Source organism: Xenopus laevis, chromosome 7S, assembly GCF_017654675.1.
Source record: "Xenopus laevis strain J_2021 chromosome 7S, Xenopus_laevis_v10.1, whole genome shotgun sequence".
In the NCBI taxonomy this organism is placed as follows: domain Eukaryota; kingdom Metazoa; phylum Chordata; class Amphibia; order Anura; family Pipidae; genus Xenopus; species Xenopus laevis.
The window spans coordinates 27,436,277-27,580,455 of NC_054384.1; the positions used below are offsets into that span (position 1 = coordinate 27,436,277).

The following is a 144,179-nucleotide window of genomic DNA, read 5'->3' on the forward strand; positions in this document are numbered from 1 at the left end:
GGGAGGCAGTGTCCATATTGATAATGGAAACCCTAATAACATACAACAATGTTATAGCCATTCTCTTCAATGCTGCCCCTTGGTCCTACTATTGCAGGACAACACCTTCTAACATTCCTTGTTAATTTGTAGGCAGAAAAAAATGTAGATACGTCAAAGAAAAAGTAGGTAGCACCATCCATTGATAGAGGTTTAATAACAATTAGTGGTGTGCAAGGTCATAAGACATACGTATATAGTTGAACAGAAAAAGGAAAAGAGTATGACCCATAGTATTGCACCTTCCCACTCTTTTGATCTGAGGTCCCAAAAGATTCAACTTAACTTTTACTAATAACCAACTAAAAATGATATGAAGCGAAAAGAGTGTATATTAATGTTTAAAAGCAAGGTAAGGTACGGAAGCTGAATAGACACGAAGTCAGCAGCTAATAAACAGTTTTCATAAATTGAGATAGTTGTATGGGTTTGTATTCACAGTCAGGGCCGCTCTGGCCATGAGGCAAGGTGAGAATCTTGCCTCAGGCACGGAGCGGCCAGTTACCAGGGGCGGCAAAAAGCCGCCTCTGGTAACTTTAAGAGCCGAATTTCCATTTTTTAAAACGGAAATTCGGCTCTTCTAGCGCAGCGAGTGCAATAGCGCTCACTGCACTAGCGATGCGGCCCCTCCTCCACCCGCTCCGACGCTGGTAGTTAGAAGAGCGGAGCAGGAGGAGGGGCGGCATTGGGGCTGCTGCCTCAGGCGGCAGCAGCCCCTGAAACGTGCCTGTTCACAGTGTTAACTGTTTCCCCACTATATTCTCAATTGCAGCAAAGTACTGGTGACCCACGGTATATGGGCGGACCGGATGGACCGAACGGTATTGCGGGTCAGTGTATGACCTTTGTGTGGTATGGTTACGAAGGACGATCTGAGAGGGTATTGAAGACTGGGTTCGCTAATCCCTCCTCGTTACAACCTTACCCGAGTTGTTATTATGTCAATCATTCCCATGTGTTCATATATCTATGTATAGCTATCTTACAGGCATAAGTGTGTGTTGCCATATTTTGGCCCAATTATACACAAAGGTCATACACTGACCCGCAATACCGTTCGGTCCATCCGGTCCGCCCATATACCGTGGGTCACCAGTACTTTGCTGCAATTGAGAATATAGTGGGGAAACAGTTAACACTGTGAATACAAACCCATACAACTATCTCAATTTATGATAACCGTTTATTAGCTGCTGACCTCGTGTCTATTCAGCTTCCGTACCTAACCTTGCTTTTAAACATATTAATATACACTCTTTTCGCTTCATATCATTTTTAGTTGGTTATTAGTAAAAGTTAAGTTTTATCTTTATCTTTTGGGACCTCAGATCAAAAGAGTGGGAAGGTGCAATACTATGGGTCATACTCTTTTCCTTTTTCTGTTCAACTAGAAAAAAATGTAGGCAAACTACACACTTGTTTTTGTAACTATGCCAAATGTGCAAGGCAAAAACACTTTCAATAACAAAGCTTTATCATGTATACAGAATATCCAGAACTGCAGTTTATTCGGAAAACTCAAAACTATGTGTGCTGTTTCCGAGCCTGCAGATTTAATGCAATTAATATTTCCTGCTCAGTAGGAGGTAAGGAATGCAAGTGAAAAACAGCTTCTACTGTCTATGAAAAAAGAGCTCATAAGTGAATGAATATTAATTCATAATATGAAAATATTTGCACATATACTTATTCATGTTGCAATATGCTCTTTCAGATAAGCAATTTTTCACATTTTAAAACTGCCACTTTCCACTGATCTACACAGCAACAAAATCAGTATCATATTACATATTACCTTACAATGAATTATTAAATGCATTCTATTGTCTAATTATGGCATACAGATCCCTGATGTTATCTTTTATTAAAAATAAAACTGCTAGAGCTTTGAGTGCCACCTAGTGGCACACTGACTTGGATACTGACAAGCTCTGTCAGTAAAAACTGCAACTCTCCATCTGTGGATAACTATTCAACCTGTATTGGCTGTAAATCAACAGCAGCTGCAGGGGTTGAATATCTTCACAATAATAATGCACAGGAGGGTGCAAAGTCTTTGAAATTAGTAATTTCACTCAAAACATACTTTTATCTGTGAACAGGAAAAGTCATATACTACTCCAGTGTATTTGTAGTTTAAAATTGGAGGCTACATAGGTAGTTTAGATATGGGTATATATAATTTATGTGAAGGCATGGAGGGGTATGTGTATGGATACTGGGTTTCATTTGGAGGGGTTGAACTTGATGGTCTTTTTTCAACCCAATTAAACTATGTATGTATGTAACATAATGAACGAGATATGTCGATATCTGGAGTATAATGTGTATATAGTTACTTGGGGTGCCTAACATTTTGGCAGCTCCCCCCCTAAATTATTTCACTTTTCAATAAGAACTTAAGAGGAGCTTCTGATGAAGTGGCAGGACGCCACGAAACGCGTCAAGCGGGCAGCCAGGGGTTCATTGCTGCTGTAACCTGTTTTTATATGTCTACTGAATAAAATCTTTATTTTTTAACATTTTACTGAATTCTCACGGTGCTCCGTCCTTTTTCTGTTCCTTAAGAGGAATTCTACCTCCCAACTAATAAAAAAAACCCCTACCTTCCATAGTTCCCCCTCCCTGCTACCCCCCAAACAGTAAGTAACAGTAAGTAAATGCCCCTAAGCCTGTAATTACCCCTCGTTGCTCATTGGAACTCTCCATTTATGGGATTTATCCAGATGGGATGGGATTTATGCAGATTTGAAAATCCCATAGAGCAATGACTGAATTGGGCCTTTTTTATGCCCTTCCTGTCAGACAATTATTGGGAACCTCACCGAACGAGTTGCTCTTTCCATGTATAACCAGTTACCTTTTCTGCTTGAAGATGAATTCACAAACTAATATGTTTTCCTGTGTAGTACTTGATTCTCTTGAACAAAAGCCCTCAACAGTAAGTGAATAAATGCCTTTTCCCCATTTGCTACATTATTTAAGTTCTCTGCATGACGCAGGTCTTGATGCATGGAAACAAAATGCCTGAGTGATTTAGACAAAAGGCTTCAACGTACTTCCATTAATAAACCCTGATCGCTATTGAGACCCTCTATGATGAATAAAGAGGTCTGCTCCCATAGGAGTGAACCTTTCCAAGTGTAGGGATGATGGATCCACACTAAAAGTAATACAGTACTAGTATACTGGATATATTCAGCAGGAATTCAGAGGCAGTTCTCCATTCACAAGCCATTTGGTAACATACACTACAGAGGTCTAATAATTAACATGAATTAGGACAAAAGACTAAATATTTAGACTGCAATGCAATTGTCTCTGCAGCAACTTGATACACAATCTCAATAAAGTGCTGCAAAAAAAATGTAGGTGCTATAGATATAAAGGATAATAGTGCAGAATAATAATGATAGTTGCTGCCTTACGTCAGAGACACGCTCAGATTCGGGGAGATTAGTCGCCTGGCGACAAATCTCCTCTTCTTCAGGGCAACTAATCTCCCCAAACTGCCTTTCCACCGGCTATAATGTAAATCGCCAGCAGGATGGCACTCTGAGTGTTTCGTTTTCCGAAGTCGTCCGAAGTGGGAATGCAGTGGAAGGCAGTTCAGGGAGATTAGTTGCCTGAAAAAGAGATTTGTTGCCAGGCGACTAATCTACCCGAATCTGAGCTTGTCTCTGCCCTAAGGTCTTCTAAATTGATTAAAACAGACAACAAAGTTCTGCACACCTACGTATTACAATTATCTGTATTTTCCAGCTTTTATCACTTGATGTATCAGATGTATTGCTTCCAAACAGATAACCAGTAAATGCTACCTGATCATTTGTTGCTATAAGTAGGAATATGAATACACCTAGGAATCTGGAACATGCTCCCAATGCCTAGACAACATATTAAACTTAATAGTATAGCACTGACGGGATGTAAAGTTGTTGTTGAAAATGTTTGGTTAAAAAAAAAAAAGTTTGGGTTTGCATTGCCCCATGCTATGTTAGCTTTTTTTATGGGATGTTGGGAGCTGAACAGTATTTGAAGCACTTGACTAGGCTTGATGTACAGTAGTTCATGTGTGTCTGCTGAGAGTCTGACATGGTGCTCTGAGGATACATTGCTAGAATACATTTTATGGTCCAAAATATGCCAATACTGATGACAGCTCTCAGCATAATTTTAATGATCTGGGCAAAGATTTTGGTTACAGCTTTCAAAACTGATATAACTGGCTTGAATGTTCAGTGAAACCAACATAAGAACTTTTGAGAGGAAAAATGTTAATGTTTTTCTACGTTTGACTTAGTTAGTTGGTTATGACATCCTTGTGAATATGGATGCAGCTGAAGGCTGTTAGATACTAGAAATTTTTATTGATGGACACTGCCAATGTTTTATATTTTCCATTGATGCATTGTTCTTTGAAATTGCTGCGGGTTTGCCCTGGCTCCCTGTAAAGTGCTCAAAATGCTCCTGTTATTTTTGGCCATTTTAAAAATCCCACCTATGCCCAGTGTGTTTCTACAAGAATGTGCCTCCATTTTGCAGTGTGCTAATCACTAATAAGTGTCAAAGCTACAGAATGCCAGATGTTTCTAGTCTTCCAAGCCCCTATGCAGAAAAGAGAGAGGAGGGACAAGGGGGGGGGGGCATTGTCCTGACTGTCAACACGTCAAGGCAGTTCTGTCAAGTCTCACTTACGAGGAGGGGAGTCTGATTCAGTAGTGGTCTACATCTTTATCCAATAAGTGAGGCTGGATCAGAAATTTGAGTAGGAACGAGTCAATATGAAGATTAGCTTATTGTTATATTTTGGCAAGAAGAGGTCAGAAAATAGACAAACAACGAGAGTCTGTTGGCATTTTGTCGAAGTCTTTGGACATACAAAAACAAAGAACAGGAAGCATGAATATGTTGATAAGATTAGTAAAAAACGGGAAACTGTTAAATACTACAGTATCTGCAAGCAAGGCTGGCTCATTTGGATGTGCCCTTAGAGAGTTCCTTTAAAATATTCTAGAGATTTGGGAACACATAATGGAAACAGACTTATTCAGCTCCTTCTTAGCACATATTCATGTCAAACCAAGTTACAGAAGGAACGAATTAGATAAAGCAGTAGCTAGGTCAAAATGCTATACATGGGAGTAGTTCTTTTAGCTATATGGGCGTTATTATTCTGGTCTACACAATGGATTTTTGGAGTAATAACGGTGGCTGCTGAAGATAAAATTTTGAGAACTTGCAATCAACAAAAGTGATTGTATCTCCATCAAAACCTGAAACTATGAACCTTGGATCTTACAGGCATAATGTAGAGTTTTAATTGAGAATAGTAGACAACTCAATGAAATTCAAGAGAGATCTTAGAAAGCAGGTGAAAGTCATCTCTCTCTAATAGTCAGTGGAGCATAAACTTGTTGAAGTTGACCTGATATACTGCAATTGTTATTGCAGAATCCACCTGACTCCATGGCTCTTTAGCTGTTGCCAAGGGTGCTTGAATTTGCATTAAGGCACGATAGCAATGCCAGTAAACTTATAAACAGGATTTTCCAAACTTTTCTAATTTTTTTGTGTAGCCGCAAGCTATAAGATTTCTTTCCCTTGGAAAGAGCTGTGGAACTTTTTGCCACTTTATAAATAAACCATAATATTTGCAATAACTCTTCTCCTACCAGAAAGGACTTCGGCATAAAACACACTAAATAAGGACTTTGGCCGAGCCCCAGTGGCCAGCCAGCCAGCCAGTAGATATCACAAATTAAAAAAAAAAACTTCAGTGATAAATTATATGATTAGCTTGCAATAATAGCCATGAATCAAAACTCTGTGGACTTTTTTTCAAATACATATATTTATGCCCAGAATTAAATATTTAGAGCATGATTTATATCAGGGAGCTTGCTCTAAACTTCAGAATGCTGTGTAATCTTTACTTAAGCAAATCCCTTGTGGTAAGTAATATTTATTAAGGAATAAGTCTTTTTTTTTGTGAAAGCCTGATATGTTCCTAAGACAAAACTGTAACCGTGTTTTGCTGCTAATCACTCCTATTTGCTCATTTACCTGGATCTCAACCAAGGGCTAGTCTCCTAAGCAGAGTGCATTGATAAACTTCACTAGCACGAAAACCTAAAATCTGAAGCTAAATTCCAATGTGAGAGTGTTTTGTAAGAAATTAAATATTTTATTATACGTGATCTTAAGTTATTTGATGTCCAAGTGATAGTTTTGACTATCCCATAAGGGTTAGTTCACACGAGGAGATTCGGGGAGATTTTGTCCCCTGGCGACTAATCGCCTCGTCTTCTGAGCAACTTTTCATTATAGCCTATGGGAAAACACGCTGAGGCAGTTCGGGGAGATTGTAGCTCAGAAGATGAGGCCAACAGTCGCCAGGTGACAAAATCTCCCCGAAATCTCCTTGTGTGAACTAACCCTAAAGTATTGCTATAAAAACAGCGGGGATTGATGAGATATATGTTCTTCTTGAGGGCTACTGACTTCATTCTTTTGACAGGGTTCAACAATGGTTGGTGAACAAATATGTTAAAGGATAACTAATTTCTTTCAGTAATTTGTAAGAGCCCATGGGGGTAAAATGAATGAATAGGAATAGTGTATTGCATAGTATTTTGTTTACAAAAACAGAAGTAAAGGTATTCCCAAGGTGTGGGATATGTATTTAGTATATCAATGAAAAGTTAGATAGAGGTGGAACTGCTGAGGCCATAATTATAAGATTTAGACAGCACAGATATCCCAGCACCCAAGGAATGCATACTTTAATATCCAGCAAAACACAAGGAGCACCCATGAGTGAACTGTAGTAAATAGACAGAAGAAGATTTTAACAAAGAGAGGAGAAATAAAGGCCACTTGATAAAAAGTCATAAACAAATATAAATACCCCACTGTATTGCCTGCAAACATATTTAACGGGCCTTGGGTGTAATTAATGTTCTTAGACATTGTATTTTATTAAGCTCTATCTTCATTTCAAATGGTTCAAGGGATTGGGAGAACAAGCAATCATACTATAAGGGGCAGATTTATTACAATCAATAGAATCGAATATTGTGCCCACTTTCACGGATCAGCAGATCCGTGAAAGTGCGCGCAATATTGGATTCTATTGACTGTCATGTCTCCCAAAGCTGGGGGTTCGGGGCGCTGCACCTGTGCCAGGGACTTCAAGCGGTGAGTGACCTGCATATATTGAATGCCTGTGAACATAAATTGAATAAGCGAAAGGTCCAGGGCATTTGCACCTGGGCTCACCCAGATACAGGGTAAGCGGTGGCAACAATTAGCCCGATTAAATTAACTTCACAGAAGGGGGGGAATAGAGTTTGAGTGCACAAAAATACATTGAAACATTTTCTTTGAGGGGATTGAAGTGTTTGTTATTTTGAGGGTGAAATGTGAAGTAGAAATAAATCTTCAGTATTGTAACAAAATGATTGGGCATTTCCATGTTATTGTCTGTTTATGTCTAAATACTTACTGTATGTCTTTACTCAAAAAGTCTCTTACAAAACAGAAACCATTAATTCTCATACTGTGATTAAACTATGTTATTTACAATAAGTTGGCTGTATCTTGGCTGTAGGTTTAGCCATAAAGATGCTGTTTGATGATGTACATTATTGTATAACTATTCCTTCAAATGGGTGACATTATGCTATTTATATTTCTGTGCTGAATTGTTCTTGTTCTTTCTGTGCAAAAACCTATGAACTTCTATGCGATGCACGGTCTAGTTTCTTATAATGGCAATATAATACATACATAACCTGCTTATCTAAGGCTAAAGACACATGAGTGATGAGTATGTATGTATGTATGTATGTATGTATGTATGTATGTATGTATGTATCAATAGTTTCCAAACCAGCACTCCCTTTGTGAAATTTTTTTATTTTTATTATTACATAGTATCTACTTCCAACGTTTCGCTCCAACATTGGGACCTTTTTCAAGGATGGTGTATGCAAAAATTACCGTGCACCCCTCTCTCTTTTATATTGCCCTGGAGTGCGGATACTCATTGGAGAAATATATATATATATATAATTGACTTTATATATATATATATATATATATATATATATATATAAAACAAGGGAAGTTGTGCTCACCACTAATTTTTAAAACCATTAGGCGGGGGTGCAATGAGACTGTGACCACAAAATACATATAGACAAATACAAGAGTCCTCTGCACTCAACCCATTATCAAGAGACATTTTGTGCATACTGCTACTGAAAAATTCCTTACCCTTTAAACAAAACAGGGATTGTTTGTCCATATATTGCAATATATTTAAGCTGGCCAACTACGTCAAAGTCATCCCATATCTGGCAAGTCCTATGCTCAATTTTCATCTGATTCATTAAGAATTCTATTACTTCATTATACATTTTACAAAGTGACTAAGTTTTACCTGCAACTTACTAGCTGCTTTCAAAGTAAAACTCCCAAACTTGGCTGCCCTTTTATTAGACACCAGTGGGATCACCTGACTATAGCTGGGAAGGGTGGGAGCTACAACATGGAGCTGGTCACTGCTCCTGTATAACTATAACAAACAAGGGAAAGTTGTGCTCACCACTAATTTTTAAAATCATTAGGCGGGGGTGCAATGAGGCTGTGACCACAAAATACATATAGACAAATACAAGAGTCCTCTGCACTCAACCCATTATCAATATATTTAAGACAGAGACATTTTGTGCATACTGCTACTGAAAAATGCCTAACCCTTTAAACAAAACAGGGATTGTTTGTCCATATATTGCAATATATTTAAGAGAGATATATATATATATATATATATATATATATATATATATATATATATATATATATATATATATATACATACACATTTATATATACCAGCAGAGCAAAGCAGGTCTGCTGCCTTCCATTTCCTGAATGTGTATTGCCTGATAGGCATGGGATTAGGCATCAGTGCACACACACACAGTCGATTTTGGTACAAAATGTGTGCGGACAGGCTAATCCAGTGAAGTTTAATCATTAATGCTGACAAAATGTTGGCAATTAACAGAACACCTAACCCATGTTTAAGTTGTTTAATGTATTGCCATAGCATACAGAATAACTTTGGGGTTGCCAGTAAATATGCAACCTTTAAAATATTAAAAAAATTCTCTATACATAAGCTCCATTTATAGAACTATTGAAGCCAGTGGTTCTCATACCCCTAGAAACACTTACCAAATTGTGCCTGCAGCCACGAGACTGGACCTGAAAGGCAGTTCATAATGTTTGTTGTTATAAATAACAATCAAAATGACTGGGGCATAAGCTCTTCTCTATATCTGTTTAGAGTCTCACATAACACACCATTATAAAAATAAAGAAAATCCTTAGATATGCCTGTGTAAGAAAAAAATAAATTTACATTTTGCAGTTAAGATACTGTTTATGGACATTTTCTGCTTAATATACGCATATGCAGGTATGGGACCTGTTATTCAGAATGCTCAGGACCTGGGGCTTTCCAGAAAACGGATCTTTCCATTTCATACATTGTCTACTAGAAGATCGTGTAAATATTAAATAAACCCAAATAGGCTGGTTTTGCTTCCAATAAGGATTAATTATATCTTAGTTGGGATCAAGTACAAGCTACTGTTTTTTTATTGCAGAGAAAAAGGAAATCATTATTAAAAATTTGGATTATTTGGATAAAATTGAGTCTATAGGAGACAACTCTGTAATTTGGAGCTTTCTGGATAACTGGTTTCCAGATAAGGGATCCTATACCTGTATTGTATAGTCCACACATGGTTCTTACAGTAACACTGCAAATAATAAAATTTACCTAAGTCCTCCGGGGCCATTGGCCCATGTGATGAAAATATTCTCCAGTGGGAATCCAACCTACACTCGACTCTCTTCTTGGTTTCATAAATTTGACAGAAGGCAAGGTTTTCTTTCTAATGTAGGAAAAACTAATTAACCATCACTAAACAACCTTTTTTTTCCATTGATTACAGTGTAATTACAAAAAGTGCACAGTAACCTCAATATGTTAGATAAAGGCATGAGTCGTGTAAATCTTATTTAAAATAATCATTTCATAAACAGTGGAGGTTTTTTGGCTTAGTTTTTCTCCATGTCACCCTAGTGCCTTGTGCTCTTCTATCTGGTTACAATGTAGTTGGTAGAAAACCATTTTATATTAGGCCTGGAGTATATTGTGAATAAACAAAGAAATACAATAAAATAATGTTAAAGAAAAATACAGTGAAATCTCCCCTGATTTGAAGTTTTCCTTCATTTTACATTGTTGTTTTGTGGCCCCACCTATATATTATGTACAATACTTTTCCCTGATTTTACATTTTCCTGGATTTTACACAATTTTTTTTTTTTGGAAAATGGGGGTTCTACTGTATGCAATAAAGACAAGTAACCACCCAGATATAATTGGTTACATTTGTTTTTATTCATCAATTAAAGATATAGAAGTAGAATAACATACATTAAACCAGACACATGAAATTCTAGGCACCCTTTGTGAATTTTATTTAGAAAAATACATGGAAAATTGGTTATTTTGTCAGATGACTGTACCGACATATTAAGAATAGCAACATGGTGAGAAAAAGTCATTTTGAAGAAAAAATTAAATACAGGATCTATTATACAGAATGCTAGGGACCTGGGGATTTCCGGATAAGGGGTGTTTCTGTAATTTGGATCATTATATCTTAAGTCTAATACAATATAATTTAAACATTAAATAAACTGGATTGTTTTGGCTTCATAAATGATTAAACATATCTTAGCTGAAATCAAGTACATGGCACTGTTTTATTATTACAGAGAAAAAGGAAATATTTTCTAAAAATTTGAAATATTTGATTAAACGAAGCCTATGGAAGATGGTGTTCCTGTAATTCGGAACTTTCTGAATAATGGATCCTACTGTATATCTGTACCAACATTCATTTAATGCCAACGGTGTTTATGGGCTCTACAGTCGCCTCATGAAGAACCATTGTGATCAAAATGAGCTTTCCAGGCAGTTGACACTACTCATTCTAATGGTGCTCTATGTCCTAAAACACAGCACAGTGCCATTAGGTGTAGTTGGGAACAAGAAATAGCAAAAGCAATGTGGTGTTTCATAGGGAGCCCTTTCTAACTGAGCAAGCAGCTGCCAGAAGGAAGACATTTGATTGCCACAGTTCTCAAAAGTGAAGCACGATGATAAAAACACTGTTATAACATTACCTTTAAAAGAAAAATAAAGCCATATTGGGGAGTATGGTTCTATTGATGAATTTACAGCTCCATTAAGTGACAATATCACCATATTTTCACATAAATGTATATTTTTTACTCCCCAGTGCAATTTAAAGGCTTAGTTCTTGGGGGTGGGGTCATTTATAGACAGTGGGCAAATTTGCACCTTAGTATTAACCCATAGATTTTTTTCAGCTTTTTCCAGCTAGCTGCAGGTTGAGCACAGAAAGCAATTATCTGATTTGTTGCCATGGTTTAAGCAAATCTACCCATTGTTTATAAAAACGTACTAAATCAGTATGTGCATCATTTTGCTGGTTGGGGAGGGAATTTTTTTTAGGGAAATGATGGTGATAGTGTGTTAAAGAAAATCATACGTTTATAAATATATATATATTTATGGCATCCCTCTCTATATACTTGACACTCCTCTAAATATATAACACAAATATATAACTACCAATCTATGGTGATAAGTCAGATTCATACTGCAGTTACCAGTATGTGCCAACCTCATACCAAGCAATATGTTCATGATAAATTACCTGAAGGAAACCTTTTTCATTTTTGAATTTTGACTTTTTATTAAAATATTTCCAGTACAGGTACGGTTGCCACCTGTCCGGTTTTGACCCGGACTAACCTTCAAAAAACCTGGGTGTCCGGGTCAAAACTGCCTGCCCGGCTTTCCAAATGAGGAAAGCCATGCAGGATTTCCTATGATTCATGCAGCGATAGGCCAATCGCCACCTCACAGCCCTGGCTGAAGTCACGACCAAGCCCCGTTGTGTCACTGCCCCGCCCCCAGTTACATTACAGCCTCGCCCCCTGCCCGGAGTTAGACGGGCAAAAAGGTTCAACCCTATGTACAGGTATGGGATCAGTTATCAAGAAAGGCTGTCTCCCATAGATCCAAATTACGGAAAGATCCGTAAAACCCCCCAGGTCCCAAGCATTCTGGATAACAGATCCCATTCCTGTACAGAACCTGTCTATGTAGATGATTATTAAACACCAATAAAGGTTCATTCAGTGTTAACAGTTTCCATGTTTTGTTTCATTATTGGGGAGGGGTAAACCTTTTTTGCCTTTGAACTTGTCAGCTTCCATTGAAGGTTGGGAATCTCTAAACTTCATTATAATATCAACCGTTCAAACTTGAAGCAAAGCTATTCCTCAGTCACTGTACCACAAGGAAGGTCAATGGATAAGACAATGTATGAAGTATATGCCCCTCAAGTCTTAATTAATATCTGCACAATACAAAATCCTTATCAATTAATTATCAGGCCTGGGGAAGGTCTACCAACATCAGTGGTATAAATGGATTGGTCACTGGCACTTTTCAAAAGAGCAGGAATCCATGGCTGTCTCTAAAATAAGATCTAAGGCTCATTTTATTTGTTGGTGCCATAAAGAAAACAGAAAAAACGCAAAGGTTTTGCTGTAAGTAATGCCCAAATACAACGAGAAATATAATTTAAACAAAAATGGATAAACTATAATAAAACATTATCTTCCCTTAACTTTGAACGACTATTTCTTATATTAGGTTAAATTTACAAAAAATAAGCATCACAATAAATATAATAAATACATTGCCACAACTTTAAAAACCATCATTAAGGATTGTTAGACTAATTAAAACAGAAGGTATTTCAGTTAAATACAGTATATTCCTATATGATACTGTAAATTTTATTTAGAAGTGTTTTTTTTTCTAAACTGTATTGTGGGGTACGTGAATATGTATTAAAAGAGGAAACAGATTCAATCCTTAAAAATAAAAGGAGAAAAAAAAACTGATAATCATGAAACCTCATTATTCATTATACATGTGGATTAAAGCTTGCAAAACTTCTCAGGCTGTAATTTCAGGGAACACCAAACCACAGGTGGTTAATAATTAACAAGAAATATCCCCCCTCCAAATTAATGTTTATTTTATTGAATTTAGTTTTTTTTAATACATTTTACAAATGCTTAATAAAGTATGCATGTTCTACTGCCATAAAACCTGAAGTTTTTCCTTTTGTACATGTATAATCTTCACTGATTGCCGAGGAGCAATCCATACCCCAACCCTACTTTTCAACAGCCAGCTAAAAAGGTGGGGTCAATAATGGATTTGTATTTACTAATACTCTGTTTTGTAAAAAGGAGGCATGTTCATTTTTAAAGACTAAAGAAAATTCAGTAATGTCACAAAACAAGAAACAACATGAACTCCAGTGTTGCTGATTACTTGTAGTACATTGTGCCCACCTCAAGTATAAAAAAGCTGTGCATACGTAGATATACTATACTTGGCCTTTGTAGACCTTCCATCCGGGAGAACACAAGCCGGAAATGAACATGGTTAGTGGAGTAAAACATAGTCGTTTTAGAAAGGACCAAATGGCAATATTTCATTAGTAGTTAATGTATTGGATTGGATAATATCACCCAACTCATAAGCAGCCATTGCACAAAGCCCAATTAATTTCACCTATTAAAAGAGAAATAAGGAGGCAACTGGCCTCCAACACTCAAAAGGAAAACTCAAGAGAAAGAACATTAAAAGACCAAAAAAGATAAATGCTAGGCAGACTGATAATTGTTTTGCAAAAAAACAAAAAAAAAAAAACAAGAGCACAACAATGGAAGACAAGACAGCAAAAAGAAGTATTTCTTAAACAATGGTGTTCACTCCATTGAAAACACAAGTGAAGTGCATAGTGTGAAAGTTAAATACTATGGTATCTCTACTGGTCCCAACTATGTACTTACAGTAGAATAATTTATAATAATGATAGCTGAGCATTCAGTGCTTCTACTGACACTGGACAAATACAAACTTCCTGGATAATCTGAATATCACCCATTTTGCTTCTGCAATTTGCACTGACTTCTGCTATGTAGCATGCTTAGTGTTACCCAGCAATACAGTAATAACCAGATTTAAAATTTGGATTGAAATAAACTAAAGGATTACACACTCAATTTAGAAAAGCAAAACAAAGTGTTCATTACATTAAAAAGCATATGTTAACAAAACATACAAAAGGTAACAATAAATACCAAAATAAGTAGTGAGCCCAACATGTTTCAATCATGGTACTCTTCCTCAGGGGCTCAAAAAATCAAAAATCTTTTTCTTTTTGATTTTTTGTGCCCCTAAGGAAGATCACCATGGTAGAAACGCGCTGGGCTCACTAGTTATTTTGGAATTTTTTGTTACCTTTTGTATTTTTTCGTTCCTTTTTCTTTTGATGTAATAAATACTTTTTTATTTTGTTTTTTTTCTAAATTGAGTGTGCAATCCTTTAGTTTATTTTTTATACATGTTAACTTTGGAAACCCACATGGGGAGAACTCCTGTGGATTATCACCTCAAAATTGCTACTTAAAGTGTGCGCCTCCTAACCTGATATCTACATTAAAATTCTGATTAGGCTCCCACTTGCTTAAGGAGGTGTCATGTTTTTGCTGTTATCATGGAACCTTGCAAAGCCTACATTTTGCTGAAAACAAGAGAGCCAAAGCTGCTGATCCAGTTTCCCCGGGAATACGACTGCACAACTAGGCGACTACCAGAGTGCATTTGAGACAGGAATGCTATAGCTGCATATGCAGACAGGAACAGAGTTGTGTAAATACCACATTCACAGCAGAGATATTATACTGTATAGATGGCTCTACACATAACCGATGATTGAGAAGATAGTTCAGTTGCGTCCATGGGGATAATTCAGTTCCTATTTGCTTAATGCCTGGTTGCAAATTCCACAAACAAACACAGTTTCTCTCTGTGCATCTGGAGCTGGAAAAAAACACAAAACATTTTTTTTTCAGTTGTTTTCACTTGCAATAATAAGCCTATGATTCTTATCATTGCCTCTATAATGTAACAATAAAACATGTTATACACTTTCTGTTGGACACAGATCTGCATTACAGTAATAATGCTGCTGATCTCAATGATCCCAATAACTCCAGCCTATCAGAGGAATTAGATGCTGCTGCCGACTACTAGTATCCTAACTGAAGTGAATGGGAGGTGGCTGTGTAAGTAGAAGGTATTTTCATCAAGCAGTTCTATTGTACCTGAAAGCAATGTCACAACCACTAATGCCTGTATGGCACAAACTTGAGATGTATATTTAATGTTGCTTAATTGTGCTCAGCAACAATTATTCTGTTATTGTGGGTGAAAAATATGGAAAATCGAATTTGAAATTCAGTTGTATAGGAGTCCTGCTGTGTGCAAAGAACATTCACTTCCACGTTAGTGGTATCAGACAGATAGATAGGTATAGTTATTCTCTGCATCTATAATGAAAATGTGCATACTGATCCAAAAAAAGTTCTTGTTTTATTGAAGTCTTCCATTGACTCCCACTTGCACTAAAAAATAAAAAAAATATTGCTGGAAGGTTGTGCGTACGGTAAGGTGAGCTCCTACAGTGAGTGGGTGGGGTATTTCTATAATTACTATATATGAATCTTACACTGTAGGGAAGAGAGAACGTTCATGTTGGGCTCATGGCAACTCCCACACAAACAAAGGTAAAGGAGGATTTGGCAAAGTGAGTGAATATATATGTATATCAATGTCTTTTCCATCTTTGGGCCACATTCAATTCAGTGTGAATCTCATGGTTTAAAGGAAAGTCTTAAATAGAATAAGGCTAGAAATGCTGTATTTTGTATACTAAACATAAGCATGCACCACAAAGCCTAATCAAACAAATGATTTATGCTTTCAAAGTTGGCCACTGGGGGCTGTCATCTTGTAACTTTGTTAAACATCTTTGCCTGACCCTGACCCTGCACATGCTCAGTGTGGTCTGGGCTGCTTAGGGATCGTCATAAACAAAGCTGCTTGAATTCTGCATGGCTGGTAAGTAAGGCGGGAGCTCCCCCTGCTGTTCATAAGTATGATTGTTTCCCTGCTCAGCAGTTAGGGACCATCTGACAATTGCTATCCACAGCAGTAAATGAAGGGAGAATTTCACTGCATACAGTCAGGTTTCTTAAAAAAACTGTACACATTTTTTAATTAAAGTATATTGGAGAAAGGTTTATTTTTCATTAAAGAATGTAAAAATGGGATTTTATTGTTTTGCCTTTCCTTGTCCTTTAACATGTGAAAACTCATGGATGACATTTCAATCAAAAATTTAATTTTTTTACCCCATAGACTTCAATATAGTTTTCACGTGATAAACAGTGAGATACGTATTTCTGAATTGAATTGCATTTCAGATGGAATCTCTTCCATGATTTTTCACGTGATAAACCTTTTTTCTCACTGAACTGAATCTGGCCGTTAGTGTCTAAACACATAATAATATATCCTTTCCTTTCTCAGGTAATGCTGGCCAAGATCGGAGACAGAGAGCCATATGTGGCTTTAAAATCTATATGAAAATCGAACGACACCAACTAAAGCAGCATTGAGAATGAGGCACAAGCGTTAAAGATCTCCAGAGAGTGCCAATTCCTTTACCAAGGCATTGCCGATTTCCAAACTGAGGTACAACTTTTGCTCAGTTTTGCCATTTAATTCCATATATGCAGGGCTGAATCCATCCCTACTGGAATTTTCATATATTTACCATACATGGACTACAAGTCAACAGTAACCAGAATTCATACAACCTATAAGGGTAAAGAGGGGGGAAAAGCTGGGAGAAAGAATGGGCAAATGGATGTCAGGAGGGAGCAGAGGAGGGAATTGGACAGGTGAGGGGAAGCAATATTGCCTTGAACAGATGAGAGGGGTGTATTCTTTGAAAAGCAAGACATTTAAATGAAGTGAGATGTAGATAATGAATAATGCACCCCATACAAAAATTATTATAAATGAGATCAGTGTTGCAAGATTTGTGTAAAACACAGGCGACCACCTATTTTATAAATCCATTGATTGGGAGGCGCTGGAAAACAAAGGAACCAAACCACCTTCCCAGCCGAGAGAAGTAAGTACATGATTTGTGAATACCAATTGGAAATGATTACAGCCCTGGATGACTGACTAGTGATATAGGTGGATAAAAACGCAGAGGGTTAACTTTGTGGAAGTTTTATTTAAGGATTTAACACACAACAATACTTTAATTTAACATTGTGGGCGTTCAGGAGTTAAAGTAAGAATAGATACCATCGGGGAACACCAATGAGAAGCAGTCATAGCTTAGATGGCTGGATATGTTCAGTATAGCTGGTTATGATGATAACAGTACAATTAGCAGAACCAATAGAAAGCCAAGGGCATAAACTGGAAAGCCCTACTTGCTTTAACTACTTCCTAAAGTCCTCCAACATCCATTTTCCCAGATACAAATTTCCCTGCAGAATGCCAAATTTGCTATTAAAATAGCAGCCTAGATTAGTACTTGTAGGGTGCTCCCATATTTATAGCAATACCATTAACTCAGGTCAAGCACACAAATGGATTTCTAGTTTAGCCATGTCAGATTTTCCTGCTATACTATATATGTGGTTAATAGAGCTGCATACACAAAGTGAAGCCTCATGTATTTAAGATAAAAACATCTGCATCCACAAAATGAATCACAGGGTCAATGATTGCTCAAAGCAACGTCACCAATTGCCTGCTCTATTGATAATAAACCTCTTCTCAACCAGTGACAATCGCTAGCAACCAATGTGCTGGCTGCCCCACATCTTAGCAGCCCTAAAACTGTTTCTGGGACCATCAAAAGGCATGATATTTCACAAACATTAATGTTTTTTCACATGTGGGTGCTACTCACTCTGGTGTTTGGCATTGTGGCTCATTTACTAAAACATATGTTAAGCTGGATAGTAACCAACCAGCACTATATTTGGTTCATCTGGTGCAAACTGGAAAGTGAAAATCACAAAGAGGGTTCTTCACAGCGAAGTTGTGGAATGTCCTACCGGGTGATGATGTGATGGCACATTTTATTAAAGGGGTTGTTCAAACTTCCAAACACTTTTTTCAATTTAATTGTTTTCAGATTGTTCACCAGAAATAAAGACTTTTTTCAATTACTTTCAATTTTTTACAGTTTTTCCAAAAAGTTGAAGGTCCCTGTCTCTGGTGTTTCAGTCTGGCAGCTCAGTAATTCAGGTGCAGACTCTAAACTGTTACAATTTTGCAACATTTAGTTGATACATTTTTCAGCAGCATATCCAGAGCATTAGCAATTTCTGTTGCGTTAAAGTCAATGGGCGTCTGATTAGTGTTAACGTGCGGCAATTTTGAGGCGAGTGACGTGTCGGACGCGCGTGCAACTTTTTTTGACGCCGGCGAATTTTCGTGGGAGATTTGCAAATGTATTCGCCGGCTGCAAAATGTCAAAAATTCACCAAAATTCGTGACAGGCAAATGTATTCGCCCATCACTAACTAATAACTCTATCCTGCATATCTAGCCAACAAGGTATGACATATGTGTATGAGTATGTCATAAGTATAAGAACCCAGCACAGACCTGATGGTAAATTCAGGGTTCCCCTTCCATATTAGTAACCCATACGCATCCCATTAGAAAGAGGACAGGACTGGGGTTGGATAATGAGTTGGGAAGGGCACAACTGAGAGCCTAAGAAAGAATTAATCACCTCCTGATATATTGGAGCCTTTATTAATAATTAAAAGGAGGGCGTTGGGATATTTTACTTTACTAATGCGAGGGCTACTTTGAGAGATGTTGTCTCATTAAGATCTGCATCCATAAAATCATTGCTAGACTTCTGTTCCATGGAAAATATCACTTTATCATTTATGAGAAAATGTATGTTACTATATTTATTAAACAACTATTTCTAATGTAACGTTAACATAAATATCTGAATGAAAAGCATGAAACAGGAGGGTCATTTATTCTTTAGTCTTGAGAGCTACTGATCACCAGCTAAAGATCTACTGGTAGATCCTGACCCCTGTCCTACACGATATAAGAACTAATACTAAATAGAGCATGAGATCCCCTTCAGGCACTACAATAAATTATCATATGTACTGCTCTTCTGTCAGGTTAATAACAATACAGCAGCCAAAATCAGTCAGCGTAGTGACAAGAGAGATGGTGGAATAGCAGGCTCAGAGCAGACAGTGGGATTGCTAGCAGTATAAAGAGATTAAGAACATTTTATCTCTTTAGATAAATGCTCAACTGTCAGATTCGTACATCAAAAGTGCAGCAGTATGACTGACACGACTACAGATCTGGAACACTACACTGCAATCATTATTATTAAAGGGGTTGTTCCAATCACTTTTTTCAGTTTAGTTGTTTTCAGATTGTTCACCAGAAATAAAGACTTTTTTCAATCGCTTTCCATTTTTTATTGTTTATCCAAAATTGAAGTTTAATGTTCATGTCTCTGGTGCCTCAGTCTGGCAGCCCAATGAACCAGGAGCAGATTCTGAACTGTTACAATAGGATACATTTAGCAGCTACACGAGATAGAGAAAATTTCCCAGTGCACGGTTTGCCTATAAAAATACAGTAATTACAAAAAATGAGGTGCTCTTTCTACATTTAGTAGCTCAATGAGTTGATAAATTTCTCAGCAGTATCTGTGGAATATTAGCAACTATTGTATCAATTCTAACAGCTTAGGAATTCTACTCAGAAGGGACAAAGATAACACATGTAACAACTAAATGTATCATTTAGAACAATTTAGAGTTGCTTTACAAGGTGAAAATGAAACATTGCACTTCAGTATTGGAAAAAATGATCACAAATAGAAAATAGAGAGTAATTACAAAAAGTCTTTATTTCCGATGAACAATCTGAAAACAACTAAACTGGAAAAATTTTTAAAGGTGAACAACCCCGTTATGCATTAACCATACTAAGGGCCACCTTTAAGCACAGTCTGCCTAGCTTTCATATTGAAACTGTTCTTTCTAAAATTAAGAGAGAAATTAATCCTGCTAAAAGCAGTGGTTATTTTTCTTTCATCATATATAGACAAATTATGAGGGCAAAGATTGCACTTCTATACTTAAAAGACCAGTAACATTAAAAAAAAAAAAAATAATTTCTACTTAAAAAAAACAACAAGACAGTTTTAACTTTTAAATCGCAAAGTTTTTATTAAGAAATTACCGATTCTCTGCTTGCACTCTGCTTGCACTCCTCTTCAGAAACGCGTCAGGGCAACGATCCATTGTGTGGCTCTCGATTTCTCCTCCCGGCCTTCTTTAGGAGATAGCCAGGGAGGAGAAATCGAACACCGCACGATGGATCATCACCCTGTTGCCATTTCTGAAGAGGAGTGCAAGCAGAGAATAGTAAGTAATTTCTTAATAAAGACTTTGCGAATTTAAAGTTAAAACTGCCTTGGTGTTTTTTTTTTCGTTAAGTAGATACAATTTTTTTTTTCATGTTACTGGTCCTTTAAGCATATTTGCAGTTTCAAATTAGAGACACTTGTGACCATGAACCTCAGATGTGCCCAGTCTAAACCAGCGAACTAAACCCCCCCAAGCAAAGCCCCCCCCCAAAAAAAAATCTTGCAGGCATTGCCCCTCCCGCGATGTGCTTTAGCGTTGAAATAAAAAACTTTTTTAAAATTGTGACCCTTAAATGCAGAGAAGGGCAGCGGAGCTCCCTTTCTCCATCTTCCGGACCTTTGTGTAGTCTTCAGGTCTCTTCCCCGTCACAAAGCCTGCCGGCGCATGCACAGTTGGGCCAAGTAATTTGCTCCAACTGGGCATGCGCAAATCGACATAAGAGACCTGAAGACACATGAAGATCCGGAAGATGGAGACCAGGAGCTCCACTGCGCTTCTCTGCATTTAAGGGTCAGAATTTTTAAAAGGGTTTTTGTTAACACTAAAGCACATCACGGGGCAGGAGAGGAGGCAAGATTGGGGGAGGGGGCTTTTGGTAGGGGGGTAAGTTCTCCTTTAAGTTTGCAAATGTTCCAGTAAGAACCAGCCTTTAGAGACAAGAAATTTGAAACTGTAAGACTCCTGTGTTATTTGCAATTATCCCATTACTCTAAAAAGGTGATATTGCTACACTGGAAAACCATGGGACCGCCTCAGCTGAACTTTTGGAAAAAACTTATGAATGACTCTTTACAAAAACAGAAATTTGTATACCAGGCCCGTGGATGCGCTGATAAATTTGGAGCCATCTGGGGTGACTGGAGGTGAATGCATCATCTTAAAAGTTCTCCTGAAATTAGAAAAGAGTGCCTAGCTGCAATACTTAATGCTCTTAACCGTCACAGCTTACCTTCAGCTTACCTCTACTCTCATTTCCCTCACTTATTTCCTTTTATATAAGGGGGCTGTTCACCCCTCTGTGTTGTTAAAAAATGTAGATGCAAAATAAAAAAAAAACAAAAAAAAACCAAACAAATTTGCCACTATATCAGGAGACGACGACGACAGCTGGTAGATATTAGGGATGCACCGAATCCAGGATTCGGTTCGGGATTCAGCCAGGATTCGGCCTTTTTCAGCAGGATTCGGATTCGGCATATGCAAATTAGGATTAGGATTCAGTTTGGTATTCGGCCGAATCCAAAATAGTGGATTCGGTGCATCCCTAGTAGATATGCACTTCTTTAAACATCGGCATATGTACCGTGGGGACTACAATATTAAATGCTTCAGTGGAGTCATTCTTTAGCACTTACAATAAGGGGTAGATTTATCAAAGTGTGAATTTAAAACTCCCCACCGAAAAAGTCACACACTTTCTATTCATTCTTATAGGATTTTTGAAAACATTAATCAAATGGTGATAAATACGATTCTAAAATCCCGAATAGAAAGTGAGTTTTTCTAATCTCACTTCTTGATAAATCTGCCCCTAGCTGTTAATACTTTTTATAGAAAATTGCTCTGTGGAGGTCACCAACATGGCTGTGCCCACTTATATGCCCCAATATTTAGAGATAGAATGTGTGGGCACATGAGAAGCTATACCCTCTTAATAGGGATGCACAGAATCCAGGATACGGTTTAGTAAATTCCTAGGATTTAAGATTGCCTGAATCCCAAGTGTTCAGTGGGACTGAATCCAAACCCTTTAAATTGCATGACTTTAAATCTCTAGGCAACGGAGCATGATCATTTTTTTTATTTCACATTAGATGCAATTTCCCTTTTCTCAAATGTGGCCAATCCTTTTTAGTATCTGGCTGAATTTGGTGCATCTCTACCTATTCTGTGTTTATACACAAGTACATCTTCTTCTAGTGCATGGTATAAAATGTATGTTCCTGAAGTGAAAAGTTGCTGTGGGTGTGATCTGTGCTTCATGTTTTGGATAGAAAAAGATTAACATAAACCCTACACAGGAAAATGGTAATGCCCGGAAAGGGTTTTGTGAAACATGGAAGCTAATAATCCTGCCTAAAGGCATGCAAAAACCTTCCTCTAATGAGTTAAATTTGTGCAACAAACCATAAGCATTTTTTTGCAAATAACGTATTACCCAAGAGAGCAAACCGATAAAGCAATTGCCTTTTATGCCATCAATCCACTGGAGGTCACTAAGTACGACAGCAAATTAGAAATATGTCATGGCAGTGTAAATCCTCGGAAGTATCATAGTAAATGGATGGAGAGTTCCTGAAACCAATCATATAAACCAATGTTTCTCAGTTTAATGTAATAGAAAATGTTACTTAAAATGACTCTCAGAAAGCCCTTGTGTCTACTTTCCCTTCACCCATAATCCTTTGGGGGACACTTTTTACTGTTCTATCAGAAAGTATACTGTCCGCACTCCCAACACAAGCAAACACTGATGTGCAAAAAAGTGGAGAATCCAGGAAAAGATCAGTTGCAGCATATAAACACTGAGGTTACACTCACTCAAAAGAGAGATTTTTAGAATATGATTTCCATAGGACCATGGGTCAGGGGCATGACAATATGTTATCATCCATAAGTATAATGCATTTTGAAACATTTCATCTCTAAAGACCTTCAAGTTAACATTTCAGTGAATCAGGAACTGAAGGGAAGAAAAAGACATTTGTATGGTATGCGATCAGTTATCCAGAAACCCGTTATCCAGAAAGCTCAGAATTACAGAAAGGCTGTCTCCCATAGACTACATTTTATCCAAATAATCCAAATTTTTAAAAAGGATTTCCTTTTTCTCTGTAATAATAAAACAGTACCTTGTACATGATCCAATCTCAGATATAATTATCAGCCTATTGGGTTTATTTCATATTTACATGATTTTATAGTAGACTTAAGGTATGAAGATCCAAATTATGGAAACATCCATTATCCCAGAAAGCCCCAGGTCCCGAGGGTTCTGGATAACAGATCCCATACCTGTACTATCTCACCAAAGAAATGCAACTTTGGCCTGTGTAATTATACAGAGAATGCAGTAAAAAGTGCATACTTAGCAATGTTATATTTTGCATATATAATCTGTTAAAGGCTATGTTGCTACAGGACTGGTATGGTAAACAATAAACAAATCAGTCTCATTAATCTACTGCTTAACCAGAGTTTAATTAAACCAAGTACCTAATTAATTGCTGTTACTTGATGGGGTATAGTGCAGATCAGTCGATATTATTTTTTAAAAAAAAAAAGCATTCCACTATGGGAGTGCATTACAGTTGTTTTGTGCCTAAAAGGGCATTTAAAGGGAATGTTCACCTTTAAATTAACTTTCAGTATGATGTAGAGCAGGGATCCCCAACCTTTTGAACCCGTGAGCAACATTCAGAAGTAAAAGGAGTTGGGGAGCAACACATGCATAAAAAATGTTCTTGGGGTGCCAAATAAGGGCTGTGATTGGCCATTTGGTAGCCTCTATGTGTATTGTCAGCCTACATTGAGGCAGTTTGGCAGTGCCCCTGGTTTTTATACAACCAACACTTGCCTCCATGTCTGTAATTCAAAAATAAGCTCCTGCTTTGAGGCCATGGAGAGCAACATCCAAGGGCTTGGAGAGCAACATGTTGCTCACGAGCTACTGGTTGGGGATCACTGATGTAGAGAGTGATATTCTGAGACAATTAGCATTTGGTTTTCTTTTTTTATTACTTGTGGTTTTTGAGTTATTTAGCTTTTTATTCAGCAGCTCTCCAGTTTGCACTTTCAGCAATCTGGTTGCTAGGGTCCAAAGTACCCTAGCAAGCATGTATTGATTTGAAGAAGAGACTGAAATATGAATAGGAGAGGGACTGAATAGAAAGATGAGTAATAAAAAGTAGCAATGTTATCAAAATGTGTAGCCTTACAGACCATTTGAAATGCTGGAGAGAGTCAGAAGAAGGCAAATTATTAAAAAAAAAGAACTATAAAAAATAAAAACTGAAGGCCAATTGAAATGTTGCTTAGAATTAGCTATTCTATAACATACTAAAAATTAACTTAAAGGTGAACTCCCCCTTTAATTATGGGCAAAGGTTAAGACCATATCTGTGTACATGGAATACCAAACAAGAGAGATTTTACTATGGTCCAATAACATTAGAAAAAAAAGGAAATAATTTTGTTCAGCAAAGCTCAGTCACTGCATGTATGAGTTCAATATCCAGCCTAGGACAGTATTGACAAAATGGCTGATTGGACAGCACTGTATTGCTGCATTACTAGACGTTAGCCACCTGTGTGTTGTTAACCTACAATATGTGACTGATGGACTATCCTATTCCATGTGTGGCTTCTTTAGAAGGGAATATATAGCAAATAAAAGATAAACAGTAGACTGATACCCACCTGTCGCTCCCATAACAGATTTTGGAACTTTGTATGAACAGCATCTCGAACACAGTATATTTCCACAGTTAGTGCAACTGCGCTGTAACAAAGGAAAGCAGGATAAGCTGAATTATAAGATGTAAATATACTTGTCATTTTGATTCTTCAACAGGGACAAATTGCTAATGTTTTCATTTTTTCTCCAAGTCTTTCTTTTGTGGGAGATGCTTAAATCAAAACTAATTAAAAAAGTGAATTCCAGCAGAACTAACATCACTTTTCAGCTGTATTTTTATTTTCATTCTAAAATCCTGCATAAACATTTGAGAGGTTGATCATAACATCTCTGCCTGCAGCATACAAAAATTGCTGATATTTTTTAGTACTGAAAAACCAGAGAGAGAGAGCACTAAAACTTCAACATTTCTAGGGAAAATTAAACAGCTTCAAGTGTACAAATGTTGTACATTATCTATCTATGTCTCCAAAGATGCCCCAGTAGCTCCCGATCTTCTTTTCTGCTGATTCACTGCACATGCTCTGTGCTGCTGTCACTTACTGAGCTTAGGGACCCACTCACAATATACAGTACACATAGAATAGAAATGTCACACTATAAGGCTGATAAGTAATTAATACAGATTCATACTACATGGCAGCACAGAAACCAGTGCAATTAGCATCAGCATTTAATAATCAGACCTGTAGCATCATCTTATATTACAAACAAAGCTCATTTTCTGTTTGATAATTAGTGACGACCCCTAAGCTTAGCTTCTCAACAGCTGCTCAGAGCCCACTGAGCATGTGAGTGTCACAGACACTTTCCAAGATGGTGACCACCTGTGACAAGTTTGAAGTCCTGGATCATTGCTGCTATTGACAAGCTCAAACTTTAGGCTGTGCAATAAGGTCATTATATAAAATATGGAGTTATTAGTTTTTTAGCATAATTAATTTTTAGGGTTTAGTTCTCCTTTAAGGTGCATGGCAATCACTACAGGCCTCTCAGGAAGAATCATCAAAACACCCATGTCGACTGAGAGGCATTTCCCATTTAATTGAATAGGAAACAGGCTCTTTACAACAGGCATTGCTGCTACCTGGCAGTTTCTACTCTGGCTTCTTCTTCTCATAGCAAGACTACAAAAATCTTAATGTTCTATGAGTCTAACAGTATTTCTAAGTGGATTAAACATCTTCTTTTATTGACAACAATAGGAGGCAATGAATAATGTTTTCCCTTGCTCAAGTGTAAACGGCTTACAGGATGTACCATTAGCCTAATACCAAACTAAACTATATTCTTTGGAATATAATACTGATAACAATTATGGGCAACCTGTACCATTTCCAAAATTTTACACCACCCACAGACAGCTTTCTTTGGAAGGCTAAGTTATATATTTGATAAAAGAAAAAAAATAAATCATTTAAGCAAAGGTTACATTGAAAAAAACATACCCTCTTCCGTGTTAGTACTGAAAATGTAGCATTGCATCCAGTGCATGTACCTACAAGAGAAGGAGAAATACATTCAATTAAAGAACAGGGAGAAATAATAGCACAAATAGATATACATTACTTAGTATGAAAAGTAAGCTCGGTCCGGCTTGTGATTACAACTTGGACAGTGGTTTGCTTACTAGGGTCGGAGATCTAAGAAACTGAAAACACAAGTAACCAAGCAAAAATAACGCAATAACCGCATGCTTCCCAATATTTTGAAAATATAAAGAGGGACAAAAAGGTTTGTAGTGAAAATATTGACCATGCCCATTTATGGCCACACCCTTGAATTATATGTCCATTTTACATAATCTGGCAGGTTATGGAAAGTTTAAATACATTTCTGGGGGTTTTAGAGTCAGGGTTTTTATGTGTTATTACAGTTTTGCCAATTAAGGTGAATTGCCCTATAAGCTGCAAGTCACACTTTCCTCCTTATCTTAAATAATTACAATTGTTTCCTTGCTTATCTTAAATTGTAACAAATGCATCTAAGTGCACCTGCCACATATTCTGGGCTCTCTGCCAAAAGCCAATCATTTTTTAAAAACTTTATCTCTATCTTTTGTGTCTGTTCAGTGCAGGAAATCAAAGAGAAAGTTGGGACATTTCAGTAACAATCTGGGACTGCGGGCTGAGCTGTCAAAATTGGGACTGTCCTGCAAAAAACGGGACAGTTGGGAGGTATATCAACTCCATAGCGGAACTGCAAACATAGTGTTGCCCCCCCTACTGCAAATAATTGTGTGTGTGTGCGGTTCCGTTAAACCATCTTTGCTGTTACTAAGGGGCCTTGCCCGGTCTACCGAAGGCCAGCACCAACGGTGTGCGGTTGATCTATTACATGAATCAATCACCTGTTAAACCTTTCACTGAAACCACATCATGAGACTTAATTCTCTAGAGCTGTACTTCCTTCCTGTCAAATTTGCCAATGGGTTACTACCACAAGTTGGGATAGTAGTAATCATCTAATGATGCAACAACTAGTCTTACAGGCAAGTTGCAGAACACAGAGGGGCAGAAAGAAAGAGAAGAAAAAGAAGATGAAAACCTTGCACGTTTAATGTCGAAGTTCAATTTTTCGGGGACACACCCCTTTGTGTGGGGATCTGCTAATTTGTAACTTTTACTTCAGTCCATTATTGCAGAAGCTGAAAGTGTTTTTTTTTTTTTTGTTATTCTCGCTGAAACATCAGGGACAATGTATAAGTAGGTGGTAGAACTGTCAGCCCATGCACAATAATATCATGGTCTTCCTTTGCCCCCCCCCCCCTCAGGTTCACCTAGTCTCACAGTCCTTTCCAGCATCCATCACATCACACCATTTACTTTCTTATTTTGGATTTTGGACTATTTTGGGAACTACTCAGGAGCGGGGTGAAATGTCAGCCTGTACTTTAAACTGCTGAATAGAACACAGTTTATAGTTTTATAAGTTTCAGAGGCAAGTTGCGATTTTGCAGTTCAAGATGTTTGCTATAGAGACAAACGGGCAGCGTAAGCCTATGTCTCCTCTGAACTGTCGTGTATGAAAAGTGAGGCAGAATCAGAAATTCATAATTATTAGAGTGAGCATCATGTAGCTTAAGCAGTACAAAATAGAAGTTGGGAATTTCGATGCATGATGGTTAGCCGGAATTGTGAACTATGACCACGTTAAAAATGATCTGAACCAAAATAGGCTACAATGAATTCTGCCAACTGCAATCACAAATCAAGACAGACAAAATGATAATTATACCTGTCTGTAGAAGAGCTGCGATAGGGACTGAATATAGACTAAGCAGAGACGTGCAAGTGGCGACACTTTTACTGTTAAACTACAAATCCCCACATTACTGGTATGGTGTCTAGTAGTAAATGGAATCGGGTCGTCAATAACAACAGATGGGCCAAAACTTGTGTATCATTAACTTAGTGCCAGGTGTACGATTTATCGTAACGGACTAAAAGATTCTGATCTATCAATAATAATTTAATTCATTTTTAATGTGATCGAATTAGATCAAATCAGAACAAAGTCCTGCTTTGCACCATAATGCATTCATGCAAGAGAGAAAATGGATATTTCAACAACAGACTGCAAATTGAATGGTAACTTACTTTTTATATCAGCAGAGGAAATCAGAGGTTGTCACAACCTGACAGATGAACTCAAAAAACAACTGATACTCAATACTGGCTGTACTTTCCAAGAGCTCTGGCTTATGCAATTACATTGTGCGTACCTAAGGGTATAAGTTCTGGAGCACAAAAATGGTCCCCTTAAAGCTCATGCACAGTATACTAACCCATGTAAAAACTCTTTTGTTTTCTAAATATTTGAGTAAAGTGCAAGAATACATTAAGTTAGAAATTTCAAGAAGATTAAGGGGGTTATTTATAAAGTCTGCCAAAAACTGGAAAAATTCAAGTTTTTTTTGACTATGAAATCCAAATTTTTAGTGAAAAAAAAAACTTGAATTTTCTGGGATTTATTATACCCCGAGCATGAAAAAAAAATTAAGAATCCGAAAATCCAACATCTCAGACCTGCCGAGGTTGTATATAAGTCAATGGAACAAGTCCTGAAGATATCCTGATCTGCTCTGGGTTTCGTGCAATAATCTAAGGATTTTCAGGTTTTCGGCAAAAATCTGAAAAAATTAGTTTTCGTGCAGAATATTCAAAAAATTAAAACGATTAGTATTTTTCAAGATTTTTCGAGTTTTATCCGATCACAGGAAATTTTCAGGAAAATGTATTGATTAAGTGGACATAAGTGCGGATTTGGTTGGAGTATATTTCAGAAAATAATGAGATGAATTCAGATTTTGATAAATAACCCCCTTAAGTCTTTGGGAAGTGAGAAATTTGAAGAAGATTCAGTTCAATGTTTCTATAAATAAAAAACTGCAATTTTGTCAAATATTGTCACTGGGAAAACATAAAATTTTATTTCATATAGGAGGAGTTTCTATTTTAGCTTATCTCCTTTTTCACTACAAGTTTGGCAACGTTTACTTACAGAATTAGTAAATCAGTGATGTGATACCAACAGACAAATTCTGGTTGGATGACAAAGTGGCTCCAACTAATTTTTGACCATTTTACATGATTGCTGGGAGCTGTTTTAGGAGATTTGAGCTTTAGTGTACAAATGCCATCTGTTTCCTCACAGTTAGTCTCGAGGGGAACAAGCTGGAGGGCAGAATATTTATGTTATGTCTTTACTCTGCACATGTACTGATTTTCTTTTTATTTTGGAAGACCCAGGCAAGTGCTACAAGAACAATCCATTTTCTGTTAATCAGAAGAGGTTTGTCCAGTTCTATATATTTTTCTTTTGATTATTGTATTCTTTTTCGTACCAAGCCTCGCCAATGGGTATGTTTATCTCGGTTTCCTTTTGAACAGGACTACAATTTGTTCTTGCTCAAGCATTCATGGGTGTTGCTTGATTTAAAATACATTATATAAATACAAATTGCAGTTACTGATAAAAACTACTCAAGTTTTTTGACTGCAATTGTACATTTTTGAGATTAGTTAGACGCCGGGGAATGTGTGGGGTGGGTCTATGTCAAAGTTTTATATAGTCTTAATGTTTTTTTCTAATTTGTAAAACCTCTTTAAAATTCCATTTATATTTTTTAGTAACAACTGTACATCAATAAAAGGTGTAGAGTGTACATATTTGTGCTAATATGTGAAGAATCTGAAAAACTTGAGGGGGTTTTTATGATCAAAAGAAACATGAAATCTCAGCCAAAAATTCAACCATTTTGCCAAGAAAACACTTTCATGCAATTAAAGTTTGTTCCCACTAGTGACACAAAAGATGACTCCAACACTATTTTAACACTGTATGATTTGGCCACACAAATTCAAATTCAAACTGAGTAATGGCAATAATAATGAAATTAACAACAACATTAAAATAGGGAGTCATGTATTCATGTCATGCCCTGATGGCCAGCAATCTCTGATGACTCTGGTTGAAGGTCAAGGAAACAGGTCTCCTGTATCCAGTGCACATTTTCACCATTGCATGGTTGACTTGAAGGACACACACATTTACCTATGAGTTTATACCTATATGTAAATCTATATATTTATACATATATAAATAGTTTCAGAAAGTAGAAGTAATCTTAATTTTAAAAAAGACGGAAAGTGATTTTTTTTATTTTCTTATTCTCGGATTGGTCGGCAATGTATTCCTTATAGCTGGTGCATCTCTAATACCAGAGTTTTATCATTAGTGTGCTGTTCAAGTTTTCCATGTAGTGGGCCAATATTCCACAAATTTGAGGGTCATATTATAATTAAAACTTTTTTTACACTTACAATGTTACCCATCTGGTATTCAGCTGTGAAAGATATCTTGCTCTGAAAAAAGAAAGCCCTCCTTTCCCTTATTTGTTTGGCTTACACATAAGCAGAAATGCATTTTGAATTTTGCACAGGGCTAATCTGATTAACTACATATTACTGCTCCCATATATGCTTGCAAGAAGCAGGTATGCAGGAACTGCTTTCAGCAACATCGAATATTTGCCATTTGTAAGTCACGAAATAAAATTACAGAGCAGGAACTTATACCCCCCTTTAACACACACCTTCCAACTGTCCTGTTTTTCATGGGACAGTCCCTATTTTGACAGCTCAGCCCACAGTCCTAGTTTCTTACTGAAATGTCCCGAGTTTCACTTTGATCTCGCACTGATGCCAGAAAAAGATACAAAGTTTCTGAAACTCAATTAAATAAGAGGCTTTTCTGCAGAAAGCCCAGAACACTCAGCACCTACACTTAAGATACAATTGCAACTATTTAAGATGAGTGTCTTGGGAGAGTCTAGCAGCTTAAAGAGTTTAGAGTTTGCACCTGAATTACTGAGCTGCCAGACTCAAACACCTTCTTCCAGCTTCTCCACAGCTTACAAACAGCACGCAGGAACTACATAACCCACAATGCATTGCACTGTGATGTTCCTTTCCTTATCGAAATCATGTGTGCAGGGAATTGTGGGGTCTGGAGGATGCATGCTGAGGACTGATGACTGTTAATACAAAGAAACAGTAGTCAGCCAGCTCAGCAAAGTAGTCAGCCAGCTCACCAGGAGAGCAGGGGGCTAGGCTTAGGAAACTGTCAAAAAACATTAAAAATCATGAAAAGTCTGCATAGTTTTTAAATGATGTATATTGCAAAGTTGATTGAAATTATGCTTACTTTTCAAAAAGTTTAAGTTATGTTTTTGTGGTGTTAATATGCCACTTAATTTGTTATAAACTATCTGTTGCTTAAATATTCATTTTGGGGGAAAAGTTTTCTTTTAATGTGATAGCAACACTGATGGCAAAGAAATTAGATGTCCCAGAAAGATCAAGTTCTGTGTCAAAGTGTGAGTCTCTCTTTAAGGGTTATGCCTAGGCAACTGGGCTGAACCTCTAGTCAGATTTGCTGACAGTTATGCTTTCTTTAAGGCTAAAATGGCTTGTCAAGATACAAAAATAAACTCTTGGCAGAAATGATGGAAGTATCCAGGATGCATTTTGCCAAAAAGTCTTAATTTACAAAGCCAAGAGGAGTCTTGATACAACAAAAAATATTCCATGCTTCATCACATTTCTAGGAAACTCAGTAGATAAGCCTCCTTGCATGCCCTATTCTTCTCATACCCCAGGCTAGGTTTTAGGGCAGACAACTGTTGAAGCCTACGCTCCTTCCAAAGTGGCCACCAAACAAACACAGGGGCTATAGGTGAATAAGGAGAAAACTCTGGCAGCAGATTGTAGACAAAAAAATGCAAGTGAAATACTAGGATGCTCCTTCTGTTTGCATTAGACACCAATATTTTAGCTGGGCCACAATCTGTTTCTTGTTTAACATATAGGCACTGGTACTTTGCTGCACCTCAGCTCAACTCATCAATTGATTTACAAAATGGGGGGCTCGGGACTGTGCAAAGGGGGGCCAGGCCTGAAGGCTAGGTAGGATGAAAATGCATAGAATGCCTATTTGCTCTCCTGGAAACTCAACTTGAGGTCAGTTAGGATAGGATGTGGGGTATACATCAATTTACTTTCCCAGGTATTCTTGGTGTTATGGGCAACAAACTATTTTCATATATCTGTCATCAGCTATGGGGGGCCCTGAACAATTGTTGAACTTCAATGGGGGCTCACAGAGAAAAAGAAGAAAATCGGTGCTTTCAAACAAGGCGAGTTAACTTTCAACATGCCCCCCCCTTTTTTTTTCTCAAAGTAGACAACAGCTTGTGAGGGGGCTATATAAAAGGAGAAGGAAAGGCTAAAATGAAAAAAGCTTTATCAGAAAGGTCTATATAAATACACCAGTAAACCCTCAAAGTAACGTTGCTCTGAGTCCTCTGTCAAAAGAAACACCGCTTTTCTTCTATTGTGTACACATGGACTTCTGTATCAGACTTCCTGTTTTCATCTTAAACTCCAGGACTAGGGCTTGAGCATGCTCAGTGTGCTCCTCTCGTCCTCTATTTTCCTCCCTCCCTCCTCCCCTCCATGCTGTAATCTGAGCCCAGAGCTATGAGTGAGCAGGAAGAGGCTAAGGCAGAAAGTGATGTCACAAGAAATTAATATGGCAGCTGCTATCCTAAATAAACATTGTGAGCTTCTAGAACTGTTTACTCAGGTATGGTAAAGAATTCTGCATAATAAATATAGTGTTATAGCTTGCACTATTGTGGCTAACCTATTGGCAATAAACTGCTTTGGTAGTTTTTCTTCTCCTTTAAGGGCTTAACCAGATGTGCAGTGGTTAGATCAGAGCCTAAAACGGCAAGCAAGGTTTGAATACCAACCCTATGAAAAGTAACTTTTTATAAAGGCTATAGTGTACAAGATGGATCAACACCACTGATATTAACAACGCAACATTCATTACAAAGGAGAAAAAAGGTTGGTCATGGAAGCCAGATGTTTCGGCAAGGTCTCACATTTTGCAAAGAAACTCAGAGGGCCTCTAGACACCTCTCATTAAACGTACAGCAGCTGAAAGGTGCAGGATAAACATAATTTATGAATTGTAATTTTCTCTGGACATTTAAGTATAATGAATAGGCAGGAATTTGTTATTTTGAAAATTTTTCAAAAACTATAAATGTGGACAAAGTTGAGAAATGTATTTTTTTTTTTAACATCTGCACTTGTACTGAACTCACATGCCCCTTGTGCATCAGAGAGGAAGCGTTTTGAAGATTTGTAAATGCAATAATTAATATTCCAGAATCACATTCTTTTGTGTAGGAAAAATCCTGCCAAGACATTTCAAGCCTCACCACTTGAGCAACTACATTCCTATTGTTCTGAAGATCAAAAACATTTTGCGATAAAAAAGAAACAGCAGCTCACAAATCCTAACGGAAACAAATAAATGATTGTATTGTAAGGGGAAAACATATAGTATATATAGGGAGGTTCCATTTTTTTCCCACAAGAGACCAGAGAAATGATGTAGCTGTTTGGACACACAATCAGATTTCTATTGCAGTTACAAGTATTAATTGTAGTTACCGTTCTGTTTGCCCCAAGGGAAGGTGTTTAGTGAGGCTCATTTAAAAACACTGGGCAAATTTGCACCTGAGCAGTAACTTTAAGCAACCAATCAGTGATTAGCTTTTTTCCAGTTGCAGGTTGAACAGTGAAAGCAATCATCTGATTGGTTGCCATGGGTTACTGCCCAGGTGCACATTTGCCCAGTTTTTATAAATGACCCCCAATGTGTCAGTACCACATGTTTTGTTGTGTTATTCTGCATGTATATTAAGAAAGTGTCAGCTAAGGACAAGAAAATGTCCCATTAATGCGTATAAGTGTAATTATTCTAAAATGAAGCATTTTCTTCCAACATCTCTCAATCCCCTAGGAATTTATAACATAATTCACTTCAATTAAGATGTAAGAAAAATATCAACCATGAATTATGACTCATAATTGATCACAGCAATCAGTAATGTTATGATGAGGTGAACCAAAAGGAATTCAAAAGCCAACAACTGTATAGCACCTTATTAAACAGACAGTATTCACATAACCACTGCTATACACTTAGGGACACATTTATTATCACTTCAAGCTTCGGGTTCCTGGTAATCCCTCCTTCTGCCCCATTAAAAAAAAAAAAAAAGACCAACTGGATGCTTGATGGATAATAAATCAGTCCCATATTATTGCCTCACCAACCCCAAAATGAGTGCGCTCATTTAAGGAAACGGGAGTTTAACCCAATTAATGACTCCTATATGTCAATCTACCTATGTCTACTCTCAGAAGATTCAGAGTCATGCAACCAAATCTACAGACTGTTTCAGTGGTTACATAGTATTCCAACATTTATGATATGGAGCAATGAATTTGGGATGCAACTAGTACAGGTATGGGATCCGTTATCTGGAAACCAGTGATCCCGAAAGCTCTGAGTTATGGACTGGCCATTTCCCATAGACTCAATTTTATGCAAATAATCGAAATTTTCTTTTTCTCTGGAATAATAAAAGAGTAGCTTTCACTTGAACCCAACTAAGATATAATTAATCACAAAACCAGTTTATTGGGTTTATTTAATGTTTACATGGATTTGTAGAAGACTTAAGGTATGAAGATCCAAATTATGGAAAGATCCATTATCCCGAAAACACCAGGTCCCAAACATTCTAGATAACAGGTCCCATACCTGTATATGTAAGCTGGGCTATTTTCACTGACCTTACCATGTTTTAATAGGGCATTTGTTGAGAACATATCTACCATATCATACCTATCTACCTTTAAATAAACAAATTTCTCCATTATGTAAGCAGCAGACTTTGATCATCTCATTATCAGAGACTTCTCAATGGACTGATAATTCGTTTTATCCACTCCTCTGCAGTGGAGTGCAGTGCAGGACTGAAAGTGGAAGAAAATACTAAAGTGAAACTGGCTTCATATTCTTGTTTAGGGCCAGAAATAATAAAAAACACATATTTATTTAAATATAATAAACTTTTACCGCCCTCTTGGAAAAGTGTAAGGAAAGAAGAAAATGCCCCTTGCTTGAGTATAAGGTATGCAAATTGCTGTTTATTTGACATGCACAGATACAGGGATATATTCAGAGCGGTTCAAATCATTGTGCAGACAGAACTGAAAGGTGGCACACTGAATGACTGTGTAACGTAACAATGTTTTAATTTGGCTCTGTGGTAGGTCTTGCACAGAACAGAAAATAATTTTAAAAGATGTTAGGGAAAAAAAACCAGCCAATTTGTATAACATTGAGGGAGGAAAAGGATACATTTCACTCCTGTTGTACAAGGAAAATGAAAAGAAAACAGAGTTTCTTGGGAAAAGTTATCATTTTAAAAACATTTAAGATCCCAGGGTGAAAGAAACTGCTGTTGTTGCAATGACTGTTGAACTTAACATTTATGAAATAAATAAAAAATCACGAGATAAAATGTGTGGAATCTGACTGTTTCAAGCCTCACAGGCACCAGCAATTAGGATTTTGGATGCAGAGAAACAGAGCAAAGATGGGGTTTGCTTTAATTATAGAAGATACAGAACACATCCTTGCTGCATTAGTATGACAGAGCTACTATTGTAAAAATAAGCAAGTTGACCCCAGGCCTGTAAGTGAAAGGAGGCTGGGTCCAGACTGAACTAAAACAGAATTTGTATCTAACCTGAACAGACATCAAGTGACTCTACCCCCTGAGCCATTAATGTTTATGCATATTCCAATCCATCTGTGAAGTCACTGCTGGGTCTGGGTCACTCCTGGTCAGTTCTATTTCGCATTGTACATGGGAAAGACAAGAGTCTGGTTCATGATCTATTTTCCCCCTTTATTACTATGCTATAACTCGTTATGGGCTTCTATACAACGTTTACGGTACATGTATTTTCTGAAGCGGAATTATGTTTGGCAAAGGAACAAATCACTACCCAAGTACTTGTTTAGCTGAATGGAAAGCTACAAATGTACGAGCTCTAGCAGGAATAATTCAGAGCAGGGCCGCCATTGGGGGGGACAGGGAGTACAAGTGTCCCGGGCCTGAAGGGGGGGTCCGGCAGTGCTGCACTTTCGAAAGAGCTGGGCCCCCCTGACAGCGCCGAAGCCGTGCGGCCCTTTCCAAAACCTTGAACAGCCGAAATGCAGAAGTGCCGAAAAGCTGAACAGCCGAAAAAGACCTGAAGCCACGAAAACAGCCGAAATTGAAGTCCTGAAGTTGCGAAAAAAATTTTTTAACTTGTAAGAGGGGCCCTGGTGACAATGTTTTTTTTTTTAACTTATAGGGGGCCCTGGTCACCAATTCTTTTTTTTTTTTTAACTTTTAGGGGGGCCCTGACCACCATTTTTAAAAAAAACTTTTAAGGGGGCCCTAGCACCACAGTTTTTTTTTAACTTATAAGGGGGCCCGGACCATCAATAGCTTTTTATAACTTGTGTGTGTGTGTGGCGGAATGATTGTAGTTATTGCTTTTTGCCTTTTAGGCACCAGGGATACATTGACTATAGGATTTGGTTGTGGGTTCCCTGGAGTTCAGCCAAAATTGAAAAGAATCCTGAAGCTCAGTTGACTTTAAAGTGGGAACGCAACATTTCCCACATAATGCAATTTTATTTTTCTCAAATGTGAACATTTTAATTGAATTTGATATTTAATAAGATTGGATTTGATATCTGACTGAAACAAAAAAAATGGATTTCGTGCATCCCTTCCATTCACTACAAGCTAATCTAGACATGTGAATATTCTGGTGCTCTGACAACATACATGAGGGTGCATCACCATGTCTCAAAGCCCTGCAATGGTTTTATGTTATTTAAGGCTTTGGGCAAATAAATGTTGGTTATAAATGTTAATTTGACAGGAGGGGTATGACACTGAAAAGGTGTCAGCGAGCAAGACCCATTGTAGAGATGTTAACCCTCTGTCATGAAGCTGTTTAACTACTGCTCCTACTATCCCTTAACAGCGGCTGACAGGAGTTGTAAATGAATAATAGAAGGAGGGTGGCAAGTTGTCTATTGTTAGTGTGAGGCCCAGCCTGCAGTTCTTTTTTCCAAAAAAAAGCTGTGTATAAAGTGTTGCAAAGATACAATTTTTTGTACTGCTTTTTAGACCTCCCATCTCCATGCAAAATCTAGGGCCTTATTTATCAATATCCAAATTTATTTAAAATAAATATAGTCAGATCAAACTAAAATCCACGATGGGACCGTATTTATTATTAAAAAATAAAAATTTCGGATCAGGTAAAAACTTGATAAAATCAAGCAAAAATCTGAATCGAAAATCGCTCAATTTTTTTCAGGCTTTTCCCTGAAAGTCTGAATTTTTTTCAGATTTTTGCCTGAAAAAGTCAGATCTTTGGGTTCATTCCAGTGCAGACCACAGAAACTTCCAAATAGGATGGGGACCTCTTCCATTGATTTATATACAACCTCAGCAGGTCTGAGATGGAGTATTTTAATATATTTAGAAAAATTTGAGGGTTTTTTTCCCACTAAAAATTCAGATTTTACAGTTAAAAAAACTGAAATGTTTAGAGTTTTTAGATTCAGACTTAAAAAAAAACCCCTAGTCTACTTAATAAGCAATGTTTCATGTTAAAATGGACAACCTTGTCACTGCTTTTTGTTGGTGTAAAGCTAATATAATTCAGTTACTGTCCTGGAAGCCACTATTATTAACTTAAGAGAAGCTCGGACATTGTTGTTTTATAGGAGAACGGAGGCACAGACTTGTATTATGTAGAGAGCGATATTCTGAGACAATTTGTATTTGGTTTTCATTTTTTTTTGGCTTTATGTGTTAAGCTTTTTATTGAGTAGCTCTCCAGACTTCAATTTCATCAATCTGGTTGCTAGGGCATTTCTTTTTTAGATGGGATCAGTGACCAACATTTAAAAGCTGGAAAGAGTCAGAAGAAGGCAAATAAATAAAAAACTATAGAAAATGGAGGTCAGTTGAAAAATAGCTTAGAATTAGCCATTTGATAACATACTTAAAGGGGAACTACTCCTTTAATAACAATCTTTGTACCATACCTTTAGGTTTTGGACTGCAGCTTAAAAGCTTATCCCAAAAGGAAACATATTTTATTCACCTCATGCCCCCTTGTGGTGCAATTGTACATTTTTCTGCCTCTATGTTATGCCAGATAGTCATTTCTGGGAACAAGCAGGTCTCTAATGTCTCTGCAAGAGATCTTTAGCCTAAAGGCGAACTGCTGACCTTTAAACAGGTCCAAATATTATTTAAAGTCTACTTCAGGTATTTTCAGTTTTGATATGCAGCTCAGGCCCAATTCTATAATCTTCAGATTATACTTACTGCTACCACATACAGTATAGCATAGTCTGATCTAGCCAGGGCAAGGCTGAAAAGGCCAAACTCTTCTACTGTAGAGGACTGGAAAGAATCCATAAATAAGGTGCTGTACAGACAAGTTTATAAATGTGTAGTTACTGTTGTTTCTCAAGACAGATCCGAATAGTCCCCATGTTCTAAAATGTTAGTGCTTTACTAAGGCAGTGCTAGAAGTAAACTAACATTTACTCATAATCTACCCTTCCCCTCCTCTCTTTTCTGTCTTTCCTTCTATTACTCTTCCTTTCTCTTTGTTTCCAATACTGTTATACTTAACAATTGGTACAAGTCTATCACACTTGCATAGACAGCAGTGTTTAAGATGTGTCATTTCCTAAACAACTACATTAAAAACCTCAGTTTCTACACATATTACAGACCAGCGTTGCTTTCATCTCATGCACTTTAATGGATGACCCATGTCAGTAGATATCCATCTAACTTGGCAGCATGCATCTAGAACTTTTACTTGTGAAATCTACTCCATTTGGGATACTTCAAGCAGGCTGTGGTTATACAGTGAACTTGGTATTTTTATTTGGGCAAGTTATCAAATCACTGACTGTGATCTTTGAAATACCCCAAGGAGGAATTATTTTTTATTAACAACTATGCAGTGAAGTGACTATATGATGCAAATGAGTGAGGCGGCACTACAGGTATGGGACCTGTTATCTAGAATGCTTGGTACATGGGGTTCTCTAGATAAGGTATGGCTCTCAATACCTTAAAGTGATACTGACACTAAAAAAATGACTTTTTAAAAAATGAATGTATATTAAAAGTTACATATCAGTCACGTTGATCGTTGGTTTGTTTTTTGTAAGTAATTGTTAGTTGAAGTTTCTAAACCTGACTGTTTTGCTAACCTGACTGTCCCATCTCAGCCTACCAGGTACAATTTCTAATGGTAATGGGCTGCTGCTGCACAAAGACAGGTAATGTAAAAGCATTGTGCAAATACTTCATGGCAAAATTATAAGTTGCTTTCAAAGCAAATATTATGAGTTTAATTTCTGGTGTCCGTATCTCTTTTTTAAGTTTAAAGAAAAATCATTTAAACATTAAGTAAACCCAACAGGATTGTTTTTCCTCCAATAAGGATTAATTATTACTGATGGGCTTCACTGAAAACTTGTGAAATGGTGACAAATTCGCCAAATGCATTGAGGTCTATGGGTGCCAAATTTTTTTTCACCCATTGGACTCTATGGGCATCTTTTTTGAGGCGAAACCTGGTAAAAGATTTCGCTCATCACTATTCATTTTATCTTAGCTGGCATCAAGTATTGTTTTATTATTACAGAGAAAAAGAAAATGTATTTTAATAATTAAAATTATTTGATTAAAATGGAGTCTATAGGAGATTGCCTTCCCATAATTCAAAGCTTTCTGTATAACCGGCTTCCGGATAACTGAACCCATGCCTCTCTTTCTTTTGGCATGGGGCCTAGTCCAATAACTTTATAGTACAGTGGCTGGATAACAAAACCAGGCCTCTATTGGGGATAATTAACCACTGTTAAATATAGGGTTCTTAGTCACCTAAGAAGTCCATTACCATATCAAGGCAACAGGCCTGTAATATTTCATATAATACCTAAGACGTGATACGGCATGAGTGGGATCATAAGACATTGCCATATATTAAATCATTTTTACTGATGCTTTAACTTGGTAGGACTATTATAACCATACCATGAAGGGTACATACCCAAGTTATTGGTGGGATATCGTTTCCGCAGCTTTTCGGTGAGTTTAGACACTTTGCTTTTAATGACTTCATTCTTGCTGAGAAAACCGTTGTCTTGGAGGCTATCATATTCAGCACTGCACTGGGACACATCATCCTCGTCCTGTGAAAAAGTAACTGTAACTTTAAAACCAGTGGTAAATCCAAGAGATAAATCTGGCAGTGGGAAACTGATTAGGGTTGTAGTTCACAAGTCAGTTTATGGGTTTGACATTACAGTATCACTTGTAAATTCCTGATGAGTTTGTAGTATAATTGTTTAGAACTCAAACTGTTTCTTATGGAACTCTGCTTAGCTAAGGTAAACAGTTGGAATCTAACTCCCCAGGTTAAAACATAAGGTCTGTTCCCTAGACATTGCCAGTTCTTTTTATTGTTGGGTCTTAATTTCATCAGATCTAAGGGTGACAGGGAGATAAATACCAAAGGAATTGTGATGGTAATTTGTCCTAGAGAGCACCTGTTAGTTTACTAACCATAGAGAGCACATGATATGTGATCATTAGGGCACAGTTTATACAGTGCTTATAAAAAAAGGTGAAGAGTGCACACCCAGGAAGAATCCAATCCATTTTATTCCATCAAATAATTTTTTACAAAAACATTTTGACCGTTAAGGGTCATCAGGGGAAAAAATACAAAAAAGAAAAGGGAGGCTGCATTCTTCACCTTTTTCTTAGGTGACTCTGTTGGGGAGTCCCATAAGTATTGCACCTCACATTTGTTTTGGTTGGGAATGCGCCGCCTGACCCTTGTTTTTGGATATATAGTGCTTACAGTCCATACAGCTCCTACTGGTCTGTGTCCAAGGGAACATTTTAATGCTTACCTATATACTGGGTTTTGTGCATTTAGAAGCTTTACAAAGGAGCACCTTCTTAATTCAGCGCATGCAAGTGGTATCCAAAGGGGAACTTATTGTGGCATGCACAGCTTGTGCCACCAGGGTCACATTTCACAGGCAAATGAAACCCTTTGCATTCCATAATGGAGGATCAAGAGTTTGGTCTAACTGCACTTGACAAAAAAAAAAGGGGCCAGTAAATTATGTTGGTAATAAACAGAGCTCTTTGCATATGATGTTTGCAGGTTGCACTTTGCTCCTCTATTGTAAATGATCCTTCAGATGTTTATGCAAATACAACTTCAATCTTCACTCGTCTGGGGCTGGGTATATCAACAGAATATAAGGTGGCCATTTGATCTCTGGGATAAAACACCTTCAAAGCATTGAGTGACTGTAAAAGGAAAGGCCCTAGTTCATGCACAGGAGAACATCATGCAAGCCTACACAACGCTGCCTAAAATCAAGTTACCAACCTAGTGACCATATTCTGCCATCCAGTGTTTTTGCCATTACACAGCAATATGTAAAATCTCAATAAGGATGAGACCGCATAGCCTAAATGAAGCTTGCATTAATTGGGCACTTTACAAAATGTTTATGGGTACAGGACCATTTGTCAGAAGCACTAAAATTCGCATTTAAATTAAATATATACATTTCTGTCTGGCTTTTCATACTAAGAAATAACATGCATTGTTGAGCATTCTGCTTTTTAATGCCAAAGCAAAATGTGGCCACTGACACGACTGTTTAACTGAAGCTGATAGCAGATAAAGTATTACAAGTTATACTTCCACTTCCAGTGTGATGGTTGACACTTGCATAGTAGAAACAAATATGCAGATGAAAAAATATATTTCCCCTCAAGAAGGTAGCAAGTTCCAAGGCCATGAGGCAGCAGGTGAACAAAAAATTGGTCATTAATGGAAAAAAATTGTGTTTCGTTAGGGGTTACACAGTCTCTGGTTCATGCAACATGAAAATTTCAGCTGGCACAAACTGAACTCCACAAATCTGTTTGTGCTGGGATCCACTTGCTGTCAGTCTAAATTCCTATGTTCCCTTGAACCTGCACTCACCATTGTCATTAGCTGTTGTTCCTTTTTTTAAGCAGCATGGGGAAAAGAAAGCAGAATAAAGAAGACATAATGAAGCTCTGCACCAAGAGCCACATATTTTAATCTGCATCGGTATGGCACAAAGGGAACACATATTCATTGTCCCTCATAAGTTAAATCCTAATAATTCACTCCTAATTCAGGAGATTTAGTATTTAAAGGAGAAGGAAAGGCTGAGTTTACTTGGGGGTGCAAAAGTTAGGCACCCCCAAGTGATCATGTTCCAGCAAGCACGACTGAGTGATCAGCTTCCTTCTTCTTTCTTCAAAATTTCCAGGGGCAGATACATGCACAGCAGAACAAAATAGCCGACTTAAAGTTTGGCTTTTCGCACTACTGCAAACGGTGCACCCGCATGAAGAAAGAAGAAGGAAGTGATAGCTCTATGGTGCTCACTGGAAGAATCCCCTGGCTGGTGCATTTTTCTGCTGATAGGAGCACTGGCAAGGGGTTTCAGGTAAGTGTATACAAAAAGATCCACAACGTTCAAACAACTGCACCTTCGTAACAAGCCCCCTATAATAGCATGGAAATACAGCAGCCCTGCCACAATTATGACAGCAGCCACTACAACATTAAAAAAAGGAAATTTGCCAAAGATTTTTTATATAATTAAACTCATTTTACAAATGAATTTCACCAGCTTTCGAGACATTTCAACAAAAATGTTGAAAAAAATGTGTTCTCCACTACAGAGCATAAACATTTAAGGGGAGCTTCAGCATTCAGACAATAGTGCTAATTTAACAGCCAATGTGAATATCCCTTTAATAAATGTAAAAGCATAACATTGTATTTGGTTGTTTTTCCCAAAGAGTGAAAAACTGAAAGTGGAAAGTGACATTTCAATGTAGTTTCCATTTCTTTGTTTAAGAGAAAACTAAATACTCTAGCACAGGGATCCCAACCTTTTGAAACCGTGAGCAACATTCAGAAGTAAAAGGAGTTGGGGAGCAACACTTGCATGAAAAATGTTCTTGAGGTGCCAATTAAGTGCTGTGATTGGCCATTTTAAGCTCCTTTGTGGATTGTCAACCTATATTTAGCCTCTGTTTGGCAGTGGACTGGGTTTTTATACAACCAAAACTTGCCTCCAATCCTGGAATTCATAAATCAGCACCTGCTTTGAGGCCACTGGGAGCAACATCCAAGGGGTTGGAGAGCAACATGTTGCTCACAAGCTACTGGTTGGGATAACTGCTCTAGCAAATACTCCGACAACTTTACAAGTAGGTTTAATGAAATAGAAATCCCTCTACCCCAAACTGCAGAAGAATTCTGATTCCAAATCACTTTGAGGAAGAGCAAACATGACTGAATCCATAAGAATGTAATTTAATAAAGCTGTGTAGTTATTTAATAAGGTCACTGTTTAATAGTAGATCAGCATCCCATCAGATTCATGTCACTCGTGACTCACCTCTATTGCATCTTTAAATTCTTCATCTGGTTCAGCCTCCTCTGCCTCTTCCACACTCCCGGGAGAAAGATCCTGTTACATACATAACACAAGGATATATATGAATATTTATTTCAAGCTAAGCAACAGTACAATAGAGCAGCAAACATTTTCAGGTAGCTAATAGCTTTTAAAAGATATGTACTGGGTACTTCTGCAACTTAAAGCGTTAGCTTACATTTTAATTATTAACGTTGGGGTGCAGTTATGGGCAATAATATCAAGAATGCTTGCGATTTGGGATATTCTGCATTAGTGGTCTTTCTCTAATCCATGTAACAACATAAAATATTAACAAAATCACATTTAATAAAAATATATGTTTTGAAAAAACATTCAAATATGGATAATTCAGATTGTTTACAAGGCATTGCAATTTTATAGAGGAAAAAGCAATTCAAAGAAAAAAGAATTTAAACATCACACAAAGGTGAAAATGTTATTTAGGGTTTTTGGGAATACTAAATAACAGGTGTCTGGATAACAGGTGCCATACCAGTAGGTTAATTTAAAATGGGCTGTACATGATCCTAACTAGGATATACTTTGTCCTTACTGGAAGCAAAACAATACTATTGGGTTTTATTAATGTTTTAAAGGTAACAGGGCTCATTTATCGAAACAGGGCAAATTTGCCCATGGGCAGTTACCCATAGCAACCAATCATTGCTTCGCTTTTTAAAGACAGCTGGCAATGGAACAATGAAGGCAACAATTTGATTGGTTGCCACAGGTTACTTCACATGGGCAAATGTGCCCAATGTTGATAAATGACCTCTTATGTCAACCCCAATTCTTTCACCTAATAAAAGAAAACATAATTTTAAGCAACTTTTCAATATACATTCATTGCCATTTTTTATGGTTTTTAAGCTATTTGTAGATGTATTGCTACTGAACAGTGATGAATTTTTCGCCAGGTTTCACAGAGAAAAAGACCCCATATATTCAAATAGGAAAAAAAAAAATTGTCGCCCATGTAGATTTTAATGCATTTGGCAAATTTTTCTCTGTTTTTGGTCATCCCAACTATTGAATTGTCTTGTCCCTTTCTATTCTCTGTCCTGGTGGCTCAGACTATTGATACAATATAAGACAAGGCAGCTGATTAACAGACCTGGTGGGGAACAAAAACTAGCTGCTTTCAAAAGCAATTGTTCTTACAAATAACTTTTGTACAGGCTTTTTTTTTTTTTGAGTTGACTTGCCATTCAATGATTTTTTTTATGACATACAGTACTTACATTTGATACTTTCATTAGTTTTCATTGGTTTTGCCTCTCCACAAACAGTACCTGCTACGTGTTATTAATGGAAGGTGAGCAGGGCCTACAGTCACAGGTTACTACACAAGGGATTACAAAAATATATCCGACTGACTGTACTACATAGAAGACTTGGATGGGAAATTCAATGGGTGACCCTATCATTGCCTGTAATTAGGAAAGATGACCATAATGGGATGACTAAAAGGGGTTGTTCACATTTGAGTTGACTTGGTATGATACAGAGAGTGATATACTGAGACAATTTGCATTTGGTTTTAATTTTTTATTATGTAAGGTTTTTGAGGTATTTTGCTTTTTATTCAGCATCTGTCCAGTTCGAAATGTCAGCAATATGGTTGCTAGGGGCAAAATTACTAGCAACCTTGCATTAAATTGAATAAGAGACCCATGCATGTTTTCCCTGTACACATAGTATGGTATGTAATTACAAGTACCTCAATGCTTTGGCAGTTTTAAAATAACACAGTGTTTGTGTACAGCCATAAGTGTCATATTTGTGTTACTTTCATGTAGTCACCCACCATTTCATTTACAGTTTTCCACTTCTTTTGCCAATTTTATTTTTTACCCCAAATTGTATTTACATTGATATCCTTTTGTATGGCACTATACAAATGTGTCCAAGTTTCATTAGCTTTGCTAAGTGCTAATTTCTGAGAAAATAAGGTTTTGGTACCATTATTTTAAAATAGCAGGCAATGTTGATTGGCCAGGCAAGACTGCTGATGTCTCCGAAAGGCTTAATGGAAGAGGCTGCATGAAACCTGAGATACACACAGTCTAAAGCTGGCCATAGATGCAAAGATCTGATCATACGAATCGAGGATTCGTACGATTTTCTGACCGTGTGTGGAGAGTCCCGACATTTTTCGTCCGGCGGAGAGCGGACGTTTGGTAGATCAGACAGGTTAAAAGATTTCTGTCGGTTGCGGGTAATATCTCTGCATTTATTGCCGATCGTACGATTTTCAGAGGGAGACTGTCACTAGCTTTGGTTGGACATAACTTTCGTACGATTGCTGTCAGGGGCAGAACATCGGCTGATCTGTTTCTTTTTGTACTTTATTTGATCAGAATGGTTAGTGGCAGGTCGGGAGATGGGGAAGTCTGATCGTACATTGATTCGTACGATCGGATCTTTGCGTCTGTGGCCAGCTTTAGACTCCTACTGGGCAGCAAGACTGGTTGGCCGTGTCTACAACTCACTGGTGTTTTTGAAAAAGCAAAGCACCAATGGAAAGCAGTCTACAATGTTGACAAACATAAAAATCGCTACACCAAATGCCCCACACACTGGCACAGAGAAGTTGAAAGGAGCCAGTGGGCAATGGAATGAAACAGGTTTTCCATGACATGTTAAAGACAAAGGACAGCTGGACATATGAGAAGCAGACACGGCGGTTTTGCATGACTGTAACAAGAAACAAATGCAAAAAGCAAAAGATGATGACTTAGGGAGTCTGAAAGGCAGTCAGAAGGAATGGATTGGATTTTGTTAGTTGTGGCACAAAAGGAAAGGGAACTATTGGAAGTCAGGAAAATAAGAGTAAAATCGAAGGTTAAGGTTAGAAAACCACCATCAGAATTATACAGGTATGGAATCTGTTATCCAGAATCTTCGGGACCTGGGGTCTTGCGGTTAACGGATCTTTCAATAATTTGGATCTTCATACTTTAAGTCCACTAAAAAATCATGTAAACATGAAATAAACCCAGCAAGCTGGTTTTGCTTCCAATAAGGCATAATTATATATTAGTTTGGATCAAGTTCAAGTTACTGTTTTATTATTACAGAGAAAAAGGAAATTTTTTAAAACAAATATTCATTATTTGGATAAAATAGAGTTTATGTGAGCCATTCCGTAGTTCGAAGCTTTTTGGATAACAGATTTCCGGATAACAGATCACATACCTGTACTATTTGCCTGTTTAATGGCAAAATCATGTCAGGGAGCAGGAGGCGACCCACTGATTTTCTTAACATAGGCATCCTCTCTACATTTTGCAAAACATATTAGCAACCAAATACAGAGGGAGCTGTTGTGCTGAAGTCATTAGACAATAGCTTAGTCAATGTAAAACATGGTAACACATGACCAAATAAATGAAACAAAGATCACACTTGATAAAGGCCCTAATGTGGGCCGAAACGTTGGACACGCGAGTGATGTTGAAATAAACCTTTCTTTGATTGAAAATTTGGTGTGCTGATCCACTTTGAAGATTGTATGCTTTGACTGACTAAGCACCCACCTCTGGCTAACAAGGAAGGAGTGCAAGTACTTTGGGAACCTTACTAACAGTTTAGTGTTTCCTTATGTTTATGACTAATTAAACAACTGCTTTGAAAGCAGGTCATCTACTCCATCCTCCTGTATCTGTTTTTCATCATTTGCCCATTAACAGTTAGAGCAGATCATTGAACAAAAAAAAAATTGATTGCGCTGGTAAAAAATGGGAGTTGAGAAAGGCAAACTCACCATGGCAAGGCTGGGATCATGGGATGCAGTGCAAGTGAAGCTCTGGGAATGGCAGAAATAAAAGTTCTGGAATTAGTTATGCTGCAGCAAGAGAGGAGCCAAAAGTGGGGTAAGGGATATAGAGCAAAAAGATGAGCGGAAAGGTTTGACAGAAAATTCTATATAAACTATATATATATATATATATATATATATAATGCAAAAAATACACCGCACTCCAGGGGCTTGTGAAAATGCAAAAAGATGTGGTTTATTCGACGTTTCGGCTACCAAACCGGAGCCGTCATCAGGAGCAATGCTGATGACGGCTCCGGTTTGGTAGCCGAAACGTCGAATAAACCACATCTTTTTGCATTTTCACAAGCCCCTGGAGTGCGGTGTATTTTTTGCATTATGTGATTATTCCTCACCTGCACCCGGGCAGATGCTATTTGGTTTTGTGTGCACCATTCCCTCTAGTTTTCTATATATATATATATATATATATATATATATATATATATATATATATATATATATATATATATATATATATATATATATATATATATATATATATATATATATATATATATATATATATATATATATATATCGGATCTATACTGAAACCACCACCATCATCATCACAAAAATACAATATCTCAGCCTAATTAAATCAGCAATAGTGTTTTTAATTTACAGCCTGGCACAATTAGGACCACCAACTGCTAAAAATTATAGTGTTTTATATGTACTTAAACATAATGTGGTATTACCAGGCACTGGTAAATATGTATGTTAGCTTCATAAACTCAGTTATAGTTTACAAAAAAAAACTGCTGTGTAGCCAAAGGAGAAGCCATTTAAGCTGAATATGCCATGAGGCTCATACACAGCAGATAACAATTCAGTTGTATAGAATACAATGGGTTTTTGCACAGGACGATAAACATGGGTCAGATGCCATTTATGCTCTCTATAGGACTACAGATATATACTGTAAAACTTAGAGCATTTGCTTTCTAGAGGTTTATGTATAGGTGCTTGATCAAAAGTTAAAAATTTAAATGAAACAAAAACACTTTTTGATGTTACTGATCCTTTTTCCACCCTCCAACATATCTTTCAAGTTCTCCGCATTCATAGGCATGCAACACGCTGCCCTCAATGCCTTGCCAAACTGTAAATTATGTAACTCCCAAATGTCTAAAATTGCTGACATTTCCTTGCCGACGTGAAAGCTAGTGTGAATGTTGATTTCCACCCACATACGCCTCACAGCATGATTTTCATTCTAGTGTACAGTCCTTTGCACACATTTAAAGGGAAAATATACATATATTTACCTATTTATAATGGATGCCAGTTATCTTTATTAAAACACTCTAATGCTGAATGCTGTGTCAGAATAGTTCCATGGAGTCACTCTACAAAGCCAATAAGAAAGCCTGACAGGTAAGTATCCCATCTATACATAATTCCATTTAAAGCTCTGTTCAGCTGGTCATGCGGCAAATACCTCAGACTATATTTTCTGTGGGGACTGTTAGCTTATGTGCCTTTTGGTTTCCTCTATGGAATAGGCGAATGATGAGAATGACAATGGTAGGTGATAAAGTTGTAGGCAATTAGCCTAAAATATTATGGCAAGATTGCAGCAATCAAAATGCCTATATAAATCTGCCATAAAAATGTATATACACTACTAACCTTGCACTGCACACTGAGCCACTTAAAAAAGGCTACTGTATTAAAAAAAAGGGTATATATACACTACTAAATATTCCCTTCTTAAATGACAAAGCGTTTTTTTTAAGCTACAGGCAGATGCTGAGATGTTGGCAACTTAATAAATGCGGTTTGTTTTTTCACCGCAGATTCTCCTGTATGACTGGCAAGGTCCTCACAGCAGTGTAGAAGAAAGCAGAGAGTCACACTCACCCAAATATGTGCAGTTGGGGAGCTTACACCATTTATTGTGACCACCTCTGCATCAACATTGGGGGGGGGGGTCCAACCTTCGTGAGGATGCAACATCAGAAGTGTAAAACACCTTTAAAGTCAACAAAGACCTGCTTCCCACTCCCAGAGTCTCATTGTGCAAACAGTCCTTAATGTGATTTTTCTCCAAAAGAGACTTGGAACACATCCAATGCAAACAGTCCACAATTCCATGGTGTTTTTATTGTGATGAAGGGCAGGTTGTGTCTTCGAAACTTTGATACACAGATGGTCACAATAAATGGGGTTTAGCGCCATCAAACGCATAATTAGGTGTGTGTGTATGGCTTTGAGTCATATTCTGCAAACTTACATACTGACACATGGAAAAAGGCGACTTCTCAAGAATTCAACTAGTAAGTTGATGGTGTATCCTGGCTCCTGATGAAGGTTGGGTTGGGCCCCGAAATGCTGATGCACAGGTGGTCAAAATAAATGGGGTAACCCCCCCCAAGTGTGTGTGCGGCTGTGTTTTTTCTACACCCTCACATGGAATCATGGAATCTTTAGAGGCAGATTTATCAAAGTGCGAATTTAGAACTCACCACAGAAAAACTCACTCATTTTCGATTCATTCTTATGGGATTTTTAAAAGCATATTTATCAAATATAAACTCCACTGATAAATAGGGTTCTTAAAAACCCATAGGAATGTATAGAACATGGGTGAGTTTTTTGTGGTGAGTTCTAAATTCGCACTTTGCCCCTAAAAGTGAGATGAGTGGCACAATAACAAAATGGGCTCTGAAGCTTAGCTAACAGTAGACCCCCCTGAATGTTACGTACTTGTTGGCTTCAGTATAAAACAGTGTGGTAGTTGAAATGAAAGATGTAAATGCTATTCCTGCGTATAAACCACACAGTATGAACTGGGGGTGACTATAGACTGCAATACAGAAAGGTCTCAACAGAATGGCAAGGCTAACCTTAGATTATTGCTAAAAGTATAGATTTCCAGTGCTGCTTTTTTTTTGTGGTCTATGGACATTTTTAAATCCAGAAGCCATGGCAAGCTGCTTGGTAGTCATCTGTTACATATATAAGTGAAGATGTGCAGAGGTAGAAAATGTTAATTGGATAATTCCTCAGTAGGGATTATAGCTAATGGTAGAAGTCGGCCAAATGTGAAAATGTGTTGCAAACAACATTCCCTTAATATGGAAAATAATGGTGTGCTGACTGCCTGTGCAACAGCAATTGCTGTTAGTGGGTCCTACCTACATGGGCAAATTCGCTTTGCTTTTACTCCTTGCTGAGAAATTACTTAGAATGCAAGAGCAATCTATAGATAAACATTGGACTTTGCAACAGGAAACGGCACACAAAACAGTCAAAAACACATTAGTTCATCTTGTTACACATTATAAATATTTTTACTGATGACATTTTTTTTCAACTTCCAACATCTCAAAGCAGATGATGTCTGTGAGGGACACTGGGATTTCAATTTTAATCACTGTAAGAGGTCCCAAAGCTTCTGAATTACATTTTCTTTAATGTAGGTACCATAAAGATTCCACAAATATCACGTGAAGCCTTTAGTCTAAAAGACACAGAGGATAATGAAGATTTCTTCACTGGTCACAACTCCCTCCTTCCACTCTATTTCTCAAATCAAGGCTCTGGCTGTGCTTTAAGTTTAATGTTTTCCAAATACTGTTGGACACTAAGTTAATAACGTTTCCAACAGAAAGCAGGATGTTACTCAATGAAATCCTACCAGTTTATGGCTTGTGAACTCGTCCAAGCAGGAGGAGAACTGAGGAGACAGAGACAAAAAATGGGGAAGGAAGCACAGAAGAGTAACACATTAGATGGGAGGAATGTAGCTGGAATGAGAAACAGAGAGAGTAAATTAGCAAGAGAAGTGCATAGGAGAATAGGGATGTACCAAAGTTAGGAACGAGAGAAATTAAATTAATGATGTGCAAAAGGGGAATGCTTTTCCTAAAACATATCCATTATGAAAATAAAAAAATGTCTCAGGCCACAAAGGAGAGCTGGGCTGAGCATCAAATTCAGACAAAGCACACAGGCCCTGCCAGGCTGCAAGTGATTTAGTAGATTCCATTGAACATCAATTCAGAAACACAATGCTGTGGGATCCAGAGATCCCAATCCAAGTTACCAGATGGGAAGTAAAGTGAGTGCTTGTGCAGTGCAATGGGAATCTCTCACTGTCCAGGGAATGCAGAAAGAATGTGTGGAGTAATGTGTGTGCAGTAATGAGACCTTTATAAAATAAAAAAAACCTGCCAGGGAAATTAAAATGGAATGCTTTGTGAATTTAGGAAGCCAAAGTCAACCTAAAGTGAACAACTAAAGTGAACACTGAAAATCCCATAACCAGCTGAAAGCTGCTGGAATAAAATTATTTCTTCCTTCATTTATATAAACCCATTCCTGTCTGTCACACAGCTATACGTCTCAAAATGGAAGCCTCCCTGTTCCACCCTGGCCAATGTTTAATCTGACCGGTGCCAGCCAGAAGTTCAAGGAGATTCGCCTTTTCATACCTATTGTACACAATGCTGCCCCTCCACCCGCCGCTTTGTTTATATAATGGGAGTATTAGGAGGTAAGTGTATATATATTCCCATTTCTAACAAAGTTACCAGCTTCGCTAAAGAGCCGTAGTCATATCTCCCAACATTTTGTAAATAAAAAGAGGGACATAAATTTTGTGACCACGTCCATTTTGTGACCACACCCCCTAATAACTAAGATCATTTTACAAAATGTGGCAGGTTATGAAAGTCTGAACACATTTCTGTGTTTTTTATGCATTATTACAGTTTTGCTAATGAAGGTAAATTGCCCTTTAAGCTGCAAGTCACAGTTTCCCCAAGAGACCTGCTGATCTTAAATTGTTACAATTGCTTCTTTGCTTATCTTAAATTGTTACAAAAGTATGGAAGTGCAGCTGCCAGTATTCTGTGCTCTCTGCCAAATGCCAATTATGCCAGAAACTGTGTATCTTTTTCTGGCTGTTCAGTGCAGGAGATCAAAGAGAAAGTCGGGACATTTCAGTAACAAACCGGGACTGCGGGCTGAGCTGTCAAAATCAGGACTGTCGTGAAAAAAGGGGACAGTTGGGAGGTATGCAAAATTTTTGTCTTGGTCCCATAAAACTTAGTATTTCTTAACAAAACCCTTCTGTAGCTCTTAGGCTAATGGCACCCACAATGTGATATCATCTTTACACGTCCCATTCATCTTAGTAGGAAACACTTTACTAGAGTATCCATAGAAATCACAATAGCTATAGTGGCATTTATTCAATTGCAATATTTATTATTGGTACAGTATGTATGTATATATTTAAAATGCACAATAACCAGCATGCTGGGAATCCTTCAAGTGACTACCTATGTCCATTGCCCACCAGAAGTCACCATCTCAGTCTCTCCTCCAGTAACTTCCCGCAAACATGCAGCCAAGAGACATACATTTCTTCACAAGGTGATTGAGCAGTTGTAAATACATACATATATATGTTGTAAATAATGAATATAGCACCTATCTATCTCTCCTAATAGGTTTTTATTTCTGAACAATAGGCCATTTGTACAGTATATATATGTATACGGCTCTTCAGAGATGCATCTGGTGAGTATTTAACTAAAGAGAAATAACCATGGAAACGGCAGCGAGAAGAACATAAGATTGTCTTTCTGGAAGATGTAGCAGCTTGCCCAGGGGGCACAAAGATAAGTGTGCTCATTTCTCATAGGGTGACTATAACACTCTTAGCATTAGCTTAGTTATGTTTTTGGTGCATTGCTAGTTCTCATCAAATCATCAGCCATATTCAATTCCCTTGTTATAACTTGAGTGTTGACGTGCTCATAGGCAATGATAAAATGCTTCTTACTGCACAAAAAGAATGAGCTGCAATTTGTCAGCAACACTATTCCTTTCTCGTTTTACTTAGCTGGCTTCCTCAAACTGCTCCCAACATGCACACGCTTGCCCTTCTGGACAGGTAGTCAGGAGGATGGAGAAAGTGCCTCAGGGAATGAGCAGAGCATGGGAAACTTTGTGAAGCCACTTAAGTGAGCAAGAGGGGTGAAGAAGCCAACACCTTGCATTAAATACAGTAAACAGTGACATCTGACTTATAAAAGTTCCAATACAAAATGTTATTTATTTCATACCGAGCATAACAAGGAAGTTGTAATGATCACTAACTATAAACACTTTATCTATATATATATGACCTAGATCTACAGACATCATTTTTATGTTTGTCAAAACTGGTGATACAATGTATGGGACCGGTTATCCAGAATGCTCAGGATCTTTCTGTAATTTGGATCTACATCCTAAAATCCTTACAACATTAAACTCAATAGACTGGATTTGCTTTTAATAAGGATTAGTTATATCTTAGTTGAACAAGAACAAGCTGCTGTTTTATTATTACAGAGAACAAGGAAATATTTTTTAAAAATGTGAATCAATTATTTAAAATGAAGTCTATGAGAGATGGCCTTCATTGGAGCATTCTGGGTAAAGGGTTTGCAGATAACAGATCCCATACCTGTATTTTATCAAAAATATATCATTCGCCAAACAGTCTTCTTTATATTTAGATGTATATAGGTGTGTGGTAGATTCACGGTGGATTAGGAAATCTCCTTAACACTCACCTGTCTTTCTACATTTAAATGTTTTAAGTCCACTCACCTCAGAACTGGTTGGTACTGGAGTAGGAGTTTGATCCAAAATTGAGCCATTTTCTACTTCTTGACAAGATGGAGCTGGTCCTATAGAGCTGCTCTCAGTGCTGCCTTTCTGCTGCAAGGATGCTTTGCACTCGGCAACAACTAAAAATGGAAAGGCACAATCAGTTCAATCCATCAAACAGAGCCATTTGGCTACAACCAGAATATTTGCCATTGCTACAGACAGGGATTGCTCTAGAGAAGGGCTTTATTGCAGCAAATTCATGCCAGCATCAATAATGGTATCTGTGTTAGTCTAAAGCTAAAGTTGGATATCACCTCTTGTATTTGTTTAATATATAAATCTGTGTGTCCAATGTATCCACCCATTTATTGTACAGCACTGTGGAATACGTTGGTGCAATATAATTAAGCGATCATAGTAACGTTGGGCTTCTATAGAAGCAGATCTAGTAAGCTGCCATCTTGTGAAGCACCTTGGTACCCATAGGCAACTGTTGTTGAGGCGTGGTTAGTTATAAAAGTCCATGTCTGCTCTTTTAGGACACAGATCAAAAAGAGATCACAACTTGTAGTACTAAAGCTTTTAGTGAGAGATATGCATAAAAATTCCACCAGTAGAATACTGATCAGTTTCTGGATTATGACAAAATATGATGCCCAGCAGTGCTCTTAGAAGCTGCCAGTTTTACAGTGGGCACACCAGTTAAACCTTAAGGGCAATGGCACATAGGGTGTTTTGTCACCCATGTCAAAATGGACAAAGATGTCCTTCCATAGGTAAGCTTTGGAATTACCTTAAAGGGGTTGTTCACCTTTCAGTTAACTTTTAATAAGACGTAGAATGTGGTATTCGGAGACAATTTGCAATTGGTTTTCATTCTTTATTATTTGTATTTTTTGTTATTTAGCTTTTTATTCAACAGCTCTCTAGCCCAAGAAAGAATTAATCACCTCCTGATATATTGGAGTTTGTATTAATAACTCAAAAGAGGGCAGTGGGATATTATTGACCTTATAGTAAAAGTCTAAATAATCCTATAATGAAGAATGGTTCATTTGCTCACACTGCAACCAAGGGTGGTAACATATCAAATACTGGAGTAGATTCCAAACAAGTGGTGCTAGGGTTTACTTTAGTAGGTGGGGTATATCTACATTTACTATATATGAATCTTACACTGTAGGGAAGAGAGAACTTGCATGTTGGGCTCATGGCAACTCCCACACAAACAAATGCCAGTAAATGACTTCCCATGAACATAAAAAACAATGCAAGTGGACTTTCATATATAAAACAGCTGGAATCTGGAACACAGAACAAATGGAATGAAATATGAAAGTACAGTATAAGATAAACTAACAGCATAGGGGATGTATGGGGGTCACTAGCTGCACTTCCTATTATTTTGGGGGCTCTGTAAATAATCACAGTACCTACAGGTTGAACCCCTAGTCCCACAATATACATGAAACACCCTACTACGAAAACATTGTATCTGTAACTGACTCTAGAGATATGTACCAGGCTCTGAGTTGCAGTGGTAACTCCCGGGCCTATGTTCAATTTGAACTATGTGCCTGGTTCTGCACTGCACTGGTATCTTGCAGCCTGTGCCCGGATAATGATGTCATGAAGTGGCACCTGCCACAGCACAAGACACCTTGACCATTGGGAAATTACAGTTGGTGAGGAGACTTCAGAAAGAGAAGAAGAAGAAGAGAGAGTTCTGCGTGTTCTGAGAGAGAATGAAGAGGAAAAGACCAAATTTCACCGAATCAGGCCCTGGGCCCTCAAAGAAGAGAAGATGACAACCAGGAAGAGGAAGAAAAAAAAAAGGGAAAGACCAAGAAGAAGAGAGTGAGGAGTCCAGAGGAGCAGCAGGATCCAGATGAGTGCTGCAGGGAGGAGAAACGGAGAAGGGAGGAGACCGATAAAGGTAAAGAGAAATCACTTAAAAATGGTTTCATTGCAAAACGAGTGGCCCACATGATTACCAGCTGCCCCTAATTTACTGGTGCAAATGCTATTTACAGCCCAGCTACCAAAATAAGTGCAAAATTGCACAATTGAATATACCTGTGGGCACCAATCAATATAAACCAGGTTGCTATTGGTGATTAGACCTGTACTTAATTTTCTTTATATGTATCAGTCCCCAAAGCATAAGGAGTCTCTGCTTTCCCTCTTTGTCATTATATTTGGGGAAACTTCTGGGGAACATTTCATAGATTAAATATTTCACTAAACTTCAAAAAACGAGCAACCCACATGATTCCCAACTGCTTCAATTTTACCGCTGCAATTGTATCTAGCATATGTAATAAAAGGCACCATTTACCCATGGGCACTAACCAATATCAACCTTAAGCGTCTCTCCCAGTCTACATCAACTTATCCCCCAGATTTAATAAAGAGTAACTAAGGCTGCCCAAGGTGCAGTAACTGAAAACAAACAATCAGTGGTTTGCTTTTAAAACATTAAAATGTGCACAACTAGTGGAAATCAGCTGGTTCTGAGAGGGTTAAATTGCTGAGTTATTTAAAAAGTTCTGTACTGTCATGGAAATGCTTTCTGTATTGCTAAGGTTTATTTAATTATGGGAAAGAATAGGCACTTTTGTTTAATGTGTTTAAGTGCAGTATATGGTAGAAGCAAATATCTAAAATCTCTTTTGCCCACTAGGAGAAGCTGATGCCATGACACCACCAGCTCAGTCTTCAAGGCCTGACCCACTCAGCATCTCCAGTTATAAATTCTATTCTGTGCTGGGAAAAGGAAAATTTGGCAAAGTGAGTGAATTTATAACTGTATATCAATGTATTTTCCACCTTTGGACCAGATTCAATTCAGTGTGAATCTCATGGTTTATCATGTGAAAACTCGGATTACATTTCACTCTGATTAAAAAAAAAAAAAAAACTTTTCTCCAAATTCAGTTCCATTTTTTACCCCATAGACATCAATAGAGTTTTCACATGATAAACAGTGAGATAAGTATTTCTGAATTGAATTGCATCTCAAAATGAATGGCCGATAGTCTCAGAAATCTATCAGAAAAACGAAAAACACCAACTATAGCAGCATTGAGAATGAGGCACAAGTGTTGAAGATCTCCAGAGAGTGTCCATTCCTTTGCCAAGGCATTGCCGAATTCCAAACTGAGGTACAACTTTGGCTCAGTATTGCCATTTAATCCTGTATATGCAGTGTTGAATCGATTCTTACTGGTATTTTCATATTTTTACTATACATGGACTACATATCACATGTGGCTCTCACATTCTCTTCTGGCATTCCCCTATTGCCTCTTTCCCAACCACCCACCTACCTGCCCTCTGCCGTCGCCCTAGCACACCTGCTTGCCACTGTCTCTATACCCACTTGCCCTCCACTAAACGCCCCCCCACACACACAAACTGCTGCTCTTTCTCATTGCCTGCTGTCTGATCCACTATGGGAGCTATAGGCGAGCAAGTCAACAGTAACCAGATGAATTCATACAACCTATAAGGGTAAAGAGGGGGGGGGGAAGTTGAGAGAAAGAAGGGGCAAATGGATGGTAGGAGGGAGCAGAGGAGGGAATTGGACAGGTGAAGGGAAGCAATATTGCCCTTGAACAGGGGTGTATTGTTTGGAAAGCAAGACATTTAAATGAAGAGAGATGTAGATTATAATGAATAATGCACCCCATATAAAAAAGATTTGTGTAGCACGATTTGTGTAAAACACTTGCCCTGCACACTCTTTTATTTGGTTGCACATTTGCTCAGTGATTTCTAATATCTTTATAAATTACAGTAGGGCTCCATTAGCCACAATATATGAGGCCTACTTGCTTTGTATCCCCATACATGTTCATGCAGGATTTATATACCGTACCCAGCACTGCATTTTGGATTAATAACATACAGGATACCCCTCAACTAATCCACAATATTCAGGAACTGATGTCATATATTCATATAATCTAGTTAATTGTTTTCTGTTTGTGCGTAATATCCAAGGCTATTGTGATACTAAACTCTATAGTTAGTATAGGTATGGGTATATAGAATTTTAATTAAAAGTAGGGAGGGGTGTGTGTATGGATGATGGGTTTTCATTTGGAGGGGTTGAACTTGATGGACTTTGTCTTTTTTCAACCCAATTTAACTATGTAACTATGTAACTATGTCATGTACAGCAATGGGAATTTATTACTGACAAAAATAGAGAATTCCTTGCCCCATCCTATTTGGTTTACATATTTTTTGCACCATCTTATAATTGATAAAATGTTCACTACTCTTATATGTCTGTGTTACCAGCGGCACACCTTCTTTATAATGGAATACCTGAGTGGGGGAAGCCTAAAACAAGAGCTGGATCGGCACGGCAAGCTGGATATGGACCGAGTATTGTAAGTGGTTCCTCTAAATACAACAGGATTAAGGGAAGCATTACAGCAATGATACAAACATACAGCATATGGAATAGTAGATATACTGTATATGAATACAAAATCCAAAGTATACATATTAATTTGCTTATATAAGTTGATAGCTATAGAGTGGGTAAAAAAATTCGGCCACTGCAAATTTGTCCAGTGTTGATAAGAAAAGCTTGTTTTGATATTATAAATTCTTCACAGACTGATAAAGTCATGTTGTAAGGAACAAAACAATGTACTTAGTACATTCTGATACTAGGAAACTTAGTAGTTAATTATTATTAATTTTCTTAATAGAAAGGTAGTGTATTATAGGATAATCTTCATGGAATTAACTATTATTTCCCTGTTTAAAAGGTTCCATTCTGCAGAGTTGATGTGTGGCCTGCAATTCCTGCACAGTAAGGGAATCATCCATCTGACAGTATAGATTTCGTCAGCTCTGTAACATTCTACAGCAGAGGCCACACACAGGTTGCTCTGCAGATCATCATCCCTTGTCTTCTTCTGTGTAACTCCTTTATTCTCTATATTACAGAGACATCAAACCCCACAATATTCTGCTGGATCAAAAAGGCCATACTAAAATCTCAGACTTCGGCCTGGCTAAACAAAACGTCTTTGGGGACGATACCATCACTGGCTGGGCTGGAACCATGGGATACATGGCCCCAGAGGTGACAAATGATTATATACACAATAAAAAACCCAAGTAAAAGCACATCAGTGAATGTGTCTAAGACAACCAAACAGTAGATAAAATTAAATGATTTTTTTATCTTTCAAGATCCTTCAGGAAAAGCCATACAATGCGGCAGTGGACTGGTGGTCATTAGGCATCACCATCTGCGAAATGGTCAACGAGAGAACATCATTTATAGACAAACTGATGGCTTTCCTCATTGCAGAAGATCCTATAATACCTTGTTGTCTGGATAAGAACCTAAAAGATCTTCTGGAAAAGGTGGGTATAAAGTAATTGTAACATTCACAGTTGTATTTATACTCCATTTATGCTCCCATTAGGGGTGTTCCAGTCATTGAAATTGTGAAATGGCCACCAAAAAAGATCTGATACATCTTATGAATGTGGAGGGGAATGGTATTGTAACACAAATATGTTGATGCCCTATTACTGCTCCATTGCCTTGGCTAAAAGGGAATTGGAAGATCTCTGAATCTGATGGTTTATCAGAGTTTATCACCTTTACATCGCCTTTTAGATATTCAACAACTTGCGCACAGGCAATAGAACTAGAATTGAAAATGCATCCAAAATGAATGGTTATCGTCATGCTTTTAAACAAACCCATTGGAAATGGGAACCTGCAGATCTATGATCTTAGCAATGTTTGCAAATCATTTGCAATAATCGTATTGGTTGATTTGTTTGACAGTATAAAATCTGCAGTATTATAATGTGTCCTTTGATCTTTCAGCTCCTTGATTTGAACCCAAAAATACGGCTTGGTGCGCAAGGAGACATCAGGCGCCACCTATTTTATAAATCAATCGATTGGGAGGTGCTGGAAAACAGAGGAATCAAACCACCTTTCCAGCCGAGAGAAGTAAGTACATGATTTGTGAATACCAATTGGAAATGATTACAGTCCTGAATGACTGACTAGTGTTATAGGTTGATGAAAACGCAGAGGGTTAACTTTTTGAAAGTTTTATTTAAGGATTTAACACACAAGTCTCCATACTCACACAGCCATGACAACTCATAGAAAATCTATACACATAAGGCAGATGCCTCTGTAAAAACATGCAATATGCTATTTCCATTTCTAAAGGTTGAATATTTTCACTGTATTCATTATTAAATAATTATGTGAAACATATCAATTACAACAGTTTCTAAACCCTTCCTATGGATTTCTACAAACAAATACAGTAAGTATTCTCTTTCTCATAACAGATATTTTGTATTATTCTGACTTAGATCATTTCCCCCCCTTTTCATGCAGCCACCAGCTGAGTTATTCAGGCCATATAACGGATTTCTGCCGCTGTAAAATCTTCAGTCCATTTAATGACTTTAAGAGTGATTTGGATGACTTCTGTCACAGCCAAGCTATGTAAATGGCTACACTTGATTAACCCCTTAGCAAATGAGGGAGCACCTGTAGCAAATGAAAACAGGTATCATAGCACTGGTACTAAAAAAAGTTGAATAAGTACTGGTTTCCTCACCAGTCAGGTTAAGCTACACGATGATTCCATTTGTACAACTCCATATAAGTATACAGTTTTTATTCTGGCATGGATATTATTGCAGCAGATTTGAGAAAATCCATAGACATTAACATCTCAAATGTTGTGCTAATAAATATGCAGTGTGGGAATGGAACACCAAGGGCCTACATGAGAACTGAATATTAAGCGTCTCCAATCAATAAGAAGCCCTAAAACATTTGCTTCTTTCTGAAAAAAATACATTGGTATCCCCACATTCAAGAAATTCATTGTTCAAATGTAACCACTTAATATAGCCAATCTATATTCTGCAATCTAGTGCTACATTCCATTTATTAGAAGCAGCATAGTGGCTTCTAAATAAAATACACATTTTTGTAAAACAAGAAAGTATTAATAAACCACTATCATTGTTTTAGAACACGTGATGGGTATATGTACTCCAAACCTTAGAGTATTAAAAGAGTGCTTATCAGTCACTCATCCTGCATGAAATTCTCACAATTCAATTGGGAAGCCCTGACAAATAGCAGCAAATAAAGTCCTGCAGCGGGTCGGGTACCCACGGGTTACCGAAAAAACCTGCGGTACCCTGTGGGTTGTGGGTAGAAGTTCCGAGTGCAAGTATAGACGCGGGTCAGTGGTTCTGCGGGTCTTCTCAATATCGATTTTAACTACTTTTCTCTGATCACGTTCTACTTCCGATGAAGTCAATTCCGGTTTACAATGACAGCACTTCCTGATTCTTGATGGTCAACGGGTCGCAGGTCCGAGATGCGGATAAGGTACTTGCGGGTCGGGTAGCGGGTAAGAATGTGGGTTGCGGGTCCAGGTTGCGGATTGCAGGGAACGGGTAGGGTATGGGTTCCAAAAAATGTACCCGCAAAGGACTCTAGCAGTAAACACCTCTGAAGAAGCAGACACTGGCAAAATGTGTTGGGCATGATGTGACATTCAGATGACCACGTGTGACTGCATCTTGGAACGCAGGAAGGAGATCAGACCAAAAGCAACTCAAGATCCGCTGTTTCCAGGACTTGCCAATTGAATTGTGAGAATGTAAGTGCAACTTATGTTCAAATGAAACGTTTTTTCCTTCAAAACAAGATTTTTGTGAGTTTTATGAGATGCACATATTATGCGTGTAGGCATTTTGATTACTGTTTGTTGAAAGGATTTTCTCTAAGGAAACATAGCACAATTTGAAACTTCCAGAAACCCTTACTTCGCACTGTGTGGGGTGTTTTAGAATTGTTTTTAACAATATCATGCCAGGTTCATCTATTTCTCCTGCAGGCTACAGCACAGATTTTTTTGTATATTTGCATATTGGTTGTCGAGTTGTGGATACTGCCAATGAGATCAAACAGATTCCCTAATATTTCCCTTTACTTCTACATTAGAATTGACTTTCCCTTTAAAGAAGCAGCTATTTTGCGGTCTCTTTAATTAACATTTTAAGAGTATAAAGTAAGAGGGTCTTGCCCTTTCTAATAAATGATACCATATTCATGCCATCATCTTCTTTTTGGTCTCCAGACCAGTCTGGTGGTAGTTGGCAAGCCTAATTCTTTACATTGTAATAAACAATTTTCAGCTCTGGCTATTTCTACAGCACAACAAGCTTAAATCATATTCCAGCTAATAAAAAGGCAAGATGTCTGTGCTAATTGCTTCTGACAGAGTAATTCACATTGAAATAAAATGATGGGTAGGAGACGATCAACATCTAAACATGTTTTTAGTAATTAAATTAGTAGATTCATCTGATGAGTACAGTTGGATTTAAATGAGCAGTTACAATTTATATTATTTACTATTGATTAAGGCATGCTACATCCAGCAGTAAAATGAAGAGAACATTAATCTTACTCTTTGCATTAAAATACAGCTTATAATTGTTAAGAGAGATGTTCAGGGACTCCACATAAATACATTTCTACAATACCCACTGCCCCCTCGTGGTCAATGTGTTACTATAGAACAAAGGATTTTCTCATTTACAGTACAGTATGGGACCTATTATTCAGAATCCTCAAGACCTGTGGTTTTCTAGATAAAGGATCTTTGTGTAATTTGGATCTTCATACAAGAAATCTACTTAAAATTAATCATTAAATAAACTCAATGATTGTTTTGCCTCTAATCATGATTAATTATATCTAAGTTTAGATCAAGTACAAGGTATTGTTTCTTTATTACAGGGAAAAGGGAAATCAATTTAGAAATCTGAATTAATTTGATTAAAATGAAGTCTATGGGAGACAGACCCTGTAATTCTGAGCTCTCTGGATAAGGGGAATCTAGATAATGGATCCCATACCTGGATATTCAGTATGAACTTGCAACCAATGCTACTGCCACCTCTGGACATCCAATTTACTACTAGATTTATTTATTAATGATAACAAATGTTTAAAGCAGTCAATAACACTTGAGATTTTAATACCGTCTGACATCCCAAAGTGTCAGTATCACTTTAAGATAAAAAAGCCAACTCTACTTACCTCTGTAGAAGTCAGAGTTCTTTATAAATAAGGTGCTATTCACAATGGCCAAAATCCAGTACAAGGGCAGCAGATAAAGAATGCATACTGCACCTAGCAGCAATCCATAGAACCTAGAAAAGAGAAATATACTAATAAGTTAAAGATATTATGAACATTATAGTTTACCAGCAGAGAAAGTACTCTGGCCTTAAAAATACACTGCATACGTTTACATTTTTGACCCTGTGGGGAGCTTGCAAGCCGATGCCATGCCAGTGCCCTGAACTAAGGAAGATATCAAATGAACATGTATTATTTATATCCAATGAGAGGATAGGAAGCACATTGTATGCTCATTTGTTTTTCAACTGGCAGTAAAGAAATATATAAGACATCTTACTGTTGAGATATACAGGCAAGCTCATAAAAAAACGAACCACCATTAAAAAAAATAGTCAATCCCATTTATTTTACTGCACATCTTTGACCAGTACTATCCAAGCATTGAAGGCACAAATAAAGATCCTTAATCCTAAAAAAGTAATTTTCCATGTTGTTAAGATGTTAGAAGCCTAGTTAATATAAACATTATTATTACTGGCGGTTAGTTTTTCAATTTCTGGCTGTTTTTAACAGGAAGATGAAAGTTACATTAAAGCATGTTTATATTTTATGCACAGTCTTATTTAAACATATAAAAGCCATTGAAGCATGTTTATTGCAAATATCCCGGGTGCTTTGGAGGCAGGTACTTTTTGCCCTGCAAGGTTTTGCGGAGACTAATCACTGGCCCTGTGGAAAGGCCAGCTCAAATGTATTACAGGATTACTTAGTGATTGCTGAAGAGTTAATGATAAGGGTTTATGGTTATATAATCTGCAGAATTTAGCAAACACAGATACAGAGAGTCCCCAACAGGGATATGGATCAGGGCAACTATCCTAGGACCTGCACTCCAAATAAACAACAGGCAAGTTGGATTTTGTGGTCCAAGGTTCGGGCCCCAATTTTTTTTTTTTTTAGGATGCTTTCACTACTGACACAGACCATATGGGGTGGTTAGACATAGAAGAGGTAATAGGAGAATTTAACCGTTGTTTAAAAACCCCTCCTCCCCACAGCCTTTCGGTGCATGCATAGTGGTTCGGGACCGGAAAAATACTCCAACTGCGCTTGCAATGAAAATGCAGTCAATGCACGAAGTTTACTGGAGAAGAAGAAGGTGGCTGCCATAAACTCTGAGGCCAGAATCTGCACGGAGGGGTGAGTAAAAAATAAGGGGCATTTGCCCGGGGGGGGGCAGGTAGGCTGGGGGGAGGAGGGAGGGGGGTCTACCCAGGGTGGGGGGGGAGGGTGTTTTTTTAAACTATGGTTTAATTCTTCTTTAAGAATTGCTCTGCTAGTTAAAGTGTTGGGGTAGAGAGGAGGTGCCTGGGGCTTTCAACTCATTGGGGGTCATTTATCAACACTGGGCAAATTTGCCCATGGGCAGTAACCCATGGCAACCAATCAGATTGCTGAATTCATTGTTCTACTTGCAGCTAGCTTTAAAAAGCTAATCACTGATTGGTTGCTATAGGTAACTGCCCACGGGCAAATTTGCCAGTGTTGATAAATGAGCCCGATTATGTTTTCTACCCTACTCTGTTATAGGTTGGTGTGATGAGCCAGGGTTATTGGCCTTAAAGGTACAGTAGTATCTTTTTATAGTCCATGTCTTCATACTGCTTATGAACTTTACAGCCAACAGGATGTCAAAATCTCAGCAACCAAAACAAGTGCATAGTATGAACTTGTCAAAAACACTGCACTGTAAAGCAGACCACCACTGGTTGTTCAATCTTGAGGTCTATATGGTCTGACTGCTACCTCTGCTAGTCACTCAACTTGTCTAAGGTACATCTACCACCAACAGAAACAAGTGTGCTGCACTATTTTAAAGTTACTACCGCACAACTGACATCCAAGTCGAGAAGTACACATTTCAAAAATATTAACGTGAACATTAACCACACCATTAATATTTCTTGTATATTAACCTGCATGCTTCACACAGCACAGTGCTGGAGATGACTACCCAGGTTAACATGATTGGTTGCGGCTACTTACTGAAACGAGGCAGCAGGATTCTGCCAGTAGAGGACTTGATAGACTCGTTCGCAACTGCCACAAATCAAATTCAATATGCTCTCCAAGTGAATTAAACTACAAGAAAAAACAGCAGGAATAAAAGCAAAGTATGAAATGCAGAAGACCTATGACACACAGTGAAATAAACTGGCAGTAACACCATATTCCCCTGTGCCTTTTTCGGGCAAAAAACTGGCATAAATGGTCACAGGCCATTTACATTCATATTAATGACAGGAGGCACCGGGGAGCTCCTCCACCAATACTAGGGTCACGGACTACAATCACTGTGTACATCAATGTGTAGGAAAACACAAAAAAAGCTGCAGCTCTGAGACTATATATTTTTAAAGGGACATTATATAATTTTGTAAGATTTTAGTATTTTATATAAGTCCTGTTCTTAGCAGCTTTCAAATGAAGGTCACTGACCCAAAATGGCCAAAAAAATCTACTGATGTGTGAGGTTACAAATTCATTGTTATTGAATCTTTTTACTACTTATCTTATTATAAAGGTCTGGTCTCTCTTTTACACCACTGCCTGGTCCTGGGGTAAATTCAATCCCAGTAACCAGACAGATCCTACAATTCTAAACTGGAGAGAATAGCTGCTGACAAAAAGCAAAGTAATTAAAGTAATTAAAGAATAAAATATTAAGTAGAAGTTAATTTCAAGATGAACTGCCATTTAAAGGGATTCTGTCATCATTTTTATGGTGTAGTTTTTATTTCTAAATGACACTATTTACATTGAAAATAATTCACTCTACTATGTAAAATGTCATTCGTAACCCAACAAGTGTGTTTTTGTAGTTGTAATATTGGTGTGTAGGCAGCCACCTTGGGTCATTTAGGCTGGGCATGTGCTTCCAGAAAGAGCCAGTGCTGCACTCTGGAACTGCTTTCTGTCAGGCTATTGTTTCTCTTACTCATTGTAACCAAAGGAGTCCCAGTGGGACATGGATTTTTACAATTGACTGCTGTTGTTATATCTACCAGGCAGTTTATCTGAGTACAATTCACATGACTGGGGGCAACTGGGAAATGGACAATATGGCTAGCCCCATGTCTGATTTCAAAATTAAATATAAAAAAAATCGATTTGCTCTTTTGAAAAACGGATTTCAGTGCAGAAGTTTTCTGGAGCAGCACTTTTAACAGATACATTTTGAAAAAACATGTTTTCCCATGACGTTATACCTTTAAGTGAAAATTATTGCCCTTACAAAAAAGGGAGATCATTCTAACCAGATGAAAGACAGCTGTAGTTAAACCAAACCACTGCCATGCCCAATAAGCGAGTTGGTAGTTAATAATTTAGAGAGAAGGGCGCTAAAGCAATTACCCATTTTAAACAATAGGATGTTTGTTTCATTTTTTCAACTGGTAGTAGAGTGTTAAAACTTATTTGCCAATTGGTAACTATAGGCACTTATACTAGTGCAATTTGATCATGAGAGAGTACTATTTCAATACCTGCTTCACCCCTTTAATAGGACAGTTTCAAGAAAAAAAATGGATAAGCCAGACTTATATATATATATATATATATATATATATATATATATATATATATATATATATATATCTGTTACGAACACTAGGAAATACTAACTGTTTAATGGTGAAATAAAAGGTTTACTTGGGTGCTATTATTTATTTTTTATTCTGACACCAAGTTATCAACTGACTGGGCAATTTAAAATAATTGCACAATAAGCGTCAGATTTATGAAGAAACACTATAGGACTTACTACATAACCTATACTCACTTCACCAGCACCACAACACAACAATTGGCTTATGGATATAAAGGTAACCTTTTTCCTTCCTACACATAACTTGTTTACATTTAGTGTGGTTACTTACAAACTTTTAAACTCTGCCACCGCTTCTTGGCGAGAAAGCTTAACTTTCTGTAGCTCTTCCCGCCGTACACTGTAATATTTTCTTCGGGCGAGTTCAGGCTCAGGAATGTGGATTTTGGACATCTCCTGGAGGTATCCAATTAGAGCCGGTATTGAGATGAATAGGGCACCCACAGAGAACCAAGCCACTGAAAAAAATAATAATTAGATAAGCAAAAAGTCATTTTTCCACTCTACAACGTTCATGTTACTTTTCTACTCCACTGCTGGTGATGCACCATTCCAAACAATAGCTACTGTGCCTCCTTAAAGCTTGAGGTTCACCTTGTGGATGGCTCACCTCTAAATTAACTTTTTGTATGATGTAGATATTGATATTCTGAGACAATCTGCAATTGGTCTTCAGTCTTTAATTTTTGTGGTTGTTATGTTTTTGTTTGGCAGTTCTCCAGTTTGGTATTTTGCCAGCTGGTACCTAGTGTCTTATTTAGCCCAATAACTAGGCAGTGATTTGAACAAGAGATTGGAATAGGAATAGCCAGATAAGTAAAAATAACAATCTGCAGCCTTAGAGAACAATAGGTTTTTGTCTGCCAGGGTGAGTGATCCCCATCTGAAAAAGCAAATAATTAAAAAAAAAAATAAATAAATAAACAATGAGACTAATTGTAATTACATAATTATATAATGCACTAAAACAGACCTAGCATCCTCTAAGCTGCCATGCTCCCAAATATCTGGCCTTCCAATGCAGAGCTGCATTACAGGGTTGGCTATTGATTTCTGGTGTCTGACTCCCTGATGCATATAGTCAAGCAGCAGCAAGAGCTATGGGAGTATTATTCTAGTTTCAATAGTGCATGATCAACAATCAGCTCCGGGGTGGGGGTGGGGGTACTGAGCAGTAGTGATGTGGCCAAACATGACCAATCCTGTTGTCCTCCTCTGCATTTAAAGAATAGGTACAGGGGGGGCAAGGCCGTTTTTGGGAGCCCCCTTTGGTGCAGTTTGAGTAGGAGCTAAAATGTATTAGGGGGATTAGCTCTCAATTTGGAAATTTGCATTATTTGGAAAATCCTAACAGTGAACATACCGTAATAAATCCCCTGCCTGTACTACCATCCCTTAGTTGCGGGGGGAATGGGCCCTCATCTTTCTCTGCAAGGGTAATTCATCACATTTTCATTAAGCAGGTGTTTGTACTGAATCCTTCTTTTGTTTATCCGCATGTATACTTATTGCGAGAGGGATTTACCTATATACAGCCGACACCAGCATGTCTCCTCTGCTCAAAAGGATAATGGCCACATGTCAGCAGCAACTTGACATCTCTTCCTGTGTCTAACAATAACTCAGCTGGCAAAGCAATGGATACACAAGCCTACTGTAAGTGTTTTATGATGACAGGGTAAAGCATACAGCCTTGCCTGTACATAGAAGCAATCATTAATAAAATCCAATAAAGCAGCAGGTGTGCACTGTTTTTCCTTCGCACAACCCAGTTAGGGAAATAAACAAAGGAAAATGAAACGTTTCATTAAGTCGATTTTTGCCCTCCAAACATTTTTCTTGCACAACTCAAAGTACAGCAGTAGCTTAAAGGAGAACTAAACCCTAAAAATTAATATAGCTAAAAATGCCATATTTTATATAATGAACTTATTGCACCAGCCTAAAGTTCCCGCTTCTCAATAGCAGCAATGATCCAGAACTTCAAACTTGTCACAGGGGGTCACCATCTTGGAAAAAGTCTGCAACACTTACATGCTCAGTGGGCTCTGAGCAGCTGTTAAGAAGCTAAGCATAGGGGTCGTCACAAATTATCAAGCAGAAAATGAGGTTGGTCTGTAATATCAGCTAATGCTACAGGGCTGATTATTAAATTCTGATGATAATTGCACTGGTACCGGGCCTTCATGTAGTATTTATCTGTATTCATTACTAATCAGCCTTGTATTGTGACATTTCTATTATATGTGTACTATATATTGTGAGTTCCCTCAGCTCAGTAAATGACAGCAGCACAGAGCATGTGCAGTGAATCAGCAGAAAAGAAGATGGGGAGCTACTGGGGCATCTTTGGAGACATAGATCTTCCCTGCTAAATGGCTGTGGTTGCCTTGGCCTGGTACAGAAGCCCAAAACATAATGTACAACATTTCTAGCCTACTAAGCTTTACTTCTCCTTTGAAGGAGAATTAAACCCTTTAATAAAAAAAACTTTACCCCCACCACACGTACACCCCCCTTCCTCCTTCCCCCAGCCTAACTGGCCCCACGGGAAATGCCCCATACTTTATACTAAGCCTCTGCGCAGATTCAGGCATCGGAGTTCCTCGCAGCCATCTTCTGGGTCTTCGGTAAGCTGACTGGGAGATCGGCATGGCGGCGCATGCGCAGTTGGAGCAAATTGCCCGTTTGTGACAACTGCGCATACGCCGAAACTCATGAAAATTGACGAAATGCTGGAAGAAGATACGAAGACCCAGAAATGGGTGGGTGGAAATGCCTGTCTGCGGTATAATGCAATGGGAATAAAGTTTGTTTACCTTGCTACACTTCATTGCACAGTGATGATATATCTACCAATTAATAAAAGTAAGAAAACAAATACAGGTGTGGGACTGGTTATCCAGCATTCACAGGACCTGTGGTTTTCCGGATAATGGATCTTTCCGTAATTTGGATCTTCATACCTTAAGTCTACTAAAAAATCATGTTGAAATAAATCCAATAGGCTGGTTTTGCTTCCAAGGATGAACTATATCTTAGTTTGAATCAAGTACAAGGTACTGTTTTATTATTACAGAGAAAGGGGAAATCATTTTTAAAAATCTGGATTTAGATAAAACGGAGTCTATGGGAGACGGTCTTTGTGTAATTCTGAGCTTTCTGGATAAAGGGGTTCCGCATAACAGATCCCATACCTGTAGTGGTCTTCTAAGAACAGATTGTGTTGTATTTTTGAAAAAACAATGTGTTTCTAAGCAAAATATACATACAACGCTGTAATACACAAATAGCGCTATATTAATATACATATTTTATTTCTTCAAGTTTTTTTTTTTTTTTTATAGTAAATCCTTTTTTACAACCAATTGGACAAACCCGCTGAACAGGATTCTGACAAAGAACAAAAAAAAGACAAGAGTTTCCAGTTTACCTTCATTTAGGGTTAGCAGAAAAATATTTAGTGTGATGCAGGTAAAAACTGAGCAAAGGGGCATCTGCCACCTGTGGAAAGAAAGAAATGTTATAAACAAATTGTTCATAAATATATATATATATATATATATATATATATATATATATATATATATATATATATATATATATATATATAGATAGATAGATATAGATATAGATATATATCACTGTACATACATACAGTATTGACACATGCAGTATAGAACTTTTCTGAAGAGCTTCATGTGAGGTTTTTTTTATCGGATTTTTCACCGATATGCCACCTTGAGGTGGACAATACTGTTGATACAACTGTTCCCTTGGAAAACAACTGAATCATAATTGCAGCTATGCAGGCCTTCACCCTACTACTGTATCATCCCACAGGTGCGGATGTTTTCCTTGCTGTTTAAAGGACCAGTAACATCAAAAAAACATTTTTAAGAATTCGTTAGTATACATCGAAATATAAACACCGACACACATTAAACTTTTACATTGCAAAGCCTTTATTAAAAAATAACTTACTGAAACTCCACTTCCTCTCCTCTTCAGAAACAGCGATAGAGCGACCATCCATCCTGCAGCAATGGTGGGAGCAACAACAAGCGCTCTCCGCCACCCCCCACACGCCGCAGACCCCCAGTCAGCAGGGACCTCCATCACACAGGGTGCGGGGGAGACAAGGGGCAGCAGGACTCAGAGTCAGCAGCAGCACACCTAGTGTGCAGGGACAAGGCCAGCGCACGCCGGTTTCGTGCCAACCGCAACTGCCCCATAGATCATCACAACCAGTACCAGTACTGCTGTATCAAGAAGTGCCAGAAGAAGAAGAAGCTGGCTGTCAATCTTGCCGGCAGAGCGCGCCAGACATAGGGCAGCCAGGAGAGATAGCCAGGGAGAAGAAATCAACTGCTGCAGGATGGATGGTCGCCCTATCGCCATTTCTGAAGAGGAGCGGAAGTGGAGTTTCAGTAAGTTATTTTTTAATAAAGGCTTTGCAATTTAAAAGTGTAATGTGTGTTGGGGTTTATATTTCGATGTATACTAACGAATTTTTTTTAATGTTACTGGTCCTTTAACAATGACACACCAGACAAGAGCTGCAGCTAATACATAAAATGGTGCATTACCTCAGTAGATATTTGATTCCTTCCCATGAATCTTTAATAGGCTCCAAATATATTTCTATTCTCTTATAGGAGACTACCAGGTTGAAGAGGTCAAATGCCCGTGATTTGGTGGTGCTTTGTGGAGACTCCGAGTGTGATTCTGTCATTGTTGGGCTTCCCTCCGACCAGCTGGAACCCGCCAGAGACGATGCATCTCTCTCCGCTGCCTGCATTCTGGAAACAGTGAATTGTTTTTGTGTAATGTAGTATTAAAAATAGTCAACAGCCAATTCTTTTAGAACTATGTAGATATTGGAAATAGCTTAAGATAAGTTTAGTAGTTTCAAACTTTTAAAATTACAGATCACACAGGAGTACATAGCAGCTGAACTAAAAACTTCTCATAGGACAGGACACAAATAAAATAGTTTTAGGAAATAAACTCTATTTTTATGCAGTACAGCTATACTACTAAATCTACTCAGTCTTGAGAAGGTTTCCTCTGTAGGCAGCAAATTAATTTTTTTTTATTTGACAAGGATGTAGCTAAGAAGCTATAAAACCACCTCCAACAAACCTAAAAGCGAATATGAACCCTTCATAAAACTGTTCCACTGTGCCCTCTAAAGTGGATGAACAAAATTGACCCTTTAAATTGCTCCCAATTTCACTGCATTGGGTACTGATCCTGAAAGTGTTTTACTCTTTAGTCCCATAAATACAGTCAATACTGAAATTATCTATTTTGTAACCATGACAAGCAGTTGTTACCAGTAGGTCTGAGCGACTTCACCCTAAAAGCAATACAAAGATTGAGATTCGCGATACGGAAACCCATGATCCAGAAAGCTCCGAATTAAGGAAAGGCTGTCTCACATAGGCTCCATTTTATCCAAATCCCCATTTTAAAAATGATTTTCTTTTTCTCTGTAATAACAGCAGCTTGTACTTGATTCAAATTATGATATAATTAATCCTTATTGTAAGCAAAACCAGCCTATTGGGTTTATTTAATGTTGAAATGATTTTCTAGTAAACTTACGGTATAAAGATCCAAATTACAGAAAGATCAATTATCCGGAAAGCGCCAGGCCCCAAGCATTCTGGCTAACAGGTCCCATACCTTTATTTGTCTATTTTTCTGTACTCTGAAACAATGTAGCAGAAATACCATCAGCACAGAAAATACCAGACACAATAGAAATTACATTTACAAGTCGCATGCAATCAACCAATGGCAATGACACTGATATACTGAAAATCCCCGCCTCCTATAGCACCATATACAGGTATATATATAGCAAATGTGCATTAATATCTAGAACTTTTTCCCAGGAAAATATAGGGCAGAATTTTATGTGGAATGTGGAACACTGCAGCATAGGTGCACAGATGTCCTCCAAATATGCTTCACATTCAATTACAAATAAAAGGTCAAAAGCCAAGTCTATATGTGCCTTTATGTCCTTTATTTTCCTCACTAAAGAAACAGCTAGGTTAATGGTAAGTGCTTAAATACATTAGCTGGTGTTTGTAGAAGTATTTATACAAATCAGCACACGTGTCATTGCTTTGTAGACTGTTTAGGAAGCAAATTTACACACAGCCTTTAAAGTAAAGTGTGGGAAGGATCCAAGGAATCTGATGTGTAATAAGAAGCAGTGTTAGCACTGAAATGCAGTTATATTAACTCTCTGTACCTACACAGACAGTACTAGAACTACCAGCATCATTCCCTACATGAAAACTTTTTCATAAATCACCCTGGTAAAATTAAGGGAATATCCAACTCGGCAAATAAGCCCACCCTAGATCACACCCGAGCAACTTATGCCTTCCTCTAAAAACACATTAAAAACACTTTTAAAGGAGAACTAAACCCTAGAAATGAATATGGCTAAAATGCCATATTTTACATATTGACCTTAGTGCACCAGCCTAAATTTTCAGCTTGTCAATAGCAGCAATGATCCAATGATCCAGGACTTCAAACTTGTCACAGGGGGTCACCATCTTAGAAAGTGTCTGTGACACTCACATGCTCAGTGGGCTCTGAGCAGCTGTTGAGAAGCTAAGCTTAGGGGTTATTGTGAATTTAGAAGCAGAAATCAAGGGTTGTCTGTAAAATAAGATGATGCTACAAGGCTGACTATTAAATTATTATGCTAATTATGCTTGTTTCTGAGCTGATGTAGTAATTATCTGTATTAATTACCAATCAGCCTTATATTCTGACATTTATATTCTATGTGTACTGTATATTGTGAGTGGGTCCCTAAGCTCAGTAAGTGACATGTGCATGTGCAGCGAATCAGCAGAAAAGATGGGGAGCTACTGGGGCATCTTTGGAGACACAGATCTTCCCTGGATTTGCCAAACCTCCCAATCAAAGCTGAGCATGTTCTCAACAGCTTTTTATGGTCAGATGAGCTTCTGCCATTGAAACCACAAGATCGGTGCTTGGTGAAGGGGAACCATTCTTTCTTCCACGTGGAAGAAATGGGACATAATGCTTATCTTGGCAAAAGGAAAATTGATGGGAGCAATTCACCAAAAATTAATTAGTGTAAACATTTAAGCATTATCTGAATATATTAAATACATTGTTACTGGGATATTGTTTGGGAAGATAGTACTTATTTAAAGGGGTGGTTCACCTTTAATTTAATTTTTAGTATGTTATAGAATGGACAATTCTAAGAAACGTTTCAGTCTTCCATTATTTATTTATTTTTATAGTTTTTTTTAATTATTTGCCATTTTCTGCTGACTCCTTCCAGCTTTTGAAAGGGGGTCACTGACCCAATCTAAAAAAACAAAAGCACTGTAAGGCTACAAGTGTATTATTGTTGCTACTTTTTATTACTTATCTCGACTCTCCTAGTAATATTCCAGTCTCTTATTCAACTTCATGTATAATTGCTAGGGTAACTTGAACCCTAGAAACTGCAAACTGGAGAGCTGCTGAATAAAAATTGAAATAACGCAAAAACCACAAATAATAAACAATGAAAACCGATTGCTAATTGGATCAGAATATCAATCTCTACGTAAAACTAAAAGTTAACCCAAAGGTGAACAACCCCTTTTAAGAAAAAAAAAGCAACTGTGATAACATTCGTTACTGGTTTTTGTATCTCTGCACTCCATTTCATTTATAGCCCTGTAGTGTAACCATAAATGCTGCATAGTTATCAGAGTAGCACAGATACATAACAGACACACCAAAGACCTATAATCTGCTTTAGGTCTGTAAAGGATTCCATTCATTAAGTTCTAAAGCAACTGGACTCCTTTTTCATTTACTACTCCCACTTGATTTATATTTACTAGTATTGGATACTGTATAATGTGCCTTGCACAGACTACAACTTCTCTACTGAATTTTTCCAACCTCTAGACCAGTGATCCCCAACCAGTAGCTCGTGAGCAACATGTTGCTCTCCAACCCAGGGCTGCCATCAGGGGGTCACAGGGGGGACAGTAGTCCTGGGCCCGCAGGATTTTGTGTCTAAGGGGGGGCCCGGCCTTGCTTCACTCACTTGATTAGTCAGGCCCCCCTGCTTTCAGTCTGCTGCACAGCAGCTCTGTGCACGGAAGATTTTCTCCTATTAAGAATTACTGTAACCTCATTGGTCCTTTAAGAATAAGTCCCGGTAAATCTGCATTGGGATTGGATCCCCTTATCCCTGCTCTAGACTGAGGCATAGCCAGGCTTATCTCTGCACTGCTTGCTGAACTGCTGAAAAAAAAAACAATGTACCTATAAATGTTTGTTTATACAGTGCCATATATCTATATAATGTTCTGCAAACAGTGTTACCATAAAATGGGAGCAAAGTGCAAATGAGAAAAAAATAGCAGGAGGCTGATGCCTATTTACTATAACACTAATGAACTACCACTTAATTAAAAGAAACATATTTCCGGTTGTTACTGATCCTCAGAGGAGAAGATGAAAACCCAAAGACACAAATGATGAGGGTCATTAACCGTAGGGAAAACTGAATATACAGGTGCTGCTCCAGAGAGAAGTGGCTCTTCATATATTGTTCTATATCTGACAAGACTGTACAGTGCAGGGACCTAAAGGGAAGCAGCTCTCTGCTCAGCACCACAATTCCGAGGGAGCAACAGTTCTATACACTGAAAGGCTTCTTATTGTAAACACTTAAATGAAGCCCATGCCATAGGCACATCGAGACTCTATGTAAGCTGCTCTTTTGACCACCACACTTACTTGTATTCCCGGCCTCCTACTTCCAGTGAGCTGCAGACTTCCGAAGAGAGAGGCAGTTGCTATGGTGCCAGCGCCTTCTTTTCCCCACACAGCTTTCTGTGCGGCAAGTTTTTCGTCCGAGTACAACAGTGTGAGGATTGAGTAAAGATGGGCGAGGGAGTTCAAACATTAGCCTGTAATCCATATACAAGAACAGTGTCCATTGTCCAACACTTCCGCTGTCCCGGATCGCTATTTACATCTCTCACAGCTGTACGCTTCCTACTCCTGTCTCTCACATAATCCCGTCGCCGCAAATTTCATCACGCGAGACTTGCGCAATGACAATACGTAAACTCAGTGACGCATCGCTTAGCTGCCTTGTAGGCGTGACAAGTAGAAGTGACGTATGAGGCAGTCTGTTTCTCCCTATCTTGTATCTTCCGCATTTTTATTATGAGGGGAAAAATAAAAAGACTTTTCCTTCGTATTAGTTCCCCGCTGTGCTTTCCAGTAACCTCTGTTCTTAATTTCATGACAAGTAATGTATAATGTCTGCTCAGATCTCCCAAGTGTTCAGGGAAGAGCCAATTTGAACGAAAAAGTCATGATTTTGTGCAAACTAGGGCAATGTGAAAGTAGTAGTTGAGGGTGCTGCTATATCTGTGCAAACAAGGGGGGAATAAATGCTATTTTAGGGGTGACAATGGGTGCAGGGCCGGATTTACATAGTGGGTGGCCCTTGGGCCGCTGCTGTTTCTGTTTGTCACCCCTGTCCACTCATTGGTGCACTTGCACACGTTTTCATCAAGTTGGGAGCACTGGGGTTTGGCGCTTAGGAAACTTAAATAAACTTGTATGTCATGACCAGCCCCAGAGCTTCCAACCAATGTGCGTTGGGCTTCATGCCACCCCTGGCCGGTAAAAATGATGGTTGATCCCAATGTTATTAATAGGGAAAAATGATAAATATATAGGAAGGACGGTATTTTTTTCCGGAAAACCCTAAACCTTGGTGGCCTTTCCACAAATCCAGGCCCGAATGGGTGAAATTGACCAAAAACTAAAACTGGCCGTGGACATGCAGATTTCTCCTTTTGTCTGACGATAGATCGTCCATTGCAATCTTCCCACCTACCACTAACCATACAGATTAAAGGGGACTTGATTCACAGCAGGAGGGGGTCATTCTTCCACTGTATAGAGCACTGGTAAGGCCCCATGTAGAATATGCCGTACAGTTTTGGTCTCCATCATTCAAACAGGACATTATTGTATTAGAGAGGGTACAGAGAAGGGCAACTAAACTGGTAAAAGGTATGAAAAATCTTAGCTATGAGGAAAGACTGAGCGAAGTTTATTAATGAGCCCCTCTTTTTTCCTAAATCAGATCCACGCTTCTCCTGTACAAATGTAATTTAAGAGACACAGCTGTTGAGATCCTGGATGGCTCCACATGTGGTTAACTTTGCCACTGCTGGGGCATTTTCGGAGGATACTGGCCGGTTTCATGGCATAAGGCCAGTTTGCATGATACCACACAGTTACACAGACTCTAGGCTAAGATTGGGCCACTTACTGCTTAATTACATATTACTTTACAGTGCCAGGCAGGGAAACTATATCGGGTGTCACTGGGGCTACATCATCAAGTGTAATGCTGCCACCACCGCTACAATGCCTGAATTATGTTGTAAGATAGTCTAGGGGAGTGACATGTCCAGCATGCTAGCAAGAGCTAGAGATAAAAGAAGTTCAGGAGAAGAAGCTCAGGATACTGGCCAATATTGAAACTCATCCATACACTGACTACTATTGGCTGCCCACATGTTCATGGAAAATGTCTTGTTCCCAAAGTTAAGGGGCCCAATAACTAGTCAGTAGTAGGTAATATACTGTAAATAGTAAAAATAACTAATGTTAATTCAGCCATGTAAGAGACACTCATATAATTCAGAAAATCAATGTCAATATAAACAGCTGATGTTACTCTATCGCAAACACTTCATAACCAGTTAATAAAATAATGAATTAATGCCAGTCAGTTCATTGGGGGGGTCAGTGGAATTTTAAAAAGACTGGGAGCAATGTTTCCCCTAATTGTTTCTTGGCTGTGTGCACACTTTTAAAAAACAGTACGCCCAGTTCAAAAATGTTGCATTCTCACAAAATTCTTTGTGCTCACCACAATTTATTTTGTGCACTGGCCTTAAAATGTGTGTGTGCATGCACAAGTGCACAGATTAGATGCAACATTGATTGGTGGGTCAATGGAGTTTGCCCCTGCTGCTATTTTTAAGATTATCTGTATTGCCATTGCTTGATACAGAATTTACGCAAGCTTCTATGTAGGTTCTGTTACATCACCAGCCACAGATGAAACCATTCACACCCCATAATGAAGTAGGCAATATGTGAATGCAAATTGCACACAGTTTACCAACATGAACACTAATTCCCATTGCACTTACATTTGGGGAGCACTTTTGACCCCCTGCTAATCCATCAGATTAGGGCAGGACTCCACGAACGATTCCAGCGCGATCTGTCGCACTGCACAAAAATGCAGGCGTCACGTCGGATGGGACGCATTGTTGATGCGACACGACTGTCGGATGTAGACACAACTCGCAGCATCTGCATCCGACAGTGGTGTCGCGTTGCGACACAATCCGACAATAGAATTGTTTACCTTATTTCTGTTGCATCCGACGTGAAGCCTGCGTTTTTGTGCAGCGCGTCGGATCGCACTGGAAACGTTAGTGGAGTCCTGCCCTCATAGTGAAATCTGTCCTGCTGGCAGTTCATTGACTTCCTGGGGTGATATTATAAGGGTTTCTGGGCTGGCATACTCCCACTATTCTATGCTGCATTTTCTGCAGCTGCATTAGCTGGGAACACATCCATTCACCCTGTTGCCTACATTTTCCCTGTGTTTTGGTGTTCTTCAAATTAAAAAGCATATTTTACTGATGTGCCAATAAATTCATTTAAGGAAATTAGGAAAAGCAGAATGCAAACTTTATGTAGGGTGCAGTGACAGAGGGAGTAATATTTCCATAAGTGCAAGATAATGTAGTAGAATGTAATAGAAATCGAATGAATGTTAATGGTGAACTCTAGTCACAAGCTGATTTTTGCATTTTTGATTTTGCATTTTATATACATGTATATATATTTATATATATATAATACACAAAAGCCATGAATATCCTGTAAATTATATCCTTATAAACGGTGAGTAGTGATGTAATTTCTGTCACATGACTCACTAAAATTTGTGTATTATAATAAATAAAGTACCCCCAATTGTAAAATATGAGGATATTATAAGTTACCTCGGAGTTCCATGACCTGTATAAAAACACTCGGCCTTCGGCCTCGTGTTTTTATATGGTCATGAAACTCCTCGGTAACTTATAATATCCTTATATTTTACAAGAGGGGGTACTTTATTCACTATATATATATATATATATATATACACACACACACACATTTTCAGTAGCTCACAGGACCCAAATGGATCTTATAAGCTTGTCTCTAGGACCCATCCATGTAGTGTTTACAAACATAGGTTTGCTGCATCTGGTGCAGGATGACACGTGCAGCTCTGTGGGTATCACAAGATAGAGTCCTGCATTGGGTCGGGTATCCGTGGGTACCCGCGGGTTACCTGCAAAAACCTGCGGATAGAAGTTCCGAGTGCGGATATAGACGCGGTTCTGCTTGTCGCGGGTCTTCTCAATAGCGATATTTACTCCTTTTTTCTGGTCACGTCTATGTCCAATGACATCACTTCCGGTTTACAATGACAGCACTTCCTGTTTTACTCCTTTTTTTCTGATCACGACTATTTCCGATGATGTCACTTCCGGTTTACAATGACAGCACTTCACAATTCTTGATGGTCAGCAGGTCCGTGTTGCGGATAATGTACTTGCGGGTCGGGTAAGAATGCGGGGTAGCTGGTCCGGGTTGCAGGTTGCAGGTACGCGCCGGGTACGGGTCCCAAGACACAACTGTACTTTACACTTTTCCTGCTGACTATGTAGGTGCTATATCATCAGCAGTGACAGTCTGCCAACAATGTAGATACATTTCCAGATGTACTGGTACATAAAAAGTAGTTCTTAAAAGCAAATATTTACACTTTTGCAACAGCATAAAGCTTAACCACACTCACTGAATCCAAGTGGAACAGTTACTGCAAACAGTTAATGAAAGGAAACTAAATGAGGCAGGTCTCATGAAAGTCTCATCAAATAGTGAAGTTAGACCTTCTCTGGTCAGCTACTTTGCCAAAAGAAAACACAATAGACCACTTTGCTCAATTTCGCTCATTCCAAGTGCCCCTTTTTTAACAGAAAGCTGCTGTCATTACTGATGGGGTTGCATTTATTAACACTTTCCTGGCTGCTAGTGGCAGCTGTGGAATCTGAAACCACACATCTCAGTGATGTGAGACAGTGGAGCCCTAGATCAAAAGGAAGGCCATAAAAGTCCTTTGGAGGGCCACATCCAGCCGACAGGCCTCCAGTTGAACTGCCCTGAGTGTGAAGAAGAGAGCCATTAGCCTATTTAGACCTGGATGTTGGAGCTTGTTGAGAGTATATTGCTACAAGCGCTTCAACAAAAAAAGGGACCATAATATCCAAAATTTACAAGGTTACTCCTCACAGCACATCCCTTACAACATATTTTTTATCATTTACATCATTACAAAACAGATGTTTTTTTATGATGCTAACAACTGAATAGTATTGTCAGCTGTAAGAAATGGGGAACATCCAGAGCATCTGCTATCTCACTTCTTTCAGTTCCTCTTTTGGATTAAAAAGTTTCTTAATACATGCAGGCTATTCTAGAGTCTGGGGCCCTCCTGCTATGAGGTAAATTGAGATCTTTGCCTCAAGCAGCAGTGACCCACAAGTGACCAGGGGCAGCAAAAAGCATTTTGCAGTTTCACTCTCTACATTAGTGATGCAGCCCCTGGACCCCCTCCAAAGCAGAAAAGGTGAGCAATGGGGTGAGGGGGCAGCATAGTTAGAATCCCCTTAGGCTAGTTCATGGACTAGAATCACCCCTGTCTAGAGTACCTTCCTTAAAGGGATCCTGTCATCGGAAAACATGTTTTTTTCAAAACGCATCAGTTAATAGTGCTACTCCAGCAGAATTCTGCACTGAAATCCATTTCTCAAAAGAGCAAACAGATTTTTTTATATTCAATTTTGAAATCTGACATGCTAGACATTTTGTCAATTTCCCAGCTGCCCCTGGTCATGTGACTTGTGCCTGCACTTTAGGAGAGAAATGCTTTCTGGCAGGCTGCTGTTTTTCCTTCTCAATGTAACTGAATGTGTCTCAGTGAGACATGGGTTTTTACTATTGAGTGTTGTTCTTAGATCTACCAGGCAGCTGTTATCTTGTGTTAGGGAGCTGTTATCTGGTTACCTTCCCATTGTTCTTTTGTTTGGCTGCTGGGGGGGGGAGGGAGAGGGTGATATCACTCCAACTTGCAGTACAGCAGTAAAGAGTGATTGAAGTTTATCAGAGCAAAGTCACATGACTTGGGGCAGCTGGGAAATTGACAATATGTCTAGCCCCATGTCAGATTTAAAAATTGAATACAAAAAAATCTGTTTGCTCTTTTGAAAAATTGATTTCAGTGCAGAATTCTGCTGGAGCAGCACTATTAACTGATTCATTTTGGGGAAAATAAATTTATTTGTGACATATTCTGCAGTGCTTTACAGACATTATACATCAGGGGTGCCCAAAAGGTAGATCGGGATCTTCCAGTAGATCTTTCGCTGGGGATCAGTAGATCTCAAGACACTGTCAGCAAAAAGCTTGAATAAATTACCCTCCTGTTTCATGATTTTCATTCAGATATTTATTATGTTAAGGTTACATAAGAAATAGTTGTTTAATAAATATAGCAATATACTGTACATCTAGATCTTAATGGGACAACATCTCTAAAAGTAGCCCTTGCATTAGTATAGTATGGGCACTCCTGAACTAAACGTTGCAAAATTTTAACCGTTTAGAGTCTGCACCTGAATTACTGAGCTGACAGACTGAAACACCAGAGACAGGGACATTAAACTTAGATTTTGGAAAAACTGTAAAAAGTGGAAAGTAATTGAAAAAAGTCTTTATTTCTGGTGAACAATCTGAAAACAATTAAACTGAAAAAGGTGTTTGGAAGGTGAACAACCCTTTTAATAAAATGTGCCATCACAACATCACCCAGTAGGACATTCCACGACTTTGCTGTGAAGAACTCTCTTTGTGATTTTCACTTTCCATTTTGCACCAGATGAACCAAATATAGTGCTGGTTGGTTACTATCCAGCTTAACATATGTTTTAGTAAATGAGCCACAATGCCAAACACCAGAGTGAGTAGCACCCACATATGAAAAAACATTAATGTTTGTGAAATATCATGCGTTTTGATGGTCCTAGAAACAGTTATAGGGCTGCTAAGATGTGAGGTTTATTATCAATAGAGCAGGCAATTAATGACGTTGCTTTAAGCAATCATTGACCCTGTGATTCATTTTGTGGATGCAGATGTTTATTTTAAATATTTCATTTTGTGTATGCAGCTCTATAAACCACATATATAGTATAGCAGGAAAATCTGACATAATCTGGCTAAACTAGAAATCCATTTGTGTGCTTGATCTGTGTTAATGGTATTGCTATAAATATGGGAGCACCCCACAAATACTAATCCAGGCTGCTATTTTAATAGCAAATCGGTGCATTCTGCAGAGACATTTGTATCTGTGGGAAAATGGATGTTGGAGGACTTTAGGAAGTAGTTAAAGAAAGTAGGGCTTTCCAGTTTATGCCCTTGGCTTTCTATTGGTGCTGCTAATTGCACTGTTATCATCATAACCTGCTATACTGAAAATACCCAGCCTTCTAAGATATGAATGCTTCTCATTGGTGTTCCCCCATGGTACTGTATCTACTCTTACTTGCAACCCCCAGACGCCCACAATGTTAAATTAAAGTATTGTAAAAATAATGTAGTCCTACATAGCAGTAATCAAGTGTTGCCTTCTTTCACAGTTCTGGTTACACACTGTACAGTAGAATGTGATTATACTCTCTGCCCTAGGAATAACGCCAGTAACTGAGCTTGGGAGATGTGTTGTTGCCACATAGTACAAATAAGCAGTAACCAAACTTTATATTCTATTCGAAACCTGGCACTATGCAGATGATACAGGATGTGTGTGTGTGTTGTAATAAATAATTATAAATGTGTGTGTGTGTGTATTTATGGGGTCTGTTATCTGGAAACCTGTTATCCAGAAAGCTCCAAATTAAGGGAAGGCTGTCTCCCATAGACTCCATTTTATCAAAACAATCCAAAATTTTTAAAAATGATTTCCCTTTTTCTCTGTAATAATAAAACAGTACCTTGTACTTGATCCAAACTAAGATATAATTAATCCCTAATAAAAGCAAAACCAGACGATTGGGTTTATTTAATGTTTACATAATTTTCTAGTAGACTAGGTAAGAAGATCCAAATTACAAAAAGAGCCACACATAGACACACAAATATAATATATATACTGCATTGTAGCTATGAAGAACCTTTATTATCCTGGCCCACCTTTGAAAGATTTATTTTGCATAGTGACATCTGATAACATTTTGTTGGTGATCCATTCATGTTACATTTCTGAACAAATTTCCATTTGGTTGTAAACTGGATTCATGATTTATTTGGGGGATTTTTTTCACTGGTGCTTTTCTTGTAAATGCAATTCTGCTGTGGGCTTTAGACATTATTTAATAAGCGAGTTCTCCATCGAGAAGAAAGCTGCAGCTTTACATTGTTAGGGAAGTGTAAAAGTTAAACACTGCGACCAGTCATCAGTGTGTTTACAGTATAACAGTACAGTATAGAAATATGTGTTGTGTTACATAAGCACTTCAGTCTGCAATTTGGACATGAATAACACAAATTGCGCCAATGAAAACAACACTTCACTCACACCACTGGTTGAATTAGCACATGTTTCTACATGTGAGCAGTAACGCCACGCCTAGGCTTCAACCTTGTTACTGGCACGCCGGGTGTAACGCCTCACACAACAGGACAAACGTGACAAACAAAGACAACAAACGAGGCTGTGACTGCACGTGTCTATGATGTCCCACCCTTTGCTCATTGAACTACAATCAAACAGGACAAGGTAAAAAAAAACCCATCTTACTTCAGATGGGAAAAAACCCTTGCCCTTAATATCTACACAACTATGAGAAATACAAAACTATTTACAAAACTAACAGGGTATGGGATCTATAGACATGATGTGCAGGAAGACAAGCAGACTGTGATCTTAGACTCTGTTTGCCTTCTGTTACACCCTTATCCTTTCATATCTCACGTTCACTCACACATTCGCACACATAGATATCCACCTTATTACTTACCTGATGTACCAGATGAGTGTCTGCCCCTCCAAATTGCAGAACCTGATGTTACTAGGGAATCATGCTCTGGAAGATGGTATCCCAGAAGTGGAGATTATGGTGTAACCAGAAAGTGTAGAAGATGATACGGCCCTTTTTGCAGCAGGTGGAGCTGATCTTAAAGCCCTATGTCCCTATGCTAGATGGAACAGCATGTTATTATGTCTGGCTGGTTTAGATTCTTAAATAAATACCTACTGCAGCCAGGAGGAACACAAAAACGAGACATTCCCTGTTGTAATTCTTCTTGGACTGAAGGTATGACATTGGCAGAAATCCGTTATATGGCCTGAATAACTCAGCTGGTGGCTGCATGAAAAGGGGGGGGGAATGATCTAAGTCAGAATGATACAAAATACCTGTTATGAAAAAGAGAATACTTACTGTATTTGTTTGTAGAAATCCATAGGAAGGGTTTAGAAACTGTTGCATTTGGTGGGTTACACATAATTATTCAATAATGATTACAGTGGAAATGATCAATGTTTAGAAATGGAAATACCATATTGCTTGTTTATCCAGAGGCATCTGCCTTATGTGTATAGATTTTCTATGAGTTGTCATGACTGTGTGAGTATGTAGACTTGTGTGTTAAATCCTTAAATACAACTTTCACAAAGTTAACCCTCTGCATTTTTATCAACCTTTATCACTAGTCAGTCATCCACGGCTGTAATAATTTCCAATTGGTATTCACAAATCATGTACTTACTTCTCTCGGCTGGAAAGGTGGTTTGGCTCCTCTGTTTTCCAGCACCTCCCAATCAATGGATTTATAAAATGGGTAGCGCCTGATGTCTCCTTGCGCACCAAGCCGTTGTTTTGGGTTCAAATCAAGGAGCTGAATGATCAAAGGACACATTATAAAACAGATTTTATACTGTCCAACAAACCAACCAATAAGATCATTGCAAATGTTTTGCAAACATTGCTAAGAACATAGATCTGCAGGTTCCCATTTCCAATGGGTTTGTTTAAAAGCATGACAATAATCATTCAGTCTGGGGCAGGCTTTTTTAGATTAATTTTCAATTCTAGTTCTATTGCCTGTGCGCAAGTTGTTGAATACAGTACCTAAAAGGTGATGTAAAGGTGATAAACTCTGATAAACCAATCAGATTCACAAATCTGCCAATTCTCTTTTAGCCAAGGCAATGGAGCAGTAATGGGGCATCAACATATTTGTGTTACAATACCGTTCCCCTCCACATTCATAAGATGTATCCAATCTTTTCCGGTGGCCATTTCACAATTTCAATGACTTGAACACCCCTAATGGGAGCATAAATGGAGTATAAATACAACTGTGAATGTTACAATTCCTTTATACCCACCTTTTCCAGAAGATCTTTTAGGTTCTTTTCTGTCAGGTATTGCTGGGAGTCGAGCCGGGGACCTTTGGGTTTCTGGCTCGATACCCTAACCATTTGGCCAGGTGAGCAGCCTGTAGGGTTACTCACTGTGTGTAACCTGGCCTCTGCAGTCCCAGCCCAGCTGCCGCCTGATTGGCCTCTCCAGCCCCAGCTCAGCTGCTGCCTATCTTAATCAACCAATCAGGGCTGCCTCTTCCCTATTTAAGGGCAGCTCTCAGACCACTCCTTGCCAGAGCATTGCATGGTTTTCTAGTACTGCGGCATCGCCCCTAACTAGGTTTCTAGCTCTTGCCCCTTCTCCCTTGTTAGTCTGCCTTGTCTTGTCCTGCTTACCTTTCTAGCCTCGACCTTGTTCCAACCCTACCTTGTACTCCTCTCTTGCTATCCAGCTTCCAGCTCTCTAGCTATCCTGCTCCAGTCTCCCTCTCTTGCTATCCTGCTCCAGTCTCCCTCTCTTGCTATCCTGCTCCAGTCTCCCTCTCTTGCTATCCTGCTCCAGTCTCCCTCTCTTGCTATCCTGCTCCAGTCTCCCTCTCTTGCTATCCTGCTCCAGTCTCCCTCTCTTGCTATCCTGCTCCAGTCTCCCTCTCTTGCTATCCTGCTCCAGTCTCCCTCTCTTGCTATCCTGCTCCAGTCTCCCTCTCTTGCTATCCTGCTCCAGTCTCCCTCTCTTGCTATCCTGCTCCAGTCTCCCTCTCTTGCTATCCTGCTCCAGTCTCCCTCTCTTGCTATCCTGCTCCAGTCTCCCTCTCTTGCTATCCTGCTCCAGTCTCCCTCTCTTGCTATCTTGCTCCAGTCCTGTCTTGCTATCCGCTCCTGTCTCCCACTGCACTCTATCCCCCAGTTTGATCTACGCCCGTCCTGTCCCATCCAAGCCGTTCCACTCCTGCCACGTCCAGTCCTTTCCTGTTGAGTCGTCGCCCTCTTCTTCCTGTCTTGTCCAGTCCTGATCATCGTCCTATCCGTCCTGTTCCAGTCTGACTCTTCGCCCTCATCTACCTGTTCCTGCTTCCCTTCAAGTTTCCCCTTGGCACATACAGCCCCTGCCTCAAGGACTCGCCCTTTCCCTTCTGACTCTACAGCGCCCCCTACCTAATCCTTGACAGAATGCTCTGGCCAAAAGAGTCTGCAAGGGCTGTTCCTGTGCCTTCTGACCGGATTCCCAAAAAGACTGAATATTCTATTTTGACCCGCAGATACTGTGATGGCTCCCCAAGTAAAATTCCTATCTTTCTAGAGGAAGTCCTGCTCCTTTCAGAGAAAAAACACTTTCTAAGTGCTCCTCCAGTCGAGCAAGTTTCGGAAATCATTTTCTTCCTGCTAGAAGGTGAAGCTCGTTACTGGGCCGAGAACTTACTGTGCAGTAAATCCCCTATAATCTACGATACTGCTCAGTTTCTGTTGGCATTCCTAGATAAATTTGCCTCAGTTCCAGGGCCGGCTATCCCTCCGCAGTCTGCTCCAGTTCCAGGGCCGGCTATCCCTCCGCAGTCTGCTCCAGTTCCGGGGCCGGCTATCCCTCCGCAGTCTGCTCCAGTTCCGGGGCCGGCTATCCCTCCGCAGTCTGCTCCAGTTCCAGGGCCGGCTATCCTCCGCAGTCTGCTCCAGTTCCAGGGCCGGCTATCCCTCTGCAGTCTGCTTCGGTTCCCGGGCCTGCCACCCCTCAGCAACTGCTTCCCCTGCAGCCTCGGCTGCCCACAGCGCCAGAGGGGCCTACCCAGCAGCATCGGCTGCCCACAGCTCCAGAGGGGCCTACCCAGCAGCATCGGCTGGCCACAGCTCCAGAGGGCCTACCCAGCAGCATCGGCTGGCCACAGCTCCAGAGGGGCCTACCCAGCAGCATCGGCTGGCCACAGCTCCAGAGGGGCCTACCCAGCAGCATCGGCTGGCCACAGCTCCAGAGGGGCCTACCCAGCAGCATCGGCTGGCCACAGCTCCAAAGGGGTCTACCCAGCAGCATCGGCTGGCCACAGCTCCAAAGGGGTCTACCCAGCAGCATCGGCTGCCTACAGTTCCAGTGGGGCCTTCCCTGCAACCGCCATTGCCTTCAGCTCCAGAGCCGGTTCCCCAGCAGCCTCCGCTGCCCATGGCTTCAGCTAGGCTTCCCCGGCGACTGGCTCCCCACTGGCTGCCTCCTGCACTTGTGCCGGCTCAACAGCAGCTGCCTCCTGTACCCATGCCTTGTCCTGTGCCCCCAGAAGTGGGGCTTCTGCCTGATCCTGTGCCCCCAGAAGTGGGGCTTCTGCCTGATCCTGTGCCCCCAGAAGTGGGGCTTCTGCTTGATCCTGTGCCCCCAGAAGTGGGGCTTCTGCCTGATCCTGTGCCCCCAGAAGTGGGGCTTCTGCCTGATCTTGTGCCCCCAGAAGTGGGGCTTCTGCCTGATCTTGTGCCCCCAGAAGTGGGGCTTCTGCCTGATCTTGTGCCCCCAGAAGTGGGGCTTCTGCCTGATCCTGTGCTCCCAGAAGTGGGGCTTCTGCCTGATCTTGTGCCCCCAGAAGTGGGGCTTCTGCCTGATCTTGTGCCCCCAGAAGTGGGGCTTCTGCCTGATCTTGTGCCCCCAGAAGTGGGGCTTCTGCCTGATCCTGTGCTCCCAGAAGTGGGGCTTCTGCCTGATCCTGTGCTCCCAGAAGTGGGGCTTCTGCCTGATCCTGTGCCCCAGAAGTGGGGCTTCTGCCTGATCCTGTGCCCCGAGATGGGGGGGCTTCTGCCTTGTCCTGTGCCCTCAGAGGTGGGGCTTCTGCAGTGTCTTAACACAGTGACTGTACCAACCCTTAAAATAACATTCAAAACCCAGGCACTCATGTGGAGGGCACCCGCGAGGGTGGAGTTGCCTATACTGTTGCCAAGTCCCAGGGCACCCGCATGGGTGGCTCTGCCAAACACCTGGGCACCCGCCAGGGTGGCTCTTCTGAGTCCCAGAGCACCCGCCAGGGTGGCTCTTCTGAGTCCCAGAGCACCCGCCAGGGTGGCTCTTCCGAGTCCCAGAGCACCCGCCAGGGTGGCTCTTCCGAGTCCCAGAGCACCCGCCAGGGTGGCTCTTCCGAGTCCCAGAGCACCCGCCAGGGTGGCTCTTCCGAGTCCCAGAGCACCCGCCAGGGTGGCTCTTCCGAGTCCCAGAGCACCCGCCAGGGTGGCTCTTCCGAGTCCCAGAGCACCCGCCAGGGTGGCTCTTCCGAGTCCCAGAGCACCCGCCAGGGTGGCTCTTCCGAGTCCCAGAGCACCCGCCAGGGTGGCTCTTCCGAGTCCCAGAGCACCCGCCAGGGTGGCTCTTCCGAGTCCCAGAGCACCCGCCAGGGTGGCTCTTCCGAGTCCCAGAGCACCCGCCAGGGTGGCTCTTCCGAGTCCCAGAGCACCCGCCAGGGTGGCTCTTCCGAGTCCCAGAGCACCCGCCAGGGTGGCTCTTCCGAGTCCCAGAGCACCCGCCAGGGTGGCTCTTCCGAGTCCCAGAGCACCCGCCAGGGTGGCTCTTCCGAGTCCCAGAGCACCCGCCAGGGTGGCTCTTCCGAGTCCCAGAGCACCCGCCAGGGTGGCTCTTCCGAGTCCCAGAGCACCCGCCAGGGTGGCTCTTCCGAGTCCCAGAGCACCCGCCAGGGTGGCTCTTCCGAGTCCCAGGGCACCCGCCAGGGTGGCTCTTCCGAGTCCCAGGGCACCCGCCAGGGTGGCTCTGCCGAGCATCAGGGCACCCGCCAGGGTGGCTCTGCCAAGTTCCAGGGTGGCTAATACAATAGCATTACCTTCTAGTTGGGCACCCATGTGGTTAGTTCTGCCCATAGCATTGCCAGTTCCCCAGCTGCACGAAAATGTTGGTCACTGTGGCGCCTGGGAGTCGCCTTGTGAGGGGGGGATACTGTCAGGTATTGCTGGGAGTCGAGCCGGGGACCTTTGGGTTTCTGGCTCGATACCCTAACCATTTGGCCAGGTGAGCAGCCTGTAGGGTTACTCACTGTGTGTAACCTGGCCTCTCCAGCCCCAGCTCAGCTGCTGCCTATCTTAATCAACCAATCAGGGCTGCCTCTTCCCTATTTAAGGGCAGCTCTCAGACCACTCCTTGCCAGAGCATTGCATGGTTTTCTAGTACTGCGGCATCGCCCCTAACTAGGTTTCTAGCTCTTGCCCCTTCTCCCTTGTTAGTCTGCCTTGTCTTGTCCTGCTTACCTTTCTAGCCTCGACCTTGTTCCAACCCTACCTTGTACTCCTCTCTTGCTATCCAGCTTCCAGCTCTCTAGCTATCCTGCTTCCAGTCCCTTCTTGCTATCCTGCTCCAGTCTCCCTCTCTTGCTATCCTGCTCCAGTCTCCCTCTCTTGCTATCCTGCTCCAGTCTCCCTCTCTTGCTATCCTGCTCCAGTCTCCCTCTCTTGCTATCCTGCTCCAGTCTCCCTCTCTTGCTATCCTGCTCCAGTCTCCCTCTCTTGCTATCCTGCTCCAGTCTCCCTCTCTTGCTATCCTGCTCCAGTCTCCCTCTCTTGCTATCCTGCTCCAGTCTCCCTCTCTTGCTATCCTGCTCCAGTCTCCCTCTCTTGCTATCCTGCTCCAGTCTCCCTCTCTTGCTATCCTGCTCCAGTCTCCCTCTCTTGCTATCCTGCTCCAGTCTCCCTCTCTTGCTATCCTGCTCCAGTCTCCCTCTCTTGCTATCCTGCTCCAGTCTCCCTCTCTTGCTATCTTGCTCCAGTCTCCCTATCCTGCTCCAGTCTCCCTCTCTTGCTATCTTGCTCCAGTCTCCCTATCTTGCTCCAGTCTCCCTCTCTTGCTATCTTGCTCCAGCCTCCCTCTCTTGCTATCTTGCTCCAGTCCTGTCTTGCTATCCGCTCCTGTCTCCCTCTGCACTCTATCCCCCAGTTTGATCTACGCCCGCACCGTCCTGTCCCATCCAAGCCGTTCCACTCCTGCCACGTCCAGTCCTTTCCTGTTGAGTCGTCGCCCTCTTCTTCCTGTCTTGTCCAGTCCTGATCATCGTCCTATCCGTCCTGTTCCAGTCTGACTCTTCGCCCTCATCTACCTGTTCCTGCTTCCCTTCAAGTTTCCCCTTGGCACATACAGCCCCTGCCTCAAGGACTCGCCCTTTCCCTTCTGACTCTACAGCGCCCCCTACCTAATCCTTGACATTATCCAGACAACAAGGTATTACAGGTTCTTCCGCAATGAGGAAAGCCAACAGTTTGTCTATAAATGATGTTCTCTCTGTGACCATTTCGCAGATGGTGATGCCTAATGACCACCAGTCCACTGCCGCATTGTATGGCTTTTCCTGATGGATCTTGAAAGAAAAAAAAATCATTTAATTACTTGTTTATCATGTATGTATATGTGCTTGAAAGGCATCAGCTGCATTTTTTATACTGTTTGAGTTTCTTATACACATTCACTGATATGCCTTTACTTGGGTTTTTATTGTGTATATAATCATTTCTCACCTCCGGGGCCATGTATCCCATGGTTCCAACCCAGCCAGTGATGGTATCGTCCCCAAAGATGTTTTGTTTAGCCAGGCCGAAGTCTGAGATTTTAGTATGGCCTTCCTGATCCAGCAGAATATTGTGGGGTTTGATGTCTCTGTAATATAGAGAATAAAGGAGTTACACAGAAGAAGACAAGGGATGATGATCTGCAGAGCAACCTGTGTGTGGCCTCTGCTGTAGAATGTTACAGAGCTGAAGAAATCTATACTGACCGATGGATGATTCCCTTGCTGTGCAGGAATTGCAGGCCACATATCAACTCTGCAGAATGGAACCTTTTAAACAGGGAAACAATAGTTAATTCCATGAAGATTATCCTATAATACACTACCTTTCTATTAAGAAAATTAATAATAATTAACTACTAAGTTTCCTAGTATCAGATGTACTTAGTACATTGTTTTGTTCCTTACAACATGACTTTATCAGTCAAAATTGATGACTTTATCATCAAAAATGACTTTATCATCAAAACAAGCTTTTCTTATCAACACTGGACCAATTTGCAGTGGCTGAATTTTTTTACCCACTCTATAGCTATCAACTTATATAAGCAAATGAATATGTATACTTTAGATTCTGTATTCATATACAGTATATCTACTATTCCATATGCTGTATGTTTGTATCATTGCTATAATGCTTCCCTTAATCCTGTTGTATTTAGAGGAACCACTTACAATACTCGGTCCATATCCAGCTTGCCGTGCCGATCCAGCTCTTGTTTTAGGCTTCCCCCACTCAGGTATTCCATTATGAAGAAGGCGTGCCGCTGGTAACACAGACATATAAGAGTAGTGAACATTTTGTCAATTATAAGATGGTGCAAAAATATGTAAACCAAATAGGATGGGGCAAGGAATTCTCTATTTTTGTCAGTAATAAATTCCCATTGCTGTACATTTTGCACAAACAGAAAAAAATAAAATAGATTATATGAATATATGGCATCAGCTCCTGAATATTGTGGATTAGTTGAGGGGTATCCTGTATGTTATTAATCCAAAATGCAGTTCTGTATAAAAATCCTGCATGAACATGTATGGGGATACAAAGCAAGTAGGCTTTATATGTAGCGGCTAATGGGGCCCCTACTGTAATTTATAAATATATTAGAAATCACTGAGCAAATGTGCAACCAAATAAAAGAGTGTGCAGGGCAAGTGTTTTACACAAATCGTGCAACACTGATCTCATTTATAATCATTTTTTTATGGGATACACTATTCATTATAATCTACATCTCTCTTCATTTAAATGTCTTGCTTTTCAAAGAATACACCCTTCTCATCTGTTCAAGGCAATATTGCTTCCCCTCACCTGTCTCCAATTCCCTCTTCTGCTCCCTCCTGACATCCATTGGCCACTTCTTTCTCCCAGCTTTTCCCCCGTCTTTACTCTTATAGGTTGTATGAATTCTGGTTACTGTTGACTTGCTCATCTATAGCTGCCATAGTGGATCAGACAGCAGGCAATGAGAAAGAGCAGCAGTGGGAGGGGGGGGTTAGTGGAGGGCAAGTGGGTATAGAGACAGTGGCAAGCAGGTGTGCTAGGGCAACGGCAGAGGGCAGGTAGGTGGGTGGACGGAAAGAGGCAATAGGGGAATGCCAGAAGAGAATGTGAGAGCCACACATCCAGTGGGGATGGATTCAGCCCTGCATATACGGGATTAAATGGCAAAACTGACCAAAAGTTGTACCTCAGTTTGGAAATCGGCAATGCCTTGGCAAAGGAATGGACACTCTCTGGAGATCTTCAACACTTGTGCCTCATTCTCAATGCTGCTATAGTTGTTGTCGTTTATTTTTCTTATAGATTTTAAAGCCACATATGGCTCTCTGTCTCCCAACTTGGCCAGCATTACCTGAGAAAGGAAGGAATATGCATATATATTATTATGTGTTTAGACACTAACAGCCAGATTTAGTTCAGTGAGAAAAATCATGGACAAGATTTCATTTGAGATGCAATTCAATTCAGAAATACTTATCATCCGAACATCCTATTGAAGTCTATGGGGTGAAAAATGGAACTGAATTTGGAGAAAAGTTTTTTTTTATAATCTTGGAGTGAAATGTCATCCATGAGTTTTCACATGATAAACCATGAGATTCACACTGAATTGAATCTGGCCCAAAGATGGAAAATACATTGATATACAGTTATAAATGTACTCACTTTGCCAAATGCTCCTTTTCCCAGCACAGAATAGAATTTATAACTGGAGATGCTGAGTGGGTCAGGCCTTGAAGACTGAGCTGGTGGTGTCACGGCATCAGCTTCTCCTAGTGGGGAAAAGAGATTTTAGATATTTGTTTCTACCATATACTGCACCTAAACACCTTAAACAAAAGTGCCTATTCTGTCCCATAATTATAAAAACCTTAGCAATACAGAAAGCATTTCCATGGCAGTACAGAACTTTTTAAATTACTCAGCAATTTAACCCTCTCAGAACCAGCTGATTTCCACTAGTTGTGCACATTTTAATGTTTTAAAAGCAAACCACTGATTGTTTGTTTTCAGTTACTGCACCTTGGGCAGCCTTAGTTACTCTTTATTAAATCTGGGGGATAAGTTGATGTAGACTGGGAGAGACGCTTAAGGTTGATATTGGTTAGTGCCCATGGGTAAACGGTGCCTTTTATTACATTTGCTAGATACAATTGCAGTGGTAAAATTGAAGCAGTTGGGAATCATGTGGGTTGCTCATTTTTTTGCAGTTTAGTGAAATATTAAATCTATGAAATGTTCCCCAGAAGTTTCCCCAAATATAATGACAAAGAGGGAAAGCAGAGACTCCTTATGTTTAAAAAATAATTATAAGTTTATAAATATTTATATGTTTAAAAATAATTATAAATGGGCAAAAATAAGTACAGGTGTAATCATCAATAGCAACCTGGTTTATATTGGTTGGTGCCCAGAAGTATATTCAAATGTGCAGTTTTGCACTTATTTTGGTAGCTGAGCTGTAAATAGCATTTGCACCAGTAAATTAGGGGCAGCTGGTAATCATGTGGGCCACTCATTTTGCAATGAAACCCTTTTTAAGTGATTTGTCTTTACCTTTATCAGTCTCCTCCCTTCTCCGTTTCTCCTCCCTGCAGCACTCATCTGGATCCCGCTGCTCCTCTGGACTCCTCACTCTCTTCTTCTTGGTCTTTCCCTTTTTATTTTTTCCTCTTCCTGGTCGTCGTCTTTTCTTCTTTGAGGGCCCAGGGCCTGATTCGGTGAAATTTGGTCTTTTCCTCTTCATTCTCTCTCAGAACACGCAGAACTCTCTCTTCTTCTTCTTCTCTTTCTGAAGTCTCCTCACCAACTGTAATTTCCCAATGGTCAAGGTGTCTTGTGCTGTGGCAGGTGCCACTTCATCCGGAACAGAAGAGACACCTCGCACACCCTGGCCTTCAGGAACTCTGCCAGGTGCTCAAATACCAGGAGGGATCGGCACCCAAAGGGGACCACCCTGAAACGTTGCATCGTGTGCAAATAAATCTTCGCAAGGGTTTTCCCTGCTTGATCGTGCCTAGTGTGCCATTGCCTTTCTTTCTTATACCACAGGTGCCACTTCATGACATCATTATCCGGGCACAGGCTGCAAGATACCAGTGCAGTGCAGAACCAGCCACATAGTTCAACCTGAACATAGGCCCGGAAGTTACCACTGCAACTCAGAGCCTGGTACATATCTCTAGAGTCAGTTACAGATATAATGTTTTCTTAGTAGGGTGTTTTATGTATATTATGGGGCTAGGGGTTCAACCTGTAGGTACTGTCCCCATAAGAGTAGGAAGTTCAGCTAGCGACCCCCATACATTCCCTATGCTGTTAGTTTATCTTATACTTTCATATTTCATTCCATTTGTTCTGTGTTCCAGATTCCAGCTGTTTTATACATGAAAGTCCACTTGCATTGTTTTTTATGTTCATGGGAAGTCATTTACTGGCATTTGTTTGTGTGTGAGTAGCCATGAGCCCTAAAGTGTAAGATTCATTTATAGTAAATATAGAAATACCCCACCCAATATACAGTTTTCATCTTAAACTCCTTGGCTAGGGCTTGAGCATGTTCAGTTTACTCCTCTCTCTTATCCCCTCCCTGCTGTAATCTGAGGTAAGAGCTATGGGCGAGCATTGAGAGTCTCAGGCAGGAAGTGATGTCACAGCAAGCTAATATGGCAGCTGCTATCCTAAACAAACAGAGACAGTGTCTAGAGCTGTTTACTCAGGTATGGAAAAGCATGCTAAAGAATAAAAATGGCATTCTAGCTTGCACTGTTGTGGCTAATCTATTGGCAATAACCTGCCTTGGTAGCTTTCGTTCTCCTTATGCTTTCAAGAACACTTCCTGAAAAGGAATACTATTATTATATTTTATTTATATAACGCTGACATATTCTGCAGTGCTTTACAGAGCTTATACATCATTCACTGCCCCAGTGGAGCTTACTATCTAAGATCACGCTTACTTACACTATGGGCAAAATCATCAGGAGACAGTTGCCCATTATATCGTGAATTTAGAGGGCTTACCCTGCACAAATTTTGTTTGTGGAAGGTGGAACAATTCTAAGCTATTTTCTCTTTGTTTTCTTACTTTCTTATTTAATGAAATATGGGAGTTTATGCTTTCACTAACTCTTGTGCCCCTTAGTGCTCTTGCATTTCTGTCTAGAATAATAAATGCCACCTCAGTTCACCATAAAATTATGTTATCATTCCAGAAGATGTCAGTATTGTTAAACAATACAAAAACAATGAATGCCATTTTAGCAGAACTTAATCTACTATATCTGCTCAAATTTCCCTAACTAATGGAAATATAATTTTGAGGAGTGACTGTTAATACAATACATAAATAAAGGATGCTACCAAAAGGACATGTTACTTGCACTACCAGTGAGTGTTTGCAGAATAACACAAACTCCTAATATTTTTATATGTTATTAATGTAGCTGTTTCCAAATGCAATGCTTGTTATAAAGGCAAATACAAATGTGACAAAATTAAAGGAATACTGTCATGATAAAAGATTTTTTTATAAAACATATCAGTTAATAGTGCTACTCCAGCATACTTTACACTGAAATCCATTAGTGAAAAGAGCAATCAGATTTTTTCATATTTAATTTTGAAATCTGAAATGGGGTTAGACATATTGTCAGTTTCCCAGCTGCACCCAGTCATGTGCTCTGATTAACTTCAGTCACTCTTTACTTCTGCACTGCAAGTTGAAGTGATATTACCCCCTCCCTGTCCTTCCCCCCAGCAGCCTAACAATAGATCAATGGGAAGGTAACCAGATAGCAGCTCCCTAACACAAGATAATAGCTGCCTGGTAGATCTAAGAACAACACTCAATAGTAAAATCCAGGTCCCACTGCGACACATTCAGTTACATTGAGTAGGAGAAATAACAGCCTGCCAGAAAGCAGTTCCATCCTAAAGTGCTGGCTCTTTCTGAAAGCACATGACCAGGCAAAATGACCTGAGATGGCTGCCTACACACCAATATTACAACTTAAAAAAAATACACTTGCTTGTTCAGGAATGACATTTTATATGGTAGAGTGAATTATTTGCAGTGTAGACAGTGTAATTTAGAAACAACAACATCATAAAAATCATGACAGAATACCTTAAATGTAATTTTAGCAATATAGCCCATAGTACAAGTTGATCAGGGACTGGTCTGATAACCAGAAAGGATTTTTTCCCCTTCTGGGGTAAATTGGAGAGGCTTCAAATTGGCCTTTTCCTTCCTCTGGATCAACTAGCAGTTAGGCAGAGATAAAAGGTTGAACTTGATGGACGTGTGTCTTTTTTACAACCTAACTTACTATGTTACTATGTAATGTGAGCATTAATATTGGGGACACTTAAGTGTTATCAGCATCTGGAAATATTGGCTGCAATAGTTATCTCTAAACAATTATTTTAATGTTATTGAGATTGGATGCAACAATCACACATTGTATTTAAATAAACATAACCCATTCCTGAGATTATTTTTATAACCTTAGAATTTGTTGAGGAGCAATAATCTGTTTTAAAATACTTGCCACAAGCTTAGCATTTATTGGTGTATCAGGAAACACATATCTTTTGCTTACCATTGTTCTTCTAAGTTTGTTAACATCACTATTTTATCAACTTCAGACCCGTTCTACAGCTTACCACTGCACCAATTAAATAGCTGAAATTCCTATTGATTGAGAATCACATTGGTACACTGAAAAAAGAAGTGAGAGACAAAAAAGCTAAAATGGATGCAAATGTTGCACATCTTGACCCCATTCATTAGGTACTGAGTACAAACTTGCTCCTTGCTGATTTGTTTCAAGTTCCATTGCATCTGTCTTGCCTCTTCCAATGAATTTCATGAAAGTGTGTCTATCGATGCTGGGGAAACCTAGAACTACAAGAAAAGGCGAATCAAACTTGTTCCAAAACAATTCCACGCTATTACATTTTAACACTGTGCACTGGAAATCAGGTCATTCCCTCTTCAAATATGTTAGTCACTAACTTATAGGCAATTTGCAAAAACAATGCACATGCATTTGCTTTGTGTGTTTTAAAGGATCAGCACTGGCGTAACTACCGGGGATGCAACGAAAGTGATTTCACCTAGGTCTGCACCCATCCGAGCCCCAAGGGCCCTTGCAAATAATTATTCTGTGAGTGCGCTTCCAGAAGAGAGAAAACACACCTCCAGGAAGGAAGGGGAGACATGGGGTGCACATCTGGTGCTCAGGCATGGGAGGCCCTAGTTACATTACTGAGCATTAGTCAGGTGCAACTTCAGTGGCATTCTGAAATTTTGGGGGAAAACTCTGTATTCTGTGTAAAAAGCAGTCCAGTAAGTTAATGCCCCTTACAAAGTTCCATAGCAATGTAGGAAGTCTGATACAAGTAAGGTGTTGCAAAATATTAAACAAGAAATGTTAAAATGATGAATTTTGCATTATAGTTCAGCCATAGGTCTCACATTCCACCAGCAGCCTTTGGCCTCCAGTGGATGCTATGATTTATATCTGAGTAACAAGGGCTGGAACTAGGGGTAGGCACAGTAGGCAAATGCTGGGGGGTGTACCTTCTCTGGCTCATACCCTAGTCTGGTCCCCTCTTGCCGCTCTGGCTGGCGTATAAGTCCTTTTTGCGCATGCGTCCGTTTCGCTCAGTCACACGCACGTTCTTTTTGCGCATGTGCGCACCTATTCAGGATGCCTAGGGCGCCTGGCTGGCCTGGGGGTGTGAGTGTGAGGGTGCAAGATGGACATGTTTAAATGTTAAAAACATTACTTATGACAGTAATATGTAACAGTTTTGCCTTGAGTATTTTCATACCAAATTGCTGTCTCTATGGCTTACGATATAGTGAATAAAGTACCCCCTATTGTAAAATATAAGGATATTATAAGTCACAGAGGAGTTCCATGACCATGTAAAAAAGCAGGAGGCCAAAGGCTGAGTGCTTTTATACAGGTCATGGAACTCCGAGGTTACTTGTTATATCCTCATATTTTCCAACAAGGGGTACTTTATTTATTATAATACATTACACACGTTTAGTGAGTCATGTGACAAAAATGACATCACTACTCACTGTTAATATCTGATGACATCACTACTCACCGTTTATAAGGATATAACTTACAAGATATTCATGGCTTTTGTGTATTATATAGAGATAATGCCCTCTGCAATGTCTGAACTGCTCATACAGAATAGCTTTTTCTTAGCTTGATAGTTACTGGCTGCTCTGGTACCTTGGGTTACCACTTTCTGATATAGCTTAATACAGCATGCTGCAGCTGTGCAGTACAACAAAACTCTCAGTAATTTCTGTTCATAATAAAATCAAATCCTTACATCTGCTACTAAACGGATAGTGTACATTTACAAGTCATATGGCTCCTTATAATTATTAAGCTCGTCACATTAACACAAGCCACATTTTTGGAATGTGGGATAAAACCAGTGTGCCAGAAGAGATATTGGGAGTATGTAGAAACCCCTTACCAGTAGGTCTCTGATAAGGATTGAACCCAGGACCACAAAGCTGCAGGGTAGCATAGGCTACACTGTTAACCACTAAGCCGCTGTGTAACCCAGCCATTGTTTTTTTTGCATCACCTTTATATCCATATAAAACAAGATTAAAATATAAACATTTTGGCCTCTGTCCGTTAGGAATGAGAGATCAGGGAGTAAAATGGATTCTGTGGATGAGATACAGTGTCACAGGGGCGTAACTATAGAGGAAGCAGACCCTGCGGCTGCAGGGGGGCCCAGGAGGTATAGGGGCCCCATGAGGCTTTAGTTCATATACAATTTCAATAAATATTGATAAAACAGGACAACCTCTGGATATGTTGGGGGCCCTAAAATGAATTTGCTGTGGGGCCCAGTAACATATAGTTATGCCACTGCAGTGTCAGTAAGGCCAGCATTGTGAAAAAGTACTGTCCAGTGAGGAATTATTATAGTGACTACTGAGGCAGATACTCAGGGCTTGTGGTTATAGGGGAGCCAAGACTGTGGCTGCCCCAGACATTTAGTTTAAAACTTGCCACTGCAGGCAGGTTTAGTGATGAGAACATTTTTCACCAGGTTTCAGCACAATAAAATTTCCCACAGGCATCAAGGGGGATGGACCCAAGTTTATATATATGTATATTAGCCAGGGTCGATCCCCCTTCTCAGTGCTGGGCCAACGCGGGCAGGCGCCCTAGGCAGCCTGGCCCGGCAAAGTGCCCAATACGCGAGTGCGCATGTGTGAAAAAACACAAGTGCGCATGCCCGGTAAAAATTAGAGTGCGCATGCGCTCTTTCGTTTTTTCACGCATGCGCACTCGTATTTTTCCGCGCATGCGCACTTCTGTTTTTTCGCGCATGCGCACTCGCGTATTGAGCCGGACTATGGGATAGCAGAGGCAGAGAAGGTGCGTGCCTGGCGCCCCTCCGGCTTTGCGCCCTAGGCACGTGCCTACTCTGCCTACCCCTAGTTCCGGGCCCTGCCCCTTCTAGGCACATGCATGAATGAGTGAGAGAGAGACATAGAGATGAGTAAGTAACTTGGCATTCATTTCAATAAAAACAGATCAGATAATGATCATGAAGGAAAGTGTGAGAGAACAGAGCCAAATGCAAAGCCTGTCCCATCTGTACATTTTTTTTCAAGGACTACAAAACAGTTGTGTACCCAGAAAGTGGAACCCAAAAGAGCCTCAAGCCTAAAATAAGTCCTGGATGGGGAGAAAACTCAAATGATTCTGTGTTGTGAGATTCATTACTGCTCCTGACTAGCAGCAGCAGAGAAGAATGAGACTGCTGTATAATAATAGATAATAATAGATTGGAAACATAGATATAACATAACTACTTCCATCTTGCCCTAGTTTACCTCCTAGGAACCTACACTGCATTGTTTTCAGCAGTTCACTAGTAAAGGGTTCACCTTTGAGTTAACTTTTAGTATGACATAGAGAGTGATATTCTGAGACAATTTGCAATTGGTTTTCAATTTTTACTATTTGTGTTTTTTGAGTTATTTAGTTTTTTTTATCTAGCAGCTCTCCAGTTTGCAATGCCAGCATTCCGGTTGCTAGGGTGCAAATTACTCTAGCAACCCTGCATGATTTGAATAACAAACTGGAATATGAATATGAGAGTGGTCTGAATGGAAGGATGAGTAATAAAAAGTAGCAATAAATGTGTAGCCTTTACAGAGTATTTGTTATTAGATGGGGTCAGTGAACCCCATTTGGATGTCAGAAGAAAAAGGCAAATAATTCAGAAACTATAGAAAATAAATAATAAAGACCAACAATTTAAAAGTTGCTTAGAATTGGCCATTCTATAACATACAAAAATTTAACTTAAACATGAACCAGCCCTTTAAATAATATTTTAATTCAGCAGAGGGCAGTAGTGTTTTACAGTATTAAAAAATCCCAAACTATCTTCAACCATGTACTGTATGTGCTCAATTTTTCCTGACTAATAGAACAAACATCATTATGAGGACAGGCTGTTAATAAAATACATAAATAAAGGATGTTGCCAAAGGGACAATCTGTTACTTACGCTGCCAGTGACTGTTTGCAGAATGCCCTGAAAATGATTTCTTTTAATGTAGTTGTTTCCAAATTTCATACATGTTAAAGGCAAATAAAATTGCAACCCTTTAGTATTTAGAATTATAAATATAACAATACATTTTGAGTGTATTCCAGTGTTATTAACATCTGACAATATTTGCTGTAATAGTTATCTCTGAAACTAGATAATATTTAATATTATAGCGATCTAATGCCTTATATTTTTAATTTTAAATGTTAAATTTGTCACATTCTGAATTGTGCACCCACCTTCTTACCACAAATTCTCGCTGGGATCTCCAAACCCATTAAAAAAAAAATGTTTTTTTTAATTATAAAACTTCAGTAGCTTAAATAAGTATTTCATTGCTGTGCTTCGTATTCATCGAGCTGGGAAGGCTTGCTTCAGTCTAACATTCTAGGCTTGGGCTACACACATTTTATATGTAAGAGCTCTTAAACAAGATCTACCCTTTCAAATGCATTAAAAAGGATGCTGTAAAAATGCCACAAAAACCCAATACTGCTAATATCACATATTGTGACATTTAAATGAACATAACCCATTCCTGAGGGTATTTGTAAAGCCTGTGAATAATTGGAAGCACTCAAAATGGCGATTTGAATTGCATCTCTCTCTTTATGTGCATTCTCATTGGCTGTCATCTTGTAGCTATCATAAAAGTAGACATTGACAAGTCAGTAAAAGCTGTAGACCAGGTTTACAGTTTATATTCCCATGTATGGGATCCTTGGGAAGGACTGCAGCAGCAATATCCCTGTCATCTGAGAACTGCACATTGATGGGGTCCTCGTCTAATGGGTCTCTGTAGGCATACAGTATGATCTGATCTTTAGCCAACTCTGAGATCATCCTAATTTGGCCTTATGTGTAGGTGGCCAAATTTGTCAGAGATCCACTCATTAAGCTCATTGTCAAACATACAGATCTTATTTTAAAGGAGAACTAAACCCCCTGTCATGTTAAGTCCCCACTGGCTCTACTCCGTTGGCCCCCCTCCCTGCCTCCCCCCTGCACAGTCTTACCCCAGAATTCTGGCTGCTCTTGAAATAGTGACCGCACATGCAGAGTGAGCGCAGCGCAGTCTTCTTCCTCCTCTTCTGCAATTTCTGTCTCTTTTGGCGCATGAACAGTTTTCGCAACCCAGAGGATTGCTCCAACTGTGCATGCACCATTACGCTGCTCACTTCATGAAGATTACCAAAGAGAAGAAGATGTTGCCGTGAGCTCTCTTGCGCTCAATCTGCATGTGTGGTCACTATTTCCAGAGAGGACAGAATTCTGGGGTAAGGGGGGAGGCAGGAAGGGGGGCCAGTGGAAAGGTTTAGTTCTCCTTTAAGTGCTCTTCACTGCGTTCCAGTTTCTCTTCATTAGAATGCATCTTACTAAGTGTGGTCTGTTGCTCTGAAACACCAACCAGGGGGGCCTCCACAAGAAATGGGGAACCTATCCCAACATACTATACAGTGGTGTAACTAGATATTACTGGGCCCCACAGCAAATTATTTTTTATGCCCCCAAAATATATTTCTAGAGGCTTTTTAATAATATTTATTGAACTTGTATATGAATTGCAGTGTCAAGGGGCCCCTATGCCTCCTGGGCCCACCTGCAGCCACAGGGTCTGCTTCCTCTGTAGTTACGCCCCTGATACTATAGTTATGTCATAGACTGACAGAAAGAGAATCTGTTTGGTGTAGATATGGTTTAAAAGCATTGGAAGTAGTATAATAAAAGGATCTTAAATAAACTGAAAGACATTACTGGGTAATTGCAATACAAGGCTAAACAACAGGATAATATATTATAGAAATTACAGTATGCTACGCTACACATGCATGCACCGCTCTAATACTGATTTAGAATGACACATATCAGTTTAACATGTAACAGCACCATCTACTGGTCTTACATTACAGTCAATACATAACACACACTACATGCAAAGAGTATTTGTTTTAAGTGCCAATGCATCTCTCCTGCCTCTTCCAGTAAATCTAGTCCAAGTGCACCTATTAATGCCAGGGAAGCCTAAAGCTAAGTGGTTAGAAACATTAGACTTGTGCCCAATGAATCACATGCTAATAAATTTTAACACTGTGCACTGTTCAAAAATGTTAGCCACAACTTGCAGCCAATTTGCAGCAACAGTGCATGTGCCATTGTGGGCATTTTAGGGGCAACTGCATTTGTGGCTGCAATTACGCTGGAATTCTGGGGGGAAATGATGCATTGTGGGTAAAAAGCCTGACAAATTGCTTTCAAAAAGTTGCACTTTCACTGTTTCGCATTGTGTCTGGTCAGTTAATGTCCCTTACAGAGTTCCACAGCAATGGGAGGAGTCTGATGCAACCACAGTGTGGCAAAACTTTAACCAAGGAATGTTAAACCATAACCTCAACAATGACCAGAGTTTGGCCTCCAGTGGATGCTATGAGTTATACAAATGTTTGAGGAACAGCAGGAGGGTTTTAGCTGGAAATGTTTAAATGCTAAATACATTTTTTGCTTATGAAAGTAATAATATGTAATACTTTTGCCATGTGTATATCCATACCAAAGTGCTGTCTGTAGGGTTTAGGAGTAAAAGGAATGCCCTTTGCGCTGTCTGAGTTGGTCATACAGAATAACATTCTGTCTACTTACTGGCTGTTCTGGTACCTTGTGTTACCACTTTCTTTATGGCACAAAAAATCCTGCAGCAGCTGTGCAGTATAACAAAGCTCTCAATCAAACCCTACATGTGCTATGGAAGAGTCACTGCTTTAGCTCGGCATTTCATTTTGTCTTGGATAATGAATGTCTTGGATACTGAATGTTCTGAACGCTCTGACGAATTGACGTTACTCTGCAAATTCACTAAAATGCGGATTTTACTGAACGTTACCTCTTTAGCCAGACTTGCCTTCGCCAGCTCAGACCAGGCGAAGTGCAATGGAGTGCATAGGACTTCCTCAATATCCACTTACTTTTATCATATATTTTGGGAAAACGTCTAAGTTCAAAAAGCGCTGGCGTCTTTTCCTTTTTTCAGTGTGATAGGCTGCAAAAGTGTTTAAATTTATGTTTAAATTATGGTTTCCCCCATACATTTTATAACATATGGGAACATTATTTTACACTGGGCTTTTGCGTAGTGCATTATAACAGCTCAATTGACTTTATTAGGGTTCACTTGGCATGTCTAGTTATCAGTGTAAATGTAATGTATTAGATGCAGCATGTAATATAAAGACGTGCATTCAACAGGGGCGTAACTACAGAGGAAGCAGACCCTGCGGCTGCAGGGGGGCCCAGGAGGTATAGGGGGCCTATGAGGCCCTAATTAATGAGAAATGTCAATATATATTGGTAAAACAAGACAACCTCTGGAAATGTTGGGGGCCCTAAAATTAATTTGCTGTGGGGCCCAGTAATATCTAGTTACTCCACTAGCATTCAACTTTAAATTCCCGCTGTATGCAAATCAGCCTGAGCGCAAGACCTCTAGCGAAGTTGCGCTAGGCAGAATTGAATGCTTTGAATGTTTTGATTTGCTCGCATTGCCGAAGTAACGCTAGGGAAAATTCACCAGCGTCCGATGCCCATGACCCATTTTTAGTAAATTAACGTTGTCTGTGAGAATTTTCGCCTGGCTAAGTGTTGTGATGGCTGCACTGAGAATTTTCACTGATTAGTAAATTTACCAACTAGTGTGGGAATGGCTGCACTGTATGATCTAGTTTCAGGGTGATGTACTGCCATGGTTTCATAGATTGCTGTGGCCTGTACAAGATATGATGTGAAGGTGATGTATGCAGCAGATCTAAGACACCGTGGATATGACACAAGGAGAGAAACACATTGTAAACAAGCACAAGCTCAGAGGTGTAACTACAGAGGAAGCAGACCCTGCGGCTGCAGGGGGGCCCAGGAGGTATAGGGGCCCCATAAGGACCTAATTCATATTTATATAAAATTATATAAATATTGGCATAATTGGTTAAACTCTAGACATTTTGGTAGCATGAAAAATATTTTGCTGTGGGGCCCAGTAATATCTAGTTATGCCAGTACACAAGCTCCAAAGTATCATGAACGAAAGCAAAAGCACTGTGAGACACAAAGGTCATAAGATGAGACATTAGTCATCGGATTGACTTTAGCCATTAGTGACATCCAAGTAAATATGCCTAGGATCCCAGGCACTATGAATGAGACCCAGGGCAAGAAAAAGTAGTCTGAACTAATCTTCAATAGTTTAACTGCATTTGACAGATTAGAATGAAATGTTGTTTGGTGCATATATATATGTATATATATATATATATATATATATATATATATATATATATATATATATATATATATATATATATATATATATATATACATACATAAAATAATGTTTTAATTATAAACATGCATTGAAACTGTAGTGGTTATTTCATATGTCTATTTCACAAAGAGGTTTTATCATTCTCTTATAGATCTTTAATATGGTATCTGAACCTAATAATGAAACTACTGTGACTGAAGCGTAGTGTTGAACTACAGTTTAAATTGAGATGTTTCTCCTAAAAGGAGGCACACTTTTACTGCATCCACCATTAGTCCAGAGTAAAGTCTCATCCTGTTGTTCATGTTTTCCTGTCCTGTCATTGGTCAACACATCCACCTACTCTGAACTAAAATGCGATATATGTGCAGATAATATAACGTCTCCAATAGATGTCACTGTTGTATATGATAATGCTTAACTATATACTGCACTATATATATATATATATATATATATATATATATATATATATATATATATATATATATATATATATATATATATATATACACACTTATATAAAAATACAATACATTGAAAATACCGCACTCACAGGATTTAAAAATGATTATAATTTATTGCACTTAACCGACTAACGTTTCGGTGTATATATACTGTATATACACACACTGTTTCACATGTTGTGCAGAGTTACAGTAAAATAGATCATTCCAATAATGGAGCCAAAATTAGCTTTAGAAAAAACATTATTTAATACAAAGCACAGTGCTGTGAGTTTATTTTTATGTATTTATTTTTAATTGAACAGTGGAAGGATATCACTAATATAATAATTTAAGTATTCTATTACACATATTGCACATATATAAAAATAAAAAGAGAGAACTATTAGTCAAATTATCAGCTTTGTCTATAAGCTCTGTTGTCAAAAAAGCCAAAACATAAGTATAAGTGTGGATAGCATTATATTACCATATGTATACAGGTATCTAAAACAATGTTGTAAATTAAAATGTGAAGATGTGGAATTCTCTCCCTATATCAGTGGTACAGGCTGATACATTAGATAGCTTTAAAAAGGGGTTGGATGGCTTTTTTAGTGAGGGAATACAGGATTATGGGAGATAGCTCATAGTACAAGTTGATTCAGGGACTGGTTCAATTTCCATCTTGGGGGCAAATTCACTAAGCCGCGAAGCGCCGAACGCTAGCGCAAATTCATTAACGAACGCTGGCGTAGTTTCGCTAGTGTTACTTCGCAACCTTACGCCAGGCGAATCTTCGCTAGCGACGAAACTACGCAAATTCACTAACTTGCGCAGTGTACTGAACGCTACCTTTTACGCTAGACTTCCTTCGCCACCTCAGACCTGGCGAAGCGCAATAGAGTAGATAGGGATTGTTTCAAAAAAAGTCAAGTTTTTTCTAAGTCCCAAAAAACGCTGGCGTGTTTTCTACATGATGGCTGATAGGCTGAAAAAGATCGAAAATTTTTTGGGGCTCCCCTTCCTCCCCCCTACATTTCCTGACTCATGGCAACTTACCTAGACAGTGGGCACATGTGTAGGGCAAAATACATTTTTTATTTGCTGATTTGAAGGTTTCCCAGGCATTTGTAGTGCAGATACGTGTTCCTCCATTGAAATTTGAATTTCGCGCCGTATGCAAATTAGTCTTCGCTAGCGTAACTTCGCTTTATATAGCGAATCAACGCTAGCGCAACTCCGCAACCTTACGCTACCCCTGTGCGCAACTTCGGATTTTAGTGAATTTGCGGAGCCCTGGCGAAACTACGCCTGGCGAAGTGCGGCGAAGTTGCGCCTGGCGCAACTTCGCATCTTAGTGAATTTGCCCCTTGGTGTTAGGAAGACATTTTTCCTCATTGGAAGAGGCGAATTGGAGAGGCTTCTAATGTGTTGTTTTGCCTTCCTCTGGATCAACTAGCAGTTAGGCAGGTTATGTACAGTACAGACTTAAAAGGTTGAACTTGATGTACAAGTGTCTTTTTTCAACTTACTGTTTCTATGTAAATTACATTTTGAAATTAAATTAATTAAATTATAATTAAATTAAATTACAGAAAATGAAACTATAAAGGGCATATGCAGAAATAGAATTAGAAGCGTCCAGCCTGCTCAGTTTAGCACATAAAGAAATCTCAGGTTGGCTATGCCTGGGGTGGTGAGAGCAGGCCTATAAATACATCCATTCATAGGTTCATCCTTGTTTAATGATTTAATTGCTTTAGAGACTTTCTCCCAAAAGAAAATGATTATTTCCTCCATATATGTGATAAAGTGCCCATCTACTTCCAACATTTCTAGCATTGATCCCTAACTGCTTTGGGTTTTTTTTTTTGCATTATTGTAAACCATCACCTGGCAGCAATATCATCTTGATAACAGTCCTTTATTTGTTTCTTGACAGTTGCAAAAGATGAAGAGTTGTACAGAAACCTGTATCCAATTGTTCCACAGTAAATTCCAAGATCTATTTCCCATCCTTTCTTAAAGGAGAACTAAAACCGAACTAAAGAAGTAGGTAGACATGTTGTAATGTATGTGTTGGGCTTCTGTACCAGCCCAAGGCAACCATAGCCACTTAGCAGGGAAGATCTGTCTCCAAAGATGCCCCAGTAGCTCCCCATCTTCTGTTTTGCTGATTCACTGCACATGCTCTGTGCTGCTGTCACTTACTGAGCTTAGGGACCCACTCAAAATATACAGTACACATAGAATAGAAATGTCACAATATAAATCTGATTAATAATTAATACAGATAATTACTACATGGCAGCACAGAAAACAGTGCAATCAGCATCATAATTTAAAAATCAGCCCCGTAGTATCATCTTATATTCCCCTTTAAAGACAGTGTTATTGAGTTTCACTATTTTCTCCTCATTAGTAAAGACCTTTTGTTGCTGGGTAGCCCTTTCTTCAATTAAGTTTATTTCAGAGTGGAAAGCTGCTAAATGCTCTTAGTTCCATATATAATTTATTGTAAGGAGTGACAGAATATGTTCCAGTTTTTATTGTCATAATCTTATTAGATGTTTTGTCTCGCAGTTACATTATAGTCCAAGGTATGCTGCGGTGCAGAGTTATTTATCTGAAAAGTTTGGTAAAGATTTGTTGATCTTTCAGGTTAACTCCTGGACCTTCTCGAGAAATTTGTCAATCATCACCACTTTCCCATAATGGAGAGAGAGCCATTGAGTGTAAGTCACAAGGCTGGAGTGAATTGTTATGTATTGGTTCTCTAAACTTGACTTTTCTGTGTCGCTTCCTGGGCTTGATTATCCATTGCAGTTACCTGCTGAGCAGTCCAATATGCTGTCCCCTCATCTGAGCTGAGCTGTTTAAGTGAGTTTAAGGCAGGTATGGATGTTTTTTTTTTTTTTTTTTTTTTTTTTTTTAAAAAATGAATTTGGGTTTAATGTTTAATTTTAAAAAGACTTTTATTAAATATCCTCTTATGTCTGGGTGCTCTTTAATACCTTTCCCAAACTAAAGAAAAAGAAACTCACTCAACTGTTACATTAGCTACATGAGTTGATGCTTTTTTACTGTTTACTGATGTTTACTACTTTGAAAACAGTTGAACAAGTCAATTACCCTGTAATTTTGAAAGGGCAAGTGCAGGGAGCAATGTGCAATTTCGAGGGAAATTGCCATGTTTTTTTCCCACAATGCAGACTTTTTTCTCAGAATTCCATTGTCGTTGTGGTTGCATAGAGGCATTGCTCTTGATACTAATGTGCTCTGCCTATCACAGTGGCATCCAACTGTCTCAAATGCAAGTGCTCTTCATCATGAATCAGAGACAGTTGCGCTGAACATTTTCTAAGTCTGCCTGGCAATTTCTGGTGCTGCCTGGTGTCATTCATGGACATTTATAAAGGCACATTTATTAAACGTCGAATTTCAAATTCATGTGAGTTTTTTTAAACTCTATTAAATTCAAATATACACGAAAATCGACTGGGGGGGTTATTTAATAAAAAAATAGAATATCTAAAACTCGAACCAATATTACTGACCCGAAAACTCGAATCGAATTCAAATAAACTCGACTCGCATTTCAGGAAAGCTACTAAAAGCATAAAAAGGCTCACTGGACCTCTCCCATTGACTACTACATGAACTCGGCAGGTTTTAGGTGGCGAATAGTCAAATTCTAATTTTTAAAGTTCCAAGGTTTGCTAAATCTCAAAATTCGAATTTAAAATTCAGATTACGTTTGGATAATTCACAATTTGAATTGAGAGTTTTGACCATAAAAAAATTTCTCTGAGAGCTTAGGAGTTAAAAAGTAAGTATGGTTTTCTCACTATAAAATATGAATAAAATTATTGTGTTTTATTTACATTCACGCATTAACTATCCTTTATTTTGTAATTAATTTGTTTATTCCTTATATTTATACAAACTTTATACAAATATTCCAAATGAGCTATAGAATCAATGCTCCGGTAAGAGAACTATATGCCGTGCCCTAGGAAACAGCTAATGAACTGATTTCTAGCACAGCCAACTGTCTCCAGTCTATAGTATATTCCTGATTTGGAACTGTTTCCAGAAGTACTGAAATATACGTTGAGATTAAATAAGACAAAAAGCTCATTATAGATAGAAATACCAAATACTGTTTGTCAGCTCATTGGAAGCCGGGTAGGAAAGACATTCACTGGATGTGAAGGCAACCAAACCTACTGCAGAAAAGTACATTGTAAATTACTATGCAGCTGTCCTCTGTCATGATCCAGCTGATAATCAGTTAAAGTCACAGTATTAATGCAATATAAAGTCTTTACAAAGATATAAGAAGACTCCCACTAAGCTGTAATGCTTTTCACAAATAGGGATTTATTCTAATGTCCTTTTTTATCTATCTATCTATCTATCTATCTATCTATCTATCTATCTATCTATCTATCTATCTATCTATCTATCTATCATCATCTCTCTCTCTCTCTCTCTCTATCTCTATCATCTATCTATCCATTTGGGGAGGGGTATAATGTATCCGAAACCTATGGAAGTTCAAGCTCCTGATGTATATATCTAATTTGATGACCACTTTCCTAGGATAAGCTGAGCAGGCCAACACTTCACCGAGGATATATGATTCTTTATAACACTTTTGGGCAAAGCTTGTGTTTAGAACCACTGACCACTAAAGAAAGTTGAGAGTGGAAGTGTTGTAACAGCTTGAGGCAATCCAAGTCTCAAATTGTAAATGAGTCAACTTTATGGGGCAGATTTATCAAGGGTCGAATTTCGAAGTAAAAAATATTTCGAAATTCGACCATCGAATTAAAATACTTTGAATTCGAATATCGAATTCGAACTTTTTTCATCAAATTTGAGTATTCTGCGGTCGAAGTAAAATCGTTCGATCGAACGATTCGACCGATTTTAACGTATGATCGAACGATTTTACTTCGACTTCAAAAAACTTAGAAAAATGCTGTAGAAGGTCCCCACAGGCTAACATAGCACTTTGGCAGGTTTGATTTGGCAAAGTATTTAAGTCGAAGTTTTTTTAAAGAGACAGTACATCGATTATCGAATGGTCGAATATTCAAACTATTTTACTTCGAACCGAATTCGAAGTAAATTCGAAGTCGTAGTATCCTATTCGATGGTCGAATTATCCAAAAAATTACTTCAATTTTGGATTTTTTTACTTCAAAAATTCCCTCGAATTCACTTCGACCCTTGATAAATCTGCCCTAACTGACTATCCAGCCACTCCAGACCTATATATAGGGCCAAAACAACAGCTGGGCCAATATCACTATGGGAATCACATATCTATCAGGCAGATTTAAAAGGTCTTCTCTTATATGTATGACCATCTTTATATTCTTATTATTGTATGTGGGAGTACATTACAGGTATGGGTCCTGTTATCCAGAATGCTTGGGACCTGGGGTTTTCCAGATAAAGGATCTTTCCATAATTTAGATCTTTATACCTTAAGTACCTACTAGAAAATAATTTATATAATTATATAAACCTGTCAGGCTGGTTTTGCTTCCAATAAGTATTAATTATGGGATCAAGTACAAGCTGCTGTTTTAATATCACAGAGAAAAAAGAAATCATTTTAAAAAATTTGGATAACATGGAGTCTATGGGAGACAATCTTTCCGTAATTCGGAGCTTTCTGGATAACTGGTTTCCGGATAAAAAGCAGGTGCGTTTAATTGCAGCTTTTTGATAGATAATAATGTATTCAATGTGACATGTCCAAAAATGAGGACAAAACTGGCAAATATTCTTTGATTATGGACTATGAAGCTATGATTAATTGTGCATGATACTGCTTTAAAGGACCAGTAAGACCAAAAAAGGAAAGTGTTTATCATTCAAACATAAAATATAATATACTGTTGCCCTGCACAGTACATATTTGATTCATAAACACCACTATTGTTCTTATATATAAGCTGCTGTTTAGCCACATGAACATCCATTCAAGTTGTATAGGACAAAAGTCACATGAATATACAGCAGATAACAGTTAAACTCCATGGGATACTATGGGTTTAGCTCTTACAAAGAGAATACTACGGAATGAAAAGTTTTGTCATACAAAAAGGAATAACAAATGTTGCCAAGAAACAATTTATTTCTAGACGCTCCATTGTCAGATACAAACCTTGAATGCAAAAAAATGAAATCACTTTTTGACGCTGGTCTTCCTTTAAGACAATATTCAGACTTTAATCTGTTTGAAATTCATTAACAGACTGTCTAGAGACGATGAACTTTCTGCTGGTTCTTAATTATTTTTGATTTTGGCAGTCTTTCAGAGGTGATCTCTAAGAATTATACTATGAAATTGGAAGGGACCAAATGTGCATTATATTTATTCATTTTCAGAATATTGTATATTACCCTTCATATGTTTTGTTGATAACATTTCATATCAATTATTAAAAGATTCATTTGTATGAGGATTGTAAACAAACCTACAAGGGGTCATAATAATTCTCATTTCATTGGTGTCAGGGATTACGTTTCTCCAAGCATTCAAATCTGCTCACTTGGTACTGACTTTCAGTTACCTGTATCCAGCCATGGGTGAAATAGCCACATTCTGATTTACAATCTTACTTGCACTGATGCAAATAAAGGCTAAAAGGCCTCTCTTGGAGGGACACTGGGTCAGCTGTATGTGAGACTACTGGGAAGTGATGTTGGTAAACAGGAAGGGGATCGGTTATCTGGAAACCCCTTATCCAGAAAGCGCCAAATTATGGAAAGGCCATCTCCCGACTCCATTTTATCCAAATAATCCACATTTCTAAAAATGTTTTCCTTTTTCTCTGTAATATTAAACAGTACCTTGTACTTGATCGAAACTAAGATATAATTAATCCTTACTGGAAGCAAAAACCAGCCTATTGGGATTATTTATTATTTACAGGACTTTCTAGTAGATTTAAGGTATGAAGATGCAAATTACAAGAAGATCCCTTATCCAGAATACCTCCTGAGCATTCTGCATAAAAGGTCCCATACCTGTATATTTGTGACCGCTGAGAACCAGTCTAAAGAGCCATTGGTAGACTATGAAAAGATCCACCTGGAAGCTGTTTGGGAAGGCACTGAGAGTGTGCGAGGGGCTACATGAAAGGCCACCTGGAAACTGTGTGTGGAGTCACTGTGAGTGTGTAAGGGGCAATGATGAAGCAATGCTACTGCACGATAGTAAGATTAAACATTGTAAAGATGTGTGACTGGGTAAGAAGGTAAAGTTGTGCTCACTGCTAGACAATTTTAAACCATTAGGTGTGGGTGCAATGAGGCTGTAACCATAAATTCCTACAGACAAAGACAAGCAATGCTCTGCACTCACACATTATCAATATAGCAAGAACATTAAGACTCGCAGAAAGACTAAAAAATGTCATTCCCTTTCCATTAAACAGAGTTTGTATGTCCATATATTGCAATTTATGAAAGCTGGCCAACTGATGAAATCATTCCTGGTCTGGCCAGTCCTACACTCCTTTTATCTGATTCATAAAGTATCCTCCTACCTGCAATTTGCTTTTCTAAGGTTAAAACTCCCAAATGGGATCCAATTGTGTAACTGAACGCTGACTTGTATTGGATTGTGTGCCTGTCTGCACCTGATCAAACCCTTAAAAGGGAACTAAACCCTAAAACTGAATATGGTAAAAAATGCCATATTTTATATAATGAACTTTTTGCACCAGCCTGCAGTGCTGATTATTAAATTCTGATGCTAGTTGCACTGGTTTCTGTGCTGCCATGTAGTAATTATCTGTATTAATTACTGATCAGCCTTATATTGTGACATTTATATTCTATGTGTACTGTATATTGTGAGTCTGTCCCTAAGCTCAGTAAGACCACGTGCAGTGAATCAGCAGAAAAGAAGATGGGGAGCTACTGGGGCATCTTTGGAGACACAGATCTTTACTGCTAAAGGGCTGTGGTTGCCTTGGGCTGGTACCGAAACACAAAACATAATGTACAACATTTCTACTACTTCCTTAGTCAAGCTTTAGTTCTCCTTTAAAACTTTTCTTTCTCGATATCTAAGAGAATAAAATATCATTTTTGCAGCTTACTCATTCCCCATTTATGTATTTTATATAAGGCAGCCAGCAAACCTACAGAAATATAGTTGATACAGTAAGTAATTTCAGGGTTCCCTCAGCATGCAGTGTCAATAGGAGCAGCAGACTTGTGCCCAAAGAAGCACACACAAATATCATAGAAATTATATAGTCCTGACAATCTTACCGCAAGGGTGCCTAACACATTGCCCCCCTGGGAAACAGGAATTTCTATTTCCTATATTAATCATTTGTAGTTATTTTTATATTAATATTCTAGCATCCATGCCACATATAATGGAGTCTTTCAAATCCTCTGTACTGTACAATGATGATATCCCATCCAATTCCTATTAAACTGTTATTTTAATTAACAGCCGCTGCTAGATTTTGAATACTAATACATTAAGCTCCATCTGGTTAAGGAAATATGGAAATTAAAAGCTCCCATATCTTCTGGCTTCTTGCCCGAGGGCGCTGGACGAAGACCTGGAAGAATTAAATTGCAGATCTGGAATATTAAAATGATGAATTTCAGAGAAAAAGAAGATAGCAAATTAACTTTGCACACACTGATAACTCTGCCTAATGATACATAAACTATAATACATATAAATATAGTGTTTCATTTTCTCTGTATATTTAGATGTTCCCAAAACTTGCCACTTTCCCATTAGAAAAACAGTCTTTACTGTTAGGTCTCAAACACGAAGCAACAAAACTACTTTTTCATGCCCTTATCATTTCCCATCTAGTGGAAGCAAATGAGTTCCTCTGAATTATGAATATAGCAGCCAGAACAGTGCAATTATATTCTGTCTCATTTATATTTAGGTTTGTTGCTGCCCATACTCCTGCTGTTCAGGACACGAGCATGCTCCGATCAGCTGGCAGGGATCCTCCAGCACATAAACCATATATATATAGATATAGGGCGATATTACATATGGCATGTTGCAATGAAAATTTATAATTGCAATATACAAATACTCTATAAAACAAAAGGAATACAACATCAATCACTACAGCTTTAAATCTTTATGGAGCATCAGGGCAACATGGGCACGCTGTATTTTATTTATGAAGAAATCAATTTAATCAGACTGTGGTGTACAGTATCTAGTAATGACAAGTCTAAGGCAACTGGACTTACTGAGTAATCTTTAAATATTTCCAAATTACTAACTAAGTTAGTAGGCATTTACTTCGACCCTGTGGGCAAGTGTTAGCACTAAATGACACAAAAGCAAACCCCTAAACCATCAATTAAAAGGCTATTGCCTTTGTGGTCTGGCTGTGTTTGCACCTAACACTAGATTGGGAATCTGAGCACATTTCTGGTGAGTGCAAGACAATCCTGTTCTTGCCATCTGCCATAGGATGGGTATCAAATACAGGATTCCAACACAGCTTTCACCCACCAATGACACACAAGTTATGGAGGTGGAAGCGCCATAGGGGTATATTTATCAAAGAGTGAAGTTAATAGTGAAGTTCCGCCACTAGAGTGAAATTCCGCCACTTCCCATTCATTTCTATGGGGTTTTTAAAGGCGTATTTATCAAAGGGTGAAATTTCACTTTCACCCATTGATAAATACGCCTTTCAAAATCCCATAGAAATGAATGGAGAGCTGCAGAATTTCACTCTAGTGGCGGAACTTCACTCTTTGATAAATTTACCCCTAAGTGCCTTGCCCCAACTGCCCCTCATGACTAAAGAGTTGCAAAAAACTGGCATCTCTGTATTCCTTGGGGCACACGCAGGTCTCTTTAGAGTCAAAGATACAGTATGTGTTAGTTCAGGAAAGTGCTGATGCATGGTAATGCTTTTGACCTGTGCCTTTTATGGTTATTGAACTCTTCTGTGACTATATACTTATGTTTAACAATACGGAGTACGCGAATGATGTGCGGGTCAGGATTTCCCCGACCCACACCCGACCCTAACTGGCCCTACCTGATCCTGCGTCTGCCCGCATCCGACTTCCTGGTTGCTTTTATAAATTCGTGTCGCCCCAACGATGACGTCACAAAATGGATGGGGCGAGCAGGCGCAGCATCTATAAAGATGAACCCGAAAGTCGGCAGCCGGCATTTGACTGTGACGGGCAGGGAGAGCAGGAGAAAATCTCAACCCGCACCCGCCCACCACCAGTGAAGAACAGTATGAGGTCGGCCCGAACCCACCCGACCCGTGGGTCCCACGGGTATCGGGCTGGCCCGCACATCCCTAGAGTACACTAATTCCTACACATTAACATAAACAGTTTATATATAAATGCAATGACTTGGAATACTTGGGTTCATTTAAATAAGTGCATCATGCTCAATCACCATGGTTTTTTCTCATAATGCAGCGTTTTTGTCTCCAGAATTCCTGTGAATTCTGCTATGCATCAAATTAAAAAAAAAAAAAAGTAGCGTGACATTAAAGGGAAACTATTTTCTGGATACCAATAAATAAAATAATTTAAAAGGTGTAATTAAAAACCAAGTTGATATATAATAATTTTATTGACCCTTAAAAATTCATCAAGATAAAAACCTGGCCGGCCAGGACCCCAAACTATCAATACAAATTCATAAGAATAAATGTTCACTTATAACAACCATAAGTATGAAACCCAATCAATTTTCTTTTAATATGAATTGTCTCTATATGAGCTTCCTACTCTCCAATCCGAAATTTATTTTTGAAAATGTTTTCTACAGACAGACCCGGGGAATAGCTTTGGACACCAATTTTGCTCCGAGCTATGCACGGTTATTTATGGGCTTTTGGGAGTTTATTTGGTTAAGTTCCATGTACCGTCCCCATATTTTATTTTGGAAGCGCTATATAGATTATATAATTATGATTTGAAGGGGCCCTTGAACCCCTTTTGAGTGAGTTCATTGACTTTTTGAATACTAATAAAATGAACATTTAAGAGTGGAGGTGATGTTTGTAGACTTGGTTATATCTAATGTAGAGGGCCATATTCAGACTGCTACCCATTTTAAGAAAGTAGATGTGAACTCCTACCTATCAGTGAATAGCTGTCATAAAAAGGCTTGGTTGGAGAGCATTTCCTATAGCCAGTTTATGAGAGTTAGACATAAATAAATAAAAATAGACCGAAAGGTCCATGTATAGTGACCAAATATAGTGGTGATAGTTATATAGATAATTGGGTAAAAAAAGGAAAATACTTTTAATCCTCTAATAACCCCAAAAACTATGAAATAGTCAATCTAGTTATGCTGTCTACTAGTTAGTTGTCTACTAATTGGGGAAAAAGGAGAATCTGCCTATTTTTATGTTATACATGGGGTAATCTTAAAGACTTGCGGTTTATGGCTATAGTTGGAGTACCTAATCTAAAGAGAGGAGGAGATAGAAATAAGGTGTTGCGATGTAAAGAGCAAGAATGTACATTTAATTTATGCATACCTCCCAACATTATGGAAAGGAAAAGAGGGACAAAAAAGTTGCCACGCGTATGGCGGCAATTTTTTTTTGGACCACGCCAATTTTTGTGCCCACCTAATTACCATGCTCATTTTACAAAATTTGGCAGGTTATGAAAGTTTGAACCTATTTCTGTGTATTTTTTCAGTTATTACAGTTTTGCTAATGAAGGTGAATTGCCCTTTAAGCTGTGAGTCTAACATTTCCCAAGGGACCTGTTATCTTATATTGTTACAAATATTTATTTGCTTATCCCAAAATTGTTACAGAGAATCTTATCTGCTGCTGTGGCTGTTCTGCTCTCTCTGCCAAAAGCCAATTAAGTTAGAAATTTAAGTTAGTTGGTGTGACTTGGTGTCAGAGTTTTTCGTTCCACAGTGGGTCGAAGAGTCGAAGAAAAATTGTTCGAAGAAAGATCGAACGATTCGAAGGATTAAATTGTACGATTTTTCGCTCGATCAAACTATTTGCGGTAAATCCTTCGACTTCGATATTCGAAGTCGAAGGATTTACATTTGGCAGTCGAATATTGAGGGTTAATTAACCCTTGATATTCGACCATATGTAAATCTGCCCCTAAGACTCTGTTTGGCTAAATTCCAGATTGTTGAATAGGAGGCTCATATAGAGACAATTCATTTTAAAGGAAAATTGATTGGGATAATTATGGTTGTTATAAGTGACCATTTATTCTTATAAATTTGTATTGATTGATTGATTGGGGTCCTGGCCGGCTAGGTTTTTATCTTGATTGAGAATTTTTTAAGGGTCAACAAAATTATTATATATCAACTTGGTTTTTAATTGCACCTTTTAAATTATTATTCTATGCATCAAAATAAATGCCCTTGCACTTTGTTGCAAATCAAAAGTAATTACACCGCATATTTTTGTTAATTTAAGCCCGGTTGGTATCGTTTCTAGTGTTTAGTGTGTGATTCTTTTTAGCAAATATATCTATTTAGCAAGTATATTATATTTTATATTTTTTTTACACCTCTCAAATGATGAAAATCACATTGCCATTTGAAACCAACTCATGCTGTAACCCAAAGTCAATGGGAGTAAAAAATGACTGGAATTTTACACTCTGCAACACAAGATATGTTACTCAGCTTTATAAATATGCTTCCTATTATATAGATAAGCCGGGTGTTCAGCCATTGTTACAGTATGTGATATATATTGTACTTATACTCTTGTTTTCTACACACCTTTATACAAGGGACAATAAATCAGCGGAACATCCTAACTTATAGAGCATATGTTAATGTGTTATGGACAATCTGCATGGGAAATGGTTTTACATTTCTAAACTACATTTATAATGTACAGCATATCTGCTTATTTATTCATTTAAACTTCATTCCATTACCATGAAAAGTCCATCAAAAGAGTGGGAAAAAATTCTATTTTTAGGATGAGTTAAACCAGTAATGCGTTAGTCTTGTTTTTTTTTTTTTCTTTTTTCTGAACTTGTCCACTTCCAAATTCAGATTGAATGGCCTTTACGAAAGCACTTACAGTGCCAATATGTACTTAACTGATTTTTCTCGGGAGGGAAATAAAGGCTATTTCTGGCAACTTTTTGTAAAATAAAAAAAGAGAAAACCAGTAGAGCCAGTTATCAGTTTTTTATAAGAATTGAAGTTTCTTAGTAAAAATGATGGATCAGCTTAATCTCTTCCTCCTTTTCTTTGGCTGAGATATTATTTGCTGCTGCCCAAAGTGGTGCAGGAACCAAAAGCTTTTGTTGAGCACAATAACAAATCTGTTTTAAAGCCCAGGCATTAAAATTTGTGTTCCTTCGAGCCTCTTACATAGTTTGTACCCTCTAAAAGATTGTTCATATGAGCATTCCCCTTTCATAAGATGAAAGCAGCACAGAATTTTTATTCCATTTCATCTATGTAGTAAACTTGGCTGCGGCATTAAATACAGTAATCCTTTCTCATTTCCTGCTTCTCCTGCGAGTCCAGGGAGTTGTGGAATTGAGCATTAAGTACCAAAACTCATTATAGTCATAGAAAATATTGGGATTGGAAGCAGAATGTAATATTCTGCATATTAACTACTATGCTCTGGGTACTCATCTAATTGTGGGTTGACTACATGCCCTGTACATTTGATTTTTTCGTACATTAATAGTTAGAATCTTACAGTTTCCTTATGGTTCCACCCTACAGCTGACTTCCATAATACAATTCTCTTGATGACCTCACAAAATAAATTGTTTTCATGCAATCTAAATCAATAATTCCCTTGAAGAAACACAAGCAATAGTAACAGGAATGTTCTATGGTTACACAAAACGAAAAAAAATTGCTAAAAATTGCCCACTGGACCTCTTGTCATTTCTCCATCCCCCCCACACACCCTCTCAGTCCCTCTCCCACCCCTGCCGCCATTACTGCTCTTCCTCTCCCCTCCATTGGGGACTAGGCAGGCAAGATGTTGAATCTTCTGCTCAGTCTCCAGTGGCGATGCAGTCAGTGAGTGGTATGCTACACGTGGAAACACCCCCTGAAGCGTGATCAATTGCTAAGAAAATCCTTTTTTACGGAGCACCAGCGGTGTGTTTTATTATCTTTTTTATTAAAACCAAAGACAGTGCTCAAAAAACTTTTTGAGGAAGTGGCTATGACCACTAAATGTGTCAATGGTAAAGGACTGTACGTGTGCTGTGGTTTTAATGATTACACAATCATTCTTTTTATTATCAGAGATATTTTAAATAAATTGTGTGCAGGTGAACCCTGGAGCTACTAGTACCTATGCAGGTGGCTGTAACTCCAGGGTTCCCACAGTGGCCTACATCTATCACCACAGAGCCCCAGAAATAATAAAATCCAAGCACCAAAGATTTTCAGCACAACTGCATCCTATTTGCCTTGGAGGGCAAGAGCAAGTTCGTAAATGATCCTTTAAGTGTGTTCGTCCCTACAGCTATTAACGCATTACACATGGTTATTCTAACACTGGTAGAACAGAGCAAAACAGCAGTGTTTTCTCCCTTCTTATGTTTGATTATACAGTGTAATATAGTACAGGTATGGGATCCGTTAGCTGGAAACCCATTATCCAGAAAACTCTGAATTATGGAAAGGTTGTCTCCTATAGGCTCAGTTATAATCAAATAATCCAAATTTAAAAAAAATACATTTCCTTTTTCTCTGTAATGATAAAACAGTACCATGTACTTGATCCAAATTTAGATATAATTAATCCTTATTGGAAGCAGAACCAGCCGATTGGGTTTATTTAATGTTTACATGATTTTCTAGTAGACTTAAGGTATGAAGATCCAAATTACGGAAAACCCCAGATCCCGAGCATTCTGGATAACTGGTCCCATACCTGTCTTGTGAAGATAAACTGCTAGACATCAGCAAGATGAGTGAAGTTTGCGGGTAAGCAGGTTTCTTATTAAATCCTCATCATAAAATGGTTTATTTTAGATATAATATCTTATCCTTGAATGTGCAGTATTAACTGTATCTTTCAGATGACATGGTAAATATTTGGCTTCACTCAGTAATTACATTTTTTTCATTTTCAATTCAAAGTATATTTTGTCGACCTTGCCAACAGTTTTAGGATTGAACTTTTTTTGCCATGCTTTCCACAGTGCAACTCAGCAATCTCATCCAAGCAGAAAAAGTTCTACATTTCCTAACTGAATCATAAATTTCTGTTCCACTGGCAAGTCATCAAAAACTGACATGATATGAGCCTGCGTTTTCCAATGTGTAGCATCCCTGTTGCTGCTTAAATTTATTCCCCCTTTTCTAATCAAACAGTAGAAACCTGTACCTGATATCTCACACTTTAAATTATATTAATAGATTATCATGTTAATTGTGATCTCTAAGCAATGCACCCGGTTGGGCAGGATTCATCCCTGCAGCACCTGCTTTTGAAATGATTTTCTGATTAAGTTGGTTAGTTAGTTTCTTTTATATATTTCTTTAATATTATGCATACTGCACTGTATAAGGTATAATCCTTTTTTGCTGGGAGAGGTTTTACCTATGCCATCTAATTCAGGGTTGCCTGATATTTCCTTTTAAATGGTAAGTGATAAAATTGGTCTACAAGTTAACTGGGTATAATTGTAGAATAGGTGCTGCAGGGGTGTGTTAAAAAGATTGCAGCCCATCAAGGTGCCATCCAGCTCCATTTTAAATGGTTGATCTTGTCACGTTATTGTATAGTTGCTTTGTAAAATTAGCTATTAACTATAAAATACTCTGCCCTGCTGACATATACCCTTGAAGATGTCAACTGATTTTAGAAACTGTTGATTCTCTCCTGCCATGTCTGCAAGACTAAATTATTTTATTAGATATGCCCTTTTTTAATATGTATAATAATGCCTTATTTCCAATCAACATATTTTGTTTCTCGTGTTTAGTTTCACATGGCTAATTCTGCTTTTGTTCATGTGGAAGGCTGGCAGGCATTTAGAAACAAATATACCCCCCCCCCATCGCTACTGTATAAGATGATTTACAGATTGTACTTTATACCTGGATGTTTATACAATATGGGTAATACCCTAACAAATTATGTTTCAAATATACTGTACTTGTATGTTTCCTGGATTATATCATCTTATTGGAGTGACATTATGTCCTCCCTTCAATTTCACTTTAATTCGCCCAGTATTATGGCACCCAGGGGGTTTCCTTCTCCTTTAAGGTTCCCTGGACATTTGTAATAAAAAGTGGTAACTTCAAGCATTTGCACCAACATTTATAATAAAGATCTCCATAGAACTTTAAATTATCCGCCCTATGCAAATTGACCTAAGCGCAAGATCACAAACGAATGCTCGCATTGCCGAAGTAATGCTAGCAACAAGTTGCCAGCGTTCGGCGCCCAGGACGAAACTCTGCATATTAGTGAATTGGCGTCGTCGTAGCGCATTTGAGACTGGTGAACTGGTGTGAGCTGTGCGAAGCTGATGCTGACGAAAATTCGTCCGTTAGGGAATCTACCCCTTTGGGTCTGATAGCAAGTGGAAGATTTTCCTGCTGGGATATTTACCTTTGGGGTTCCCCAAAAGACCAGCGTGTTTAATCTCCTTGTGTACTGGACGTTAGAACTACCAAAGTAAGCAAATGTATGCTTTAGTTGGACTTTATTTTTGTCACTGAATTCAAGCCTAAAGCTGGCCATAGATGCAAAGATTTTACCTCAATATCGGACAAACGATCGTACGTCCTCGTCTCCCGACCTGCCACTAACCATTCAGACCAAATAAAGCAGTAAAAGAACAGATCAGGGCGATGTTCTCACCCTTCAGCAATCGTACGATAGTTTATGTCCAACCAACCAAGCAAACTTTGTTTCTTTTTCTGGCTGTTCAGTGCAGAGAAAAGAGGGACTTTCCATTACAAATGAGGGACTGCGGGTTGAGCTGTCAATAGAGGGACTCCGAAAAAGGGACAGTTGGGAGGTATGATTTCATATGTATTTTGCTTTTTAAAAATATTTAAAAAATTGGATTATATAGTATTTCATATATTCTCATGCAACCAAGATGCTTCAAACTAGTCTCACAACAGGACATGGTATTATACAGGAAAGCACAACCCATCAAAGATCGGCCCGCAAGATTTCGACAATAGGATTAAATTAAATTTCTCTGTAGCTTTTTAAGGGTTTCAGTACAAATCTTATAAACGAAGCACAGCAAACATCTTTTACCTAATGATATAATTATGATTATTCCTTGTGCATACGGCAGCACTGTACATCAGTTAATTGGTGACAATACAGATAATTGTATGTTAAGAAAGGAGACTGCGGAAAGGTAATTTCTTACAGCTGACTGCAGCACAGGGATAGTGAGAAACCTCTGCTTTCTTTGCACTTGAATCCTTCTTCTTGGTTTTGTAAAAAATGTTTTTAAAGCCACAGAACATTTTTTTCTTACATTTTGAACATCAAACACCACTATGCCCCCTTCTGAAGTTTGGCCAAGCAACGATGTGTCATAGATGAAAAATTCACAAAGAGGACAATTCACAAGCAAAAAACCTCATCGCTAAAGAACTTTCGTGCCGTTTTGGCATGTGAAATTTCGCTCAGGCTAATGATCGTTAATCCTCAAAGTGTTAACTTTCCAATATGTTACTCTTTTCACCAAAGTCTATTTCATCTGGTTCTACCTGTTGAATTGTTGAGATGAAGTTACATCCTCCACATAAATACGTCAGTGACCTCATATCCTGTATTCAAAAAGTCATTAAAAAAAACACTTGTGTTTATACATATTTTAATATTGTATTATGTTTTAAGTTGTAACTGTTAAATATATATTATTTACACTTTTTCAAAATTTGAAGCTCATGTCACATTTGTTGTAGGGTAGGCTCATTTTTAGGACAATTTTTTCTCTTTATTTAGCTTCCATTTTTAATAATAAGTGAGCTCTTTTAGCAATCTCGCCAATATCACTAATAAATACATACAGTACTTATGACCTTTATGTAGCCACAATATTTAAATTGATGAAAGCGTAAGTATGTTAACGACGTTTCGCTAGGAAGAAGCAACGCTAGAGAAAATTCGCCAAGAAACTTTCGCGTTGATGAATTTTCGCTAGTAAATATACACAAGCATTCATTTTCTGAGACAAATGTAGCAAATTAACATCTGACATAGTAGCGCAAAGTATGGCGAAACTTTCCCCAGCAAAAATTCGAACCTAAGTAAATGTGCCCCTATGAGTATTATGAGAGAACCCTACTCTACAATGGTAATTCATGAGAATACACAGATGGAAAATGGTAAAAATAAAATGGTCTATATCTGTACCTTACAGGAGTAGATGGTACTTAGACTGGTGTTTCTGCAGAGGTCTGCCACTCCTTCTCCTCCCACAGTGTAAAATAGCCATTGTAGGTTGAACCTGGGCTTCAACCAGTGGAGGAGTGGTAGGAGAGCCAAATCAGCAGGCTGAAACAAAGCCAACATCAGGCAGAGGGTCGGGGTAGGCATAATAATTGTCTCTTCAGTTGAACAGGGGGTGCAATGTTGGGACTGGTAGTTGCATGACTGTGTATTAACTAGTACAATGAGACCATGCTCTGCCAAAACACGGAGGCTATGCACTAGGATTAGAGAGATTATATATTACCTGGCTGAGAATATTTTCAAAAAGGAGATTTACAGTGCTGGAAGGTCTGTTTGTATTACACTACAGTGGCACCGAAAAGCAAGAAATGTACAAATGATGTCCCCAATGTAAACAGTGACAAATAATATAAGATACTAATTATGATACAGAAATGTAACTGTTTTAAGGGTAAGGCCACACGAGGAGATTCGGGGAGATTCTGTCGCCTGGCGACTAATCACCTTGTCTTTTGAGCGACTATCTCCCCAAACCTATGGGGCGTTTTTCCGCATAGGTTACAATGCAAACAGGCTAACGCACACGCGGCGATGCATTTTCTATAGTCGCCCGACGATGCCTCAGTGAGGCAACTTTGGGCGACTATTGAAAATGCATCGCCGCGTGTGCATTAGCGCAGGCGACTTTGCATTGTAACCTATGGGGGAAAAGGCCAAGGCAGTTTGGGGAGATAGTCGCTCAAAAGACGAGGCGATTAGTCGCCAGGCGACAAAATTTCCCTGAATCTCCTCGTGTGGACTAGCCCTAAAAGTTTTTTTTTTTTTTTGCAAATCTCCCAGTGTTTTTGCAGCTGATATTTTTTTCTTTTTGAATAGCCGTTAAAATATTTATCAATGAGCGCTGCCAGAAGCAGAATCTAACAACAAATTTGACTAGGGGCTACATAAGCAGGCAGGCATTTAGGAACATTGGGAGATTTAATGGCATGAAACCATTAAATAGGTCTGGGAGCCACAGAATGCTTAGAAATCTTTGTAGGAATTAGCAGCGATGCTCTTCTTGACTGCTTGCTGGGAAAAAAGATAACTGCTTTATCCTGTTTTTAAGCAAATAGCAATTAAGTTGTTGAGCAGCAGCTTTGCCGTGCATCAAAGGCACATTGCCGAGACCTTGTTACAACCCTGATTATTCAACTTGCTTTTACTGAGATAGTAATGTAATGCAGTGAAAGGTCATAAGCATAGTATATGACAAGGACACAGCTAGCAACTGCATTACATTTATTGCCGTATGTTCATCTTCGCTCACGGCAGGCAGTTGCTGGCTTATTGTTTCAGATACTGATTTAAAATAGATCTTCCTAAAATACAGGTATGAAACCTGTTATCCAGAATACTCTGGACCTGGGGGTTTTCCAGATAATGGATCTTTCTGTAATTTGGATCTTCATATCTTATGCCTACAAAAAAATCATAAAATAAACCCAATAGACTGGTTTTGCTTCCAATAAGGAGTAATTATATCTTAGTTTGGATCAAGTACAAGGTACTGTTTTATTATTAAAGGCAAAAAGGAAATCATTTTTAACATTTTAGATTATTTGATTATAATGGCATCTAAAGGAGACGGCCTTTCTGAAAGTCAGAGCTTTCAGGATAATGGGTTTCTGGACAACGGATCCCATACCTGTACCAGTTTTTCTTGTGTAAGCAGGCTCAGACTAGCGGGGAAAAAAACCTGATCGGCCCCTGCCAGGCCAGACCCCCCCTCTCCCGATGTTTGGATTGTAGAAAAAAATTTATTTTTTCTGCGCCGCGCAGCGCCGTCAAGCAGCATTCATCACACTCAGAGGGCACAATGGTGTGATCTCTAGTAAACAGACTATACAATCAATTTTTCCTTTATTTATATGGCACTAAAATATTTCCCAGCAGAGATTTAACTTACATTCACATCAGTCCCTGCCAACTGGAATTTACACGGGGTCATAATGACTGCAAGCACATTGGCAGGTCCCGTTTCCCTGCAGTCAGTTGCATGAAAATCTCCATTCATTAAAGGTACAGTTCTTGTGTCAACATGCCCTCTTTGCACTTGCATTCTGTGCCACTGCCTTCCCCCTGCTTCCTGATATGAATCAAGCGCTGCTGCTCCTATTGGTTCAGGATTCCCACAGCACCCAGCATCAATAGTCACAGTTCAGATGCACCAAAAGAATCGAGCTCGACCACCAGTCTCAGTACAAACACTAGAAATGGGGGGTCATTGATGTCTGCAAGTGCAGTGGACAAAATGCAGTTCTGAGCATAAACAGCATGTTTTTTTGGTAAGGGGACAGTGCACCTGATGCAACTGTGGTGCATGCACATTTGTCACAACATTTCCAGTGTTCAGCGTGTGAGTGATGTGCACACTCGTTTCTATAGATACAGTTGCACTACTAGAACTCTAGGGGGCAAATTCACTAAGATTCGTAGTTGCGCCAGCGTCCGCTTCGCCGCACTTCGCCAGGCGTATTTTCGACAGCGCTACGCAAATTCACTAAAATCCGAAGTTGCGATCAGGGTAAGCGTAAGGTTGCGAAGTTGCATTAGCGTTAATTCGCCAAGCAATGCGAAGTTATGCTAGCGATGCTTAATTTGCATACCCTGCCAAATTGAAGATACAATGGAGGAATATGTAGCATCACTACACAAGCCTGGGAAACCTTCAAAACAGCAAATAAAAATTTTATTTTGCCCTACACATGTGCCCACTGTATAGTTAAGGTGCCATCAGTGTCGGACTGGGACACCAGGGGCCCACCCAAAAACCTTTGACTAGGGGCCCACCAATTAAGCTTAGACCAGGGGCCCACTCTTAGTATTATTATACTTTCTCTCCTCACTCAACCTCTATTCTCCTTGTCTCTTTTCTTTACATACTACAATCTATTATTCCATCTATTTCTCATAGAAATAGGGAATGGCCATGAAATAGGCCAAATGTCTAGCATCACAAGGGCCCACTGACACCTTGGCTCACCAGGACTTTTCCTGGTATCCCTGTGGGCCAGTCCGACACTGGGTGCCATGAGTTAGGAAATGTAGGGGGGAAGGAGGCTAGCCCCAAAGCAAATTTCAATCTTTTTCAGCCTATCACCCATAAAAAAAGGATTTTGAAGCAATCCCTATCTACTCTATTGCACTTCGCCTGGTCTGAGGTGGCGAAGGAAGTCTGGCGTAAAAGGTAGCGTTTATAAAAATGCGCGCATCAGTGAATTTGCATAGTTAGGTTTGTTGCGCAAATTCGCCAGGCATAAGGGTGTGAAGTAACACTAGCGAAATTACGCCAGTGTCCATTAGTGAATAGACGAATTAACGAAAATGCGCTATGCTAGCGAATTAACGCTAGCGTTAGGCGCTTCGTCCTTTAGTTAATTTGCCCCTAAAGGTCTGAAAATTGTAATTTGTGTAATTGCAGCTCCACTTTTCTCCACTATCTGTTCCACATTAATTCAAATGGTGGCTACTGGAATTAGAAGAACTTTCAGTGCAATTGGATGGAATCTGATTCGCATTTTTAGCCAAAACAGTTGTGTCAATTTTAACACAATAGCCAAAACTGCGACAGGCGCAACTCCCCCTGGCAACTGAAAAGATGCTGGAATTCAGGGATGCATTGTGGGCAAGAAGAGGGCAGTTGTGTCCTAAAGTTTGCACAATGTATCTAGTCTGTTTGAATGTTTTTCGAATGAAGGAGGAAACCCACTAAAACACAGGGAGAAACATACAAACTCCTTACAGATGCCCATGCTGCAAATAAAACTAGGACCCCAAGTTTCTAAACAGCACCTCCATTCTGTCCATAGTGGGGGGTCATTAACAATGCCACAGATACCAGTGCAAGAACACTAAAGAGCACAATTGTGAGAATCTGATTGGCTGCAATGGTATTTTTATTACATTATGCCAATATGGCTCATCAGAGCCCCTTTTCTTGCAATAACATCCAATCAGCAAATATTTTAAGTAAGTCCTAGAAGTTAAAAGATTGTATGAAGTATAATTGGTTGCTATGGGTGGGTAACTGCACTGATGTAATTTCTAATTTACATTAGTAAATTATCCTGGTTGAATCACAAAAGGGAAATTCTCTAAATTCAGTGGAATAAACATTTATATTGTAATTTTGCTTATAATCTTGGTGATGTATACAGGTGGCCATACTTCTTTCCTGATGGGTTTCCTAATGTCTCAGCTCATTGTTATCATTGTTTTTTAGATCTCATGTGTGTCTAAATATACAGCCTCCAGTACATGTGTATGCACCTTTAAGAGTAAATCATTCTGAATTTATTCTTTGCACAGCTTTGATCATGCGTGACAGGGACACGGCAATGACATGGGATGTACAATGGGAAATTTCTGTTTTATTAGACAGTTGTACAATATTCTGTAACCTTTAGAGGCAACTGAGCATGTCAGCACTGATCATCATAAACTTTTGTGTGTTTTTTTCTCTTATTGCTTAATCTTTGGCTCATATAAGCTAATTTCTCTGCGACTGATAAGAAATGATCGCTGCTGAAATGATCAGATTTGCATATGAGCTGAACAGGCCCAGCAGTTCCAGAACAAAGAACATTGCTAAACAGAAGATAGATTAGCTGCTTTCTTAGTGAAATTCCTTAAAAATGGGTTTTACATTCCTTAAGACGCATATGATTCTCTCGCCTGTGGCTACAGTGGCCTCATTCTCCTAAGTCCAAACCCAAACAGCTCAGCGAGCAGAAGGAACAATCTGTGTTTGTTGCCCTAAGGATGAAAGGATATTGCCAAACACTTGTATTGTACACTTGTATTACACTCACTGCTAAATTAAGATTTAGGGTATTCATGTAGGATAACTAAAAAGACATGCATGTCTAATGGGATGTTTGAAACTTATATAAATGTCTAATGTGACATTTAAATTAACCTTTTTTTTTCTTCATGGGCAATGTTTATTAATGAGTGATGTAGAAAATGTGCAATGACAAGGGCAAACGGACCTTATCAATAGCATCTGATCTAGCTCAAAATGTAATGATTGCAGAGTCATTGCCCCATATGTAATAAAATACATTAAGTTTGCTCAGGAGCAGTAACCTTTTAAACAGGTGAACAGTAAATCCTACCTGCTGATTGGTTGCTATGGGTTACTGCTGCTGGGCAAACTTAGGGGGTTATTTAGGCTATTTCAGGCTTTTTGGGGCAAAACTCAAATTTTTCAAGATTTATTAAAGTCTGATGAAGCAAAAATTCTGAATCTGAAAATCTGCTATCTCAGACCTGTCAAGGTTGTGTATAAGTCAATGAGAGAGATCCCTATCCTATTTGGAAATTTCTGTGGTCTTCTCTGGAATTAGCCTGAAAATACGACTATTCAGGCAAAAAATCCGAAAAATGTGGGCTTTTTGATACAAAAATCTAAAAAAATCCAGCAATTCGGGGCAAAAAAAAACATATGTTTCGAGTTTTCCCCGATCTGATTAAATCATTCTTTTTTAACAATAAATATGGCCAAATAGTGGATTCTAGTTTGGTCGAACGTTTTTTAACTAAAAAAGATCGTAGGGGGATATTCACTAAGGTGTGAAGTGGTGAACACTGGCGGAAATTCGCCAGCGTTAAGTAAGTTCGATACTTTGACTATTTACTAATAGGCGCTGGTGAAAATACGCTAGCGAAGGAGATAGACTCTAGCCCAACTTCGCACTCTAACGACAGGGCTAAACATTGTTCCTACGCAAATTCACGAAGAAGTTGATTTCACTGAACGTAACGTGCAATAAAGTAGATAGGACTTAAAAAAAAAAATGGGTGATAGGATACAAATGGACAAAAAAAAAATTTTTTGGGTACCCTGCTTTTCCCTTACTTTTCATAACATATGGCACATAAACTATACTCTGGGCACATGTGTAGGACAATAAAACATCTCTATTTGCATTTATTAAGGTTCCCTGGGGTTGTGTAGTTTTATGTATTTGCTGTAACATACACGTCCATTCAAACTTAAGTTCCCGCTGTATGCAAATTCCCCTTCGCTAGTGCAACTTCGCTTTGCCTGGCGAATTTTTGCTGGCGCAACTTAGCTACCTTTCGCTTGGCTGAGCACAACTTTGCATTTTAGTGAAGCGCAACTCCGCCGGTTAGTGAATTTGCCCCCTTGTGTCTTATTTTACATAATCCCGTTATATCCAAACCTTTTGGATACATTTTAAGCCATGCATCAGCCAGATGGAGTAATATCTATGCACCAGTGCATACTGTATGTATTGTGCTATGTTGTAGCTGAGCGTGGGCTTAGGACTGTTTCTATGAACATTAAGGCAGTTCATGCGGCTTTTATAAGGTAGGAGTAGTACATGGATCAAACTGTCAAAATGATAAATTTCATCATTATATACATGCAGCCAAAAAATTAAGCAGGAAGTGCTCTTAAAGGGATGTCTCATCTATTATTTAACTTGTACTATGTTATAGAATAGCTAATTCTAAGCGACTTTTCAATCGGTCTTCATTTTTTTTTTTTTTACATCTTTTTCATATGGGGGTCACTGACTCCATCAAAAAAACAAATGCTTCAAAAGGCTACAAAATGTGTTGTTATTGGTACTTTTTATTACTCATCTTTCTTTTCAGGCCCTCTCCTATTTAAATTCCAGTCTATCAATTGATGCATAGTTGGTAGGGTCCAAATTACTGTAGCTAAAAACCGGAGAGCTGCTGAATAAAAAGCTAAATGACTCAAAATTCACAAATATTAAAAAATGAAAACAATTTGCAAATTTTCTCAGAGTATCACTCTCTATATCATACTTAAAAGTTTATTTAAAGGCGAAACAACCAGCAGTTCTAGATGTACTGTATAGTTGCCCATATGACATTAAGGAGTATTTGCATGGCTCCACCTACAGTTCCTTAAATGATGGTTAAAGCCTCTCAGGCATGTTCTGTTTTAAGAAGACTTTCAGTTATATTTGAGGATTGTTCCTAGGATTTTTCCTACACTAGTAGAAATTCTCACTCTATTCCCACATTGTGTGCTTGAAAACTAAATGTCTTACTCTGGAGCTTAGATCATGCTCCATAAGTAAATATAATATTATTCTTGGTTGGGAGATTTGTACGTTTTAAATATAAATAAATAAATACAACTATATACTAAGTAAGACTTTACAAAGACATTTTTTGTGGTATATCAGTAATGGGGGAACAGGCCAATATAGAATGAATTTTGCATCTTAATGCCCTTAATGCACTCAGCAATACAGCCTTGCATTCATTCATCTTTAGAAGATTTTATCCCATTACTTGTTTCATCATGTACTTTAAGGTTCCAGTTTCTGTGACATGACTTTCGGGTTTGCGGCGGCAGCATTGGGGGCAGGTCAGGTTTTTACACAATGGGCCACAAATGCGGGTAAGTGGGTGGGGGTTTCTATAGAGGTAATCGAGTATGGGTTGAGTGCGGGTCTGGAAAAACGGACCCGTGCAGGACTCTACTTTATGGTCCCCAACACAGACACATTGGGGGTCATTTATAATGTTTGCGCAAAGCAAATGGTTGTATTGCCCATGTTTTTTCCTGAACACTAAAAAACTGCCTTGCTGTGTCTGTCTTTCTGTTTTTGAAAATTCGCATTGCGCATACATTTTCTGCAAATAATACTGTTGTTTGCATGAAAATAGCAGTAGTTTAAATTCACAATGTGCAAACTGGTTTGTAAATATCTTCCACCAAAGTCGAGATGTAACTCAAACACAGTCGAGTGTGTCCATAAATATTCGCAATTTGCAATTTTTGCCATATTTAAAAAGCTCCTATGGACATCGCAGAAAAAATGTGCAATTCTGTTTGCACATTAAATACACCCCTCTTATCCAGCTTTATACATATAACCATGCACAGGGCAAATATGTCCACTGTGCACTCAATTGTTCCCTGCGCTCATAGATGAGCCCCCTTGACTGCTAAGCACCTAGGACCTGGCATTACATTGGCAAAACTGAATTTGATTCAATGATTGGGAGTTGTATTAGCATATTAACTGGTGGTTCAGATGATTAAAAGAAATCCAGAGTTTGCCAGTAACTTTTAATTGAGCCTTTTTGATTGTATATTGGGATCTATTGGAAATGGAGTGTGAAACTAAACTAGAATGACTGATTTCAATTGGTGATTTTTTTAATGTTGAAAGCTTTTATGCTTGTTTTTAGTGAAATAATTTGAATCAAAACTGGACAAAACATTTGATACAAAAAATCTACAGATATCACAGCATGCCAAAAGCTTAGACATGACTTATCATCAATACGTATGTGTTGTATGGAATGTGTCAGGTTTCTATCTACATTATATTATACATGTATAATATAGGGAGTGGATTGCTAAGTAACACAAGGAATATGTTAAACAACTGTAGCAATACATATTCTATTTTTAAACAAATACTAAGAGCCTGAAGATTGTTCTTATACCCCTAGACAGACAAGTGAGCCGGCACTTGTTTTAGGAATTGCATTATACTGCTGAATCTAAAGGAAGTAACTTGGTCCTATTCCAACATGTGCACAGGAACCTTCCTGGCGGTTTTCCATAGCAATAGTTGTTATGATCCCCTCCGTAATTTGTTAGGACCCTGTAGACTCCAGATTTTCACTGAATGACTTATGAAGTCGGTAAGAGTATGGAACAGCTATGTATTGACCGTGTCATTATTCATTCTTCCAAATACTGATTTCTTTCCAAGTTTAGTGGATCACTACTTCAGTATGGATTTAACATTCATAGGAGTCTGTTCTCTCACTTGGACAGGATGCTGATCCCTTCACCCAGAAGGGGAGTTAAATGTGGAGTATATGTATTTGGCCATAATAATATCTTCTCTGTTGTTTCTTAGAGTGCGATATTCAGGCTGTTTCCTTTCAGTATAAGGAATATTTCATCCCATTTTCCTGGCTTTTATACTTTTATCAATGCATCTATACATTTTGAGTTACTTTAAATTATTCTCCTTATTGGGAATGTAGTACAGTAATCCATATAAATGAATTATTATATAAGCTTTGGATGATTACTTTCTTCAATATACTTTAAATAATATGTACTGTTTTTATAAGAAACCTGACATGTGATGACATTCTCCCTTCATTTACTGCTGTGGACAGAAATTGTCAGATGGCCCCTAACTGCTGGGCAGGGAAACAATCATACTTATGAACAGCAGGGGAGCCCATGCCTTACTTCCCAGCCATGCAGAACTCAAGAGCTTTGTTTGTTTCCCTGTAGAGCAGTCGGCGACTGTGTCGAGATTTGTATTGGATTTTATTTTTGCCTTTACATCCTGTTTCCAACTCCAGCTGCAGGGACAAAGATCATGGAACCATATTAAAACAAAATAAACTGGGATTCTATTTGGAGGATTATTTTGCTGCAGCCACTGGTTCTGCAGAGTTGGAGAAAGTTTGTATTAAACAATACAAAAACTATAAAATCCACATTAGATTACATGACAACATAGTACCCATTGCAGCCTATTCTGATTAATCGGTCTTGCTGTATCGGCTTCTGGCAGATTTTATTTGACTTGTACTATTTTGATAATTTATGATGATCCCTAAGCAGCCCAGACCACACTGAGCATGTGCACAGTCTTGGTCTTGCAAAGATGTTTAACAAATTACAAGATGGTGACCCTCTGTGGCCAACTTTGAAAGCATAAATCATTTGGTTGATTAGGCTTATGGTACAGTAAGTTCATGTTTATGTTTAGTATACAAAATACAGCATTTCTGGCGTGTTCTATTTTCGACTTTACTTCCCCTTTAAACATTTTTTCCCTAGCACATGAAAATCACTATATCTGCCCTTCTGTAATGTAATTGCAGAGTAATACTGACAAGCAAAAATGACTTTGTAACTTTGTAATTTCAGTATGTTTAACCACATAGAGATGTCTGAAGTAAGAACTAGTAGGGATGATTCTCACTGGAATTATTTATTATTAAGGTGGATGTAAACACTCCATTACAGTGTTCCTTTTGGGGCGTTTGTCATCTGTATTCTTGATTTACATTGTCAGTTCTCAGGAATCCCAGGACTTTTCCATGATGTCCTTTGCACTGATCCTTATACTGTGTTCTCTCCCTGTATTCTATATTCATTAACAGGTCTGTGCCTTCCTATCTACATGTTAAACCCATCTTCAAGCAATCTCCTCCATCCCCTGTCATCCCTTCTCCATGTGTTGAAGGCCTCCTCTCTATTCACCCTAAAACTATCCCTAACCCTAATACTAAAAGCCTAGCAATTAAATTTAGGGCTGGGGTGGATGATGCAGGAGACTTGACAGTGTATGGAGGAAGGATCATGAAGCTGGAGAGACCCTGGAGACAGCAATGCAGACACTTGTCAACTGATGAATAATACAGGGAGGGGTCAGAAAGTATACCAATCTATGCAGAGGGCTGTTGAGAATCAAGGGCACAGGACAAACTCATTGCCGGAAGCTTTTCTAAAATAATGCCCTGATAATTTTTTAAACTATAGTGGGATTTGTTCACTGTTAACAACTGAGTTAAGCGATGGAGAGCATGTGCAAGGGGTTAGCTAGAACATGGTTGGAAAAGAAGTTGTGGATTTGTGGGGGATAATATGATGGCTGAGAGCTTCATGCACCCATACAGCAAGCTGGTGCCAAAAGGCATTTTGGGGTGGTACAGAAACTTGCATATTTATTGAATTACTTAGACAGAAGACCAGGAAATGTGCATTGATTAATTGGCCAAATCAGTAGCACTTCCATTGTACTTAAACATATTATAATTTAGCCATAGGAGTGCACCCACAACCTTCCCATTTTGGTACTGGCAGACACAAGTCGCAACTGGCAAATTAAAATGTGACGTATTCCTTCCTTAAAATTGATTCCGATGCACACACTACCTTTCTAATAACATATAATATAATCCTGCAATTTTTTGTCTTGCCAATTTTCCACTGTAATTAAACTTCATAACATTTAGAGCTAGAAAAATAAATGTCTAATGCCTATATGTTCTGAAATAGAAATAGAGCAAGTAGAATTCTTAATGAATTGTATTAAGCTGTGTTGCTTGAAGAGCCAGAGCCAATCAGAGTCAGCTTCACATTTTTCTTATACTCTAGTATCTGAGAGAGCTGCCATCTTAGGCATGAGGGGCTAGAGTTGCTACCTTTTCTTCTGACTTGTACTGGCCTATGGCTTAAGGGAGAAGGATGGGTTCAATAAAAGTCATGTCATGATATTGCAGGGGTGGAGTTATGACATTATGGGGGAAGGCTAGGCAAATTAATGAATTGTATTGAGCTGTATTGCTTTAAGAGCCAGAGCCAATCAGAGTCAGCTTCACATTTTTCTTATTCCCTAGTATCTGACAGAGCTGCCATCTTAAGCATGAGGGGCTAGAGTTGCAACCTTTTCTTCTGACTTGTATTGGCCTGTGGCTTAAGGGACAAGGATGGGTTCAATTAAAGTCATGTCATGATATTGCAGGGGTGGAGTTATGACATTATGGGGGAAGGTTATGCAAATCAGATTAACATTTATTGAGTAGTCAGGAAAGGGGGCATACAGAGGTTTCAAAATAGGGTATTGGGGTGGTTTGGAGGCTGAGGGCCGAACACATAGGGGTTTCAAATTGACCTACAAATTTATTGCCTGTACATTTGTAATACTGACCCTGGCTTTGGCTGGTATTTTACAGGCTAGTTTGCAACACTATGTGGGGATTATATACTGAGATGCAGCTGCTACTTAGCATTAGGTCTGGCTTCTGATATATTGCTTCAGGAGTCAGAACCAGCAGTGCAGAAAATTGAAACAGCTAGGCAGACACTACTTGCAGCAGCAATTACATTTACAAATAAAAAAAGAATACTGAAATGTGAAAAATGTAAGATAGAAAATTGATGAGTATTGTATGACATTTTCTTATGTAAAACAGTTACTTAGTGGAGTTCCCCTTTAATGTGCTGAAGTTTTGATTTGACAAGGCACGTACTAAATGGGCAGGAATTCAGTGGCCCTTCTATGTTTCTCACACTGTGCCCTTAAAAAAGTCTCCTTTGAATAGCTAGTGTATGGATTTGTGCCAAAGCAGCTATTCTACATAATGTCTTAAATGGCGCCGTTATGTGACTTTTACTTATTATTTTTGACATTGCAGGCAGGCAGCTTTGGTCTTCTTTGGACGGCTCCACACTGAAGTGAAAGGCATCAATTATTTAGGCACTGGTTTTTCATTTTGATGGCCGCGAACAACAATTTGCTTTTTAATCAGAGCATTAATTAACAAGCCATTACAAGTCTGCATTATGTTCTTGTTGTTATTTATTTATATAGTTGCATATTGCGGCAGTGGAAGTGTGTGTATGTGTCTGAGCCATTCCTGAGGACACATGAAAAAATTGCTTTGTGAAAACTATTCCCACAAGATTGTCCCTGGCAGCCTTTCATTGCTGAATCGCTGTGTCACGCTCCCAAACATTGGAAACAATCAAGATGCCATCTGTGGCCGCACCGGTGAATATTCTACTCTCAGTGTGCCGGAGCTCAATCCATCAAACATCACTGCATGAAGAGAGGAAGGCTTCATTAGACAAGCGCAGTAGTTAACGGGATTAGCATTGTGTTGTCAAATAAAAATAACTCTAGAAAAAAAAAACCCTAATTTGTTCAGTTATTTGCTCTCAGGGTATTTTGATGCAGAACTTTAACCATTCATCTCAATCTGTACTCTAAACAAAGTGTGAACGTGAAAATACATGGAATGTGATTATCAAAGCTGGAAATTCCAGTCAACATAAATACAAGATGTTTTATAAGGTAGATTGTACCTTAAAGGGCATGTATTCTTTAATGAAAAATAAATAAATCTCCAATATACTTTAATTAAAAAATGTGTACCGTTTTTATAAGAAACCTGATTGTAGGTCGTGAAATTCTCCCTTCATTTACTGCTGTGGATAGGAATTGTCAGACGGTCCCTAACTGTTCTGCAGGGAAACAATCAAACTTATGATCAGCGGGGGGAGCCCCTGCCTTACTTACCAGCCATGCAGAACTAAAGCTTGTCCTGTTTTGATAATTTATGACGATCCCTAAGCAGCCCAGACCACAATGAGCATGTGCACAGTCTTGGTCTTGCAAAGATGTATAACAAAGTTACAAGATGACAGCCCCCTGTGGCCAACTTTGAAAGCATAAATCATTTGTTTGATTAGGCTTGTGGTGCAGTAAGTTCGGGTTTATGTTTAGTATACAAAGTACAGCATTTCTAGCCTTATTCTATTTTAGACTTTCCTTGTCCTTTAAAGGGGTGTCAATGTCATTAAGAAGGTTTCACATGGACAAAAGAGTTGGACTTGATGGAGGCATATCTTTTTTCAACCCCAAGTATTATGTTGATATATAAATACCTCTCAGGGTTGAAGGTACTCATACTTTCTTTAGCTGAGATGAGGATAAACATCTCCTCCTGCACCTCTCACAATGGAGCAGCACCTGAGAGACAGGACTGGCCACTTGGAGGTGCAGCAGAAGTGTTACAAGTGACAGGCCTTTTTAACAAGGTACCAGGAATGTCAGGGAAATCAAGGTCTGAGACAGGCCACGGTCGGGGCAGGCAGCAAGAGTCACAATGTAGACAGGCAGAAGGTCCATCAGAATAACAATAATAAGTCCAGGTCAAACAGGCCGAGATCTCTAATAGGTTCAGGTAGCAAAGTAGAAGGCTTAGTACCATGCTGGTAGGCAACAACCAAAGAAGTGCAATTCTATAAAAGCACTGCATCTACTGCATGAGTGCCAACTTGACCCATGAGCGATTGGTGTGAGGCAACATCAGACATGAGGCATGCCTGACACAAATGACACAGAAGAACTGCATAGGGATGTTGAAGAAACAACCACCGTACACTGCGACTTACAAGAAAAAATATATATACTGAACATACATAAATATGGCTTGCGTAGTATAAAATTACAGTATGTTAAGACTTATAACACTGTGAAAATTTTGGATAGCTATGGGTAATAAATATCCCACTACATTGCCAAGCTTTATATGAGTTGGTAAAGGGTTAATATCACACAAGTACTAGATCCATTGTTGGCAGAAAAATGCCTTTGATCTCCCTATACAGTCCTTGCCTTCTGTCATTCACTTTATCATCTGTCTGGGGTTTATTTCATCCCCAATGCTCTCGAGTTTTAAGATGTAATCTACCCCATGCGTGCTGAAACCAGCAATGGCATTATAGTGATTGGCTGACAGCATGGACAGTTTCTGGCCTGTGTAAAAACACCAGAAAATAATCTATTACATGTGGTATAAACATAAGGAGTTCTACATTTCTGGAGATCTGAACTCTTTATGTTATCACACATGATTAAGGATATTACGAAGATATATTTTTGTTGATTTTGCCAAAACATCTTTTTTTCTATCTCTGTTTCTTTTTTCATTTTGTCTTTTCCGACACCTGCGGGTTGAAAGTCAGTATAATAAACATATATGGGGAATGTAATATGTTTCGTAAGTGCAAAAAAAACATTCGCAAACACCTTTGTGAATGTTTGCGACCATGTTTGCGGGAAATTTACTAAAGGGCAAAGTGGCTAACGCTGGCGAAAATTCCCCAGTGTGACGTCATTTTGTCACTTCGCTGATTTACTAACGGTAGCTGGCGTAAATTCTCTGGCGTAATTTCGCCGAGGAGATCTCTAATGCCAGGCGAATTTTCGGTCTGGCGAAAGAGGTTTACTATGCAAATTCACTACGTTTTTTATTCTACTGACCGTTACCTCTATCGCCGGACTTGCCTTTGCCACCTCAGACCAGGCGAAGTGCAATAGAGTAGATAGGAGTTCCTCAAAAAAATGCTGAATATTTTTCTATTTAAAGGATGATAGACTGAAAAAGATCCTACATTTTTTTCGGGGTACCCTCCTTCCCCCCTACATTTGCTACCATATGACACCTAAACTATACTGTGGGCACATGTGTAGGGCATTATAACAACTTTATATAATTTTATTAAGGTTCCCTGCCATGTATTTGCTGCAGCATATATGTCCATTGTACTTTAACTGAACACCGTATGCTAATTAGCCAACGCTAGCGTAACTTCGAACTTCTGAGTGTGATTTCACTGGCGTAATGTCGCCAGCGTTCGGTACCCTTTGTGCAACTTTGGATCTTCGTGAATTAGCGTTGTCCAGGTGAATTTACGCCTGGCGAAGTGTGTGCGATGTGCGCAATGCCAGCGCTGGCGAATTTTCACCGGTTAGTGAATTTGCCCCTTTGTGTTCTTGTTGACTGATTACAGACCTCAACCACTTACTGGCAATGTTTGCGAACAAATGGCTTTTGCGAGCATGCGCAGTGTATGTAATAAAATTGTTCACGTGCAATGCATTTTTTTTGGCGACAAAATATTTAACGATATTCCAGAGCAGGTATTAACGTTAACCTTTACTTAGCGATAATGCGCAATGCAATAATTGCGAGAGAATGATCTTACATTGCAAGCAGCACTAAACATTCACAAAAATGCCTTCCATAGTATGCTGTTGCCCCGAATGATAACGTTACTATTGTGATTACTCATTTTAATCCATGAACATAAACCTTACTCACTGGTTAAGTAAACTATTACCTACTGTTGAATAAAGAGTGGTACAGGCATGAGATCTGCTCTGAATTGCAGAAAGGCCACCTCCCATAGACTCCCTTTTATCCAAATATTCAAAATTTTTACAAATGATTTACTTTTTTCTCTGTAATGATAAAACAGTACCTTGTACTAAGATATAATTCATCCTTATTGAAAGCAAATCCAGCCTTTTTTACCTGATCTTCCAGTAGACTAAGGGGCAAATTCATCAAGGGTCGAATATCGATTGTTAATTAACCCTCGATATTCGACTGGGAATGAAAATCCTTCGACCTCGAATATCGAAGTCGAAGGATTTTGCGCAAATACTTTGATTGAATGATCGAAGGAATAATCGTTCGATCGAACGATTAAATCCTTCGAATCGAACAATTTGAAGGATTTTAATCCAACGATCGAAGGATTATCCTTCGACCAAAAAAATTTAGCCAAGCCTATGGGGAACTTCCCCATAGGCTAACATTGGGTTCGGTAGCTTTTAGGTGGCGAACTAGGGGGTCGAAGTTTTTTCTTAAAGAGACAGTACTTCGACTATCGAATGGTCGAATAGTCGAACGATTTTTAGTTCGAATCCTTCGATTCAAAGTCGTAGTCGAAAGGTCGAAGTAGCCCATTCGATGGTCTATTCCTTCACTCGAAGTTAATGAATTGGCCCCTTAAAGTATGAAGATTCAAAACACAGAAAGATCTGTTATCCGGAATACCCTAATTCTTGTCAATTCCAAATAACAAGTCCCATACCTGAATTAGATTTACTGCATCAATTGGATGTATCACTAATGATATACAGGCTGACAGATGTATGACCCTTCAGCCTAAAAATTTATTATATCTGCATTTACCGTTTCATTTTGCTGCTCACTGATTGCATTTGATATCCAACTTTGTTATTGTATTTAATCTGAATAGTAATGGGTTGCTGCTGTGTACGGTACCTTATTGGTGTTGAAAGGATTCAAATTTTCACAAGGCACAGAACTCCTAGGGGGAATTTGTGAATTTTCAGTTTTGTTAATTTGAAAAAATGCAAAAACTCAACAAACTCAAATGTGTGTTTGTCCCTCTGAGGGTACAGATCTTCTTAATGGGCCTTCTGCTACAGGATCCCCACCTGAAGTGAAAGTCCAAAAGGGAAGATCCATATCTTTTGTTCCTTTAAATAAACTATGGGCAAGGCCATTATACACTTAGGGAGGAACTCCACGATCTGGCTCGAGCCGACACGTCGACATGCGACGAAACGCATGCGACGTGTCTGAAGATAACAGGAAGTGAAGGAGAAATCGCAGGTAAGAACTACATTTATCTGACTGTCGGCTCGAGCCACATCATTGAGTTCCTTTCTTAAAGGTACTGACCCTGTCTTTCAGCTTCCACCCTGCTCTGTACCTCATTGTTTGCCAGCTACAGGTACTCAAAAGTTCATCGGCTGGGGTCTTCTCCTGCTCTGTGAAGGAGTCAGAATTAGCCAGATATTCTCAGGACTCCATCCCAATAGAAATATTAGAGTGATGATCATATGAAACCAAAAGAGGATGCTCAAGCCTAAGTATGAGCTTAAGCAGGCTGACTTTTAACCAGAAAAGACTCTTCTGTCATTTGGGCTACTGGAAGATTATACTTTAACTATTTTTTCCTGGCCACAATACAATGGCAAGTTTTTTTGCCCCTTTAATTCTGCAAGTTTTTCCGCCCGTCCTGTGAGTTTGTGTGAAAGAGCAACATCTCCTGTGGGAAATTTTATTTTTTGCTCCATAGCATCATTTGAACAATTTTCAGCCACCCTTTTCATCGCATTAACTTTATAGTGTAGCGAGAGACACAGGAGAGAAGTCATAACATTCTGAATTGTGGCAGTAATTATATTATCTCGGAAACATAGAGAATGAGTCACACAAATGTCACTTGTTTGGCGCTCAAAAATGGAAGTCAAACTCAGGTGAAGCAGATGCTTTACCTTCCTCCCGCTATTGTATTCGATAGCTTTATGTCAAGCCATGATTCATGATGCCATATATATAGTTTTCCCTTTTTTAATGTTTTTTCCCCAGCCCGCCCAGTGCTGAGAATCTTGTCTCTGAGTACCCATTCTTTTTGCCTGCTGATGGTAATAGAAAGCCATATTACCGTACAATTTAGCACTGTGCTGTCTCAATTTAATCTGCTGTGAATCATAAGTAAAGGCTGCAGTTTAGACCGGCTATTATGAATACAGTGCGAGAACTAACTCACTTTCATTCAATCTGTTATTGTTTTACATTAATGGCACTTACAAGTATGCCTTTTCAATTAAACACACATTACTTTAATGAGAACTCCAGCCAAGTGTTATTAAAATCAGTCTCCCTAAGATGTTTTGCACAAAATAATGCTGATGAGTGTTGATGGGCAAATCAGTAACCCAGAATGCCAAGAGAGGGCTCCTGATCATGTGACCAGCTTCCTCGCTGCTTAGCAAATTGCTAAGAGACCGAAACACATTTAATAAACGGCAGTAATTCGTGGATGAAAAATAGAAGCATTATTACAAAGCATATTGGCGTTCAACAAAATTGATTCCCCTGTAATAGATCATCCTACACATTTTAATGTATATTTATTAATGCCCCGTTACTGCATTGTTTATATGCTGTAATTAGGGCAATTTAATTAGCTGAAATTCCTGCAATTACAAAGACAGCAATGCTGATGGAGAAGTTGCATATTTTTATTTAAATTATAAAGAAAAGATAATTACACTGTTTGTATTCCACGAGCAGAATGCATTAAGAAAAATGTTAATGTCATAGGGTGTTCTGTTCTGGCAGAAAAGAATGATTTAAAAACATAAAGGAAATTGAAGACCAAGAATAGGATCTTCTATGACTTACTAAACATAAATGTTTTTGGCAATAGGAACTATTATAACTAATGTAATACTTGTAAGGAGTCATTTGCAAAGACCCTGAACAGAAGTGCCTGTGCACTAAGGGGTGGAAGAGCACTCCTATCAGGGGGCAAGCCACAATCTGCACCTCATAACAGATATAAGATCCATAGGGCAAGAATATTGCAACCTATATCGGCCACCTGCTCTTATGAATCTCCCCCACCCACCCATCATGAATCTGCAGACACAGGCAGAGCTGTATTCAAAGGAATGGCTGAAGGTCTCCGTATTTAACAGTAAAGCGCATTGACCTGCAACAATATATTTAGCATTAAAGACAGGATGCAAAGTGCCTTTTACTAAATGGCGAAAATTTGCCAGCGTGACATCATTTCGGTACTTCGTCGATTTACTTACAGGCGCAGGCGTAACTTCGCTAGTGAAGGAGATTGATGCTGGTGCTCATTCCCACTCAATCGCCAGGCAAAATTGCGCTCTGGTGAAGGGACGTAACTGCGCAAATTCACTAAGATGCAAATTTTACTGAACGTTACCTTTTGCGCCAGACTTGCCTTCGCCACCTCAGACCAGGCAAAAAAAGTCCCAAAAAAACGCTGGCGTTTTTTCCTTTTTTCAGGGTGATAGGCTGCAAAAGAGCGTACATTTTTTTGGGGATAACTGACTCCCCCCCTACATTTCCTAACATACGGCACATAAACTATACACTGGGCTCATGT

At 38.9% G+C, this 144,179-nt stretch overlaps 1 protein-coding gene across 9 annotated transcripts; it reads right to left on the minus strand.

Annotated features, from left to right (window-relative positions):
• Positions 1-10,500: 10,500 nt before the first annotated feature.
• On the minus strand, positions 10,501-76,490 carry LOC108697471 (protrudin). Of its 9 annotated transcripts, XM_041571033.1 has the most exons (16): positions 76,178-76,490; positions 72,980-73,085; positions 71,959-72,171; positions 70,803-70,873; positions 67,641-67,827; positions 65,749-65,844; positions 63,658-63,770; positions 54,519-54,658; positions 51,550-51,588; positions 47,847-47,888; positions 44,039-44,110; positions 42,580-42,600; positions 40,615-40,756; positions 26,473-26,522; positions 25,027-25,108; positions 10,501-15,127 (listed from the first exon to the last, which is right to left on the minus strand). In XM_041571033.1, exons 3-16 carry the CDS (start codon positions 72,168-72,170, stop codon positions 15,063-15,065), a joined length of 1,332 nt encoding a protein of 443 aa, XP_041426967.1. In that variant the 5' UTR covers position 72,171; positions 72,980-73,085; positions 76,178-76,490; the 3' UTR covers positions 10,501-15,062. The 9 variants fall into 9 exon arrangements, with proteins under 9 accessions (XP_041426967.1, XP_041426966.1, XP_041426969.1 ...); XM_041571032.1 differs by lacking the exon at positions 72,980-73,085 and having other exon boundaries at positions 76,178-76,487; XM_041571035.1 differs by lacking the exons at positions 51,550-51,588; positions 72,980-73,085 and having other exon boundaries at positions 76,178-76,487.
• Positions 76,491-144,179: the final 67,689 nt, after the last annotated feature.

Excerpts from the sequence above, each read along its gene's own strand:
- LOC108697471 (XM_041571033.1), bottom strand. The coding sequence starts at position 72,170 with ATGCAGGCAGCGGAGAGAGATGCATCGTCTCTGGCGGGTTCCAGCTGG. Across the intron at positions 63,771-65,748 it reads AATCCTGCTGCCTCGTTTCA|GTTCTATGGATTGCTGCTAG; the intron begins GTAAGTAGCCGC and ends TCTCTTTTCTAG. Across the intron at positions 15,128-25,026 it reads ATCTGTTATGGGAGCGACAG|CTCCAGATGCACAGAGAGAA; the intron begins GTGGGTATCAGT and ends GTTTTTTTCCAG.